Here is a 144,179-nt window from a genome sequence, read left to right on the forward strand (position 1 = left end):
ATTTCTAGGTGATGCTAAACTTTTGGCCCTAGCTGTAGTGTATCTGTTCTACAGATTGAAGGTAGCTCAGTGTTTGAAATTCAGATGTTCAGTAATATCGTTTGGCAATTAAACTGTGGTGATGATCTATTTAAAAACCATGCATATAATCTCCTCAAATAAATGGCTTAGTCACAGTCTAAAAAGTCAAGAAGGCTTCCTGGTACATAGAAAGAAATTTACCAAGCAGGAGCCTGAAAAGGGTTTAAAATAAGAATGGCATTTCACTCTGCTATTGCAGAGTATTTGAAGCTGTTGCTTTGTTCAGATAATGCACCTGTAGCTGCTTTTTTCTTTGTTTGCATTCACTCTGTCCCTTAAAATGCATTTAAATGAAAGACTTCTAGCTTGCAAGTATCCTTCTCGTTTATACTGCCACCCCCACATTTTTGTGATTTTTTAAATGTGTATATTTATTTTATTTATTTAACCCGGGGATTTAAAATATGTAAGAAAGTTTTCAAATGCGTTTATAGTTTCATTTGAATTTACAGAGGTGCCCGTCACAATCATTGGAGTAGCTTCTCAGCTGAGCACTTCCTGAAACAGTGTGTCTTTGTTTAATATAGGGGATCAATGTTCTCACTGCCAGTGCCCTCTGATTTATCTGTGGCCACTTTAGCCCATGGGTTTATTGTCATCGTGGAGACATGAGAATGTGAGGCATGTCTCCAGTTCTCAAAGTGAACACAGTAGGCATTCAAGGAAATGCATGCACGTGGATTAGGGAGTGGTTAACATGTAGAAAACAGAAAGCACTGATTAGAGGAGAAACCTCAAAATGGAGCGAGGTAACCAGTGGAGTACCACAGGGATCAGTATTAGGTCCTCTGCTCTTCCTAATCTACATTAACGATTTAGATTCTGGTATAGTAAGCAAACTTGTTAAATTTGCACACAACACAAAAATAGGAGGAGTGGCAAACACTGTTTCAACAGCAAAGGTCATTCAAAATGATCTAAAACAGCATTCAGAACTGGGCAGACACATGGCAAATGACATTTAATATAGAAAAGTGTAAGGTACTGCATGCAGGCAATATTAATATGAAATTGAAGAAGGAATCTATGAAAAAGACCTAGGAGTTTATGTTGACTCAGAAATGTCTTCATCTGGACAATGTGGGGAAACTATAAAAAAAGGCCAGCAAAATACTCAGCTACAGTATATATATATATATATATATATATATATATATATATATATATATATATATATATATATATATATATATATGCAATTTCCATTCTGATAAACATTCATTAGGCAGATGTAAAGCTCTGTCAAGAATTAGCATGTTCGTTTACAGGGCTGATGAGGTGACAGCAGATCTGAAAAGGGATTCCAGCTTCGATCCAGTAAACACATATTTTGGTGAACTGTTTTTGTAGTGTAAGTAGTCATGGTTACTAAGTGAAACCACAGAGACTTAAAGCTTCCTGAAGCTTCCCTGTGGCTCAAGAACACTGTAGATTCCATTTAATTTCAAACCAGGCATCTAAATGTCATTTGGAACAAAACGCAACATTGCTTTTAAAATAACATCTTAGTGGTAAAAAAAAGGACAGTGTGGCATTCTGTCAAGACAATGCCTTGGGGGTTTTAGTTAAATGACTTTTGTATATTCAGATTGTGCAAGTTAAAGGCCAGGTACATTTAGCCATATCAACGGGCATATAACTTCTAAAACTAAACCTCTATAATGAGTCTTTTCAAAAGAGTCACAGAGTGTATTGACACAGGATAAACCCCAGTTGTATAAATAAGTGATGGCAAAGCCGTGTTGCTGCTTGACCTTACTGCTTAAAGGTTGCTGTTTGCAATGTCACGTCTGCCTTATGGAGTTTCCACTTCATTACAATATAACAATGCTACTGCATGCTCTCCCATGTTGTCGGTGAGCTGGCAAACTGATGTTAAAAATGATTGACGTGAACTCAGCGCTGAGCAGATACGGGCAGCCAGTCAGGCATAGTTCTGGAAAACAGCATGGTCTGACTATAACAGCATGATCCCCTGCCCTACTCTGGTCAGCCCCAGTCCTAATGAAGACTAATGGCCACCGGGGGTTAAGTTTGGAACAATTTCTGAAGTGAGATGAGAGGCTGCAAAACTGTCCTGCTGGCCTCCCTGACCCCTTAGAGGTCAACCACATTGTTTCAGTCGATCAGGAGCCTTGGTTGGGATAAACACACCCCTGAAGTTCCCTACTGAGGAACTGAGACCCATTGATTGCATATTACTCCAAACACTCGTGACACTCGGCATCTCAAGCAGGCATTCACTTTATTCTGGGCTGAGGGCCCAATTCAATTAACAATAAGGAAATAAGAAAGTTCATGTAATAAATTGAAGGAATTAAAAGATTAATTGAACAGGATTCACATGAAATAAAACCATGAGGGGGGTAAAACCCTCAAATCCAAGACTAGGATGAAGAATACCAATTGTGAGGTTTATCGTTCCTTTTCCTAAAAGATGCCTTCAAGCTGTGATCTATTCAAAGTGACTGCTCTGAAGTAGAATGACCTCTGATGCAATGAATCAACAGATTGTGCAGTATGTTAAAACACGGTACACTGCGACGCCCTGAAGACACTCAGCCACATATATACATTGAAAGGCGGTATAACTGCAGTGCATAAAAAATGAAAAAAAATAAAACAAATTAAAAGGGTTTTAAAATATGCTTTACAATAACATCAGCTCTCACTGGCAATGTTTGCTCAACATTCATCTGAACAATTAACTAATGGATGAGAAATCCTTTCACATAAATCACTGTACTTATCATCTTCCAAACAACATTTCTGTAATAGACCAATAGGTAACCTAAGGACAGATCGCTAGCTCAGCTTTTATAATAATTAAAGGGACTTCATACACAATTGAAATAGAAACAAAGTGTCCTTTTCTTCGCTCAAAGGCCCTTTTCTGCTAGAACACAGTCTGATTCTTATCAACCCATTGAACATGAGCAAGGGGCATCATAACAGAGCTGGTAGATATCACTGAACCAATGGCATAATCCTCTGAACCCAGCCGTATGAAAACTAGGGCTGAATTCTCACAGCTATTGACGTAAAATTGTCAGAAAGGAGAAACACATCCAATGAAGTTATCAACCCAGAAATAAACAACGATGACCATATTCAGAAACAACACTTGAGTGTGCCAAGCTATTGTTGCTTGAATTGAGAAACCGCACTTGTGTGACGGGCCGTGTTGTGTGATGAGGTTAAAAGCTCTAAAAACCATGAACGCAGACGAGCCCGGCTCTTTTGCATTGTGGTTAAGAGGCTCGCTTGCGGGGTCACTGGTTCGCTTGTTCGTGCCCAGCGAATAATCATGAACACTCAAGTGTTTCTCAATATGGCTTTAAGACTTAAAACAAACAGAAACAAACATTCAAAAAATCCCTCAACTACTGGCCCAGGTAAGAAGCTCATAGCTGCTGTAAGAAGGTAATAGGAGAAGTGCTTTTTGTTTCCAGAGCCGTCCCATTATGGAATAGAAGGTTGACCTGCACCATTGGGATAAAAAAGATATACAACATGTTCTTATGGTACTGTGTTCCATTCTGTGCTGCTGAAATGACATGCTGGTGTCTCAAATAACCTGCTGGCCTGAAGCTCTTCTGACGGAAAAACAAAAGCAGCCTGAACCAGGTGATGTTATTTATTTGAAAAGAATCGCATGCAGTTCATACTGCTTTGGTCAATAGAGCATAATGTGAGAATCTACAGTATCTGGCATCTAGGTAATAAGTGACTATACTTCACACTTCTAGACTTCACGCAACCCAACCCTAAAACAGCATTAATCCTGCTTTTGTTTTGATGCTAGATACAATAACACAATGGTGGAAGCAAGTCAGCTGGTTTAGACCCCCCAGTGGATGAACAACCAATGCTGTTACATCTGGAGATCATGTGCTTAGTTTGAGTGGCTTGAGCATTGGTTTGGGAGCATTGTATCTCAAGCTTTAACCTCACATGCTTTGTTTTGGTCACTGGACCACAGACTATTACTTCCAGGGTCATATTAGGATTACTTTAAAATTACTTTTATCAGGCACTCGTGGAAGAATCTCTTGAGCTGAGAAATTCCTGGTATTTTTATTTCATCTCTCTCTCTCTCTCTCTCTCTCTCTCTCTCTCTCTCTCTCTCTCTCTCTCTCTCTCTCTCTCTCTCTCTCTCTCTATATATATATATATACAGTGCCTTGCGAAAGTATTCGGCCCCCTTGAACTTTGCGACCTTTTGCCACATTTCAGGCTTCAAACATAAAGATATGAAACTGTGATTTTTTGTGAAGAATCAACAACAAGTGGGACACAATCATGAAGTGGAACGAAATTTATTGGATATTTCAAACTTTTTTAACAAATAAAAAACTGAAAAATTGGGCGTGCAAAATTATTCAGCCCCTTTACTTTCAGTGCAGCAAACTCTCTCCAGAAGTTCAGTGAGGATCTCTGAATGATCCAATGTTGACCTAAATGACTAATGATGATAAATAGAATCCACCTGTGTGTAATCAAGTCTCCGTATAAATGCACCTGCACTGTGATAGTCTCAGAGGTCCGTTTAAAGCGCAGAGAGCATCATGAAGAACAAGGAACACACCAGGCAGGTCCGAGATACTGTTGTGGAGAAGTTTAAAGCCGGATTTGGATACAAAAAGATTTCCCAAGCTTTAAACATCCCAAGGAGCACTGTGCAAGCGATAATATTGAAATGGAAGGAGTATCAGACCACTGCAAATCTACCAAGACCTGGCCGTCCCTCTAAACTTTCAGCTCATACAAGGAGAAGACTGATCAGAGATGCAGCCAAGAGGCCCATGATCACTCTGGATGAACTGCAGAGATCTACAGCTGAGGTGGGAGACTCTGTCCATAGGACAACAATCAGTCGTATACTGCACAAATCTGGCCTTTATGGAAGAGTGGCAAGAAGAAAGCCATTTCTTAAAGATATCCATAAAAAGTGTCGTTTACAGTTTGCCACAAGCCACCTGGGAGACACACCAAACATGTGGAAGAAGGTGCTCTGGTCAGATGAAACCAAAATCGAACTTTTTGGCAACAATGCAAAACGTTATGTTTGGCGTAAAAGCAACACAGCTCATCACCCTGAACACACCATCCCCACTGTCAAACATGGTGGTGGCAGCATCATGGTTTGGGCCTGCTTTTCTTCAGCAGGGACAGGGAAGATGGTTAAAATTGATGGGAAGATGGATGGAGCCAAATACAGGACCATTCTGGAAGAAAACCTGATGGAGTCTGCAAAAGACCTGAGACTGGGACGGAGATTTGTCTTCCAACAAGACAATGATCCAAAACATAAAGCAAAATCTACAATGGAATGGTTCACAAATAAACATATCCAGGTGTTAGAATGGCCAAGTCAAAGTCCAGACCTGAATCCAATCGAGAATCTGTGGAAAGAACTGAAAACTGCTGTTCACAAATGCTCTCCATCCAACCTCACTGAGCTCGAGCTGTTTTGCAAGGAGGAATGGGCAAAAATGTCAGTCTCTCGATGTGCAAAACTGATAGAGACATACCCCAAGCGACTTACAGCTGTAATCGCAGCAAAAGGTGGCGCTACAAAGTATTAATTTAAGGGGGCTGAATAATTTTGCACGCCCAATTTTTCAGTTTTTTATTTGTTAAAAAAGTTTGAAATATCCAATAAATTTCGTTCCACTTCATGATTGTGTCCCACTTGTTGTTGATTCTTCACAAAAAATTACAGTTTCATATCTTTATGTTTGAAGCCTGAAATGTGGCAAAAGGTCGCAAAGTTCAAGGGGGCCGAATACTTTCGCAAGGCACTGTATATATATATATATATATATATAGTGAATTATCTCCAGTCATGGGACTAATCTCTCTTGCAGTTGAAATATACAGGATGCTACTGGATGGCAGTAGTTCTGAAATTATCTTTTTTTATTTTACATTGTATAGGGCTTTCAGGCTCTGTAGTTGAGCTTGCATTCCTTGGGTAACTATGGCAATGCAAATGGCATGAATTTATTTAACAATAGACAAAAAATAGCTGTAGTGGAGTGTCATTTTTTCATTCTACTAAACACTGCCTCCATACAATATTTTGTTTTAATTATAGTCTGGAGAGCAGAAATCAACCACCAAAAATACAAATTAGGTTTAAACATTATTATTATTATCTTTAACAAAAGCTATATTCAGTCATCCAACTTCATTATTTTTAGTTTTATGTTTCTATGCTTTCAATTCTGCAGCCTCCTCAACTGAAAACAGTAATTTGCAAAAGTAGAACTGTGTCTAATAGGACAAATGTATTCCTTTCAATTTATTGAAAACCACAGAACTGAGGATTCCAGCTGCGGGGCAAAACACATGTCTATTAATATAGGCGTTTTTTAAAAAAAGTAACACACAGGAAAAATAACTGTGAAATAAATTTGTAAGGCGAAAATGAGCTTGTCAAGTAATTTGCACAATGCTTTCAGAAATGCAAATTGCCATGTACTCCCTAGCATTACTGTATGAGAGAAGTATACATCCGTCAGTTTTATTAATTACTGTTAAAGATGACAAAAGGATCATGCTGCAAGATGATGAAAGGGGGCAGGGAGGAGGACAGTCGGGAGGATATTGCATGTATCTGACCCTTCCTGGGATCCAGAGTGCACAATTCTTTTTTCATTAGGCCATGTTGAAGGAAAACGGCAGAGGAAGATAATTACAAATGTTAGCTTCTAGAAGACTGATTGTAAATCACTAAGAACAATATTAAATACAAATAAAAGACGAGTTCAGGAAGTCCTGTGATAGAATAAAGCAAGATGCTTATTATCTGGATTATCAGGATTAGATAGTGCTTTAACTCTGTGATTAATTAACTCCAAAACAAACTGTAAATCACATTCCATGTTGAAGCTTTTGCTTTAGAGAACACAAATGCATAGTTACAGTATTCTAGCCCTAACACCCGTCTCCCCTTGTACAAGGTGCAAGCACCTTTTTTGAGTGAAAAGTGTATGTGGCAGAGATGTCTGGCTCTTTGATAGAAACAGCTTAATTTATTTCAGGTTTGCCCACTGGCGATGGGAATGAGGATACAGAGATGGGAGCCCAGCTAACAAGATTTAAGTTTTTGCAGGAATTCAAATTTTGCTGGGAACAAGCTGACTTCTTAGATATGGATTGGATGCTATAGAATGAAATACATTGCTAATAGTAATGTTGTCGGATTCTGTATTTTGTATCCTTTTGAATAAGTCTGTGTAAGGTCTGAAAAAGAGAGCTCCTGGTATCAAAAGGTCAGGCCAACCTGCTGAAAGTTCCAAACCTCCCTTATTGGGCAAAAGCATCTTTTTTAATTAGACTCAGAGCCTTAAAACATTCTAATCCAGCGAGAGCAGAATGGCAAACTCTATGGAACAGAGTTAATATGACAGAAGCAATTTAACTAGGTTCGATTATAGTAAGAAAAAAACAAAAGTATTTAAGTAAATAAGAAACTTAATATAATAACTTTAGCATGCAGTAAACTTGCTGAAGGAATATAACTAATTTTATAACCTCGTTCTTACCTGCTTGTAGTAAAAGCAGTGTTGGAGACTCATTGGTTTTGGCCGATGAAGCGAGGATTTGTTGATGGTCAGCGATTTAAAAGCCAAGATCCTCTCTATAATGAGTGATCTCGTTAATATTAACGAATGAAATACCTTTCGGATAACGGAAGATGGGAGTTTAAATTAAAATATTTTTTTTTCTATATATCACAGAAATGAATTAGAACCTGGCAGGAAGAAATGGGGATGAAAAGGTAATCTCCCCTGAGTTTAAGAGTGTGCTCAGAGCAGATATATAATAACAAGAGTACGTGCAATTTTGACACTAGCCTGTCATCGCGAAGCTCTTCCCATCCAATCAAGTTCAAAACAGGATATACTTTGAACTGTAGTGATTCTCAGATCAAACATTTGGCTTGACAAGATAGATAAGGTTTTGTGGACATGCTGGAAGGATATTGGCACAGTCTCACTCTGACCTTTTCGTGCTAGTCGTGAAAACAGAACAAAGATTGACCCCATCATACACTTTCTAGTCATCTAGTTACAGCAACAGCATGAGATTGCTTTCTCATTTGTGGCTTGTGACGTTTACAATGCCTCTCCTAACTTCTAGAGGATATAACCACATGACGAGAAGCCCACTGAGCAACCAGGCTTGTCAGTGTTGAAACCAGCTCAGAGACACCACTTTATATTCTTGTATTGTATGACAAACCAATTGCAAAACTGTGAGATTCTAAGAACACATAGCATTCTTAATTTATTCATTGTTTGAAGTGTATTGTGTGGCATTGCTTGCAGCTATTGTAGATATATCACTTTGGAAGTATTTGCTAAGGCAAGCACATCATTCACGTAGGAATACCTCATGGAAACTGCAGTGTCAAATACCCAAACTCTAAAGATATGTAATCAAGTACGAGCTGCCTGATTTCTGATGTATTTGTAGCACGCTGAGCCATAAGCATAGGGAAGGTGGTAAATTATTCATTGTAAATAAGGTAGAGTTACTGCTGTTAAACCAAGATATGGTTTTAATCTTTAAAGGAAAGAAATGTTACCAAGATATTGAATAAACTTTAATAAGCAACCCATGAGTGAGGTGAATCAGGAAAGACATGTCCAACACACCAACCAATACAGAGCAGCACACTGATTACTGACCGAAAATTGGTTTTCATGTCGGAAGGAATATAAATGACAAATCTTGCTGTAATACATTTTCACACTACTGTGTGTGTGTATATATATATATATATATATATATATATATATATATATATATATATATATATATATATATTCATTTTGATTATGTGTGTTTAAAATCCAGAAGGACGTGTAAAATCATAAACACTGTGAGCTACTGGAACTATGCTAATCAAACCAATAAGTATATTTTGAAACTTCGTGATGCATGTTTTGGGAAGATACCATATGATACAGCAGCAAATAGTTACCAAGCAGGCCCAGTATTGCTGGTGTTAAGAATTAAGCAATGTTCTTATTAATTTATTTTGTAAAATCTGTAGCTGACATTTTCCAAGAAAGTGACTCAATTTCCTATAGTAACTCAAGTCATCCACCTCCAGGAAACAGATTCTTCACACCATTAAAGTTTACTGCAGCATCTGCTAACATGCAAAGCCTGGCTAAAAGGGAAATGACAACCAATATCTTTGATTTCAAATGAGAACAGGAGAATGTCTGAATTATTTTGCTAAGTTAACTTTAACATGGCATTTGCTTGCCTTAACGTGGTTCAGGCAAGCAGATGCCATCGTATTTATCAACATCAAAGACTTTGCATTGAAAAGGATCAAAAATATACGCAACCGTCATCCACATCAAAAAAGAAACCTTTCTCGTGACAGAAGATGACTTGCGCAAACGGTGTACTATACTGTATGCATAAATAAAAACATGTTTTATTTATTGTACAATCTGTGAGCAGAATCTGGATAGCATCATACAAGTCTGTTTTTTTACTAAGCCACACAGATGATATTGTTATTGAATGTGTTTTGTTTGTCAGATAACCTGCAGCACTTGGACTGTCACGCAGAGGGAGTCAATGACTGCAATAAGGGACAATGCTGAAGAGAATGAACAAGAGCAGAATAGAATGTGAGTCCACACTGGAGCTGGGAGGAATTGATATTGAAGTAGTGGGATAAGAAGCAGAATGAAACCAAAAGAAATAAAAAAGCTCAAGAAATCTGAGGAAGGGGAAAGGTATAGATAATCATTACACACACCCAGGGTATTCGGAATCTGCAAAGAATGTGGATGTAAAGTATAGAGCTGCACAATATGATCTGCATGCAAGTTCATAACTAGCTTTCGCTGTTTTACATGTTTACAACCCATTAGAAATGTTTGCAGTGTAGCATTTTTTTTTTTAATTCTCTTAGCCTGTGCTGGTACAAACATAACATGAATAAACACCAGTCTACATTCAGAAAGCAACATGAAAAACCCCAGCTCCCTCTTCAACCTAGGCAGTAATTACCGGTATAGATGTGTCTAAGTACTTCTCTGCTGTCTGAAGAGTAACAGCCCCATGTGTAACAGAATAGCTTTGACTGCGTCCCAGGCCAAATACCTTTGTTTTTAGTCAAATGTATGCTGAAGTAACTGCAGTCAAATTAGACCACTAGAGTAAACCTGAGCTGTAAGGCAGGAAGTAGTTAGAAAAATGCCAAGCACTCACCAAACACTAGCAATCATGCTTTCAGATTTTATTTACAAAAACTATTTTTTATTAGAAAGTTAAAAATAAAGAGATGAACGTAAAAAAGGCATGCTCATTATTAACACTTTGATTATCTCTGGTTAAATAAGAAGATAAACAACGCTGTAATGTTTTTAGCGTTGTTTGAAGACCCCAGCTACATGTAGAGAGGGCTGCATCCCTGGTCAAGTATACAACTGAGGGAAGAAAACCGAAAAAAAAATTGAACAACTTCAAAAACTGGAGGACGCTGCAAAAACAATTACAGCATCGTTTGTCTTCTTAATATTTAACAGGGGATAATGAAAATGCTAGTAATGAGCAGACATCTTCTAATGACAAGTTTGAAGTGCCCTAAATAGAAAAAATTGTGATACACTGCACAATCCCACTGGCCTGTTTATTATCATTATTATTGGTGATAAATGTAGTGCTAGGGATTAATGTGCAGCGTTGAAGACAGAAGTGTTCAATTAAAAGATGGGAGTAAATCTGGCCCTGTAATCTGCAAATGGTTAGTCCGTGGAGAAATACAGTAAAGATCTCTGGTGCCCTCTAGTGGATAGAATATATATATATATGTATGTATATATATATATATATATATATATATATATATATATATATATATATATATATATATATACACACACACACATATACATATATATATATATATACATATATATATACTGTATATACTGTGTATATATATATATATATATATATATATATATATATATATATATATATATATATATTTATTCTCATCAAACCTGCCCTCCCAGCTGGATTCTCACCTCACATTTCTCAAGCAATAAGATTGGAGGAAGTATATTATGTTTGTAATATATTTAAGGTGTTTTTTGTTTGAATAGAATGACAAATATGCAGAATTACTAAAACTGTAACGAATATGACATCAGCAGTAACTCAGGCATCGCTCCTGCTTTGTGCCCAGTAAATAAAGCAGTCGTTTAGTAGCCTTTTTAAATATATTAAAAAATACTTTATTAAAAATCAAATATACAGTAGTACAGCATGTGCTGTAAAAAGCAGCTGTGCACTTTTATGTGAATTAAAATAGGCATCATTTAAGCTTTTTTTTCAAAACTCAATGTGATTACCTGAACTGAAATCTGATCATTTTGCAAAGGTGTAATGCTATTATAATGTTAGGCCACAGGGCGTCGCAATGAGGGCTATTGAAATGCATCTTTTCTGTAATAACACACAGCAGACACTGAACACAAAGATGCATGCAAACAGTGCAACACACTTTGTTAAAGATTTGTGAATATGGGATATAATCTATATCACAGCTGGGCAGCAGGCAGGCAAGCAGGCAGACAACATTCTTTAGCAACTCATACATTATATGTGTTAACACATGCTTAGATCTATCTATCTATCTATCTATCTATCTATCTATCTATCTATCTATCTATCTATCTATGAAGAAATTCTGAGATCTTGCTTTACTTCAGCATCATTAAGGGAAATAATCACTCCTTTCAACAGTGCATAATGGAGAGTATAGGTTAGTTATCCAATTATAAAGAATGTCTTTTTGCTTTAATTGTTCATGTCTTAATTATAAATGTGATTAAACTGCACCACAGGGACCTGTTGTGTGGTAATTGAGGTAATTACCCTGTGTAAACAAGGGAACTAAGTTACACTGGATATTGATTCTGTTTTGTTTTTCTATCCGATAGTGAGGGCTTTTTTTCCCATTAGATTTTGGTCAGACAAATCCAATTATTGACAGGGAACAGCATTTTGTGTGACTGCAGTCTTGCGGACGGAGATTTAAAGGAATTCTGTTTTGTTGTGTTTCTGACTCTCTGACACTTAAATTCCTGTCGTTTCCCACAGCTTAATATCTTAGCAGCATCTCAGCAAGATGAAATGCTGCTGAGCACACTGCAGACAAACACCTCAATGGATTCTTCTTTTTGATAATAGATTTGGATCTATGTGCCGGCATCAACTACTTGAAACATAAAAATATAATAAAAACAGTACAATTGTGAGCTTATATGGTACAAAAGGATTTACACATTAAGTAAATTGTAGCTACTGTATGCATAATAAAGTTGTAATTATATGTAAGTACACATGTATTTACTAAGTAACTACTATGTAAATACACTGTAATTAGAGTCACCACTTCTTAAACTTACAAGAAGAATAAACCTACCGTTTAAGCATTTAAGCGTATCCTTGGAGTACAAACATTAGTTAAGCAAAGAAGAAAACTCATTCACAGCATGGTGCTGCATGAAGTGATCCTTACTTACAATTTCATACCTCAGACAGCCAGAAGGAACATGGTGTCAAGTACACTCGCTCGGCCATCTGGAACTGAAAAATTAAATCCGTGTACCTGCCGTACCTACAGGTCCGAGTACCTTTTAACAGGTAGAGCTTTGTTAGAGGGCATGAGTTTTTGCAAGAAATACTTAAAAAGTAATCTGTGCTGATCCACATAAGATAGATGACCACGTTTTCTTTTTCTTTTGGTGATACTTTCTTTATTATCCTCTAACACATACACAACTATAAACATTTGAGCTACATGCTACAGTTATGTGCATACCCATATGTGAAAAGGTTTAAAATCTGTTATAGCTTTTTGTCCACAATGACCAGAATGTACTTCACCTAATACCTCATTATTGTAGAGGTGTGCCAGCCATACTTCATAACTCCATTCTCGTTTTTAATTTTCATGCCTTGCTTGTGGATTATATAATGAAAATGCGCATTATTGTAACAGCTGAGAAAGATGCATGCTGATTAGCTTTCGTTGTTTTGCGTTCATTGTCTAATGGCCGAGGGCGAAAGGTTGTGCCGTAATATTGAAATGATTAGCATAGCTTTCATTGTATTTGAGCCACTGTGTTTCAAAATAGTGTGCAATTTGACACTAAAACACGTTTCCTGTTTGGTGCCTGGTTATTACATTGTTTTATAGTTTAGCCTCCTGTGAATCACAAGAGGGCGCTGTGTTTCTCTAGTCAGATACAGTCATGCAGCACCATACAAACAGCTGTCTTGATGTTTCATTTTGTACAGCATTGTTTACGTAACAGGGCAACCATTACCAGTAAATACGACCAAGAAGAAAAAAAAAAGAACAACAAAAAAACATTCGTTTGCCATTGAATTTACAATGGTTTATTTTATTATTTGTAAAATATACACATTTTGATTGTTATACAGTTATGGATGCAATAATTACAATGCTATTGTTGTAAGATGTCACCAAGTCGTTTCATACTATTTCATTATCCTAATCCTAGCCTTAAATGACTAATGACAGCCACATAAGCACCCACTGCCGTGCTTATTCGGTGTAAATGGTTCAGAGTTACAGTTACACCTGTTTTCAGGCACTGCATAGTATTTCATTTTGTAGATATTGCTTTTAAACATGGACCAGATAGTACCATTTCAAACACACGGTGCCTAGGTAAGCCCTATTTAATTATAACATCTTACTTTAAAAGGTCATCATATATGGGAATGCAGCAGATGCAATCATACAGCAATTCATGTTTAGGGTTTTGAACGAAGAGCGGAGGCTGGGTGGTCAACAGCTGGGATTTCATTTTGCAGGTCCAGTCCGGGCTTGACTAATTGCGCCACTCAGTGCGTGGGGCAAGTCATCTGGCTGTGCATCACTTTGTGTCTTTCTTGCAGTTCTATGTATAACAGTGGCTACATACTTAAAAGGTGTAAGCACAGACCCCATTGCTAATTAAATGCTTTTTTAAAAAAAAGAAGAAAGAAACACAAAATAAATATGATACAAGTTATTTTCAGTTTCCAATTAAAAAAGCGATGTGATTGATCTCTGGTGGTCCATGCAGAACGAGCACGACTGAAGTGCAGCGAAATTCATGCCATCAGGAGCTGGTTAAATCCCAGCCCTGCCGAGTTTCCAGTCTTGTCTAGGGACCCGGCGAGAGCGCGGAATTGACCTTTGCGCGCCAGTAGGTTTGGGGAGGAAAATAGGCTGGGGTTAGTTTGTCCCACCGTGCAACAGCTGTGGTGATAGAATGATGTGTGGAGTAGTGGTTAGGGCTCTTGACCGGAGGGTTGTTGGTTTAATCCCAGGTGGGGGACACTGCTGCTGTAATTGTATGTTAATAAAATAATGTGATATCTTGTAATAATTGTAAGTCGCCATGGATAAGGGCGTCTGCTAAGAAATAAATAATAATATCTGGGAAGCGTCTGTGAGGAGACACACTGGGATTAGACACTAAACTGGAGAGAATGGGGAAATATATATTGTAGGGCATTTTAGAACACCAGCACCCAATTCTGAGAAACTGCAGTTGCCCTGTAGCCTACTTAATGAAACTTAATAAGTGGAGTGGGGACTTCTGTTTTCTACAGTTAGCCTGATTCTGACAGTGAAAAGTGAGATCAAATCGGTTTACAATGAACTAGGAGACAATTTTTTTTTTTTTTTTTACCAAAAAACTGCCATTTTATGTAATTGAGGTTACTTTCCCAGATCGAGCACAGCGTCTCTCTACTGCACCTCCCAGACGCATTTTTATAGGATTGAGAATACATTAGCGTTAGGTCCTGAAGTCATTATGTAATTTCAACTTCCATCCTTCTCCTTTTAGAAATGGGTCTTCCTCAGTGCCGAATATTGATAAATCAACACAAACAAACATATGCAAAACATTCTTGATTCATTTGCTACAAAAACTCTATAACTGTACAGTTAACCAGTCTGTGTTAAAAACTGTGGCTTTGGTTAGATATATAGTCCAATCCAAAGTGTCACAATGTAGCTTGGTTAATGAAGTCATATATATATATATATATATATATATATATATATATATATATATAGTAATTGTGCTCAGGCCACAATCTACTGAAATAGAGCAAATGATTAATCCTCTTCATTAGCAACACTGTATTTGTCAAGTTGAATGAACAATGTTTAATTGTGAAACAGGCTATATTTGTATTTGACAGATCGTATATTGGATTGTACTGAATTTCCATGCTTAAGAATTGCATTACTTGGTAGAATCAATTTCTAGCTACTGTACTTCATTGTCTAGGCTCTAATAGGCTATATTTCCATTTTCAACATTCATAATGTAAATACATCTCAATGTTGCATGTCTATTTCAGGGTTGCTCTGTGAAGTATAACAGCCAGAGAAGAACTTATATTTCTGGTGGGTTCCTTTAAAACGACAGTCAAAAACAGTCTGATATTTACAGATTTCCAAACAAGGATGACATATTAGTGCACCAATCACATGTCCAGAAGGTCATGTGCTGATTTCCAGATGTCGGAGTAACAGGATGTAGCCTCTTTGCTGATGAATTTCAGATCAGCCCATTAGAATGGCCCTTAGGGGTGTAACGGAGAAGATGCGCTCCTGAAGTGGGGACCTTCTACAAGTTGTGAAGGACTTCCAGAAAGTAATCATAAAAAAGGACGTACTACTATGCAAACTGAAGCAGACAATGCCATGCACATGCATAGAAAAAATTAAAAAGAAAAAGATGTAAGCTGCTTCCCTGGTCCCTCCAGCTGATGTTATTTATAAGCACCACGTTGTATCTAAGCCCCTGTCGGCTTGCTATCCTCCTGAACCCCATTTTCCAATGTGATGGATCCTCTTCTGCTGCATGGACCACGGGGTATTTCATTGCACTGCATGATTTCAAGTGCACTTTGTGGCAATTAACTGCAAGGTGCTACTGAAAACATTGACCTGGAAACAGTCTAGTTCATTATTTTTGAAATCTGGGTTTGCATGGGGGGTGGCACGGTGGCGTGGTGGTAAGCGCTGCTGCCTCACAGCTCCAGGGTCCTGGGTTCGATTCCGGCCTCAGGGGTCTGTTTGTGTGGAGTTTGCATGTTCTCCCCATGTTCGCATGGGTTTTCTATGGGTACTCCGGTTTCCTCCCACAGTCCAAAGACATGCTGGCTAGGTAGAATGGCCTCTCTAAATTGTCCCTTAGTTGCCCTGCGATGGACTGGCATCCTGTCCAGGGTGTAGTCCCGCCTTGTGCCCCTATGTCTGCTGGGTTAGGCTCTGGCTCACCGCAACCCTCTAGGATTAAGCAGCTACAGATAGTGGATATATGATGGCAGAAAAGCAGCTTGTTAATATTGTGGTTGGGAGAGCAGGGAGGGTCAGACAGCAGCTGAGATGGTTTGATATGTTAACTTTCAAAGGTGCTGTTTGCTCATTAGCTTCTGAGGTATAATCTGACTGTGCATCTGCGCTTGTTAGTCCTGCTCTCTGCTATGCATCCTATTGATGCATAGCTTTAAAAAACCCAACCACAGACTTACTGTAGTTTTAAAGTTAGACAAATGCCAAAAGATCTTCAACACAGCAAAAGGGCGGACCACTGGTCATTTTCCTAATTCTAATCAGAGAGAAGACAATGGAATTCAAATCCATATGAAATTGTGCTAATTCCTAGATTATTTCTTTAATAATAATTGAGGGGAAGTCACTGATTACTGACTTAAACACATAACATACTTTAATAAATGACATTGCTCATCATTAATCATGCAAAGTCGATGTATTTATATTTGTGAATAAATGATTATGAAATGCAAATTGCATAATTGAAAAAACAAACAAACACTATTGAAACAATGAACCCATCTACCAGCAGCCCTCGCTAACAAGATTTCTAACAGCAGTTTACCTAAGAGACGCTGCTATATGTATAGTGGCTAACACCTCCAGATAAGTGTCAGATTTAACTCCTAAACCCTCGCATTAATAATAATAATAATAATAATAATAATAATAATAATAATAATAATAATAATTAATATTATTATAATAGTAACAATAATGTCATGAGGCTCTGATGAAAACAATTTTAACATCTGTTTGAGAGCTGTCATCAAGGGAAATCCGTTACAACACTACCCATTGTTAGTTTCAAATGTTCATTCAATGTCTTTATTGTGTTGCCCTGACTGCAGATTGCTTGACCTACAGAACAGTGAATGAAACAGACTGAAAATGTGGCTCTGGTAACAATAAGATGAGATGGTCACAGTTTTGAGAAGGACGGAGAATGGAATTACATACGTCAGCTTCTTTCTGAAAGCTGTTGGGGGGGGGGGGGTTTGTTATCTCGCTACAAGACATGTCTTCATCTCTTTCTTCATATATATATATATATATATATGTATATATATATATATATATATATATATATATATATATATATATATATATGTTTGTAACATGGCAGACACAGACAGAAACAGGTGTTGAAACAGCTCTATAAACACAATAGGTAACATGCATTAATCTCATTGGTTATATTGTATGACATGCTGAATGATGGAGACTAGCTCAGATGTTTCACAAAGCTCTGTGTCTTTGACTAATTGAAACCTCCAATTTAATGGGTCTTATGATGACCTATGTAAAACTAGATGACAAATGCCTGTAGTTTAACAATTAATCAAGATGTCCTCTGCTGAAAGAGTATGGGGATTCTTTTTGCTGGCCTTTCTTCTTAATGTTAAACATACTGTACATTTTAATCTAATTTCTTATCACTGGTAATGCATTTCTTTTTTTGTAGATTAGGTTTGAAACTCATTTCCAGTTATTGTCTGCAGCTATATTAACTAATGCATTTCTGAAGACCAGCTGGTTTTCATTCCAGGATTAATTTGGAAGATAGCATATTTTGTACAGCATGGAGAATTCTACAGCAAACTGCCTGACTCAGTCACTGCTATGAGTGCACCACACAGAAACACATAGCCACACTATGAGCCTCATGGGTGAGACAGCGTGCAATCCCAACTATATTCATTAGTAATAACTGACCCTCAGGTGATCTCCGCTCATGGTGGCTGAATTTACAACCTGGTTAGGGGTTTAATGGTTCAATGTCATAATTAAGGCTGTGATCGGAGGAAAGGTGTGGATTTGCAGTGTGAACGTTGCCTACCCCAGTGTCTTAACAACAGAACAAACCGGATGATACCAAGAAGCTGAACCCACACCGTGAACTTTACACAGAACATCTAAGATACATTATTCACAACAGTGAACCTTTCATGTCTTGGCGCCAGTTGAAAATCACCCTGTATCCCCTCTAACTGATGCTGCTGTACAATATAGAGCAATGTAGGCTTTAGGCCTGTTCATTTTTGTCTATAGTTACTTCATATAGTGTATCATATACAGTAGAATGGCCTCATTAATCCAGGGAAGGGATGGGAGATTCCGTAACACAGCCTTATGAACCAGTTTCTTCACTTACATAACTGGACACTTGATCCTCTCCACCCTCTGTACCGGTTTTCTATTGCACTCATTAGGATATTGTATCCCCCTCATCTCCTGAAGAGAATAGGAGGCACTTTCTTTTTACACAGGGAGTTAGAAATGCATGGAATAGCCTGCCAGGTGAAGTAAGAGGCTCTAAAACACTGGGAACATTTAAAAAGACTAGATTCTGTTCTTTTAAATGAGTTTCCCCCCAGAATGGTGTGCTAACGAGGGACGAGCCTTGATGGGCTGAATGCTTTTCTCCCGTTCCCAAACTTATGTTCTTATGTTCCAATATGAAACTTGACAGCTGTGCATGTATTTGGTTTCAGTTCCCATTTAAAAGCACTGTGATCAAGATAATCTATTCAGCGTGAAACAGCTGACTCAGTGGCACAACTGGGTAAAATGAAGTTCATAACAGACTGAACTTCAGAGGGTTCAAATAAACTAGAATTTGCTTCTGATTTCAGTACGATTCCAGGCTGGTTCATATCAAGCTGTCTTTTTGAAATTTAAAGATTGTCTCATTAGTATTTTTTTTTTTTTACCCCATCATATATTACATTTAAATATGTGACTACTGATTTTTTTGATGTTTATAAGGTAGGTGCATTGGCTTGTACGCAAGACTATTTTAGAAAAGTGAAGTGAAAATTTATTAACCATTCACAAATATGGACATTATTATTTTTGCTATTACAACTTACCATGCCATTGTAAAACAATGCACATTTATAAAGAGATATTAGAAACAGGTTTGTCTGACCCTGAATATGCCTTCATGCTGTGCTGTACAAAGGGGTGTCAGGGTCTCAGTGCGGGGCTCAAAGGGGTGTCAGGGTCTCAGTACGGGGCTTCAGGCTGTGTTGTACAAAGGGGTGTCAGGGTCTCAGTACGGGGCTTCAGGCTGTGCTGTACAAAGGGGTGTCAGGCTTTACGGGGTTCCCTCTTATCAAGGAGGATTGTGCTGTTTGTGGCACCACTCTTTAGTGAAGTAATCCCAGAATCCCCACTAGTAACAGAGAGGAGTACAGTGGAGGCTGTGTGGTCCAGTGGTTAAAGAAAAGGGCTTGTAACCTGGAGGTCCCTGGTTCAAATCCCACCTCAGCCACTGACTCATTGTGTGACCCTGAGCAAGTCACTTAACCTCCTTGTGCTCCGTCTTGCGGGTGAGACGTAATTGTAAGTGACTCTGCAGCTGATGCATACTTCACACACCCTAGTCTCTGTAAGTCGCCTTGGATAAAGGCGTCTGCTAAATAAACAAATAATAAAGTGGAGGATATGCAGAGAATTCCCCAGACCACCTCTTCCTGAAAATACTCTACCCCACCCACATTAACAGCATCGCCTTCTCAGCTGTTCAGTCTGCCCACCAGACTCCCTGCTGAGTCACAAACACCTGATCCCTCATGTCTGGTATGGTCAACCACAGTTCATTATGACTGTTTCCTGTTTCTAGAATATATTATGATCTGATATTCCTGGATATGAATTATTACTGATTACATCTTAAAAGCCAAATAATTTTCAGGTTAAACTTTAATAAATATATCTATATCTATATATTTTTTTAAAAACCCGAGTCATATCTGGGCTCAGCATTATTCCACATATTTCCAGAAAGAAGTGTGATGTCAGTATGTGGCGAGATGATGCCCCATATGTTGTTATTATGAAAGGTTGCTCATAATAAACAAACAAAAAACGTCAGACTTAAACTAGCTTTTAAAAAAATGACCTGTACCCTTTAGAAACATATCGAGACGTCATCGCTGCCAAAATGACACAATAAATGCCTGTTTCTGTCAATGCAATAAGACTTACCTACTGCACGCAATACCTGTCCATGCGTGCTGAAACATGAAAGGGGTAAGGGTGATTTCGGGTGGGAAAATCCAGGCATGTTACCCCTGATTTATCAGTCTGACCTGGCAGAGAGCAGAAACAGAAACGATCTGCCTGAGGTTTTGTGTTTGCTCATTTCAATATTCATTTAGCTTCAGGGTATATTCCTGATTGAAGCCTCAGTTTCGTCATGACCTCCGGTGGCACTTTGCGCTGTGTGGATAATGCAAGAAAGAACTTGCGTGTTTTTCTTGGTAATGCGAAAACAAAGCAAACAAGCACGCGATAATTCTCCTTCTCCATACATGGACATCCCGCTGATGACGAGTTGTGATATATGCGAGGAATTGGTCGCGTAAGCTCCACCCCCCGTTTACCTGATACTGGGTGTGGCTTTTCATTGTCCTCGTTGAGTAACAGCCTGTTTGCTCGCTGTTCCAGGAAGGAGCCGAACCTCCCTCCGCACCCACACGCGAACAGCAGGACAAACCAACAGTAAAAGTATATTTCTCATAGAGAGGAACATAACAAGTCGTATTCTGACTTTAGTTCCTAGCTTGTTTAGCTTGATAAGTTTCCATCGTTGTTTTGGTGTTTTATTTTGGGCAGAGGTTGTTAGATTAAAAGGGAGGGAGTGTAACAGCCATCTGATCCTATTTCCTCTCTGAGTTGGAAGTTTGGAGCTGTGTAAGTGGGAGTGAGTGGACGGCCTCCGAAACAGATGGTAAAACTTTTAAGGAATTTCTCAACGTCGTTTTTTTCCCCCCCTCTGAGTTTTGAATTAAAAGCAAGTTGGTCTGGGCTGTGTTTTGAGGTAAGTGTATGTGATGTTAGTATAATTCCTGTGATAAAATAACATTTCCTGATGTCTTTTGTTTTCAAAGCATTCCGGGAAGTGATAAAGCTTGGGGAATGTTCATCCATGTTGAATGTTTGGGACGGTTCGGCGTGTTTTCATTTTTCACTCGTTTAGCGAAACGCTGCTAAATGTGTTTGCTATATCAGTTCTGTTTGTACTTGTTTTTGCGACTTTGTGAAAACCAAGTATCACTTTATTTGTATGTTGGCTGTAATGACCGTCATTATTGCTCAACTTACTTTTTAGGTTGATTTTAACGTTGCACATTTTAAAACTGGGTGGGGATAGGGTTTATACTGGGTTAGTTGCATATTACATTGTGGTAAATCTCAAGCGTTGCAGCTCTTTTTAAATACTAGTTTCCAATGTAACTTTAAATGCGTCAGTCATGATCCTTATATCTAGTTCAGCCGTGCCTCGTATTTCTTAACTGTGAAATATTACTAGCGTGAGAACCACCGCGAAAAAAAAAAACCCGAACAACAAAAAAACAACTAAATATGCTGAATAGATGAGAATAAGCATTAATAAGATGGCCTAGTAAGGCAATTTAAGCCTCACTACTTTATCGTTGTAATATGGTCAGCACACGCACGACACTTTGGCAACATATTTTTGGTGATCGTCCAGCAGTTCTGTACAATATACCGAGCCCATATGGTGGGGCTACTACTTTGGCTATCTTGGGTCAAGAATGCCACAGCTTTACTGTGGCAAGGACTTGGTGTGTCTTCCGTCCCACCTGGGCTGTACGGTATGCATACAAATGCTTGTGCCATGTGCAAATTAGTCTATTTCGATCTAATTGATTCAAGCCTAGGAAGCATTCGGTTTGACAAACAATTTCTGAATCCTAATGATAACAAAACATTTTTTAAAACAAGTCGCTAAAGAGATATTCTGCAGATGCACTTGTCTGAACCACAGATTAGATATGTGGGAAATCGCAGCATATCGCTGTTAACTTTGAATAGCACGAATCACATTTCTGCTCGTTTTGATTTATTTTATTGAAAGTTGCATTTTATTTGAGTCGCAGAAATGGGATCTTGTGACTTGGTTTTGCAGTAGATTTGTATTAAAGTTCTGCGTAGTAGATAATGTAAACCATTTTAATTGGTTGTAAAATCACTGGGTGGAACTATCCCTTATCCCCAAAATGATTTGGTAGTTGTGGACAGACCAGTTAAGCGGGCTGAGGCTTTTCTTTCATGTTGCTCTTCGGTATAAACAAGTATATGGATTTATTTTCTTTTGAGTCCTTCTGGTAACTAATCATTACTGTTTGATGAACATCGAGACACAGCTGGTTATGTCCTTCTGTCTGGTTCCCTAACACTCAGAGTACCCTCAGGGAGGGAGTGACCTTGATGGACCATGCTTGATGGCTAATCGATACAAATATGAGCATGAAGAATATTTTGCTGTACGGTATGCCTGAGAATTCATGTATTACAGATTGTCAGAGTATTATGTAGAATCAATCTGTTACTTGAACAGTACAGTATGTTTATAATTTCAGTTTTTATTTAACATGTTCTGTGTTTTTGGACTGTGCTGTAGAAACCAACAGCTTACACAAGTTAAAATGAGTGCTGTTGTAAAGTGATGTGATGTACAGTAGTGTAGGCTAAGTGTTTTACTTGGCATGTTAACTGTCTGGGTACTGATGGATAGACCAGTACAGCAGTTGCTTGGGACTTCCTGCTGTGGATTCAGTTTGAGTCTGCCGTTCACTATGTAGATCTGTGTGGTCTTGCTTTACATTTAAAGCTGGTGTTCTCCTCCGCTCCCCCAATACAGTGAATCACTTAAGGGAAAGCTAGGTTTATTATTACAGGGGCTAAAAGTAGTGTTCAGAACTGTTTGATTTAACTCGTTTTCTTTCTTCCCCTCATTGCCACCCTCTTACTTTAAGCCACTGAAGAAAATCTGAGTTTCCGCTGTTCGTACTGTCCTCCAACACAGACTTGTTAAAGGACAAATCTTGCTGTTGCTCTTACTTTCTGTAGACTCTCATAGCTGTGTCTGTGACCAGTTAATGCAATCTAACACAGCTGCTGCAGATTCACACTGCTGGCTTGTGCCAAAGAGATTCTTTTGGAATTTGAAAGCTGTTAACGTGCTCTTGGAGTTGGATAGATTACTAGCAGTTTACTTGCCAAAAAGCTGGATTGAAAAAAAAATTAAAAAGTTGAAAAATGCAGGACACAGTTGGTTTTAATTTGCTACCCTGTAAAAGGCTAGCCTATAAACAAGCTGTGTAACTATTCAGTTGTGTGTTATGGTAAAACTCAGACTAGTGTTTCAGCTACAGCCTTCTGTGCTTTGATGGAGGCACTAGCAAAAAGGTGTGTCTGCATGACTTGGGGTTGGTTTCACAGACCCAGATACGATCCAATGTTGAAATAACTTTCCTAATGTAACTTATTACATCATTAAGATTAATGATCATTGACTTCTGTGTATTATACCTTTTTTTTGTTAAATTTGATTATAAATGAATCATTAGGCTACCGCTACATCAATCGCAGTTAAATTCATCGGTGACATTTAAGATTTTGTAGGTGTAGTCTAATGCTGTCCAGTTACAGCTGGATTAGCCATCTGTCTTTGCATACACCTTTTAATTTAGTTTACAATTACCATTACCATTGATTTTGGTGCCCAGTGGCAGTCAGCCATTGCCTGCAGACAGTGGTTTAGTCACCAGATGCTTCTCTGTAATTTTACTGGATTATAGTATAACATTCATGTTTTCTTGCAGATTTGTAGACCATGACGACCATCAACACAGCAAACATCAACTTCAAATGGGATCCAAAGAGTCTGGAGATCAGGACTCTGGCTGTGGAGAGGCTGCTGGAGCCCCTTGTCACTCAGGTACAGTAGGGTTTCACATACACTGCTACCATCCTCTTTGAAATGATGATTTACAGTACTGTAGGTGTTCCACTGGAAAGCAAGCAGTGCACATTAGGATTGCTGTGCTACATACCTTTTGATCTTTGCTTTTTATTCCTGCTTGTGATTCTGCTTTGGAAAGCATTAGCTTGGGGCCTCGGTGCAATGTGCTTGAGTTGAGCTTGTAGAGGGGAAGTACCCGTGACACTCTTCTGTAGCCAGTGCAATCTCCTTGAGCAACTAATTCCAAGAAGTTGCAGGATGTTAATTCTGTCTCCTTTTAGGTCACCACCCTGGTGAACTCCAGCAATAAGGGTCCCTCCAACAAAAAAAAGGGCCGCTCTAAGAAGGCACATGTGCTGGCTGCCTCGGTGGAGCAAGCCACAAACCACTTCCTGGAGAAGGGGGATAAGATCGCCAAGGAGAGCCAGTTTCTCAAGGAGGAGCTCATTGCTGCCGTGGAGGATGTGCGCAAGCAGGGTGAGGAAGCCAGGGGTTGGCTGAGTTTGTGTGTGGTGGTGGTGATCTGTGTTTTGCTGGTCTGGTAACCTCTGGCATAAACTTACCGTTTTCTAAGTAAAGTAATGTGTGCCTCTCTGATCTGGATTTAATTCGATCTGCCAAACAAACGATGGACAGCCTTCTATCATAAGGTGTGTATTTGCATTCAGATTGCTGCTCTTTCAATCTCTGAAATGGCTTTTTCTTTGTGATTTTAATATTCATAAACCACTGCACGTCTTCTGTCATTTGCAAGCTGGCAGGTAAGTTGTGCACTGGTATGAAGAAAAGGATTTGCATGCGGCGCTCAATGCATTGTGTTGTCTGGATGCTAATCCAGGTATTTCTGTCAGCACTGCTGGGCTGTTGTGAGGCTTGGCAGGCTTGTTACTAAGCAGCCAATGCTGCTGACTGGCCTTGTGCTGCATAAGCAGGTCGGTTTGTATTAAAAACGATTGCCATGCCTATATAAAAAGGCGACTAAGTAGTCTGTCTGTCTCTTTCTCAGATACATTAATGGATACCAACATTCACAACAATGGTAGCAGGATCTAAACGGTAGTTTTGAACAAAAAAAAAAAAATCAACTTCATGCCTCTTGTTGTCAGTGGGTCATGCTTCCTCCTGGGATGCCTGGAGTTTTGGCCTGCTTTTATCAGGGTGGAATCTGAGGGCTGTTGGCTGGTGCCTGGGAATGCTTGCTATGCAGCAGTCAAGGCTCTATTGCATGGTTGGAAAGATAATGCAGCTGCTGAGTAACAGGATAGCTTCAAGATTCACCCTGTCTATCCGCCCCTGTCCAGCTCTTATGTAAAACCAAAGAACAGAACTGCTGTGAGGATCTTCATTTACATTGCTTCTCTTCCCTGTCAAAGGGTTACATGCACAGTCTTAAATGTTTTTGCTTAAGATTGAGTTTAAGCTTCTGCTTTCTAATTCAACTTGCTGCTATTGGAACCATTGACCTACAGCACTGGAATAGAGGGATCCAGGAGATGGCTTTAATGTTTAGCGTAAATATGAATTGGTGATCCCTCAAGTCATTAAAGTTACATTTAAATTTAAATCACTTCAGCTTATAAGTGAAGGATGCAGCTCTATGTGGTTCCCAGCTTGTACTGTGTGGATTAAATGGGAGTTTATCCTTTAGAGAAGTTCATTTACCTAAACTGTACTTTAGGTTTTTAGCAAGACTCTCCTCCATGGCCTTATCTCCTTATTGCTCTGTCCTTTAGAAAATACACTACAGATTTCCAAAGTTACTTCATACAGTAGTCACAGATGTATTTAATAAGCCGTTGGTTTAAGTATTGCATGTCGTTGTTTCTTTGGCTTGATCCCAGTGAAAAACGAAAGTGCTTTTTTCTCTGGAGGAGACTCGTTGGTGTGCATCATGGTCAATGATTCATTTTCATCCAGTATCTGTTTGTTTGCTGTATTTGTGCAGCAGGCAGGAAGTGGTGATTCATTCTAGCACAATGCTGCCAGTGACAGGTGGACGGGAGGGAAGCTTTGCTGGTCACTGCCTGTGCTGATCTCATTCTCGCAGAGTGAGAGAATGTATCGCCATAGTGATATTTATCCCCCCCCCTCCCTTTTGAGACAGAACGGTGGTCCATATAATTGTGTTCTATAAATAGCTGTAAGAATTGCTGTATCAATGTAGTGCCTGCCCATGCACAAACACAATGGAAATGTAGCACTTGGCACACTACAGTATCACCTTTGCATGCAAACTCAGCCAGTTTTGACTGTCGCATGTTATTCAGGAACTAAGGCTCTATAGGTAAATACGACCTTTCTAACCCTTTTTTCAATTTTTTTTTCTTTTATATATATATATATATATATATATATATATATAACTGCCTCTAGCCTTTTAATGCACATGTGGCGTGTTACATTACATTATATGGGTAGTGTTTTTAAAGGGTGGGGTGAAGTCTAATGGGGTCTGCTGAAGACCTTTGTAATTATATGTTGATGGCTGAATGTGTTCATCCCTGCAGGAGAAGCGATGAAAACTGCCTCTGGGGAGTTTGCAGATGACCCCTGCTCGTCAATGAAGAGGGGGAATATGGTGCGAGCCGCCCGCGCCCTGCTGTCTGCCGTCACTCACCTTCTTGTCCTGGCAGACATGGCTGACGTCTACAAGCTTCTGGTGCAGCTCAAGCTGGTGAGATGGTCTTCAGTTCTGCTAAGACCAGAATATTCACAATACTTCTAAATAATCTTCTGACCCACCCCTTGCATTTTGCTGCCATTCTGAGATTATAAATATCAACGTCTTGATGGCTGATCATTTTTGTCATCTGGTCAACCTTAACCAAAATAGTGCTAAACTGGGTTTGTGAAATCCATTTATTTAAGGTGTTGGTCTACATGGCTACTGACAGCTGTAATGTGTTGGTTATATCCTTGGCTGTGCATATTGTTATAGAGTACCTACTGAAAGAACTGGCCTTGACATTTGTATCTGCTGGAAACTGCAACGTACAAGAAAAGGGTAAAAGCCAAACTACTTTTAAATGTTATGTTTCCGTAGGTGGAGGAGAGTCTTGTAAAGTTCCGCAATGCCGGCACGGAGCAGGAGCTCGGGATACAGTACAAGGCGCTGAAACCTGAAGTAGATAAACTCAGCTTGATGGCTGCCAAGAGACAACAGGTACAGTACCGCTATATAGTTTACTATTGTTGCCCTCCTGCAGCGCGGCTCGCCTCTTCACTGGGCTGTGAGCAGTTTGCCCATTGGATGTCAAAGGCTTACTGTGTGTTTGAATAGAAATCCACATTATACACAATAGGGAATATCTTGAGTGACACTTCTAAAGGATTTTCCTTGCCTGTCTGTGGCATTGCCAAGTTTTAGCTTTAAGCACTTTTTCCTGTGTTGCTTTCAGCAGGAACTGCAGAGAAACTTTTTAAAGCAGACTTAGAATTATAGAATCTAGTGGTTTGAATCACATGGGCTTTACTCTAGGCTGGAGGTGTGTTTGGTAAAGACTTTGCACTGCATTCTTATAGATCTAGTATACTGAACGCATTACTCTAAGATGTTAAATGCAGATCAGGGGTTGTGAATCAATACCAGAACTGTAATTGGTTTAAGATTTCTGATTTCAAATGGCATGCAAAGTCAGTACATTGGCCATTCATTTGATAAGACTCCCAGAACTAAAGAATATCTGACCTGGGGCTTTAAGTGTAGTATTAATGACTTTAGATAACATTATTGCATGCAGTTTGATTAAGTGATTGTTCTGGAGTTCTAACCTTGTTTAAGTAGGTTGGATGACGTGAGATTGGTGCTTTCCAATCCAAGTGCCAGACAGCCTTTCTGAGCACAGCCTGCATGCTGGGATAGCTTTTGGTTATTATGTTTTTTGTTCGTTCTCATAACTATGCCCAGAGATTTTATACTGGTGTTGACAGCCAATTTAATTGCCTCATTCACAGTGGTGAATGCAGTTAACCTGTATATCTAAAACCAATCTAACTGACTTGAATACTTCAAGTTAACCTTTCATGATGTTGACATCTAGTCTTATCATAAATTATGCTGCCATATTTTAATAGGGCAATTATCATAATGGAAAGTACTCCAATGTATAGCTGACATTTAGACATTGCCTTCTGTCTGGGGGGGGGGGGGGTAACGTAAATAGGCTGATCCATTTAGAAGGTTTGATGGCAGGGTATCGGGCTATTTCATAAGAACTGCATATTTTGTACTTTACTAATTTCTCCTTGCAACTTTCCCTGTGTTTTTGTAAAGGAGCTGAAAGACGTGCACCACAAAGACCAGATGGCAGCTGCCCGTGGGGTTTTGCAGAGAAACATCCCCATGCTGTACATCGCCTCCCAAGCCTGCCTGCAGCACCCTGACGTGGCCGCTTACAAAGCTAACCGGGACCTGATCTACAAGCAACTCCAGCACGCTGTCTCTGGGATCTCCAACGCAGCTCAGGCCACTGCCTCTGAGGACTCCGCCCTGTCTCAGCCCGGGGGAGGTGGGGAGCTGGCCTACGCCCTCAACAACTTTGATGTGAGTAGCTTGGGGTTATTGGCAGGAGCTCTGCAAACAGATGAATCAGGGTACTATTAATGCTAGGAATCCCATGGCGACAACCGCCCCCCCCCCGAGCCATAGCCGCAATGTAAAATGAATCCAAGCAGGTGAAGTAACGTTTATGTGCAGTTGGTCTACTGTGAACTTTTAAAGCCTGAATACAGTTGGTGAATTCTAACCAATGAGTTATTTTACAATTGAGGCGCTTTGAGAAATTCTGCCACTAGAAGTTGTAGTTAAACTCCGAGTCAGTAGCAGTAATTCTTATCCTGCAAAAAACATGGCAAGGTAGGCTATTGATGGCATGCCTAGATGCTGCTTCACAGGCAGACAATAACGAAAAGGCAGCTCCACTTCACCAGCTTGTCGAGCACTGCCTGTAAAAGCTGGGAGCAGTTAAATGCTTATTGATCCCTTTTTAATGATCCTTTCTTTTCTGCACTCTGTATACATCGGCTCTAGTCTGTCCCACAGCATGTGATGTCTGACCCTTGTTTATTAGTTGTTCCCTTATCCATCACCTTGGTATCCATACAGAATTTGAATGATAAACTGTTTTAATTTTAATTCTAGGAACTTTTGTTTTGGCTCTTTAGCTTTTAAATGTAATATAAATGGCAGCATATGGGAGTACCAGGAAAATGTTACAAACAAGATAAGTTTATGTGAAAATATTAGCTTCATTTTATTTTTTAAACAGTTCCGTTTGATGCCTGTAGGTGTAGCTCTTGAAACAAAATTGATGTTTTGTCCATGGGTCCACACATACTAGAACAGTCTTGTAGTATAGAGCTGTCTAAAGGAACAGCAATAATTAAATGTAATTTTTATAGTACTAGATAATGTGCAGTACAAAAGAATGCAGGGTAATAAATGGATACATACTCAATAGCATGATGCTTAAAGGTTAAAGTGGAAATAGTCGCTCACTGAGTCTAACTATGTATATTGGGAATAACTGAGTGTAGTTACCATGGCATCAAAAGCCTAGAAGTACCTTCACTTTCTCTCTCTCTCTCTCTCTCTCTCTCTCTCTCTCTCTCTCTCTCTCTCTCTGTGCGTGCATAATGCTCATACCAGTTTTATATATTATTTTGTCACATTAGTGCTCAGAATGGCCTTATATGTTTATAGTAACAGTTGGTACATGCTCACTATTCTGGGGACTTGATTTCATGCAGCATTTTCATAATTAAAACATCGGCTGTTTTCATGGATACAACGTGTAAGCAAAGCAGTTATGGCAGTAAGATGTAATAAATAAAATGCCTAATATGATAACATGGAACTAACAGTAGCTATAGGTGGAGATCAGGGTACCTTCATGCACCTGTATGCTTGCAACTTACTACTGCAGTAATTCCAGCTATATTAAAACAGTTTCATCTTTGGGTGCAGCATTGATTTTAAAATGTTTACTGTGCTGCCCTCGCTCACCAAAACCTTCATCCATGGAAAGGACGGTTCACTTTGGATACTTTCAAGTAAGAGCAATACAAAGCATAGCTTATTATTCTGTGCTGTTTTCAGAAACACAAGGAAATATTAAATTTAATTATGGTCATTTACTCTCTACGTCCTTTCACACGCTTACAAGGACATTTCAAATTTCAAGCCATTGATTTCTACTGAAATGCTCAGAGCCAGTGAATAAAATGGCTGGTTTACTGCACTGTAGTATAAAAGGCAGAACATTGTATAGAACAATGAAATTCAGCATGTACTACTGAGCTTAATTACCTTTTAATGTTAACCAAGGCCCAGCAAAGATGCTGCACTATTTAATGGGTAGTTATTTAATTTGAGATAGTCCAACATAGATCGTAATGTTCGAATCCAACCCTGGTGCTGGGATCTCCGAGCTAACTGCCTGCATGACCTTGCAAGTCTTTCTGGGTTTGTTGTACTATTGCTCACATTGGAAAGAGCCACACTTTACTGATCTTTTTGGATTTTCCTTGCAAGGAGCTCTGAAATGTAATTGGTTTTGTTTTCTGCTGGATGTGAACAGTAAAACTGCCAAACCCCTTTTTGAATTTGGCAGTGCTTGACTGCCATAGCTAGACTGAAAGACCCATTTCTCAGTACAGCAAAAAAAAACTGATCTAGCTTTCCTTGCCTTCTAACATCTTCTGACTAACTTGTTTCTTTTGTTTACGTCGCCTTTATTACAGCCATGACTTAAATGCTTTTGCAGTCTGCTTTAGGCTGCTGCTTTTTTCATTGCTCACTGTGCCCCAGCGACTGAGCTGATAAAGCTGCTTGTTATAGGACTGTGGCTTTTTCTTTCTTTATTTTCTAGACTAGCATTTCTGCTATTGTAGCTAGCCAGTGCTTTAACAGCACCCAGGGCAGTGTCAGATCTGATGTGTGAAATGTAGAACTTTAAGAAATGAATTTGGCAAATCTGTTTTAATAGTAATGGATTAGCTTTATTTTGTTGGTATTCAATTAGACCGGAAGATGCAGTATTTTGGCCCCCCTTTTTAAATGTAATTCAAAAAACAATCCCTGTGCACCACACTTTTTTGCAATCTGCAGATGTGCTCCTCCCAGTCGGTCTGTGCCTAGTTGCCAGGGAACGGCTCTGAAATTTCTTCATTCTAATTCAGCTAGCAATGTTTGCACCCTACCCAGCTCTTAGTAAGACTTGCATGCAAGAAGACATTTAGTGGAAGATGACATGAATGAGTAAGCAGTTTAATTAAATTGATAGTGTCTCGTCTGCAAGAGGGAGAACTGCAAATTGTTGATCAAAAGTATTTTTTTTTATATGCATGCATACATATGCAAGTGGAGTTGTTTGCTCACACATATGTAGGTAGAAGACTCCAGAAGTACTGCCTTGTATTCTCTAAAGTTACTGGAGTAGTGTTTACTCGCCAAGAACGCAGTGTAGGCCAAAAGTCCCACAATAAAGGGTTTGCTGCTTTTATTTGAGCAAATGATCAAATTGCTGTTTTGGTTGTTGCAGACATGCCTGACCATGGGTGAGCCCTTAACACTTTTACATTGCATATTTTGCCTTTGCAGGGAAATTAATTGTAACATCAGAGTGTGCCTAGTGCTTACAGTACAAGAATACTTTATATACTGACCAACAGCAGCACACCAACTGTCTTTGCTGTATTGTAGGGTGCCACATTTATAGATCAATTATCAATTGATCTATTAAATTTAAAACGCTTGATCATACATCTAAATACATTGCAATGCAATGGTTAGAAACTTACTCAAGCAGAAATGATTTAACCTATTTCCTCCTTCACTGTTTTGTCTGAAAAGCCGCTTTGGTGAATGCCAATGTGTTTGGTACTGAATTTATTTTTGACTACCTTGCAATAGCTTGAACTCCCTGGAGTTGTTATATTCACTTTTAATTTGGCACTTCACCTTATCTACCAATTGAACGTGTTTCCAGGTGGGAAGGATTGTTTTCTTTTTCGTTCGTTGGTTGGTTGGTTCTCCGCTAGTTCAGATTCTCCAGTCATTTTAATTCGTCCAAGTCGTTGGTTTTAACAGAATTTCGTTGCTGTATTATCTATGTTGTACAAGCGCAGATTAATAAAGCTAACCCTTTTCCTCTTCTCCAGTTATCCCCCAGTTCCGAATGGCTGCCTAACTGATAAAAGCTTTGCTCGTCGGACTTGCTGGCCTCAATGTTTTTAAATTGCTTCTTTCTCTCGGCTCTTACCCACCCCACTTAAATCGATGTGTGGTGTGTTCCCACCGGCAGTGTTAAATTCTGAATAAACTGGGAATGCTGAAACAGTATTTAAATTTAAGCAAGTCCTTGCCTATTACAGAAAGTGTGACTTGGTGATTTTAACCCCTGTTTTTCAACTCTAGTGGTCTCTGTGTATAATGTTTTATATAATTTTTTTTTTTTAAGCTGGATTTTTCATAAATGTTAACACAATGTATCGATCCTTTTAGTCTCCTGCATTTAACAGATCGAGAATACAGCCCCAGAGGACAAAGGCATCTTTCCCAAGTTTGTGTGAATTATTAGTTTGCTTTTATGAATGCTGGAAAGGACATCTTTTATTCCTTTTTTTATTGTAAAAAGGACCATGCTATTAATGCAAGACGAGAACAATTCACTTCAAAAGTAGTTGCACTTCACTTGATTTGTACCGTGCTGGTGGTGGGATACTACTATAACTACATTAGTAAGGTTCTGAAAGTTGTATAAATATATTTGTTGTGTTTGTAAAGTGAGATTTATTCCACCCACTCTCTCCTCTCTCCAGAAACAAATCATTGTGGATCCCCTGAATTTCAGCGAGGAGCGTTTCAGGCCCTCCCTGGAAGAGCGTCTGGAGAGCATCATTAGTGGCGCAGCGCTGATGGCTGACTCGTCCTGCACACGTGATGACCGCCGGGAGCGCATTGTGGCAGAGTGCAACGCCGTGCGACAGGCCTTGCAGGATCTGCTGTCTGAGTACATGGGCAATGTAAGTCCTTTTCTTTCCCAATGTTCCCCAACATTCAAACTTCAGTTTATGAACCCTAGCTGTTACGGAAGTACTGCTCTTCTGAAGCCCTGTTGCGTTGCAACCTATCGCACACTTTCAACCCTTTTTTAAAGGGCTTTTGATTTAATTTCTGTCCTACTGCAATTCTTTCCCCCTTCCCTGAGGTTTAAAAGTGTGGGTTATTAGTTCATGTTTTCTGACGAACCTGAATTTGTTGAACAACTTCAGATTAAAGATGAATCTTTTCTTGTTGGCAAACAAAATCCAAAGCACATTTTTGTATGGCTCTGTTAATCTGGCAAAGTAAGACTTTTCTGAGAGTGACATTGACTTCAGGGCAGGTCTGCCGAATGCACTGAAGAGCTTCATTATACTCCCATGCAAGCCCTTGTCTAGTGTTTTTTTTTTTTTTTTTTTTTTTGGTAAATATGAGCTGACGTTAATTGACTAAAATCTAATTTTGAAATGTGAGAAGGCCAAGCATCTGTGGCATATTTATCCATCTAATTAAAATGCAATTAGAGGATCGTGCACTGCTGGCTTTGCTCTTTCACCATGTTGAAGAAAGGGTTCTGGAATGCATTGCACTAACATGTACTTCATAAGTGGCTTGCTCTGTAGTGGAAATGACTGAACTGTGCAGTGCTAGGAGTCTTAAGTTAACTAAAAACCCATGTTTTAGCAGGGATGGATATAAGACTCTCATTGCATAGCATTTCGATTCATTCCTTGTTTTACCATGAGTTTATAAGACACATCCTGAGCTTATTACCCATACTGTGGCTAATCTAGCTTGTAGTAAAATCTGGAATGGTTGAAACTGCTATGCAATAGGAGTCTTGTTTACATCCCTGTTTTTTAGGAATGCTAAACCCTCCCTGCTTGAGTACCTTCTCTTTGGAGGTGGATCCAGATACCTGCGTCCCAAATTTAGGGGGAATAATGCTAGCATGATGCTACAGTCTATCCAAGACTTTTTCCAGGATTTGCTGGCATGCAATGTTTGAGTTCATGCATACTGTCAGTCTTGTGGACCTTATTCCAACTCTAAACTTGTTTGCTTTTATTACAAGAATCCACAGGCCCTTCATGCCATATACCAGGGTTTATTAGATTTTGAATTAAAACGTCCTCCCTTGTACTATAACTTTGACATCTGTTTTGCCGTCTGCACCATAGAGGCATTCACATTGTCCAGCTTCTGAGTAACATTAGTGTCCGAACACCATGCTAAAGTGTTGGTTGTCTTGCAGCTAATATCAAGGCACTTTAACCTTGTCCTTTTTTTAATAGCAAGTATTACTTGTTTATTTCTACATGGATGAAAACTTTTGATTTTGAGAATAAAGTCTGCTTTACAGTAGGACTCTAGTTGTGTAGTTTTATTTAAAATGTCTTCTGTGATATAATGGAGAAAATGGGGAGCAGGATCACATGTGGGCTACAGGAAGACTATTGCTGGCAACCCGTTCTTCCCTCTGCAGCAAGCATACATCAAGGACGAGAAGTGTGCTTGGGGTTAGATTAGTGAATTTCAAAATAAATAAATAAATAATAGTTCAATAGCAATTTGATCCTGTTTCCCTGCTGTTGCCTGGCTGCTTAGCATGTTTCCGTGCCAAAGGCTGCCATTTGTATCACAGTGTCTGCAGCAATATATTTGTAATTTGTCTTCTGAAATAAAAACAGAAATGGTCATTGTACATTTGATTAAGCTTTATTATTGTAGAAATGGAAGTGAACGCGCAAGGCAATGCACTGATGGAGATGTCTGCAGTGCAGGTGCTCTGCTTTTTATATTTGCATTCTGGGAAAAGATGAGCTGTTGAACGCATTAATCTGTGACCTTTTCAGCCTGCTGTCAGAACTAAGCTTGCTCTGGGGAAAGCTGCTCTGAATGAAAATTGACCCCGCCCTCCTCATTTTCCCTTGATTTACTTTATTATATGGTAACTTCTGCACAAGGCAGATGAACTAACACAAATGGCAAAAATGTGCTGAGTTTAGACTTGTTCAGAGAGAGAGAGAGAGAGCTCTCTATCTATCACATGTCTTACACAAAATCTTAAAGAATATGGAGACTGTAAATGCACTAACTAACCTAATGTGCAATTAAATTCCTATTTATAGAAATGAATGGCATAATTCTTAGTCTTGATGTCCCGCATGTGTACAAGACTTAATTGGCACCTAGCCGCCTCTCTGATGGCTGAGAACAGCTGGGATGTTTTGACATCTGGCTGTTGAAGGGGTTCATTAAGAATGCAATGTGTGACTGCAGCCGTTGACTGAGCGGGGCTTAAATCCACAGCATGCACTGGCATCTTCCTCCTGCCTGCTATTTCAGTCATGGCGAGGGTAGACACACTTCATAACCCCGTATATACAGACAAACACTTATCCCAGTCCCATTGAACACTCGGTCGTAAAATTCAGTAAACCAAAGAACTTCAATTTCTGTGATAGGTCTTTGTCACGGCCCTTGTCTTGATGACAAAGTTTGATATATATGACAGTTTTACAATACACTGTACACAAGTTAGTAAACATTCTGCTTATCTTAATTCCAGGACGCAAGAAAAATGCACACGGACAAAATATATCAAAGCTTCACATTTGTCAGATTAATGAAGAGGCTTGGTTGTAATGATCCTTTGGCTGTTGGGTAAAATGATATCGCCCTGGCCTTCTGTCGCTCTGAAAAGTCTTAAATGGATATTGGGTAGGGAGTGCTTAGATGTAAGTGTGGCTCATTTTGTAAACATGTTGAGAAATTATTTTGCTGAGAGTGATCATGTTACCTGGGGAGGTGGGGGCAAAAATAAAGGCATTATTATGCATGCAGTTCCTGTATGCTGCTATGAACTGCCTCGTGGCCTATAGGAGCTACAATTTTAAATCGGTTTCTATAGCAGCTGTGTAATAAGCACTGTTTCCAAGTAATTGAACAGTGGAATTGCTACTTCAATCCATGTCAAACTGTGACTTGTATGGGGCCTGGAAGATTAATCCATTGGCATTAATGTTAAAACTATATTTTTTATAGTTCTGTTTTCAGTCCCTTTTTAGGGGGAGGGTGGGGGGCTCTTACTAAGAAGCGTTGAGGAATAAAAAGCACTAATTGTGGAGTGAATTAACAAGATTAGTGAAGAAGGGGTGAATGCTTTGAATCGTATGCAAATCTTTAAATAGGATCTTTTTTTTTTTCGTGGCAATTTGACTAATGCATCCCATCTTGGAGTCTTGTCTTGGAACAGTGGTAGGCGTGCAGCTTATAACTATATATAATTATGATGAGGGTTGAGTTGTTGTACAGTGTTTTTTACATACATGCTCAGATTAACAAAAAACCTTGTCTGTTTTCCTAGTCCCCTACAGTATAAGGTAGCTGAACAAGATGGCCACACAGTGAATATCAAGCAGGCTTCCACAAGGGGAAGCAATTGATGCAGTGCCTTCACCCAGCCAGACTTTGCTTTGGGGGGGAAAAAAATATTGCTAACAAAGCACAGGCAACATACACGGGGAGCAATTATCAACTCATAAAAAATATAGTACTTCTAAAAGCTTAAATGTGCATCTTTTGTGACCTCGGGCTCCCTTTCGTTGTTTGGACAGCACCTTTTTATGCAGTGTTTTAGTGACCATACTAACAAGCTTTGCCCAAAAAACTCTTATTGCTGCTTACATTAAGGAAGCTGCATATTAGCCTTTTATATATATTTTAATACAAATGTCCTAACCTCATATACCACAAACCAGCAGAGGTGGTCCAACACCTTTTTTCAGATTGCCATACATGTTGAGGGCCTATTTGACAACCTGGGGCCAATCTTCTACTGCAGTTCAGCCCAGGTTTTGCATTCTCAACTGATTTGACAGTGCTTGAGATGCCTCATGCACTCTGCCACGAATGATGTCCGTCTAAGTGACAACAGCTGCCCCTTTGATCAAGACATGGTTCATTATTGACGTGATGCATGTCAGTGCAGGGACTGGCTTTGATGCAAGTCGAGCTTTGGCAGTCAGCTGGCTCTGACCTGGTGTTAACCTGCTGAGTAATCCTCTCCTGAATGGAATATGGTTCAGTTGGGATATGCTTGTTTTTGTGATTTCCAAATAAGAAATTCCCTAATATGTGATTGGTGTTTTATTTTATTTTTTAAAATATAAATTGGCCTATAGTCTCCACAGATTTTGCTGCTGTGTTGTGTGCTTGTTAAAGTTGACAGAGTCTCATTAGTAATACAAGAGTAAGTAGCCCATGGTGTGTCTGCACTCTGAAGCAGATCATTTCTGGAACCCATTTACTGAAATAGCATGCTGCTATTAGAAGTTTTTAAACTTCTCAAAATGAAGGCTCGGGCTTGTGGGTTTATGCCCTCAACATAAAGTGCATATAGTTGGCCAGTAAGTCAGCAAAGCCTTTTATCCGAAAGGGCTTCCTTCTAGATCATGATGGACATAGCATATTTGCACCACTCATTTCTCCCAAGTACAATTGATGGGCGTTTAGTGGTGGTAGGGATTAAGTGGTTCTATTTACACCCCACCAAAAGATCTTGGTTGGTATTAGGTTTAAGTGCTTTGTCACTGGTTTTGGTGTGACAAATTGGGTTATTGTAACACTTGTATAAGCCGTTAGTTGCTGCTTTTGAGTGATACAGTAAGTAAAGGGCACGTTTATCAAGCAGGCACTTTTGAATCGCCTTCCGTCTAGGTTTCCAGCATCTTGCTTTGTCTGCAGATTCGCTGGCATTTATCTAGGGAATGCATGTGCTTTTGTTTTGTCAATGGCACTTGGCATTTAAAATAAAGCAACTCATCAAGAGATGTCTGAACATCTGAATTAGTCTTTACATTTCAGTTGTTTCCAATGTTAGTTTTAAATCGCTGGCTTCCTCCAGACCTCCATTGAATGTTGTTGGACACCAAGTAGGAGCATTTGCAGATAAACCTGAACAGAAGCATGGGGTGGGGGTAGTGGGGGGGATTTTGCTTTTCACATTGTACAGTAGTAAAAAAAAAAAAAAAAAAAAATCAGGTTGGGTCTTTACTTCGTTGGCTGAGGTTAGTTTCAAAAGGGATCTTGGCGAGTTTGAGAGCTTGCTGGGTGAAAGAACCAGTTGAAAGTCTGGCTACAAACTGGTACTGAATTTAGTTGAATTCTGGTAAGCTCACATGCCACACAATTGAGGTCACAATTTTTCAGAAGTTTGCCCAAATTAGAACAATGTGTTGAGCTCATTACAGCGGGATTCCTTTTGTTTTTCAAAATCAATCATTTTCTGGTTGGCATGGTTCAAAGACTATGTGCATTCATTCATCTTAATTGGGTTTTCCTGTACTTCTGCTAACTCATTTAAATGAATGTTGCAAGTGAGGTTAGTGCAGCTCTATTACATGGATTCAGGACTATATACCGAGCATCAAAAGAAACTTATTGGTTTCTTTTTAATCACTCGATCATTCATCCTTGACCATCCTTGACCATGACTTCAGTGACTGACTGAAGCATATGCACTTAATCACCTAATTAGTGAGACAGTTGATTGGAGACTGGATATGGAGTGATTTCAGCTGTTGAATTGCAAGTTGAATAAAAGCAATAAAGAAAATCACAGAAAAAAAACATGCCATGTCTGTCTAGAGAGCAGCGCCTTTGTGCAATCAGCATATTGGAGGCTGGACTAGGGCAGCATACTGTGGCTCGCGGTCTTGGATGCTCACAGCCAGCAATTTCAAACCTGGCGAGACGGTATAGCAAGACACACTCTTACAATGACAGGCCACAAACTGGGAGACAGAGTCACAACACCTGCCCAAGATCGACAGATCATTTTGCTGCATCTTCGTGATAATTTTTAATCGGCACAATAGTCGCCGCACCTGCTCTGAAACTGAGTTTGTCATATTTCGATCACTCTAGTGAATTTTATCCAAATAAGTGATACGTTTCTTTTGATGCTCGGTATACAAGAGTTGTCAAGATCCAGTATGCAATGATGCATAAAGCAATGTTATTCCTTGTGGTAAACTGTTTAATGTTAAGTTTATTTAGACCCTTTAGAACTAAACCAACGCTGCTTTGGATATCCTTGGTCTTGGCAAATCCATGAGCTCCTGGTAATCAGTGGAACTACAGAGATTCCATGCTCCTATTTACAATTTAAGACTAATTAAGAAAGCATGTAACCGACAAATAATCTGACCTGCTTATTTAAACCACTTCAGTACGTGTTCAGCTATCCGGGCAGTGATGGTTTCTACTGGCTCATGGTGTCTGCAGTTTGCCTCATGTGCTTTTAAAGCATTTATCTTTTGTTAGTTCATAAGTAATGAGTCAGTCAAGCCTGTCTCGTGCCAATTAGGTTTACGTTGGAGCTACTGTACTTGCTTTTACAGTTTAATTGCTGCCTGCTAGGTTTTACTTTAATCTTCTTGAAACTCTGTACTGAGCAGTACCCTCCCATAGGATGGCATGTATTTATATTCCAATCAAATGCATCTGAGTAGGCGACGAGCCTTGTACTTCACGAATATTGTAAGTCAGCATTTATTTAAATTTTTGTGGAGTGGGTGATTAGTGCTTGTTGAAACATGTCTACGTTAAACTTGGCAGTAACTTGTTGTGACCGCTTTATGGAACCTGGCTGTAACTTTTTTTAAAGTTGGTACACTAGACTGTAAATAAGACTGCAGCAAATCCACATTCTTTACTGGTTATCCCGCTGTGACAAATTAAAACCTTGTATTTTTACATGGTCCTCATTGGTATACACGTAGAATGATTGGCCTTTGACAGTTTCTCTTCCCAGTAAAAGGTTGAATTTCAGAAACGTGGTCATCTGCTGTACATCAGGCAATTCCAAGTTCGGTTGTCATTACCCCACATGTAGAACAAGAAAATAAAAGCCTTGTACTGGATTTGTAGGGTTTTTGCTACAAATCTGCTATGCAATTTTTTTTCTAGTTCATTGCTGCAGTAATGCTGTATCCCGAGATGCAGAACTATCTGTGCCGTTTATCTGGCAAGGGATTTTATAATTTGTATTCAGGTGTTTTGTCTTGCATTGGGAATGGTACATGATGCATTCATAGTATAGCTCAAATGGGTGATCCTTATGGAGAAGCATTCTAATTCCAAGTGTCCTTGGATTCAGATACTGGCATGGATCTGTTTCTTGTATCCCTCAGCTTTGGAAGCAGAAGGCATATCTAAAGGCCCTGTCCGCACTATGCCTTTTAAACCGTATTAGTTTCCTTTTAAACTGTCAAAAGGGCTAAATACAGTTGGCGTCCACAATACGCAGCGTTTGAATACCGGACTCGAGACCACCTCTGGGGTTAATTAATCTCGAGTCTGGTTCTAAATTCAGATCGCTTCAGGTAGTGCGGTTTATCAGAAGTGTGGATGGATGCTAATACCTAACTACATTTGTTGTGTATCCTCCAGTATCCCAAAATGCTTTCTGATGTGTTTTGGTGCATGGATATTTCAAATACAGTACTCAAACAGGCACCTGAAGGGGTTGAGAGAGACTATCAATACTGCTGTACCGTATACAATTTCTGAGGCTTGTTATAAAATGGTGGATCATGGAGCAACGTGATCAGATGCCGAAATCAAGGCACATTGATCTCTGGAGCGTTGAAATCGGTTAAGGAGAAGTTCAGAGTTCAAAATTAAATGCACGCATTATGATAATGTACCCTGTGTTTAAGAAACCAAGCTATTACATTCATGCTAAGGAGCACTGTCTTCCATGAGCATGGACTCCATTTGCCGGATTGTAAACATAAAATACAGTCCATTGTGCTGCTAGGAACTGTAACCCAACTATTTTAATAGTGTTTGTACGCATTAAGCCAGACCTACACAAACTGTACTTTAGTGTGGATGATTTTAGCTGGATCAATTAAAGTTTTGGAGTACGGTTTTTGAGATTGGTTATGTAGTGTGGACAGGGCCAAAGACGACTCCATTGACTGTCACAGTAGAAATCCCTTGTTTCTATTTAAAGTGCAGTAATCGATGGCTCCTTAAGGAAATATTTTTATTTAAGATGTTGGTATTTAATTGGTCCATGACATTTTATTTTTATTTAACAGTATTAGTGAATCCTTTTGTATTTCTGTGCACTGCGTGTGTGTGATACATTGATCCTTTTTAATTAGAATACTCTGACCTGGCATTCCCATCTTGGATGAAAGACTGTGTTAACACAGAGTTTCAGTATGGCTCTCAATTGGTGTTGCTGCTGTGGATCTTCTGTCAGAATAGTAGCTTGAGTGAAGGAGCCCAGTATTGTCTCCATAGTAGCTTGGGCAGGAGGAACTGTGCAATTTTCCAGACAACCAAACGATGATTTTGGGGGACATGGAGTTGCTATGGTACAGCAGATATTTGAAGTTCATTAAATTTGTTATCCAGGCCAAAATGTGGCATTTGTAAGCCAATTGCCTTTACCTTGAGTTTTTGTTTACGGAGTGCAGCACTGCTAGGCTAGATTGTGGATCAATGTAAAAAAAGACTCTTCCCATCCCGACTTACTTCACCCCTGCTGTTAAAGGGATAGAGTGAGACATAAAGCTGTGTGTGACACAGAGTGTATTAAGAAAGATTACCAAGTCTGGTATTGACTGGTGATATGAAAGCTACTTCATATTCGTTTACGGAGTAATTGACTTTTTCAGACCATGACAGATCAGTTATTGCTGGCAGTAGGAGCAAATGTTACATTGGGTACTGAGATATGAATTGATTTTCTTGCACCTTTCTCTCCTGGTTTGTTTGCTTTCTGAGTGATCCCTGATGTTCTGCAACAGTCAATATTGCTAAGTGTTTTGCTTGGCAACTTCCTGTTTGCAACCCCCCCCCCCCCGTTCTATTTTATCTACATTAAGGTAAATGAGTGGTGTAGCTCCATTCAAGCAAGTTCCTCGTGTGCAGAATCTAGACCGTGTCCCAGAATGGGAGAGCTCTCGAATTGAAGGTTTAAATGATCCCTTCAATGGCCAGAAGTCTAATTTGCAAGCTTGTACCTACAGTACTAGATGCTGGAGTTCCTTAACTGGGTTTATTTAAAATGCAGTATATTTTAAATTAAATAATTTGGACGCTTCCTTTTAAAAGCCATGGGCTCTGTTGCAACGGGTCCCACCTGACGAGCTATAGCTTTGCTTGACTGGCTTCAGCGATCCCTCTGGCACAGGGCTGACTGTGACCTTCTTGCCCTGAAGCCCCAGTGTTAACCACCAGGCCCGTTGGACATAGCCATGAGGAAAATGAAAAACTGCTGTCAACGAGGCTCAATGCACAGTGTGACTTCATGTGTGCTGTGTTTATTTACAATGTATGGGGTTTTCAATAATCTGTTAGACTTTAAGGCGATCTTGCTCATTCTAGGGTAGCACTAGCTGTATTCTGGAGGCGATGACTATTGCATTGCTGTAGTATTTCCCTTCTTGCAGAAAATGGGGAATCAAAAAGTCTGCTGACTTTTCATTGACTAAAATGGTCACATACGCATATGTTAAAATAGTGACCATGGATGGGATGGGGGCTGTTTTGAATACAGTGTGCCTTTTCTTCCATGAGCTTAGTTTGTTCCCAGTTAGAATGGGAGATGTCACATCTGTTCATGGTCAGTGCACAGGCAGCATCGACATGCCTTGATTTGCATGGCAGATGTAGCCTACCGTTTCTCTCTTTTTGGCCATGTTCCTGACCTTGCCAAGAGGAAATGTATTGTGCAATGTAGCAAATAGAAAAAATCTGGCCTCATTTATCATTTCAAAGCTGACATTTGTATTATGTATTGATATTGTATATTCTGCTCCAACGTGTTGACTGTTTCATTGCCCCTATCTTACAATATGTTTTTTTTTTTCCTTTAATAGTCTGGGTAGGCTGAACAACCTTGCCGGCGTACTGTAGGCACGTGCTGTAGAGTGCTCTCTTTATAAAGTCACATTATACCACTGTTATAAGGCGGTAAGTAGATCCCATTGCCCCGTAGTCATTCTGCTTTTATCTGGTGGAACACAAATATAACGGCATGCCTTGAGATCCTGACTACATTGTGGAGGGCTGCATGTACTTGGTGTACAGTAGTAAACATAGCTCTGGTTTATTAACCCTTTTGCAAATTGGTTAGTATTTCTACTTAAACAATGTTAATACTTGAGCATTTTTAAGGGTTGTATCTTGGGTTGATACCCTGCAAAAAGTCGTGTGCTCTTCTTGAAACGGCTTGTAATTTAAATATACTGAGTAAAGGAATAAATCGCCTGCAAACAGATGAACGAGGTCTGGAGAAGATTAAGTGCTGCAAATATTTCCGTTAGTTTAAATGGAACACACACACGGCGCTACCTACGTGCTGTCAAAAACGTCGGCTTCCAGAATTGAGCTGATTTATCACCCTGTTTTATCCCCCACTCGCAGCATGGCTTGGAGGTTGAGTTTGCAGCATTACAAATGCTGCATTAAAACTGTTTTGTGTACTTGGTCACACATGCCAATGGCTGTTTTGTTTTTTGCATATCAATCTTAGAATCTTTGTTTTTTGGCAGTGTATACAAACTGAATCAAATTAAGGGATTCTAAGTCAAATGGATTATTTTATGCTAATTGATGCATACATAAGGTATTTTTCTTTTTTTTTTGTGGTTTTACGTAGGCTGCCTACATGAGTACTTCAAAGATAACCAGAGTGTGCACCAGTTTTTAAACTGAGATGCCAGTGCTTACTTCACATAGCGATTTTGCTTTCATATCTGAATAAAGATGAAGGTGATCTTCTGTTCATTGCTATTGAAAAATAACTCACTAGCTGATTGCATCCGGGCTATACCATGGAGAAGGTTAAACTAATTAGGACCCAGATTTTCTGCTAATCACTGCCTAATGTGAGTTTCGCCTAATCCTACTCCCTTGTTGTAGAGCCCTATAGCAATGCTTGTAATTCTAAACGGCTCTCTCCAGGGTAGGGATTTCAATCATTCCACACATAGGCACAATGAGACGCAATGACGTGTGTTCATGCAAAGTACCTTATCACTGCTTGCTATGGCTTCACAAATTTAAATTTGTATGTACAGTAATTGCAGCACATAACTGAGGTGGGGAGATTGATGAATCTGTCACTTCTGCTTCCTTTGTCCTTTTTTGAGGTCACTCGCTGTATCCATCTGGCATCTTTCAGGCTTCTCATCCACCTTTTTAAAAATCTTACAATTTGGCAGGTTTTTTTTTTTTTTTTGGCCCAGTGTTTGTAACCATCTCAATTAACTTTATGCAGAATTCCTGTATTCACATGCCATCCTGAGATACTGACGGGCACATTTTGAGATTTCTGTTTCCACTGCATAGCACTTTATTGCTTGTCTAGGGTGCTTGAGGGACATTTTGTAAACTAATTTAAAAGTAACCTTTTGGCTTCCTTCAATATTTTATTTAATAAGGCCCTTTTACAACATTTGATGTATAATTTGAAGAGTATACATTTTTGCATGCACCAAGTCCATGCAAAATTGAGGACAAGATAGATGTGTGTGTTTTAATTATTTGTTAGTTTTAAAATCACTTTCATATGGACAAGGAGACGGCCTTCTGCTAAAGGTCAGGGTGATTCCTCAAGGACTTGGGTGGCTTGTTTCTGCATTGCTAATGGAGGTAGCTGTGACCTGCTAAACAGGCCAGTTCCCTGTGCAGGACTGCAGCTCGGCTGTGTATCTGGAGCCTTGCATTGATTTTTACATTTACTTCCGTATCTTTTTATAATGGCTCTGGTGGGGTACTAACAATTAAAAAGCCATTCACCTGCCTCTGTTGTAGCTTCGTGTTTTTAACAGGACTGGGGCCATAAGTGTCCATGTGTGCCTTTTTCGAGGGGCTAGGCATTCTATCTCTGCTCCTTGATCACGTGTGTAACCAAGTACAGATCGTTCTGTATCTTGTCCTTTTTTTTTTTTTATAGCGCAAATGTACACTACGATGCTCCTAGGATAAATTTTCTTCTGACAAATGTATGCAATGATTATAAGTAGTTGTATTTTCGTCTGAAAACTTAAACAATCAGGCTTACAGTATGATGAATATAGCTTTCCTATCTTCCCTAACAAACATGAGATATAGCAAAGAGGTTGGTATTCTGTAATAGTTTTAAATCTATAAACCGATGTGGTATAGATCTAAACCTGTGTTGTCCAATAAAACTGCTAGTAATAGACCTGTTATAAAAACTCTGTTGCTAGCAGTTCCTATCCAAAAGTGCTTGGCATGTGTTATTAGACACTTGGATCTGTTATAAAGTTTTATTGGTCAATTCCTTTTCTTATCTGTTTTCAAATTTAAAAGGCGAAGGCTGCCCCCCACCCCACATTTCGCTTTGCCGGGCTGGCTTCTGTTTTGCTGTTGGACTTGAGTCTGGCTGGCTGGGTGAGCAGAGTCACAGGTGGGGGGATGTGTTCGGAGCACTTCCTCGGGGCCTGACGAAACGTAATAAAGTTGGTTGAACTGATGCAATGTGCTGCTTTTTTTTTTTTTTTTTTTTAATTAAACAAACTCCTTACTTTTAGTGTCTGTTTACTGAGCCTAATCTTTATTTCCATTGATTTGATTTCAAACCTTTACATTTTAGCTTTTAATATCCACCCACCTCCTATTCCAGATGCTACAAGATCTGTCGCGTGTGTGTGTGCATTATTTTTATTTATTTTTTTTTGCAGTGTGAACCCAGGGTCTTGTCTTTTTTAGGGTGAGCAAAGCATTCCCATAGGGATGTCCCAGCTACTGCTATCCATTACAGCTCTATTGGTTCTGGATCATAGGGTTTGACGGTCCTTTCCGATTGAATAATCTTACACGGGGAAATAAAAGGAAAGGACATATTTTAGCATGACAACATCTATCATTGGCAAGTGGGGGATTTAGTACTGGTGCCTGAATGCTCTTAAAATTTAACAATCCTCAAGTCGCGAGCTCCGAGAAATAAAGCGCATGCACTTAATACATTGACAATGACATCTTTCTGCAGTGTGGCTTTTAGAAAGTGGTGATCCCTGTGGGAACTGTAACTTGTAAAGGAAAATCCTCTAAGCATTGTCAAGATGGCATACTGAGCATGTGGTGGCTGTTGGTCCCAGGCAATGTCTCTGTTCTTGAATGGCATCTATATTGGATATCCCAAACCATGTATTTCGCCCTTGTGGATGTCAAGTAAGCAGAGTTGACCTCTGCAGAGTGTGTGTTTGATTGAGGGGGTTGAAAAAGCAAACTGCATTGTGAATTAAAGATTTTGGGGATTGATATTGACTAGGGAATGTGATCTGAATTGTTAGAATAAAGGTATGGTGTTTTGATTATATATATATATATATATATATATATATATATATATATATATATATATATATTATAATATATAATAAAATCTCTCTCTCTCTCTCTCTCTCGGCCACTTTAATAAATGTGGTGTGGGGGGCTAGAGTATATATTGCACCTTTTTATATTGCAATCCATATCTTGTCAGATTCCTTGAACTACTTTTGCTCAATAGTGGCTTGCCATTTCTTGACCAGAATAAAGAGAAATGTTGCTGGGTAGTTATTCACTGCTCTGTAGGATCTAGAGGATTTAAGTTGACATAGAAGCAGATTGCTTTGTGAAGATAAATGACTGTTGGCTGGAAACTCGGGTATACAGTAGCTGCACTTTCACAGCTTGGGACAGCTCTTGGTAACTAGATGATAGACAACAGGCTTCCTTTGTTAGGGTGTTTCTTTTGGAAGCAAGGAGCTGCCAAGGGAAAGGGGTTGGGTTCTATACGGAACCACAGCCGTGTACAATGCTCACTGATGAGAGCAACAACAAATCCAGTTAGTGTTTCTGAGACCACCATACAAACATGAAAACAATGGCATTGCTTGATCCAATAGGAGAGACTCAAATATATAGTGTGTTTTTTAAATGGATCTTAATAAACACTCCCATGCTCATTATATTGGGATATAGGACTGCTTTTAAAAATGTCCTGATATTGGGGGAGGGGGGTTTAATTGATTTGTGGTGTGTGGTTGTGGGTTGTGTTTTTGGGAACCCCTCCTAATAAGGTTGTGAAGAATCTTTTAGCAGCCAATACGTTAGGCAGGTATTTTGCTGATGAGAAACTAGAGCATTTTGTAGATTTTATTGGAGCACCCGTAATGAATGCTTGAGGCGTGCACCAGACTGCAAGTCCTTGAACCCCACAGGCTGTTGGAGTCCTGCGCTCCGCTTGTTCGGTGCTCTGTCCTGGCTGTAATCAGTAATTTTATAGTAGAGGCTGGGGCTGCTGCTCTTGAGTGTGTATGGTGTTGAAGGCAGTCTGGAGGTCTTTTGGCTGTATATTGTACACCTTGGTCAGGATTTTATAATTACTACAGCAGTGTCAAATGTGTTCTGGCGAAAGACTGAAAGTATGTGCAGTGGGGTGGATTGGGACGATCCTCCACTTGTCCGTGACTTTTAGCTTTGCAATTGCTACATAATCGGGCAGACTGCTTTTCTGATGCAGAACCATGCCTCCTACATAATGGGATATAAGTGAGCATCCTTGCTTGGCTATGTTATCAGAGCTGTCAAATGCAGATTTTTAATACAGCATACCAATTGTGGATTTCCTGACCTATTGCTTTTCTTCTTAATGTGTACACAATAAAAGCAATATAAAGCAAAGAGAACATGTCTGCTTTGTCTGACTGGATCAGACAGAAACTGCATAAGAAAATGCTTTTTGTGAGTTGAGTCTCTGCCCACACTGTATGCTACTTTTCAGCTACAATCTCCACCATCTAGCTGTCCAGTTCCTTTTGTGAGTAGAGCAACTGTGTTGTAACCATGTGTAGTGTATGTCTCCTTGTTAACCTGAGCATTGTTTTAGGTTTGGAGAGCAAGGACTGCTAAAAGATCTAGCTGGGGGCAGAGCTCTGCAGATAGACAGCTCTGTTTGTTTTACATACTAAAAGGTTGCTATTTCGCTTGCTTTCACTGATGTTTTCAGGGCTTGTGTTGGCCAGCAAAGAAGATGGTTGATGAAACGTAGCCTTTGTAGCTGCTATAACAATCAGTCCTGGTTAGAAAGCCACAAGGGCCAGAGGCTGTCATGTCAGGAACATTACAAAAAAATGTAATGCTGCGATCGGGTTTTTGTACAGTAGTCAATAAAAATATAATGGCTTGACCGTCTTTCCACAACTAATTTTAGAGGAAACATTTACCACTTTTTTTTTTTTTTTTTCCCCCCCCTCTGGAACTGTATGCTTGAACTGTATCCAGGGCAACTTACAATTGTTACAAGTTATCACGGTATAGAACTGATTTTCATATGCCAGAAAAAGGGGAATTGTTCGTCCCCTGTAGAGAATAACATTATTGCTGCTGTTCTGAAGTATATGCTGACAAAGCCCTTCCAGCCGCAGCGCCCTTCGCCCTTTGAAACTCCTGGCTGCAGCACTTGTCATATAGAATGTCATATAGAGAAACGGCTATTAGCATAGTGATTTGATACTCTGATTAGACACATCCAGTTATCTACCAATTCATTTGCATAATGAAAGATGAAACGTTAGAACGCAGTCTAATCCAGCTCCTTTTTTTTTTTTTTTTTTTTTATAAATCCCTGTGTTCTTGCACAGTCCTGACTGATGAAAGGGGTCATTTTGTTCTGTGTGCCATTTTATATACCTGCTGTCACTAAATATTTACCAGAGAGGACAAGAGTAATTTTGCACATTTGCATTAAATTTAGCAGACAGTTTACAGTCCTGACAGACAAATGAAGAATTGGTTCCAGTATGCTGTATAGGCAGCATTCTGGGTGCAAGCTGAATCGCCCAGCACAGTGGAGACCAAAGTTGGGGCTTGAGGCTCTCCAATACTTTTCACAACCTGATTTTGAAACCGAACTCAGTGGATGTCGGGGGTTCTTATCCCAGGGCCTCACTGAAAGACTTTGTCTTTTTGAATAATATATCCCGGTTCCCATTGAACACACTGTCTGTTTGCTGCCGAGCAATTAAACCTGGCACCTGGAGGTACCATTTGGCAATGCCCAAAAGATTGCAGATACGGTTCCCTGGCCTCAGATGAAGTCTGCAGTCTTGGCCCCACTGTTCTGATCTTTTCTCTGAGATATATATATATATATATATATAAAAAAAAGTTGCTGCTTTGTGTAATGTTACGAAACATCTTGGAATTGAATTAGCATCCATGTAGCTAAAGCAGCTAAAAGCCATTTACCATTTTGTCAAGTACCCAAAATTAGGAATTGCAATTCAACAAATGTATTCGATGAGTGTGGTTGAGAATATAAATTGTACACAAGACATGTGCATAAGGGCAAAAACCTATTCCAATCAAAAATATGCAACTTTTTCATTAAAGAGATTGAGGATCAGAGTCTTGCAATCAGTCACAGCAGTACAGGAGAGAAACAGTTGTGTATTTTTCTCCTGCTTGATAATTCTGTTCAGGCACCCCTAAAGCTAAAAGCCATGACTCCGGTTTGATGCAATTCCATCAAGTTGTCCAACTAGACAACACTAGCTCATATTTCATCTTGCAGTACATGGTTCGCAGGGTCAGGGTGCTCTAGAGAGGCTTGCTTTGTATTCCTAATATAAGATCAAACCTTTAACCATGTCATTCCAGCTTTACATTGCTTTCAACATATTTCAGGAACCTGTGTATTCTTTGTGGTTAATTTAGCCTTATTTTGTGAGGGGAGGGTTCCATATTTAATTTGATTTATTCCCCCCCCCCCTCTGAGGTCCAGGACTGAATGGTAGGAGTGAGCTGCCATGACCGTTGCCCTGAAGGCAGCTTCAAGGGATCTGAAGTCATTCAGCATGTAGCCTGGCTTGTTCACCAGTACAGTGGGGTAGCTGATTATCATTTTAACTGCTCCTCGCTGAGTGGCGAGGATAAAAATAGAAGCCCAACTACCCTAAAGCTTTTCAATAATTTGAGCGTCTCTATTTCCTTTGTTTTGACAATGAAATATTAAAAATGATTCTCAATTGTTACACACCACAGTAAAGTTCTGTAGCTGTCTTGCTCTTCTATTCCTAACTTGATTGTCTCTGCTTTTAACATGTGAAATACTTAGTTGAAGACGCTGACGCAGGATTGTATCTGAAGAGTATGACTGTTTCATGCAGTTCCCAAGACCAGGCAAAAGACTTATTTTTAAATTGTAACCATTTTTATTTTAAAAATATATGTTTTTAAGGAAAAAAAATCTTCAGTTAAAGCCACATCTTTACTCACTATACAGATATGAAATTGTACATTTTACAATTAAAAATAAAGAGCGAGCATTAGTTATGTGCACAAGGGTGTGTTCAGTGAACAGGTGGGGTTGGAAAGTTCAGATGTCTGCAATAAAATTGGGTTATGGAGCTGGAATGTGTGGGGTTTTTTTTATGACAGTGAATTAAAGCCTGATAGTCAAGTATAAGCAGTCTGTCCAACACAGCAGTCACTGTAGCTGCTGTCAACTTAGTCACTTAACTTTTTTTGCATGCTTGATTCTAGGGCTTAAATCTGCAAGAGAAATAGTCTTATCTGTATTTTTATTTTTTTGTTTTTGTTTTCTTTAATGTTTGGCATGTTGCTGTTCAAGACACGTGATTTTATAGTTGACGCAAACCAGGCTCATAACTTGAGTTGGAATGGCTAAGTAGCCATCAAAGAAGGTGATGGCACAATGGATGAGGTTCCCCCAAAGACAATAGTTTACTACAAACCAACATCATTGAAATAGTGATTCTAAACTGAAGCCTCTAACAAAGTTCTGCCGCAGTGCCCGGCATGAAACAATCAAGGCAAATTTGTATCTCGCTTTTATATGGCTTACAAAGAGCTCGCCCTAAAGGCTGCTGTCTGTCTCATCCTGGTACCTTTCATGCGACACTTGTGGATTACTTTAAGCAAAGAATAGGGGACAAAAAATCATGAATTTGCATTTCAAACACAGCTACAGGAAGTATGTCAAGGGTGTGTTTTGTGGTACATTTGACCCCTTATGCAGGGATGGAAATAAGACTCCTATTGCGCAGCAGTTTCACGCATTCCAGTTTGAGACGAGCTTGATTAGCCCCATGTATATAGATAACAAGCTCAGGCATGTTCTTACACTCCTAGAAAAAACAGGGATGATTCAAACTGCTATGCAGTGGGGGACTTATTTCCATCCCTGCTGAAGGAGAGATCGCCACTCTGGCCTGTCCAAAAATACTGGTTTACTCCAACCTGCTTGAAAATATCCCTCTGCGAAGCAGACTTGAATTTTGCGGTTTTCTGTTCATGCAGTACAATGATTTGGTTGTGTTTGCTTGCATACATACACTAGATCAGTGAGCAGAGCTAGTTTCCATTAGTATTCTTTGCATCTCCAGCTAAGGTGCTGCCGCCAGCCACTGTTCGTCCTCTATGCTTAATTCCCTCACCATTTTAACTCTGTGCTTGTTGGATGTAGTGAGCTGAAGAGAAGTCTTTTATCTCCAACTACATTTCTTGTTCACATTTGTTGTATCGTAATACTGTATACAAATAATTCTGTCAAATGTGTGTGTTTTTCAGCTGGAGGATTGCATTCTATACAGCCTTTCCAAGGGAAGAAAAACAGTGGCTCCTTTACATCTGTTAGCAGATTTGTAAAATGAAGTATCAGAATATACCTAATACAAAGCAGAACTCTTGGTTCTTTGTACATCATGGTTCTAAACAATGGGCAATTTTTGCTATTGTCTTTCACGATTTATAAATTGCGTGTGCTAAATCGCTACTTCTGTTTTTGAGGATCATGTGTTTTAGATGCATTCAAAGGTACCCAATTACTGTACACCATTACAGGGTTTAGAAAGCCTGTTCTCACAAGTGAAATCATGTGGGTGACGGAATATTACGTTCTTTCTGTCTGTCCTTTTTCAATTGGCTCAGTCTTGAATCTGTCACACCTGATTAGGGCCAGGGCTTGTAAACCTCTTGACAGTGGGTTCTTGGGATAAATGAAACATGCGAGCAATTAAATGCGACTTGCCTGATGGATCACTGCTTCCTTCTCACCTACTTGTACAGTAACAGAGGCAGAAGCACTAGAATCCTCCTCTTCCTCCTCCTCTCAACCACCCCCCTGCCCCTGGAGTTTGTCAAATTTCACAAGTTTATTTGTATTGCATTTCTAGTAAATGGCTGATTTTTGGCACTTTTCCTGTTTTTGCTATATTTAACAAATGTCTCAATTTGTAAAATGGAATGACTAACACTGAACAGAAGTAGTAGGAATGTGTCCTTGTCTAGTGATGTCATCAAATCTTTTACATTTAGGAACTGGACCTTATGAAATGGGTGAGAAGCAGTTTTTCTTTTGCACTCTTTAACTGGTCATGGGTTTCTGAATGGCCCTAAAAATGTATTGCTTTATTTTTAGTACAGTGCTGGTATGGCTAAAAAAACAAAAACACCACCCAACCTCAATTACTATAACTGAGAAATACATTAATCTGACTTCTCCAATAAACACTTCAAATGGGAGAAAAAATGTAATTTAAATGAAGATACATTTCAATGTGGCCCAGCATTATGCTCAGATTTCAGAACAATTTCCTTGCGTCGTCAGAAGAGGGCAGAGCAGTCTCTTGAATTGTTGGTTTTATTTTACCAAGGGCACAGACTTGCTTAAAACTCAAGCCTCCTTTTCAAAGGGTTTATTTTATAAATTAGCTCACGTAAATATACCTCACGTAAATATACCTCACAGTTAATCCATTTTCCTCGTTTTATAATTTGTTTGTATGTTTGTTTTATTAATATTTATTTATTTATAATGGTGATCTTGGAGTATGCTTGTATCCTATATAAATATATTGGTGAAATGTCAAATTTTTCAGAATTAAGCCTATATGAAATACAATTCATATAGATTTTTTTGGGCAGGGAAGGGTAACATAGGACCAATTCCAAGTAGCACCAGCACATTGTACTGCCATTGTTTGAAATGAATGGAGCATGATATGCTTAAAGAAAAAGTGTGTGTAATATATATATATATATATATATATATATATATATATATATATATATATATATATATATATATATATATATATATATATATATAAAATAAAAAAAATAAATACTTTTTACTTAGTCACCCACTTAACTGAAAACCCTGTATTTCTGGGAGCGAGTGAATGGTAAAACATGATGGTGGCAGTTCATACTTCACACTCTTTGTAAGGCAGCTGCTGGCACTTGCACTGTCCGTACCCGTTGATGATGACCAGCGCACCTTCCTCGTGGCTGGGCTCGTATTCATTATATGGAACCTGTGTGGCGAGGTCCGCCATGGGCTGCCGCACCTGGGTCCTCATCTGTCGGCGGTTCTGCACGGTTGAGCAGTGCCTAATCCGGCGCAATGTGGGCGGGCAACACCTGCGCGAGACGTAGACCACGAAGATAATAAGAAAGAAGGAAAACAAAAGGGCCATTGTGCCTATGATGACCTGTTGGGTAAGGAGGGTATTGTCTGCCTCTGGAAAGTCTTCCTCTGTGTTGACCTCGGCTGCTGCCACGGTGGTGGGGTTTGTTGTGGGGGAAGTTGTGGCAGGTACAGTCATTGTAGTGAAGCTCCCTACATCCTGTGCATGGAAGTCCTGTGTGGGGGTTATCCATAGTCCATAAAAATCACTTGGGGTCTCTTGAGGCAAACTAACCTCTGGGGAACCCGTTGTTGGTGCAGCTACTGCTGCTGAGAAATTCTGACAGAGCTGGAACCCATAAACTGCGTCCAGTATATCCTCACCCTGTGCATACTCCGGACTGTGGCACACTATGGAATGTTCCCACCTGCCCTTAAACATGCTGAGCCAAGTAGCTAGAGAGCAGATACTTTTGGTACATTCCCACATGTTGCCTGAAAGCCCTACAGTAGTTACAGACTTCCATAAGCCCAAGGTCCGAGGGTCAAGGCTGGTTAGCTTGTTGGTGTCCAGCAAGAGCACCTTGAGGTTGGGCAAGGTTTCAAACACTTCCGGGGAGATTGAGCGGATGTCGTTCCCAGTGAGATCTAGCTTCTCCAAAGTTGTCCAAATCCACTCCATCCCGCAGGTAACATTGCTGATCTTGTTCCACTGCAGAAAAAGTGTTTGGAGATTGATCAGCCTGGGGAAATGGGCTAAATTGATCTTGGTCAACTGGTTGTGCTCCAAGTGGAGCTCCCTTAGTTTAATTAATCCTGCAAAGCCATTTCTGGCCACGCTCCTCAGGCGGTTGTTGCTGAGGTCCAGGAACTCTAGGCTTCGGCAGTCCCAGAAGACCCGGACTGGAGTGGTTCGGAGGGAGTTGGAACGCAGGTGCAGGGTTTGGAGCTTGCGCAACCCATGAAAAAGCTCTGGCTCCAGGGACGTCATCTGGTTGAAGGAGAAGTCCAGGTTTTGAAGGTTAATGAGATGGACGAAGGTGCTGTTGGGTAGCTGGGTAATGCTGTTCGAGCTCAGAACCAGCTCCTTCAGCTTGTAGAGCCCCTGGAATGCGTCCTCCCGCACCGTTGAAATTTGGTTGTGGTCCAAGTGGAGCCAGGTGAGCTGGCTAAAGCCAGAGAACTGATCTGGCTGCAGCTCGGTGATACTGTTGTGACGTAGCGAGAGACCCAGGGCCCCCCGGTCCACACCGTCTGGTGGTGCCTGTAAATCCTGCGAGTCACAGTAAAACAGCAAGTCCTCGCAGCGACATTTCTGAGGGCAGGCCGTGCCTGATGCAGGCAACAGGCGGAGCAGCATGCTGATCATATAGAGTGCCACTGGTGTTGGTCCCACCAATGGCCACCTTGAATGGAAACCTGTGGGTTAAATAAGGGGAAGGGGGAGAAGAGTACTGTGGTGGGTTTTATTTTATATCTCTCCTCGTATTAACCAGAAAATTGAGTGGTTTTACATATCCCTAATTTAACCCTCATCTTGAACAGCTTTACCTTAGTTAACATTACCTAATCAAATATCAGTGGTAGTAAGGGTTTTTGAAACTGGATTTGGTTGCAGAATAAAAATCCCCCTATTTTAGTTTTTATAAATTATATTGGTGTTGGTAAGAGTAGTTTTTCAGTAACCATAGGATTTGGTTATAGAATAAACCTCCCAATGTATTTTTTTATAATTTCTATATAAATGCAAAGCATTGCCCATTTTAGTTACAAGTGTTGCTAAACAGAATCCAAGCAGAGCTTTTGATTTCTAAAAGCCCACAATTGTCATTTTTAATCGAGCAAATAAAAATATATATGTATGTGTCTATATATATATATATATATATATATATATATATATATATATATATATATATATATATATATATATATATATATATATATATATATATATATATAATATATATATTAAATTATAATATTCTTTAGCTTTGGTCTACCTTACTATTTCTTTTTTTGTATCTTGGAAGTAATTCTTTGAAACCATCTTCCACTTAAAATATGATATGATATAACCTTTTTTGGAAAGGTTAGGTGAAGCCCAAATAGTTGTTGCATCAGGCATTCCATTGTGTAAAACCTTACTGCGTGAATCTTTTTTTTTTTTTAATAGCGGCATTGAATTTTTAAAGTACATTTACAATATATCCCTATTATGAATCTGAAGTAAGATTGTACATTTTTGGAGGGGTTTAAAAAAAAAATAATAATAATCTTGATACGTAGTCCTTGCTTTCATTCAGTCTTATTCAAACCCAGACCAGTGTATGAAAGAGCAAACTTACCCATTCTTTTGTGCTCATTGGAGGCTGCATTCAACTGTCCTCTTCTGCAGAGTCTTGGAGCAATGAGATGGAAAAGGAATCCAAAGAAGAAAAGCCCTTTTGAGGAAAAACAAAAGGAACTGCACTTTCCTCAAAGCAATGCTTGGTCCCCCCAGCTGTAACAAAAGCAGAAATTCCATGTCAAGATAGATATTTAATCCTCCTTTGCTTGCTTTTGGTGATTTTGTTGTTTTTAGATAATAATTTGTTTCAATTTTCTCCTTCTGACAAAAAAATGATTTGACTAATATCTAAATCCGAAGGAATCCCTGTAAACCATTTTATTTTTTGTTTGTTGCATTTTCTTCACTCGAGCTGTCAGCTCGATTTTGCTTAATTGAAGACCCAGGCATCGTTTTTCCACAGTTGGGGGTCCACCATCCTTAACTTGTTGAGCACTGGCAATGAAGAGACCCTGTGTGGGAGCCAGTTCCAGCAGCAGTGTAGTGCACTGAGCAATCTTCTCCTTTTTACTGAGATTTTCTACAGAGCTGGAGAGAGCAGCAGAGATGCTATACTGTGCTATTGGGATGCAGCCACTCGCTGCTACAGAGTGGTGGCGGGCTGGCGTCATGCAGTGACGAGCGCTCTCTCTCTCTCTCTCTCTCTCCTCTCTCTCTCTCTCTCTCTCTCTCTCTCGGCACAACTAGAGAGAACAAGGAAGTATTCCATAACCTACTGTAGTGAGAGTTTAGTATTAAAGCTTTTTCAGTGTAATGATTCGCTGCTTAACTGCTCTGTAGGTAAAGATCTATATACCATGCTTCCCATTTGTATTCTCACTGTGCTGAAGGTTGGTATTGGTTTTGGAATACTTTCATCCCCAGAACATTTATATAAATGTTCAAATCTTTTTTGTTTTTAGGGTTATAGTAATGACTTTTTACTGCCTAATCAAATGACTCCCGGTTGCATTCTAATCCTGGGGTTTGAGCCTGGGCTATGATGCATTGTTTCCAAGAAGTGTTATTCAGACCATGTGTTGCGTCATCTTGAGAGCTTTGTTTCCTTATGCAAAATCTCTCCTGCTGTTGGAGAGAGAACCAAAAAAAAATGCACAATTATTGAACATTTTCTAACCACTTAACAGAGTTAGCAGTTTGTTCTCAACTGCATTATCATATTTACACTGCTTAATTCCTAATATGAAATTTATTAAAAGCCAATAGCAGCAGCATTCTTCTAATCAAAGTGTCTTCTTGATTAGGTACCCTGCTGGCCATTTTATTTATTTTTTTGGGGCTTAGATTGTGTGTAATCATCAGGGACAATCCACAAACTGCATTCTGTCCGTGTCTGTCTCCTCTCTCGACCAATTTAGGAATCATTAGTAGAAAATTGCAGATGCAAGTCTAGTCCCATGCCTTTTTATTAATGCATGTTTTTGGATGACTAGATGCAAGTTCCTGTCCACCAGTTACTATAACTTTGTTCTATGCGAGACTGCCATTCAGATCCTAGGCTCTTCCTTTCCTGTGAGTGGTCCAAGTGATTTTGTGATGGTTATAAACTTGTGATTTGTTGGGGAAATTCGTTGTTTTACTGATCAGATCTATCATGTATGTATTGCAGACGGGCAGGAAAGAGAAGAGTGATGCTCTCAACACAGCCATCGACAAGATGACCAAGAAGACCAGGGATCTGCGTCGACAGGTTCCCATTTACTTGTTATGTTTGCGGCTGTAACCCTAGAACAGTGACATGGCCAGAGAAATGGAATAACCTCAAAAAACCCCCCAAATTTCTCACTTTTTACTGTAACATTGGCTATTGATTGGCCATTCACTTTAAACTCCTGTGGGAGTCAACAAAATGCTCCATGAATAACGGGGGGGGGGGGGGCCTGTTCTGTTAATCTACGGCAATGCACAGCAGGAGTGTGGTGTGGTGCGCTGCTTTTATCCATGTTGTTAATGCCCCATAAGTACAGTTCCGTTTGATTAGTTTCCCTGATTTTTATGGATCACTTCCTATTGCTGAAATCTATAGGTTTGCAACATGTATGACCACTGATGTCCAGCAGGAGCAATGAAAACTGGTCTTTTAATTAGACTGTGTCCTAACACCTGCTTGCCTCATTTAGTTTACACTATGTATAATGGCAGACGGATTAAAACATTGTCATTTTCATGTATGTTTTTATATCTCTCCCCTTCTCCCCCTCCCGCCCCATCCTTAGCTGCGCAAAGCGGTCATGGACCATGTTTCAGACTCTTTCCTGGAGACCAACGTTCCCCTGTTGGTCCTTATTGAAGCTGCCAAGAATGGCAATGAAAAGGAGGTGAAGGAATATGCCCAAGTGTTCCGTGAACATGCCAACAAGCTAATTGAGGTAAGTCCCTACCACAGCCTTTTCTGAAAACCTGTTTTACAGTCAGTGTTCTTTTTCCCCTTCATACTCTTTCCCTTAAGTACTACTTTGACTGTCATCCTAATCAACTTAGCTGTTTTATTATCCCGGAATATGTACTATATGATACTTTATATAATCTGCTTAGATCACTAATAAAGTTCTAATAGTCTCCCCATAGTATCTTCTATTGAGCTTTTGATGGCCACCTCAACACATTAAATCACTTTATGGCTATACAAGGATTTTTCATGGCTTCTGTGTTTTTTTTTTTTTTTTTAAATAAAATTATTAACCTCCAACCGAGTTGCAGTTTCTCCTGTTTTTACCAACCAAATCTGACTCTCCCTGCAGCAAAATAGACAAGAGGGGAGTTGCAGAAGGGACTGCGTTGAACATTCAAGTCATAACTGGTGACTTTATAGCAGCTGGCAGTGCTGAATAGATGGCTCCTAACCAAATTGCTTAAATAGTAAGAGATTCAGACTTACAAGGCATGCTGGGCAATCCCCTTAATGTAACTATTTGAGTTATTGTTTGTGAAAGGCGATGGATTGACAAGACTGGGGATTGACACTAAATGTCGATATCCATCTGCTTGTACAGCAACTCAAGTAAATGTACAATAAAATACATGTATAGCATGTTGAAACTACAAGTTACAGCCCCAGTGTTGTAGCCGTGAACAAATTATACATTCTTGGAGTGCAAGTTTTATATTTTAGAAGAAATAAATGAAGCGCTTTTTTGCAGAGCTGACAACCTTGGACCTTTTCAGTTTTCTATAGTTCACCTCCCTGCATCCCTTTTGAACTGCATTGATGGCCTTTACAACCCCCCCCCCCCCCCTTCTCTAGGAGACACTTGTAGCAGATGTTGAGAATCACATTGGAGAATGGCATGCCTCTCTGTGCTGTATCATTTATATCACCTGCCTTTGCAGTCTTAAAGAGTAGTTCTACGCAGATTTGTTCATCCTCAAATGATTTTATATTTTTCTAGTGTCTTAATATATCCAGATTGCGTGTGTGCATCTGTAAGGTACTTGCATAAACTCCACCCAAATTAAGCCCTTTAACGGGTGTGTGATGTTAATACTCTTATAAAACGTCAAGTATGTTGACTCTGGATATTTTAATACAGAATGTATTTGACTTGTACAGGGTGATTTCAAGGTTGATGAGTAGCCTGCTATCAAAGTATCAACGCTTTGCAGAGATCTTGGTTTAAGTATCCAGTGGTCATGAAAGGAATCATGCATATTGTACATTTGAAGTAATGCCTGCTCCAGTTTGCAAAGAAAGCAGATTGTGTACAGTTAACAGGGGGGGGCATGTAATGTATTTATGTTGCACTTGCATTGCTAGTTTTGTTTTAAGATGCAGTTCTGATGGGATTTGAAACGGTCTTTCCTTGTTTTTGGATGCATCAGTCCAGGTCATGGCAACCTCATGTGCTTCAGTTGTGCGCTCCCATTTAGTTGCAGCCTATGCATTTCAGAATGGTTAGCCCTGAGTTTTGATGATAAATTTTGTTGCAAGAAGTTGTTCTTCATACAGCTGCTGTTTAACATGTGGTGTTTTGACCAGAATGCATATTAAAATTATATTTAAACATAAATGAAGATAAATACAAGGAAAGGAGTCCTAATTGTGAAGTGTTCATTATTCTGGCAATGTCGAGCTGAGGCATTTTGTGTGTGTGCCCGAGGAAAGGTTGGCTCTCCCCCCCCAGTCTTCACTAGTAATTGATTTTAAATAGTAGTTTTTAAAGTAGCATTTTAAAGTGTATAACATGGCTGCAAGGTATTGTGGGACTTTAAGACACCAGACCACCATAATTGAGTTTGATTCTTGGAAATTTGACAAACTCTGCACAGTAACAATCTGCAGGGTGCAATGACAACTAAAAGGACAAAGCAAGGACAGTTTAGACACATGTGCCTTTACATTTATGTTCAGCCTAATAGGATTCTGCCACACCATACTATTACATACTCTTACTGACATGCCTTGTTTTAATGTATTGGGGTAGTATGTATCCTTTTTTTGGGGGGTGGGGGATGGTGAATAAAACTCTTTTTTTTTTAATAGTGCATCCTAACTACTGATTTAGGCTGCCAGATTTTTATTGGTCTAATATATTACAATATAACCAGGCAGACCTCGTAGACTCCCCACCAGCTGTAGTATTTGTTCAAATTAGTTCAAGCTTTCTAATCAATGTAAATCCTAATAAAATGTAAAAGGCTCTCCAGGCAGTAAATTGAAGACTGTACCATGATTAATCCAAGGCAAGGCTGCAGCATGGTGTAACCCTCCTCCCTCCCCTTATTCTCTTGGGCCACGTAGACATGGCTGAAGGCTAAGCTCTTCATGACTATTTTATCAATTTAGTAATAAACTGAAATTCTGCCTGGAGGACTCTCGGTCCAGAAATTTTAAATAATTCTCAAATCCTGGAAAGTGTTGCTTGAGATTTGTGTGTGTGTGTGTGTGTATGTGTGTGATATATATATATATATATATATATATATATATATATATATATATATATAATATAAAATTTGTTTTTTTTTTCCGTATAGAAACATTCACACACACTGTTACACATATGCAAGATCATTCCAGACTACACTTGTATACCAACAGTATCAGATGTAACTAAAGAAATCTGGCTCATTTTAAATAAAAATTATTATTTTGATCTTGTCCTAATCATTAAGCTTAATCTTATCCTGAATTTTTTTTTTTAATGCCCTGTAGTGGTTTTTTTTTTGTTTTGTTTTTTTACACTCATTGGTGCATCTACGTATACACAGTCAATTCTGAAGTATCAGTGGGTGGAGTAGCCATGCTTCCCAAAAAGAAATTCCGGTGCATTGTACAGTACCCATTCTTATGCATGCGCAGGATCCATTTATTAGGTCAGTGACTCGGTGCCATTGTGACTGCAAGTAAAGGTAGTACTGTGAAACAGCTTTCCGGTACTACTTCTCATCAACTGTATTAATACCCCTCCAGGTGGTTTTACCTGGTACCCAGGAGATTAGAGCACATTTGTTTTCTCTCCTGCCATTTTAACGAATTTAGCCTCGAACATGAGCATCTGCTACTAAAGTGAATGGAAATCCTAATGTGTTCTTGCAAGGAGGACATTTACTGGCTGCAATCTTTCATCTGAAGGGCAGTTAAAGCACTCAATCTCCAGACATGTGCTGGATGTTCAGTGGTACCATTGAGGAATGTCTCTCTCTCTAGTGTATTTCACACACTGTATCTGGGGTATAAACTCTCTACCTGGCATTTAGAAGCAGTAGTTTACTTTGTGTGGCAGGCTAAAAGGTTTGGTCTCAAAAGGACTGGAATTGTGTGATCAGGTGTACTGTGGGCAGAGTTCACTCCCCTGTGCATTCTTTTTGTACAGTTGTTTTTATGCCCTGCTCTTCCTTTACGGCACTGAGTTAGTTTTCAAAGCTGTGTTTGGTTTCTTAGCAATTAGTTATTGAATTTGAGGGTGGGTGGTGTGCATTCACCCATATGTACAGCTATTTCAACAACTAAAAGAATTGTTGAAATGTGTAACCCCCCCCCCCTCAAGTTGTGCACCTGGAGTCACATGGTGCCGTTTTTAACTAGCTCTTTGTAGCTGGAGGTGATTTTTTAAATTGTCAGTTTCTTTAATTTTGAGAATTGAGACCAATGGAGATTTGAAAGCTGCAGTTAGCGTATTGGTGCTGTCTCTGGGTTCTTGTATATAGAAGCATGAATAACTGGAATGCTACAGTTAAATATAAATAATAAATGACAACTGGTCACTCTCCCCGGTAGATTCTCCCTGGATGAGATTCTGTTAAGCTTGGATATTCGAAATTTCATACACTGTTACACTAGCATTGTGGCCTTGGGTGGCTTCTTAATACAGATGTGCCCTTTTTATTAAAGCTTGATCAGCTTTATTGCTAGCAATGATATGAAATGCAAATTGGCTGTTAACCATGCTGATGTTTTTTTAATTTATTATTATTTATTTCTTAGCAGACGCCCTTATCCAGGGCGACCTTACAATTGTTACACGATATCACATTATTTACATACAATTACATTATTTTTTTACACACAATTACCCATTTATACAGTTGGGTTTTTACTGGAGCAATCTAGGTAAAGTACCTTGCTCAAGGGTACAGCAGCAGTGTCCCCCCACCTGGGATTGAACCCACGACCCTCCGGTCAAGAGTCCAGAGCCCTAACCACTAATTTATTTTAATTTATCTTTTCTTGTATGCGATTTGTCTGAAAAGATTTTGTTTGGAAGACTGGTTCCCCAGTTTTGAGAGTTCCTACTTTTTTTAATGCATTTAATTCATTTTTTGTTTTTAGCTAATTTTATTGGCTATTAGTGATGGTCAGGGGGAACTGGGGATAGTCACTTTCTTAAATGCTGCAGTTTTTTTGGGAAGAAGTACTTCACTAAGATTTCCAGCTGCAGTTGGATTAAATGTGTCAATAAACCAGCTTCACGGTAAACTTGGTAATGTTTCATAGCAGAGCAGTAACTTTAAATAAGGGTTTGCTGGTGTGAAGAGAACCCAGTGGATGAATTAAGCAGAGGAGACACAGATGCATGTTGTGTTCATCAAAAATATGGACATTCTGTGCTTGGTATATTTGTAGACCCTTAAACTGACTGATCTAGCTCCCTGCATTAAATACATTTGCACACACTTTTTGTGCAATTTGGTATTTCTTTGAAGGACCAGCATGGTTTCATCACTGCCAGAGCCTCTTGTGTTTACAGTAGCTGTAGTTGTCATGATGGACTGGAGATTATATGATTTGCATTTCTAAACCCCTTTCTGCTACTGAAGATTTAACATGAACTCTCTCATGCCTGAGCAAATATGAACTGCTGTTTAAACACATGCTGGTGCTTCATTCTCCAATACAGCAGACACAGACAAGTAAACACAGAAGACATAGTGTGACTTCTGTCTCCCCTTTTGATTTTCTGCATTCTCAACCAGCAGCAGCTCCTACATTTTATGCCCATGCTATTACTAAAATATCCTATTTAAATGTGAGTCTCTACATTTCTTTTGTTTATCCATTCATTTTATTCAGTTTGTCCAATCCCCCTCCCCTTGGTCTGCAGCCCTAGTTCAACAGCCGCCCCCCCCCCCCCCATATGTGATATATAATTTAAAATCCTTTTAAAGCTCCTGTTCTGGTTTAAAGGACCTTGAACGACCCTATCCCAAGTAAGTTCTGAACAGTGATTCAATCCTGCTTCCTCAAAGCAACAGTGCCCCGTTCTCTTATCGATCTCTACGTTAGATTTCCTGTAGCTAGACTGAATTGAAATGTGGGGATGTGTCCACTTGATTGGGAAAGACAAAGAAGGTGCTGTTTGATTGATGTACTGGGAACCAAGTAGTAAAAACAACAAATTCAATTCCAGACCTTCAGTCCACCTTGCTTTTGCTAACCGCTGCAGAGCACAATCCCTTTGTCAGTAGCGCATTGTGCAACTGAAGATGAGCCCCATGGTGAATTGGTTTTGGAAATGTACCAATTATAATTCAGTCTAGCGCTCCAACTACTCTGGTATACTGTCAACAGTAAAATATCATTATTTGCCTTTTACTTCCGTGATGAAAGCGGTTCGTTCTCAACAACCGGCATTCCAGGGACATTTTTATACTTCAGCTACATAGAAACGTCAACTGAAGCAGCTCTGTTATTGAATTTATCGATGGCCTCTTGGAAGAGATTAAGTATATAATTGTGTATAGTATGGTAAATGTGTTTTGTCGGCTTAATGATTATTAATGGTTTGCTGTTTCTCAGGTCGCTAACCTCGCTTGTTCCATCTCCAACAATGAGGAAGGTGTGAAACTGGTCCGTATGGCAGCCTCTCAGCTGGAGGCTCTCTGTCCTCAGGTATTAAAATGTATTTTGCTGCATGCATCCGTCACAGGCGCAATTTAAATTATTCACCTATAAGCCTTTACATGTGTTAAATGCGTATTTTATTTTTATTACTTGCAAATTGATTAAGATGTTGAAGGGATTTTATTTGGATGCCAGCTTTTCACCAGTTAATCTATGTAGTGGCAAACTTGTAGCAGATACCCCTACCCTGTGTTATTACTTTCAAAAGACCAGTATAGTAGAGAATTCCCCAAATGATTAAGTGTTTGAAACTTGGTTTGTAGGTGATTAATGCCGCTCTGGCTCTTGCTGCCAAGCCCAACAGTAAGGTGGCACAGGACAACATGGATCTCTTCAAAGAACAGTGGGAGAAGCAAGTGCATGTGCTCACTGATGCCGTTGATGACATCACTTCCATTGACGACTTCCTCTGCGTGTCTGGTAAGGAAGCCCGGATTTATGGTTTTCAATTGGCTTAACAAATTTGAAAAGAAGAAATCGGTGTCTGAAATTATGGACATGCTCAGTATGTGGCTCTTTGTCTAAATGCTGCAACTAGTGGGCAACTGAAGTTCTTCCTCTTGCACACAGTACGGTAAATGACACCTGGTATATAACTTGGTACAACCTGCTGGCAGTCAAGCAGCATTTTTACATTTACCCCAGAGTGTCTCAAAAAAAACCTCTTGGTTTTGAACAGAGAACCACATCTTGGAGGATGTGAACAAGTGTGTGATCGCGCTGCAGGAGAAGGACGTGGATGGGCTGGATCGCACGGCTGGGGCCATCCGGGGCCGTGCTGCCAGGGTTGTCCACGTTGTCACCTCTGAGATGGACAACTACGAGCCTGGTGTCTACACAGAGAAGGTTATAGAAGCCACAAAACTGCTCACCAATACAGGTAAACTCGGTCTACTTGGCCCTCGTGCCAAGTCGATAGTGATTTTAAAAAATGTATCTTGCTTGTTTTACACACTTAGCATTATGAAAGTAGATGTTATCTTTTAAATCATGCTTTTCAAGTGATTACCATTTAATATTTACACTTCAATTTAATAGTCATTAAACAGTAATTGTGTCTAAATGCTATCAGTTTCCAGAGAATATTGTTTAATGTAATAGTTTAGACCTTTAATCCATTGATGTCTGTATTGTGTCTTTTGTAATTTCAATAAACAACCGTAAAGTATAGATTTTCAAGGCCTTTTTGGGGGGCCCTAAAAAGGGGGGAGCAATGTATGCACTGGTGTGTCTAATATTAAACAATGGTACTAGTGCCACAATGGGATTACTCTGGCCATGATTATACTAGGTAGAAACATATTGCTGGGTAGAAACACAAAACCACTGTTCTTATTTGTACTCTCAATACCCCTAGTCATTTTGAATGTGTAAGTGGAGAAAAAAGCTACTGTTAACACAATAGTTGTCCATCTCAATGGATTTCCTTATTTCCACCCTCCTGAACCATTATTTGTCAACATTAGACTGAACCCACCCCTGGGATCCGTCGCAAACAGCTATTGGTTAGAAAGCCAAATAAATATATAAAGTATTAAATTTGTTGTAACTGCAATGCAATAATATAATGCAGGTGTCTTTTGAGACTGGATACTGTAGGACAGTCATGAAACAAAGATACATTTTAAATTTGGCGAAAGAAAATAGGTTAGTACAGATGTGATGTAGGATGTATAACTTGATTTTACTTACTGGTGTTATTTATTTTTATTTTTTTATGGAAATAGGTTGTTTTTGAATTCTAGCGTTATAAACAAACCGACATCGTAGGATAATTTTAACTTAACCATTCCTGTTTTTATTCCAAACTTACAAAGCATCTGTTCTAGTTGTTTGCCCTCCCTACAAGTTTAAATGCTGCCCCATCCATGATTTAATCGGTTTAAAATCCAATCATCATTTATCGCTACAATTTCTGTAGATCATTTGAAATGTTATTTGTTCAAAGGCAAGTGCTTTTAATTTGTATTCATAAAGAGAGCTTGTTTTGTAACAATAAACTACAATTAGTTGCCTGGAAGGCTTGGTTGGAGCGTTATTTGATTCTGGCTGGCCAGTTCAAGACATAAAAGGGGGACCAAATTACATTTTGGCTTAATCAACCGGGAATTCGCGTACAGTGATGCTGTGGCTTGGCATGTCTCGGTGACTCCTTTTGAAACCTACTTCTCAAAGCCTCGGGGGCTGGCCTGAAACTGTTAAAGCCCAGAAGGCTTCTTTCAAACATACTTAAACTGGTGGAATAAAACAGTGTTGTAAAGGGCAACAATTTTGTTTTCAAACCATTTGATTGCCTTATAAAAACAACACTTTGACAATTATTTCAATTAGGATTAACTGGGATAATTGCTCCCTGAGGCTACAGGAATTGTTTCCAAGCAAGCTCCTGTAACTGTCAGAAAGGGTGCACTTACAGATGTTCTGCCAGCATCTTCTAAAGTGCTGTTCTAATCCAGCTGTTGATTGTTCTTGCCCTGTGCAGTGATGCCCCGTTTCAGTGAACAGGTGGAGGCTGCGGTGGAAGCCCTGAGTGGTAATCCCTCTCAGATACTGGATGAGAACGAGTTCATTGATGCCTCGCGCCTTGTGTACGATGGAGTGCGGGACATCCGGAAGGCAGTGCTCATGATCAGGGTAAGTCAGAATTTCGCGCTGAAGACATTTCCTAAATACATATAGGGTAGGGATAATTGTTGTGGTGTTAATGATTCAGCTGCTTGTTTCTGCGCCCCCCCCCCCCCCCCCAATTTTTTTATAAAAGTCAGGAGCCATAGTTACGAGACTTATATTTTGTATTACCTTGTAGAGAATCCAAGTGGTTGCAGAATGGCATTATAGGTCAGAAGGGACATAGTACTGCAATGCGTTATACTGAGGAAGCACTGTGTGATTTGTAATTTAGATGAAGACAGAATATTCAGGCTAAAATGAAGGATCAGATGACCCAGACTTAACTGTTTGTGATATAGTTTCATATCTAGCTAGGCAACCCACATTGCCTTTTGAAACCAGTTCTGTCAAATTCCCTCTACTCTGTACTTTTTTGTACTTTTTTTGTATTCTGTACAGTTCCTGATTTTGTGTTGACAGTAGGGCATACTTGGATAGCGAGATGTGGTAAGCAGTTCTGTAGGCTTGATGACAAAGGTGACCCCTGAAGTCTATTCCAGTTCTGTACTGTAGATGTCTTTTTGTGTATTAGTTAGAAAGCTGTGAAGTGACTCATTTCTAATAGGCAGTCTGTGGTCTGGTTTAGCTTGTAGCTCCAGTTGCAACATGAGACCCTGCAGCTCTCTTGTTTCATACCTGCATGCCAACACTCCTGTCGTTTTGCTGTGATTTAAATGATGCCTATTTGCAATGCAGCCTCCAGCTCTCTCGCAATGAGCTGCCTCATTTGTTTAAAATGAGGAATTTCCTGACCTTATTTTAAATATATATATATATATATATATATATATATATATATATATATATATATATATATATATTTTATAAATGTGTTACTTTTACACATTTGATGGCTGCAGATATATTGTTCCTTTCATGTTTAACTTTGGACTGTGAAAGCAGGCATTTTGATTTTAGTGCTGGTGGTGTGTATTTCATTTGGGTCTCCAGCAATCGCAACAGAATGCATGAGCAAAACTGCTGCAGATTGAAACTGCTGCCAGGTTTCTTTTTACTGCTGTATTTTAAATTGCAGTTATTAATCTCAACAATAAATGTCATTTTGCATAGTCCTTGTGTCTACTTCCTTCCATATGGTCGCCACTGACCTCACTGGAGTGGGTGGATATATGCAGAAGTAAAATAAAACCACAAGAGAATAGTGATTGGCAGGCGATTTGCAAAAGAATCCCTGATTTGAATTATATGGGGACCGATGGGGGGGGGGGGGGGGTTTAATGCAAGAGTAAAATATATTTTATCCTTGCATTAGTGCCAAATATAGAGGCAGCACATTTGCACGTATCGTTGATTTCAGATTAAATCAAATTGGTCGTCCAGGGTCCAGATTTGTGTCAAAGTGCTACATCGGAATCAAGCCACTATGAAGCTGGTCTGGAAATGCCCCTTGTTTGGAAAGCAGTCGGTGAATCACTGCTTGGAGGATTTCCAAACAAAGTTGTCGGCTTGTACCTTGCTCATGTGCGTCCTGCATAAGTGTGTGTGACCATCTGCGGTGATGCCATGCTCTTGTGCTTTCTCGAAGCAGAGTTCCTTTTTTTTTTTCTTCTCATTAATTCTAAATATATAACACAGATTTAAGTCTCAGAGCACACTAAACTTTTTTTTTATATAACACAAATCATTCATTTTGAAATCTGCATGCACATTTAGATACATTAAGCAAATCTTGCAGTGTGCAAAGCTTACACTATCACCTCATTCCCTTAGAACATTTATTTTTAAATAAGCAATGTCCTCCTATTCTAATGCTGTGTCCACTAGGGGCTTGAGCATATTAACATATGGGAGAAGAGTTATTGTATGCCTTGTGCTTGGCATTCATTGCAGAAATTGGAATGGGTGAAGTACTGGCATTGGGGGGGGGGGGGGGGGAGAAGGGCAGCTGCAGGGTTTTGCATGAAAAAAAAAAAAATATATATATATATATATATGCATACATGCATACATGCATTCAAACCCCTGACCAATTCTCTCATATTGCTGAATTACAAATGGTATATTGAAATTTCATTCTGTTTATTTTATTTTAAAACACAAACTCAAAATCAATTATTGTAAGGTGACATTGGTTTTATGTTGGGAAATATTTAAGAAATAAAAAACTGAAGTATCTTGCTTATCTTATTAAATATCTATATATCTCTCAACTTGGAGATATAGATAGTAGTGTATAGGTGTATTTTTTTTTTTTTTTTAGCAGTTCATTTTCAAGTCTGAATCTGGTTTTCTGCTTGTTTTATTTTTATTTTTTGCATTTGTTAGTCCTTGCTGTGTGTAGACATGGATCATCATTGAAGAAAAGTCTAATGTCTTGCTAATGACAGCCAGGTAACCTCTTCGTGTAACACCTTTCCCCTGCAGACCCCAGAAGAACTGGACGACTCTGACTTTGAAACTGAGGACTTTGATATCAGGAGCAGGACTAGCGTCCAGACTGAGGATGACCAACTCATTGCCGGCCAGAGTGCCAGGGTGAGGAATCTGCATTGTTTCACATTGCGTGCTGAATTCAGATAACCTTTTGAATAGTGTCACACAGCCTGATCTCCATGCATCCGCTGCTTCCTGAATTGACTAGCTGGATCAGAGCGATCTGAGTTCTAAATCTGTTAATTACAAGTATTGCCTGTGTGGTTGGTTGGTTTTTTGTTTTTTTATTTTTTTTCAAACATGCACATGGAGGAGGCAGTGATGGGTTTTCTGTGTATGTGGATTCTTAGAAATAAATGAAGGCAGTACATGAAGTTTCCCTGAGATTGACAAGGAAAACCAGCAATCTCGCATTTTTTAGACGTAACAGGGCTGTAAAGAAATAACCATAATTGCATCTTAAAGGGTACTGTCACAGTTGTGTTCAAGAAATCGAAGCAGAACTCAAGTTAAACACGCACGGCCTCTTTTCTGAGTGATCTGCTACAGGCTCATATGCTTTGTAATGAACTGCCTGGTACAGAGAAGGAACTGTAATGGCTACAGTAGAAATGATTGGGGGGGGGGGGGCAGCACAACACTAACTCCTACTGTGCTTTTCAGTGGGGCTTTGTGTAATAAAGTGCCTTGGGTTAAGGAACCATTTGCGTGTTGTTGTGTGTGGTTGTTTTTTTTTTTTGTTTTTGTTTTTTTTTTTAAAAGGGATCCATACCCCTCCATCTCACACAGGCCACTGCTGTTGCAGTATGACGGCATTCTAAATCCACTCTTTCTGAAGGCAGAATTTAAAGGGCATTAACAATACCTGTAGAAAATACACACTGTGTTTGCGTGGAATAGCTACGCATTTTCTGTGAGTTTACAAAAGGGGTATCTTGCAGCTAAACAAAATTATTTGAAGGCAAAACCCATGTGAGACCTGTAGATTTCAACTGAATCTTAATTAGCTTCAAAATAGAGCATTCCCCTGCAAGCATGGGAGGAATATTCAAAGACAAATGCGCTGTTTTTAAATAAATAAATAAATATATTTTTAAAGCAGCAATTGATCATTTTCTAAAAATAACCTGATTTCTTATTGGGTTAGATGAAAACAGGTTCACGGTGATGCAAGCATTGAAATTCAAGTGATTTGATGTGCTCAGATTGCCAACGATGGCACTGCATGTGAAAGTCAAAATTATCACGAAATGGGATTCCTTTGCAACTACTGCTGCCACTGCCCTATCACTCAAAAATGTAGGTGTGTGGACAAAATAAGGGTGTTGGGGTTGAAGTTGCAATTTTACTTTTACAAATATTTGAGAAATGTTTGCATATATATATCTAGATATCTATATCACACTCACCATGTCATTTAAAAGACGTACATGTCTTTTAAATGACGTGGCGAGTGTGTGGCCGATAATACACATTTGATACGATACTATTGTCTTGCTTTAGCCAGCACCTTACTAAGCATTGGAGTGCACATATGACTTTTTCCTTTCATAGTTTCACTCATGCTTCTGGACAAATAGATGCAAACTGGAACAAATGCATTCTCTCATGCCTTGTTTACTCCTAAAACTACATTTGGAGCATTGCTCTTTCTGCACAAGTTGTTTTGTGGCTAAAGCTGCCCTGAATAAGTACAGTATGCTACCCCTGATAAGCCCACAATTGATCAGATGTTTTCCACTTCCAAGTTAATACATGCCTGCTGAGAGTAGAAACCCGCATAGTTAGGAAAATGAAATGCCCTCTACCATGCAGACACATTCACGCACTGACTGGTATACTGTACAAGCAAGATTGATGACCCTAAAGTATTTAGAGCATGATTTGAATTGACACTAGTCTTTCTTGCACACCTGGCTGGTACTACCAGATTGAAGTAGACCAGTTCTTGTTCACGTGTCGGAGTTCCCAGAGCTTTGCTTTTCTAAATAGAGGTTGGTTTACAGTAGTTTCGATTACAAAGGGCATCCTTGTTGGCCAGTCTTTGCAGATTGCACTACTCGTATGTTAAAATACGTTTTTTTTTTTTTCTGGCGCAATGAAACTGGCCTAATAATAAATTAGACCCATGAAGTGAAGTCAAAAGCCATTCAAACAGTATTTTCCATGACATCTATCTAAGGACTGACCCAAAAAAAAGTGATAAAACGAGTTTCCACAGGAAATTAAACTTTGTAAAGTAAATGCATATGGTATGCAGTCACTATGTATACAAACCGTGGATTGGGCATGAGCGTGGCTGACTTGCAGCACAGAGATGCATCCTTTTTTGATGCAGTAGTCTATCTGCGTGTTGAATTCCAGTATTGCAGTGACTAACAAAGTTCTTGTATTCTTCCTAGGCTATCATGGCTCAGCTTCCCCAAGAGCAGAAAGCCAAGATCGCCGAACAGGTGGCCAGTTTCCAGGAGGAGAAGAGCAAATTGGATGCCGAGGTGTCCAAGTGGGATGACAGCGGCAATGACATCATCGTGCTGGCCAAGGAGATGTGCATGATCATGATGGAGATGACAGACTTCACCAGGTGGGTACAGCAGATTTGCAGTAGGTAATCTCATGGGCATGACTTTGAGGACCACTGGTCTAGGACTACCTAATGTTACCTTGGGTAATAGTCAGAGGGTTTCTCACTGGCGAAGCTTGATTTAACCCTCCTTTTTTCTATTGTTATAGGAAATAAACATTCAATATTGATCAGGATATTGGCTCAGTTGCCATCATAAAATGTCCAATCTACAGTAGACATGAATAAGCCACAAATCTAGAAACTACACATTTTAAGCTTTCGGCGTGCAATTTTTGTATGTACACATCCTGTGTAATTCTGTAGATCTCTAGGCTTTGCTTTGAGTGATTATGTTCGTGTGGACGTATAGGCTGGTTTTCATGACTTGCACTATGTTAATGCTTCCCACAAAGGGTTGAACTCTGATATGCTGAACACTTGTTTACTTACAATAAACTTTAACCCTTTTACTCCCTGTCTTCCCTTTCCTTGCATTAATGCTTTATTGAATAAAATAACCTTGACAGCCATATCAGTTGTGCAAACTGGAAATTGTGAAGCCACAGTATTGATTTTATCACAGTCTGCTACCTTTTTAAAGTCCATCTGACACAGGCTCATTTATGTTTGGCAATCTGCTTCTCCCTAAAGGATGAAGGAACTTGCTATAAAGCCGCTTTTAAATCCATTGTGTTGCATGCAAATTATATGCAGATGTATGCAAAGCTACTTGGCTCAAATAGTGGGGAAGGTGGGAATATCGACCATGTTTTAATTAAAATGCGTATGAGAGAAACATGTACAAGGTATGACACGTCTCGGTTTTATACACCCCCTGCAAGATAGAAAACCTTAGTTCAGGTGATGGCACATGCTTGTGTAGGGAGGCCACACTTCTGAATATGGCAGGTGTATTGGAGAGTGTGTGTAGGCTTAACTGGCACACTGTGTGGTTAGTGTTTAGTAAAATTTGAGCTGCGAGCTTGTATTTATTAGTACGGCTATAGATCATTTTAATTGGTTTAAACTCTTTATGTTGGCAATTCATTGTAATTCTAACTTTTATTGTAGGGGTAAAGGGCCACTGAAGAACACGTCTGATGTAATTAGTGCTGCCAAGAAGATTGCTGAAGCTGGTTCAAGGATGGACAAGTTGGGTCGTACCATTGCTGACCGTGTAAGTTACCCTTTTTTTTCCTTGAACGCCAGCATTTTATAACTGCTTCCTTCCAGCAGTTGGATTCCACAGAAGAAAGCAGTCTTTTTTTTTTTTTTTTTCAAAAAATGCAATCAAAAAACCCCCCCATCAGTCTCAACATTTCCTTTTTTAACCCCTGCTCTGCTGCTCTCTCCAGAAGACTGCGAAGGCTCTTGTATTTCAGGATCCTTTTGTTATTGGCCCATTTACCATAATTAACAGACTTATTGTTATTTTTTTAATTGTATTATGTCTTCATACTCCTGAAAACCTGATATGAATCTGCCAGACCCCTACAAGTTTTAAAGAAATAAACTCACCAAATAGGATAAGATGCTGTATGTATGCCGATGCCACACCTGTCTGCACTGCAGTTTATTAACAATGTATGGCAGGCCTTGCAGGACTTCTCATAAGAATTTCATGTGAGATGTAGTAAACAAATCATGGCCTGTTATTGCACACTAATGTCAAGTCAACAATACACATGGTGCTCATTTTAAGCATTATAATGCATACACAAGCGATTGCTGTTCAACTCCTGCGTAGTTTATCAAAACCATGTACACACAGGGTTCGGGCTTTTATAATGGTTCTGCCCTGTGCTGTGTTTTTTTTTTGTTTTTTTTTTAAATAAACCACATTAATTGGCAACAATGTGTTCCTGTTTGCCTGGCTGGAGGTAGAACTGTAAAAAGCAATCTGTCATGAGTTGCTTTTAGCATGGCAGTACATGTAGAGGCGCCCTGTGATGTGCAGTTGAACAGCAGCTGTGCAGGGCCAGTAATTGGTGCTGTGTAGTGGTGGTTGAGAACAGCACAGGATGTCATGATCACTGACGTGAGCAGAGTGTGTGGAGTCCTGCGGCTTTGTCTGCACTCTTCTGTTTGTTCCATGGTCCTTTTGTCATTTTTTTTATTTTTGTATCGCTTGTAATTTTGCTGTAGCCTTTTTTTTTCTTTCATTCTTTCTTTACATCCACAAACCACTGTTCTGTCTCTACTGACTGGGGATTTGGGGAAGACACTTGTCTCCTGTGTGTCTGGTCTGGGGTTACAACCCTCCCTTTGCATCAGAGCTTGTTTCAAGAGTTAGATTTGTCAGTCTGGTTCTGTTTTCCCCATCCATCCTGATAAGGGGGCTGTTGTCTCTTATGGGAGAAGCCCCTCTAATGGAGAAGGCAGACATTATTGCTGAGCTTTGTGAAGCGCACAGTCTGTCATGGGATGTTTTGTAGGTTTCACAAATATTAAATAGCCTAAATCCTTAGGGAATTGGATGAGTGCACTTGCTTTCACACCTACAGTATACGGAATGGCTGCCTGGTTGCCATCTTCTAGGTTTTGCTTGTTGCAACCATTTTCTCTCAATGTGTTTATTTCTAACTGCGGAAGGCAATGAACTTTCAGATTCTGTAACACCTATTTTTTTTTAGCTTAGAGGATTGGATATCTAGTGGCCTGTTTTTTTGTTCCCTTTTACATTTTATAGAAAATCATGCAAATGTGCTTCTCCTGTCAGAAGATGAATGGACTTTATTTCTGCTTCATCAGTCAAAATTTCCTCTGCAGGAGCACTGGCAGGGTGTGTGCCTTAAAGCCCTGAGGAACTGGCTGATTTTGATGGCATTTTCTGTCCCCTGTTTAACCCCGAAAGTGTCTTGAATTCAACAGTCGGTTCAATGAAATGCACTAAATCGTTGCAGTAGTGGTGTGTATTTAGTGTTTTATTCAGGACATTGCATGCTTTCCCTTTGTAACAGGGGGGTTCACATAACCATTAATACATGTACAGTTATAGCAAATTGTATAGCCCCTTTGAGTCGGAGATCTCTGAAACTGTTCAGTTTCGAATGCTGGCCTTGTTGTGGTAAAAGACACACATGTACTCAAACTAGTCCTAAAAAGGAAACCTCCTGGGGGTGGTATCTGAAGACATCCCAAGCCTCTTTTGCCCTTTTCACAAATGGCTCTTAACAGCATGTCTCCTTTTAAATCCTTTGAAAAAAAGGGACGTTCCATTGCTTTTAAACTTTGCATGGATACATATGTTTTCCTCAAATACAGTATCCACACCAGGGCTGTATACAAGACTCCCACGCATCCAAAAAAGGCAAGGGATATTTATGAGCTGCAGCTGCAGCCACCTGTGTCCTGGAGAATAAATGCCCAGTAGACTGCTGGATGATGAAGCTCTAGCTACTATATTTGGAAAGGACCTCCTTCCTGCACTTGTTTGACTTTGGCTGCAGTCAGATTTGTTTTTTATTGGACAGCCTGCCATGTTATTTGGCAGCCCATGCCGTGCTTATTCCAGGGACAGACCAATTAGACTGTTTTTAGGCCCCTGACAGGGAGTCTCTTGTCAAAGCTGCTTGCTTGGCTTTTAAGTAAACAGTTTGTTTAGTATCTTGAGCTCTGTTTTACGAGCATGTGGCTCTGAATAGGTTTTTGTGAAATTCATGGCATTTTTGTATTGCCCCTCCCACCACCACCTCCTCAAATATCTTGTGTACTTTTTAGTAAACCATTTGTCAGTCTACTGCAAATGTCTCCTTATTTGAGAAGTACAAAAAAAAACAACAACGTAGCATTACAGGGTTTTCAATTAGTCAAGGTATGTGGCACTTGCAAGGTTAGGGGGCTCCGATCTTGTTGTGACACAGCCGAGGGGGGTGTTTACATGTTGCAGTATATTTCAGTAAAAAAGTGTAAATTGCAGTGCTTTGTTATATTTTCGATTTTTATAAAATACTCCACAGCAAGCACATATATTGTAAATATTTTCATTGGCACAATCTGAGAGCCGTTTTGGTGATTTGCAGTTTTATTTCACTGCAGTCAAGTAACCTGCAGTACATTTAATTCCCTAAATACAGGTGTTTTTATTTTACCTTTTTTTCTCTGCAGTACACTTAATCACAAGTATTTTAATGTGTTAGGTTTTCACATTGTGAGCGATGAACTTTGTTTTCCCTGCAACAGCTGACACTGCTTTTAGTATAAAACTCGCGCTACATTACTGTTTTTCATTATGGTAACGTCTTCAATATTACCATTCCTGCTGCTTTGGCTGATGAGATATGATCAACTTATCTCACTAGGGAATCTGCTGTGTGATTAAATCATTCTTAAACTCCAGAACTTTAGGCACTCTACGATTTGACTGGCAAAAAGAGAAGGTTGGTTTATTGGAGTTCACAAAACTTTCCAGTATGTTACGGTAACCTTTTCACTTTTTTGTTTTAATAATTGAGCTTTTTGCTGCATTACAGCCCTTCATTTAAAAAAAAAAAAAAAAAAAAAATCTTTGTTTTCTGAGCATTTTGTTAATGGCATGATGTGTGCAACACACAAACCTTAAGTATTTTAATTTGTTCTAAATTTCTTGAATGCAACTGTTCATTTTAAGCAATTTCACAACAGTACTCGCACACGTTTGTCACCTTCACAACTGTTGCATGAAACTGGCGTTGCCATATTCTGCTGCTGTTTTAATACAGTACCTCTGCACTGAAGCATTTGTATATCAGTTGACAAGGGGCTCGGCTGATATCCCATCGTGCCTGTCTTGGACGTATATACATGAACCCCCCAGTGTGTATCTGACCAGCACTTGGGTAAATATTTTTACGATATCACAACAAAGGGAATATGCATTTTTTGGGCGCATATGTATAGCTATTACGTACTATATATCTCATTACAGTATGATAATGCAACAAAAAATTGACAATAATACCTGAAAATCGTAGTATTAGGTGGTGGATCATGCTGGTCGCTGGCTTGTTTTGAAAACCCTGGCATTGCACCTTCTGAGATTCATTCCAGGAATTGTATGTACTGTTTTTCAATTTCTGCTACTGAACATGAATTTTGTTGTCGTGAACATTAAGGAGTCTTCACAGCATTCTTTTCATCCTTTTTTTTTTTTTTTTTTTTTTTTTTTTTTTTTTTTATTTATATTTACCTGCCACTGCCTCGTGCATCTTTCCCTCTGTCTGTATGCTTTCATCTTCAAAAGCAAATAGATAATTTGATGCATCATAATGCATTAGAAAGCACTCTTGTTGCTTGCAGTTCATTAAACCTAGGCATACAGGCATGTTCCACAAAATCAAAGCCTTAGTCTGTACAGAAGGCTGTTGTCATCCAGACCCGCTCTTCTGGCAGGAATTAAATCATGACAAGCAAGGCTATTCTGCCAACCCACCAAAGTTTTAAAAAAAGAAAATAAATAAATTAAAAAATCATGAAATGGGTGTCAAGTCCCTTTTTTAATGTGCATGATTCAGACTTCAAATTCAGACACATTCTTTATACATACATACAAGCATGTCTGGATGAATGACCCCCCCCCCCCCCCCCCCCATGAGGTACTAAACTGATGCGATCAATCTGTCGCACCTGGTTCCAATTTCTCTTTAGGGGGGGACATCAGCCATTGAAATAGGTAATGGTTGTTACCAAATAGACCGATCCTCTTTACAAACCTTTTGGAACACAAAGCAAGGTTTGTTTATCCAGACTTTTCTAACTTTTTTTTTATCCTCGCCCTTTCGCATACCGTAGTTAAGGACATTCCTCCATTATGCACAACAACAAGGTTTCTCTTTTAGACTAAACTCTGCAAAGTGCTGTAAAAAGTGGGGGGGGGGGGGAGAGAATTCATTTTCTGATACTAACATGTTCTTTCTGTTTTGTTTTTGTATATTTTATTCTCAAAAGCAATCTCAGAAAACACTCCTGTTCTTTCATTTTAGAATTCCACTGTAGTATACAGTAAATACAGATTCTGTCCCTCTCCCACTTTTGCTACTTGCAGTCTGTTGCCTTGCACAGTGGAATGAGATGGACCTCTAGCAAGTGAAATGCTGCAATTATCATTTTGGGGGGAATCCCACCAGTGTACGGGAGAGCAGCTCTCGTGGGTTGGAGTTCTTTTGTTTTGTTTCGGTACAGTACAGGTGTGAGGGGAGCTTCTGTTCATGTTATGTGATTAATGAAGCATGGCCGGGTCTTCTGTACAAGATGTTACTTTCCCAGGCTACCTCATCTAAAGATGGCACAGCATGTCTACCATTGAGGCACTGCTTTGCATTCTCTGTCTAATTGCCCACTACAGCGCAGTGTATTCCAATATACAATTATCTGACCTTTTAATGGACATGGGGAGCAGGTTTTTTGAGTTTTTGCTCTTGTACTTTATTATTTCTCCCACCTAAAGGAAGACTAATCGTCCAATCTGTAGCATGGAAAAAAACCCATGAACGCAGCTATTAACTGCAAAACAAAAACCGTGATTAACTGGATCAAACTTTTAAGCACATTGCAACACAATTATTTAATTAATTTTTATGTTTTGAAAATGCTAAATTAGTTCAAAGCTCCCAGCAGTTTTTTTTTTTTTTTTAGATGTCTGATTTGATCCCTGTCCTTAACAGAAGTCATTTTACTTTTATAGTTTACTTTTGAGGTGTCGTGGCTTACATTGTCTTCACTGAAAAGCTACACAATTTCTCAGCAAGTGTATACAAAGATATTAGTTACACATCCATATCCAATACATATCCTGTGAACTGCAATGATGGCATCTTATGCCTCCCCACTTAACCAGCTGAACCACAGACTGCTTATCAGAATGGGGTGTTTCCAATTAAAGATTCTTGGAATGACCTAGGGGGTTGCTCTAGCCTTATTGAGATCTGATAAGAAATTGGGACACTGCTTTGTTTTGGGCACAACTGGGTCAACACGTGGACTGGTTACACCTATAAATGAGTGTGGAGATAGTATTTCTACAGTATTTGCCTGTTCCCCAGGATTACCTTTTAATGCCTTCTCTTTAATTTGTAGTGCCCGGACTCCGCCTGCAAACAGGATCTGCTGGCATACCTACAGCGTATCGCTCTCTACTGCCATCAGCTGAACATTTGCAGTAAAGTCAAGGCTGAGGTGCAGAACCTTGGAGGAGAGTTGGTTGTGTCTGGGGTAAGGAACATACATTTTATATTCACTCTGCATTAGATAATGGAAACATCTCTCCTTTGAGCTACACATGTAAGTAAACAGTGGCTCCAGCAATGATTCCAGGGCGAAGGGTGGGTCGTGGTGGCTCTTCAAATGAACACCTGGCACAAGATCACATTAACAGTAGGGGCCACCCAGGTCTAACACATTTTCAAGTGGGTAACCTGAACACATTTTAAAAATACTTAAAATGGAACTATGGTAGTCGCTGAAGCCAATTTTCTGTTGCGTCCTGTTGGAGAGCCCTTTGTCAGAGGAATGTAACCATGAGGGAGGTACGAGTCAATTGGCAATAATTTTATTGAGCTAAAGTTTGTAGCTGTCCAATATCTGACGACCCTTCTATGCGGGACTACTTTTAAATAAATAACTGGTAGGATTCTAGTGCCCACTTCTGGTTATTCTTTGGCTTCAAGAGAAAAGCGGCTTTTCATTTTACAATGTTTTTCAAAGTGAATTGTTTCTCAGATACTAGTTGTATTAACCCTTTGCAGTCCATTTAAGTGCGTGTCAGGCACGTCAGTTCCAATTTATTTTCACACGCGCAGTTAATTTTAGACGCGCTGTTTTAAAAGTATTTTTTTCCACAGTCAAATGGGTTTAAAAGGCACTGCATAACAAAGCACTCACTAGGCATCTCCAGCCCCGCCCCACCCTTTCGTTTGCTATAGCTTTCACCTATGTAAGAAATAAATAATAGTCGTACATACCGATCAATCATCTCCTGATCACTCGTTTTATCACCAAACTCCTCAATAATGCGATCCAAGTCATTATTTTATTATTAGAACATCTCAAAAAAGCTCTGCAAATGTCTGTGTTCTCTGTGCGCTGACTCACTATCAGCCAGCTTGATTACTTATGACCGCCCCGTTATCTGATACCAGGGCCATGTATGACTATTCATGAGATACGCTGCTTTTTTTTTTTTTTTTTTTTATAAATCGGCTTGTCTCGGCTCCTGTCGCTCCCACTCGGCCATTGAATGGTTTTCTCGGCTTTTTCCGGAGAAAAAACGACTAGAAACCCGTTTTTTGTGTTTCTATAATGGACCTGATAGGAATAATTGCAATGTCGGACCAGGTCTGACAATGGACCGCAAAGGGTTAAACAGTGCTATTCCCGTTGACTGTTTCAAGTAATGTTTTCATGTCCTTCTGGTAAATTGGCTTTTAAGCAGATGCATTTCTTTGACAGGAAGCCAGTTTCTATAGTTACTGGCTTTATTAAAGTAGTTGGTTTCAGCAAACGCCTACCACACTGAACAAGAATAGCATGAAGTGTTTTGGATTCTCAATTTCAAAGTAAACCACAATTTGTGAACTTGTTCTTCACTTGCCTATTAGGTAGATGTGCAGTATTTTTGTGGGTATCTAATTGTAGGTTTTAGTCCTGATTTTTTTTTTTTTTTTTTTAATATAACTGCAGTCATAAAGGAGGTAAAATAAAACAAATTTGCAGTTCGATTTAAGTGTGTTTTTAAAGCCGCTCCATGTTATTGTAGAAGACAGAATTGAGTCTGTATTACCATCAAAATACACCATTATCTCTGTTTGGTTTATTTAATACAATAAAGTAGCATGGGGAACCATTGCAAGTAAAGGTACTTCTAATGGTGGCTGAAAATGGAACAAATTAAATGCATTTTGTGCCAAGATTAAAACTTATTTGTAACATCCTGAAACTCTGTGTTGAAGTATGTATACAGAATTGGTTGAGGAGATTGACATTTCCACGGGTTCACTGAAGTCCAGTTGCCTAATGTCATGGAGCATTGAGCCAAGTTTAGGAACTAGAACTAAGGGTCTATTCTCTATTCAAAGTTGCACCTTTTGTTTCCGCTAGACTGTGACTAGGTCCTTACCAAGATTTGAACTCCTATGAGACGTAGCTTGAACTGCTGTAGTGCAGAGTTAAGTAATGCTAGTGTAGAAACTGCAAGAACAGGATGTATGCCAAAAACAGGCTATAATGGAGATCTAACAAATGGTGCTCAACTGCCAGTAAACTATGTGCATCATACAGCACATGGAGCTTAAGGGATGAAAATGACGTGCTGCTTTCTCTGAAAGGGCTTCCTGGCTCCAGAAACAATACAACTGTGTTGCAGAGAACGGTTATACATTAACAAAGGTTACTGTAAGAAACTGTTTTCTGAAGTACTAGTACATATTTTAGACGTAGTCCCTAAATCCTCCTGTTCCATTGTTTTTAAAGTCCCATTTCTCACAGCAAAGCAATGAAGCTTGGCAGATGAAGGCAACAGTTTTCCTATATTCTAGTACTGCCACCAATGTGGCCATGGGGGCACTATAGTGAGTGCGCAAGTGTTGAATTAATTATTCAGTTATCAAGGACCCACTTTTAAAATGACAATTGCGTGGCCAGGTGTATTAAAGGCACCCTGGACTGTTCCTTGCAGATTGAGTCAGCGTTGCCATCAAAAACACAATTGGCTATTTTGTAGCTGTTTTATTTAAGACCATTGAAAGCACCACGGGGGCACCATTATTGCAGAAATATAATGTTAAACACAATCTTATATTACGATTCCATGTAACCAAGGTCCAGCAGTTGTACAAATGCCAGGATCAGTTTTTTGTTTTTTTGGTTCAATAGGTAATAGTAAAAAGCTGTTCTTGCAAAGAATCCAAATTATTAAGTAATCCAAATAATTCAAAAAAATGCCCCACATTAGTTTTATTGCCTAAGCCTCATTTTTTGGTGTTTTGTTATATATATATATATAATTAATTTTGTGTACATTCAATTTTTTTTAAGCATTTCGATTTGTGTTGCAGGTGGACAGTGCCATGTCTCTGATTCAGGCGGCCAAAAACTTGATGAATGCTGTCGTTCAGACAGTGAAGGCCTCTTACGTGGCTTCCACCAAGTACCAGAAGTCTGTGGGCATGAAGTCCCTGAACCTGCCTGCTGTCTCCTGGAAGATGAAGGCACCTGAGAAGAAGCCTCTGGTCAAACGTGAGAAACCTGACGAGAAAACTACTATGGTCAAGAGGGCGTCTCAGAAGAAAAACGTCAATGTGGTGCAAGCCCTCAGCGAGTTCAAAGCTATGGATAGTATTTAATAGCTTGGGATGAAGAGAAATGCTTTATGTGTTGGCAGACAGGAGTGGGAAATATATAGAGAGATCAATTGAACTGTCCTTACAGAGTGTTTAAATGAGAGAGGTTTCTTATTTTGTTTGCAGCAATTGTACGCCACTAGCAAACCATTTAGTCTTGTGTGCATTTTTGCAATTCCTGTGCGTCGTTTTCTTAATACTTTTATTTAGTTTGATTACTCAACTGTTCACCAATATTTTGATTTGTCAGGGAAAACCATTGTTCAGGCAATTATGTATTTCTTAATCTCTGCAGTTGGACAGTTTTAAATTCCAGCGTAATTCCAGCAACATTAAGTCTGTTTTAGCACACTGTTTAGATGATGCAAGCACTATTTCTATTATAGCTTGCTCCAGTTTTATATAAATTGTTGTTTTTTTTTTTTAAACTGTAATCGTAAGGGTATATGGGATGTTAGACTTGATCACCATAGTGTTCTGTGTTAATTCCAGTGGTCGCAGCCTCTACACCCCATTACATGATTAATATTCCAACCATTTTCATTTAAGGTTTTCTCTGAAAGGTTCCAGTACATAAGAGTAAAGGTGTTGCTCAAGTATGTTTGTAGGAGAGGGCTATTTAGTTTAATTTCAAACTGGAACCAAAGACACTTTTCAAAAGTAGAGTGAACAGATTTATTGTGTAGCCAAGGTTCTCTTTTAGAGGCGTTCAAGATGTGAATACAATCACTTTCCGTACTAACAGCGCTGTGCTGTAGTAATTCATTCATTCCCACAAGAGGTGATACCATCAAACTGCAATAAGTTGTTTTGATATTTTGTGACTACGCATTTCAACACTACGTTTTAAATAAATAATAAAAGATATCCAATGCTGTACGTGTTTTGAACTCTCCTGAAGTCCTTGCAGTTTTTCACTGCAGTGCTTTTAATGCATCATCCTTTTCTGTTTGCATTTTGCAAAAATTATCAATCATGAAGTCTGTAGCTTCAATTTCTGTTAACACAAAAGGGCTTTGCGAAGTTGACCTTTTTGAAGCATTCTAGTTGAAAGTACAGTGCAAATTTGAGTGTTGCAAGATTTGGTTGCATTTTGGAGTCCCTGATAACATTTTAAAAAGATGGGTACAATTGCTTTAAACAAGTCTCCTTTTAATGAACAGTGATAATTAACATTCAACTTAGGCAACGTGCTGTGCAGTGATAGATGCTGGCGTTAAAATAAGTTTCAGTTTTGCTTCATATTTTAAAGTGACAGTAACTAGACTTCACAGAATTGTGTAATCACAGATCCATTTAAATACTTTTAATTTAACACATTATAAATCAGTTGCCTATTAAATGTTAAGCAATAGTAAAACCATATTTTAAAACGGTTTTTAGTTGGGATTTTGAGATGTGGAAAGGGGAGTGGTTTTTGAATGGTTACAACAGCTTCAATGTCTTTATCTGTTCTAAACCTCTTGAATTGTTTCTCACCTCTTGCACAGAGAATCCTGTAGAGCTAAGAATAAATATATATAAAATATTCTTGCAGTGTGAATTTTTGTTATTGCAAAGTTGATTAAATGTATTTCTGTTCCTGCTTCCAGTCAAAAGAATTTTTTTTTTCCTGAATGCGTGTGTTTTTTTTTATGAACAATGTGTTAACTAGCTAGTGTAATCCTCTGTTAAAAGGTCATATCAATGCAATGTTACATGAACATGTAATTGCTGCAACACAGATTTCCAATAGTAACGTGTGATTTTAACTTACTGTAATTGTATTCCTCCAGATGTCTTGCAGCTGGAATAGATCCTTAAACTAAACCAGCATGTTAATGCTGCACTTGGAAACTAAGAAGCTACAAAAGCCACTATAAAAGAATGCAAGTAGCATCTGTCAGCAATAAACTGGTTTAAAACAGTAACTTTTAGCTTCAAAACATTTGAACTCCATTAGCCTTTATTTGAGGAATGTCCTTGGGTATCTACTATATTTAGCACTGTTTGAGTAATTGTGTGTGGGGAGGGGTAAGGGGAAGGGGTTTGCAAGCTGCTCCGTTGAGCTGCTTTTGGTATTAATTTAATGCACGGTATGTGAATTTAATTGGGAACACACTAGTCAATGCCAAGGTAGGTAATCGGACCCACACAAACTAAGACGGGACTTGTCAGCCCTGTGGGATTTCCCATACAACCCATGAATAATAATGCTCGCTCAGCTTTTGCAACAATCCAAGCAGTTGACCGTGTAACCTCATTGATTTGCTACCCCACCCCCTCTCCCTCGAAGGACAGCCGCACTCTTCTATAACCCCCCACCTCACTACATGACCATGATTCTGAAACTGTCACTCTCCAAGTGTCAGAGCTAGAGTGACAACCGGTGCCCTTTCGGGGGACAGGGTCAGCACACTACTGTATAGTAATGACGTGAACAAACCAATAATTCTGCTATTGGCTGACCTTGCAGAGTTAGCACAATAACACTCTTATTTTCTTCTCACCCTCCCATCCTGATTTTTAATTGCTTTTTGTTTGTATAATGGATTATTGCCCAGGCAGGATTTCAGATTTCCATGCAAACCTAATAATTGGTTACTATATGTTTTTTGGGGGAGGTATCAAATAACCACTGTTGGTTACTCAATATATCAGGAATGAAGGGTTCTCGATAGCCATGATTAAATACCTTGGTGTGCTGCACTTAATCTTCCATTACCAGTATCCATTCCTTTTGCAACATTTAAAGGCTTTACTGTAAATTTCATACTGATTTTAAACTCTTTTACAGTACTAGTGTTACATGTGAGAACACGTATACTAAGAAAGATAGCACTAATACAACAATTGCCAACTTCCGTGTCATCTGTACCACACATTTGTAACCCCAAGAGGCTTTACAAGAACAATGCAGAGTAAGAGGGCATGCACTGTAGATCATTGAGTGGAATAGGCAGGGATTCAGTATGGCAATAAAGTTTAAAGCCGTCAAGGATGAAGCACTGAAAAGGAAATAATAAAGCAGTCCTAAATGAATACCCTTAGTTTTTAGAGATTGTAATAAAGTATATTGAAATGTTTTGGATTCTTCTATTTTAAGGAAGCAAAGATTTAAATTAAGCTTGCGTAAAGTGTGTAGACTAAGAACAGTTGCAGTGCTGCCTGAGTGGAGGGAATGTGTTTGCATTTAATGCATAGCAAAGCTTTTCTGCACGAAAGACATTTGAAAGCGACAGAATTTAGTTCCCATGTTTATTGCAGGCTTTTTTTTTTTTTTAATATACTCAATTTCCGACACAATGGGTGAGAACTGCGACAAAATATAATCTGTTCATTTATTTTGTTTTCATGTCGGAGATTGCCAAGTCCTGTAAAAAATAATCAGACAATTGTATGTTTGCACATGGAGTTAAAAGGACTGAAGTCAATTGCAAAGGCTTGATGCTGCCAAATCCTAGTCCCCTATTAAGAGCAAAATGCAAATTGAGGTTTATTCCTGAACAGCAATGCTGGGGCATTAGATTTGTATGTATTATGTGTAGAAGGAGCATTCAAAATCAAGGCCTCATCTTTCTATTTAACCAATTTCCCATCTGACCCCGGGGGAATCTTTATCTTCTATAGATTCTACCTGACTGGGATTAGAGGAGGTTTTTCTCCTTGATTTTGCAGCGAGATTACATAACGAGTAAGGGGATTAATAAACTGTTGGAACATTTTATTTCACTTGTAGTTGAAAATGTTCTCTTGCTTAGAATGATGTCGGGCGTCTCCAGAGACTGAATTCAAATGCATTTGCACTTTTTAAGTAAGTCGTGTTTTGATGTTAAACGATTGCAGCACAAACATTGAATATTTTGTTGGCAAAACAACAAAGAAAAAAAAATGTGTGCGCGCACACAAGCGTACTCTTAATTAGTTTAAAACCGCCATTGTCTGAGTATCAAAACACTATTTGTCTTCTGATCAATAGGAATATATTCTATTATATTGTATATTATATGAATTATGATTTTTATTTTTTTTTGGGGGGGGGGGGGGGTCAGTGAGTGAAAAGGAAGAATACTACTATAAAAAGTAGATAACAGACATAATTATTTTTATCAATGCCAAGGACCTGTTCATTCTGAATGACCCCTAGACAGTAACTCAAAGGAACACTCATTAGAACACTCCAAGCTCGCGGAATTGTGTAAGCATTCTTACATTCTCAATAAAAAAAAAAAAAATCTTCTGAACAGATGTGCGTCTGACACGTGCCCCTGATTTAAAATAGGTTTTGTTAAATAAAGAAAAAGGTATAGTGTGTTATTGTTTTGATATGGCACATCACAATATCTGCACATTGTGAAGATATTGTTTATGGCAATAGCTCCACTGAGGATTTATAAAAGTTAAAATCTTTATTTCAGATAAAATATAAATACAGCCAGTGCAATTCTCCCTTTACTGGAAAATGCTACAGTTGTTACTGCAGTATAGACCATGCTTATTATTTTTTTTTTTTAATGAATAGCAGGTGATGACATTGATAGTGAAAAGATTCATGTTAAGTAATAAGGTTTCTTCTAACAGTCTCTTCACATGTTCTTATAATCGGTCTATGTATAGCCTGTTGTATTGGACTAAGATTTTGATAACGTCCTTTATAACACATTATAGATGTAGTATTGATTTATAACAGATTAACATAAAACAGTATGTGGATGCTGAATTTTGCACAACTGCATCTTAATGACCTCATTCCTTCAATGGGGTGCATTCCATTTCTAAGATTTCCACTTTAAAGCAATTCTTTGTCTGTGGTAATAAGAGATGCAAACAACAGACTTGGTTCTAAGCTTCTCACTGGTTCAGGTCACGGTCTGCACAGTTTTGTTGGCAGAGTAACCTGGTTGAATCCGTCTGCCTCGTTTTCTTCACTACTTCTAGATAGCACTGGAATGAAAAGCACAAATGACTTCAGGTATACAGATATACTGAAGCGTGCAGTCTGTGTCAATAATTATGCAGTGTTGATCTCCTATGTTGCAGCTTGTCTTTCACTGTGTGCATACAAGCTATTCTATGCACATATTATTGATTTATAATATTTACGAGATCTGTTTTAACATCGATAGCAATGCAGTTTCCAAAAGGAACATCAACCTTTGAACTTGAATGCCTTGTATAGTGTTAACCCCTGAGCAGGGGTTTAATAAACCCTTTCTACAATGAGAATTCCTTGCAGATCCACCCAGTATCCTTCACTTTGACCCAAGATTAACCTCATGATTGAACCAAGCCCCCTTTTCTCCCCTGATCAATTTAAAGTGCTGATCAGGGAACAATGGAAACACACACACAAGAAGTAAGTAGAACACATGTCAAAAGATTCTAATTGAGACATTTTTACCACACTGCAATCTATTATTTTTTTTTCAACCAAGAGAGTGGGGCATCATTTATTCATTTACAATAATGGAAAAGGAAGAAAAATGTTCAGTGTCTCTCCCTATCCCTGCTTGGGTTAAGTCCAAAAAGCTGCGTTAACTACTTCGGTTTTGGTGCCAAGGAGGCTGGTATCACTTGCATTATGTCTCCTCAAGAAAGTTAACTGCCATACTTATTTATTATTTCTTTTTTTGTCGCAGGAAATTAAACTTACTTATGAACTGGCGCGGAGTCAACGCTTCCATTTTGCTTTTGAACAGCTAAATACCTTGGCAGAAGAGTGTCAGGGTGGCTTGCTTTGGTACCCTCTGGTGGAAAGAGGATAAAGTGCCGGGATGTGAAGTGCTCTGGATTAAGTCATAAGTGAGTGAATTATGCTATTTATGATTTAAACAAACAGCAAACAGAACAAAAAAATTGAAACCTGCCAGGGTCATTAACTGCAATGCAGTACAAGCTAATTGTTCTGATCTGCTTGAGAACCACACACTAAGTTACATATGTTACATATATGGAAATAACTTTTCCTAACATTTGTTCACCTCCCACACTCGCTTCTCACTTCCGATTTTTGTTAAAAGATTCTATTGCCCAATTTGATGTAATTTCCCAGTTTGTAGTGCTTAATCTGACTATAGAACGATAAAAGCAATTTTCTACACTCATTCGGTTTGGAAATACCCATTATGCAGCTTGTGAATGATAACAGATGACTTTTATGTTGTTGAAATTTCAGTTGAACCCTAGGCTTCATTATCAGAACCTTGTTTATAGATAGACCTTTGTAAAACGTATTATTCAGTCAATTCGGAAAAGGACTTAATGAATGACGTACATGGAAATAATGCTGCTGCAGATATAATGCTGCTGCAGATGCTCTACTTCTCTGTACAAAATTCTCCGGGGAAGGTTTCCTAGGGTGGCAAATTGGAAATGTGTTGTGGTAGGAAACTACACTATCAACTCTTAATTACTGCTAGTTACAAACTGGTAAGCTCATTTAACTGTGGTGTTCGTAATTCCTTTTATTCCATCTGTTTACAATGCATACAGAGACTAAGATTCCAGCTTTGAAATGTTCTCTCTGTGCTAGTCAAACCCAGGGCTCCTGAAAGACATGATAAGCTAGCATGAGCCTCCTGAACCTCCTCCTTCCACAGTAGGAGTAACAGCACTGGCTCAGTCCATTTCACAACGAAACAGAGGTAGAGATTACAAATAGAATGGCTGAATCATGTCACGCTGAGGGTCCTATATGGATATATGTGCATTGCTGTCCTTTTAAACTTCCTCACTCATTTGTCTGCTGCTGTGTTCACATCCTCACCTTCCTCCTCCTCTTGTCAAGGTCATTGGACATTGGAGAGCTTTGGACTGACTGGTAGAGATAAGAGCTGTGATTTAGTGAAGGGTTTTGTTGAATAGCATTTGAATGGCAGCAGTCAAGTCCTTCAAACTCTTTTGTTTAACTGTACTGCCTGGATGATTATGAAAAAACGTGGATAATTCAAGCCAAAATCCTTTCAAAAGGAAATAATACTTGATCCAATGTCTGTCTTAATATTTAAAAAAGTTTCCCAGCTAATTCTTTTACTGATTATGAAAACACAAAACATGAAGACAATCCCCAGCTGAATCTTGATATATTGGACGAGAGAGGAGAGTCCAGCTGGGCTGATCTCCCATATAAACTGTGTGTACACAGACTTTGTGTGGCCTGCAGGCATTGCAAACAGGAAGAACCCTCACAGTAGACTTCACTTACATGCTGCTTGCACCTGTTCTTGCCAAGCCATACCCGAGGGCTTGATAAGCGGAGTGACCTACACTATGGTTTTCACGTGTGTTGTGCATGAACAGTGTAGTAAACTGTACATTGAAAATAACTTGTATTGGTGTTGTAATCAATGCATTACCTGAGTTACGTAGAAAATATTTTTTGTTGTTTCCAGATTGTGACAAGCAGAGAACCAAAACGTCTTCAGTCGAAGAAATGGATGGCCAGTGGCAGATCTGTGGATTTTAAAACCTTGGTTAACAACATATCATGAAGCAACATGATAGCTTTGCAGCCCTGCTGTAGTTCCCTTTCATAGATTTGCACTAATATTGCATTAAGGTACCGTACTGAATGTTTTCATTTACATGGAAGGCTGTTGCTCCCCGCATCTGTCTGCATACTGTATGTGCAGCTTGTCCCATTTAAATTCAATGGAACACAGACTTTGTGCCAACTGTTTTAAATTACGTATTTATTTCTAATGTGTTATTATTTTAATGTTTTATTACCAGACATTCAAGCCCTTTTGTATGAAGGGGTCATTTTTGCTCCTCACAGCCCAATGGACAGTGGAGAGAGGTCCCAACAATTGTGGATTTCAATGCTTGTTACCTTGTTCTATGCATGTTTTATAGTTTTCACTGATGTTGATATAAGGTTTGGTCTTCCAGATTATAGGGAAATCAGCAGAATTAAAACCAAGCTATAGGGTGGCGCTGTATTAAGATCTTCTGCTGTTTAGATTGTTAGAGTCTCATTAAAGTTTAACACTAGTGCTCTTGTTCCACTGGTGCATGCGTGTGTGGGTGGGTGTGTGTTGCAGGTGCAATGGGTTACAAACCTCAATGGGGTCTCGCCTTGTTTAAACAAGTTGTTCAATTCAATATTGCTTTAGGAGTGAAACCTCAGTATCCCTCATCTCCCTCATTAGCACAATGACAAGAGCTTTAAGCCCTATGTTGATGGGAGCTGCAGTTATTCCATATCTTTCTCATGTTGGAGCATATCGGCACTTAACACATACGTTGTTTAGCATACCGCACCAGACGACCTGGTGGTACAATATGGCTGGCTAGAACACTGAGCTTTATTTTCTTAACACATTAACATACTGTTTAAATACCTGATATCCCCTAGCAGCCTCTTGAAAAGAAGACCCTTCTTATACATTTCAAGAGGTTCCCTACAGTAATTCAATAAGGCAATACTGTATGTAAGCGTATAGTTATTCTTTAAGCAAGACTTGGAAAAATATTAGCCGTTGAAGCTACTAGTGGGAAGCCACTAGTAGAAGGATACTGAATGCTAACAGGGTTATCAAGGTAAATCCTTTAAATGCTGTTGCCTTTATGTTTACGGGAAAGAAGATACTAAAGTGTTTTTATCCCATTTCATCACCAGCTCATCTGAGTTTGCAGTTATCTGACAGCCCTGAATGAACGAGAGGCTGTAAGAAAGGAATACATTAGCACAGGGGAGTAAATCGCTCACAATGGCCTTTTATACTGCAACGCGACAAATGCATTTTTTGTTTAAATTTTGGAGAATATGATTTAGAACAGCCTTCTGTTTTGCCTATAACAGTTCAACAGTAGCAAATGTATTTCAGCAATCAAGTGAACTGCTCAGTTGTGCAGCCTTCCCTCCTCAGGTCCCCTGCCCTCTCTGCCTGCTAATCCTCTTTTCAAGTTGTTTATACAGTTTGAATTCCCTGCGTAATTTAGGTCAGGCTTCCATTAGTTGCCAAGCACCTCTGTTACACAATACAACAATGCATACGGGTAGCCATATTCCATTACATTTTTTACATGCACACTTAATAAAATATTGATTCAGAACTCAATATACCTGAGTGTTGAATATCAGAATGCTCTCCCTGGAAATTTTGAAACCCTCTCACTGTCAATCATCAGAATGCTGTTTAGCTGATGTAGATGCCCTTGAGTTAAATTGGAACCGAATGTTTTCTGTAGATTTGTGCCAGTTTTGTGAAGAAAAGATGAAAAGTGAATGGCTTGGATTGTAAGATCAGTAGTAGATATAATGTGGCAGCATCAACTATTTAAAGTAATATATATGTTTGTTTATACTGTAGCTAAAAGCCAACGACTAGAAAGTCTACCTGAAAACTGCAGTGCATTATTGAAATGTAAAGTATGGCAGTACAATATGGCATGCAGAACAGCCTACAGGATGTTTACAGCTTTCTTACGTTTACTGAACACTGTTGTAACCAATGCAATACCTCAGGTATGCAGAACAAACAGACATTTCTATGTTTAAAAATGCTTTTTTCTGTTTGCCAGATAGACTTTTTTTTGCTTGCTCCCTCTGAAGTGATATTAAAAGAGTTTGACTTGTAGTTAGGAAACAGAACGACGCTTCACTGTGTGGGACTGCACCAAATTAAACTGTTTCACGGCTGGCAGCCAGAGAGGGCTAGGGCTTTTGCTTCCTCCTTTATCAAAGTAATCCCCTGCGCTGCAATTTGTCTGAGTTTCCAGACAGTATATGCAGTCTTGTCAGTTTAAAAGCTCCAGGAACATCTTTCTCCACTCTGACAGTTTGGGCTGGACATCCAAAGTGACACCATCATTTTAAAAAGTAAAAATGATGAACCACCAAATGATGCATTTCTGGTGTTTATAAATTGTGTCTGTTCTTAAGAGGAAGTGGAGACGCAAGCACCAGATGCCCTGTGTGGCCTGGAGCCTAGAGGAATTGTATGGCATTAATGCTGCTGTAAAGTATGGAATTAATCTTTCCTCCAAGTGCCTTATGAAGTCCTTATTTAACAAGAGAAACACACACTTGAATACTGTTTAACCACTGTGAATTTTGGAACAGTTTTTTTTTTTATTTTGTGAAAAATATAAATATCCTAGAGGAATAGCTTGCATTTACCTATTCATGCTGTAATGTACAAACTGTGAAAGTTTGCATGGGATAAAAAAGTCTTTTTTTCACTGTCCATGTGGTCTTGATGGTGCAGTCTGCCTACCAGCACTTGCAGGTCCAATGGACTACTTTGAACTTGGATCTTGGAAGTAGAGGGATATAATTCCAAAAACTTGTGCATACTACAATAATAGAGACAGACATATTTTACATAATGCAAAGAAACCTTCATCGCCAAATATGTATGCATGTACACACACAAACACAGCCCTACAGCTATGGCCAAAAGTTTTGCATCACCCTATAAATTCATACATTTTGCTTCATAAAGTCGAATTAAACCTGCTGAATAATGTTATGTTAATATATTGAATTACATAGCACTTTGAAGTTTTCCATATACTGATTGAAAAAATTGAAACGTGACATTTTTAATTCTGAAACATCATTTCACTGTTTCACTGTCACTGCTAATAAAGCTTGCCGATTGTGTTAGCAACTACAGGGGATAAGTAGCCATGTAATCGTGTATCACAATGTAATTGCATGACCTTTTTAAAGCGGAGACAGCAAGGTTTAGCAGTCAGATTTTCTTTTTTAATAATTTATCTCTGCTATACAACTGGTAATGAGACACACCCAGAAATGAGACTTTTCTATTCATAAACAGTTTAGTTAATTTAGTAGAAAGCCATTATGATTAATTGTAACCTAGCACCTGTCTAGAGTTCTCATAGATGAGTGGTAGTTGAGGAAGAAAGTTTCAAGGAGTCTGAAATGGAGAAAGTGCTAAGGCACCCCAGTCACACAAATCAGCAAAGGTATTATTACATATAGTATGTAGGAAGAGTAATTAGATCGGCAGTTATTACATTCACAAAGTTATTGCACTTTCAGCATTAATGAAATAAACACATTAAATAATGTAAAAAGCATTAAATAATACAGACATGTATTTAAAACAACAGGTATGCCAACCGCCAATGGATCAATGTTTGCAAACAATTGATATCTTGTTTTCTCTGTCTGTCAGATTCTTTATTTTCACAGAACATTTCAGTTCCACATTTCTGCTTCCGAAATTGATTTGTTTCTCAGTTCAGAATTATTATTGTTTTAATTTATTTATTTATTTTTGCACTGTTAGAATGAACTCATGCAAGCTTTCATGAAACCGTTTTTCATTGCATGCATGAACGGGACAGTTTGAAGTACAGCCTAATTCTTCAGGACTAGAAAGACAACTGTATAAACAATGCTTTAGTTCTTCTTTCTTAAGTTTTTAGTCACTGAATCACGTTTTGTATATTGATATTGCTGAGTCACTCCCTTACATGTACAATAGGCACTCTTAATAAGTCTCCACCATAGCAACAGTATCCTGGCAACCACAGACATATATTACGCTTCTAAAAATGAAAGGCGATATCAGTAGTCCACTTTGTACATTGTTGTGGGGAGGGGTTGTGGAGGCAGCGTATGAACTGATGCTTTTTTTTTGGGTTACATAACATTGACCCTTGGCTCTGCAGCTATGCATATCTATAAATAAACACTGAAAAACAGAAGCCATAAAAATTAAAATTTTTTTTTAAAGATTACGATTTTATAAAGACATAATTATTATTCATTCAAATTGTACTGTTACTGTAATCCCAATGCAAGACCATCTGAATGTGAATGGAGCAGCGTGTTCAGATCTACAAGACACAATTAATTAAGCCATCAAGAGGAAAACAACAATGCAGTCGGGTGGAATTCATTTAGGATTCTCTGGCTCAGGGTCAGGATTCACGAGACTAGATACAGAAACGCTGTAACACTCTCCAAGCGTACACATCGAGAGAGAGAGAGATAACAGAAAAGAAATGATGTATTCTGAGAAAGTAAAAGATAGTACAAAGTTTCCTTAACTTTCAATTACATGGTGGAGCAGAATCCTGCCCTATTTTGCGTGTGCTAGTCTCAATCTTCATCAATAAGACCCTGTGTGCTTCACCAACATGTGCCAACGGCATATACTTTTAACACAGCTGAAATATCTGAAAACATACTGGATTTCTAAAAGAGAAAAAAGCTCGAACTGTTTTTGCTTATTTTCCCTCAACCCCCAAATAATCAATACGTCTCTTACCTCCTGTGCATTATTAAAACCGCAAAGGACAGGAATATCATTGGTGGGTTAACTCTGTCTGGCCTCTTGGTCAACACTGCCCAATAATGAACTATCCAACAAACACGTTTGGTGGGAGGAATGCAATTATCTACTTTTTTCTTTTCAATGACTTGGAAGGACTTAGATGTAATCTTTGCAGCTTGGGACTGGTTGTAAAATTAGACGAGAGAAGAGTATAAAGTTTTTTTTGGACAACAGAGAAAAACAATCTCTCAGTGAAACCAGAGTTAGTTAATTGTCTCCTGGCTGTGCAGAACATTTATTCTGGTTTTCTAAAGGACATGTTGGAGATGTTCACCTTGACATGTCACCTTGAAATATGTATTCATGGATGACACTTTTGCGTAGCTGCTATGTCCCTCACGTCACTGATTAATTTGTTATGTACAGTAAATGGTATCTCTGATTTGTATTCTGCAATGCACACAAGCTGATTCTCTCTGTATATATTGATGATATGAACATAAAACACTCAATAGTGTTACATTTAGAAGTGCTAAAATGAAACTTAAATTCAATGACAAATGTTTAGACTAGAAGTCTTTTGCAATGTCTTCAGATGTTGGGATGGTTTAAGATTCACTTTCTTTATTATTTTGGAGTGTGGACTGATGGTCATGAGGATCAGGTTTGGCCATTCTGGAGAACCTACTCACATATTTCCACAGCAGCGAATGATTGTACCATTGTATGCAGATGAAAAAAAGCGATATTTAATTAGGCTGCTGATAAATAAGCCCAAAATAATTATTGATGTTGAATTCAAAGTTTAAATTATAACTGCAAAACAGCTGCAGTATTACATTTTATTACATCTTATTGTTTAACTTAACTGGTTCAAAAGTAAATGCATGCTGTAAATTAGCTAGAATTACTGCATTTATAACAGAAAACGATCCACCAACGTTGCTTTAATGAACAATAAGGCAAGTTATTCAGTAGGGCTAGCTTCCTAGTATCACATTTCAATCCTCAGCAAAAGCTTCAACCAGTTTTGATAGTAAGGGCTTGATAATGCACCACTAAAGAACTGCCCTATTTCAAATCAGAATCACACAGGTTCATTCACAGAGGGATCGTCCTCGCTAATCACGTATCACAAAACAGAGAACATCCTCTTCTGTCATACAACACACATGTACTCACACTACTAGTTCTCAATTAAATTTGAGTGATAGAGCACCATTACATCATGTAAGAATAAATCATGGATTTGAATATAAACAATAACAAGTAGTTGTCATGCCGTCAAACACCTATAAATACCTCCAATGTTTTGATTCAAACACAGGCTCCCTTGAGAAAGATATGTACAACATATCAGAATGTTGGGCAGCTGGCTCTTTGAGCTAATATAGAGAGAGAGAGAAAGAGAGAGATATCATTTAAAAAAATGTGCTGTACTTTGGATGGCATAAAACCCCGCAAAAACTTTCAACGGATTGGGTGTTTCTGAAAATAATTAACCCGTGGATAGAAATCTTCTTTTCCTGATGGAATGTAAATGTTACCAAAGGCAAAGAGAGATTACTGGGGGTGGAGTGCTGTTTAAAAATTATAATAAAAATGATGCTGCTACATTATTATTGTTTTCCACACTTCAGGCAGATTCTGTATGCCCACACTGCTTATCAGAAGCTCTTGAGTGGGTCACAGCTCACAGGTGAACACAGTGGATACCAATCTGTGAAGGAAGAATCAATTGTAATTTCCATTCTGTTCCTCACTCTGCTCCTCTCACCCCTAGGGAGATGCAGTCAGTTTAAGTGTGTCCCCTGGGGCTCCACGAACGCTGAAGGCTGTGCGAACAGATTAAGTCTTAAATAGGATTTTGTATTTATTTCTTTTTTTTTCTGTGAAAAGCAAACATTAAAAATAAATGATTTTCCTCACCTTTGGGCCACTAAGACAGAAACCAGAGAGAGTCATACAATTAACTTTACTTCTGGCAAGGATGCCACATTTGAAATAGAATATTAACGTTTTCCTGTGTCAAATCGGTATTCTCAACGCTCCCCTAATTAAAGAACTAGAAGGAATATAAGGCAGATCCTCTGTTTACAGCCCTGGGCTCTGCCACATAGGCAATCAGAGTTTTGTGCATACCAGAATGCCACCTACTCAGAGTCATTCCCTGGCATTGGAAATGTATTGCCTTTTCAGATACAGTTGTTAAAGATTATAAGTGCAATGTAATTAGGGAGGTTAAAAAAGAAATAATTCAGTACAGTAGACTTGGCATTTCTGTTAATGGTCCTGATTTCATAATAAAAAGCACGCAAAGTACATTAAGAAGACCTGCTTTTGTGTTCTTCACCATCTTGATCTAATGGGATGTAAAGGGAGATTAACCTTGGCTGCTGTTACTGTAGCTATTGAGAAGTCCTGCTTGCTGACTCTGCACTGAACCATTTGACCTGTGTGTGATCTTGCAGGGCTACCCCTTGAACACTGTAGGTCAGAAATGAAAATCTTCTTATAGACACACAACATGTAGGAACAACTGGGTTACAGAACTCCCATATTACATTTCCGAGCTCCTCTGGCAGCAAACTGATTGTGAACAGTTAGTGATATAAAACTGGGAGCCTGACTCAGAACTGGGAGCTTGTCAACTAGACCGGTTGCTTTTTATTTTCTGTATGTTTGTGTACAACTTTCACATGGGCAATGTAATTTCTATATACTGTATGAAGTCCATCCTGCCTTGCCATTCTATATTGTGTTTTCCAGAATGGTGATGTGAAAGGAGCTACAGTATGAGCAGTACGTGGGTATCGAATTGTTTAATATTGAGTTTTCAGAAGTAGTCTATCAAGTATTCCCCATATTAACTGTGACATGATAGGAGTGCAATAGAAAAAAAAGTTATTAAAATGTGTAAAGCAAACTTTCTGTTGCCATTTGTTTTCAGCAAACACCTCCAAATATATTTCCAAGGAAAACTAGTTTAAATTGTGAGATCATTTGTGTTTTCTCTAAACTCTAACAAGCTAAAAATGGCAGATCTTGTTGATATTACAGCAGCCAATACAAAAATAAGTGCTGCTAGCTATCATCTGCCACTTCCATGTGTTGATAGTCAGGATCACTTGACTCTGTTATCTGTGTCAACGGTACATGAATCTAACAGATCTGTAAAAATGTAGAGTCCCTACAGCAAATTCCTCCAAAGATCCTTTCCTTAGCAAAAAATAAATTAGGCAAGTCAAAGCAGATGTCAGTGATAACTTGAGCTCCAATTTTAGGTGACGCTACCATGGGCAGCAGGATTGCCTGAATCTGGTTGTGTGTGCACTCAGGGGTGGGTGCTATAGATTGATCTTGATTGATTTTGAAACGCTTTTCGTGGTGTGAATCTCATTTCGTAATTTTCAAACAAACTCTGGTGTTTTTTGGAGTTCGCCTTAGGCAGGTGAACTTGTCTGATTCCCTGGTGTCAAAAGGGTCTTCTAAAGCAGTGGTTTTCAACCCTGGTCCTGGAGACCCACTGTGTGTCTGCTGGTTTTCATTCCAACTGAGCTCTCAATTACTTAACTAGATCCTTAATTGAATTGATAATTTGCTTAATTAGACCTATTAATTCTTTTCAGCTCTTAAACTGTTTGCAGAGTTAAAGTTACTTATAAAATGTTATAGCTAACATTCAACACATCCGGTGTGGTTCGAAACAGATCAAAACTCTGTAGCATGTAACTTGTAAATGCTTCCAGTAGAGAAATAGTGCTTGGTTTACTACACACAGCAAAGCATCTCTTACTCCTGGTATGCAGCAATTCTACCATGTTGTGCTAATAACCCTCCCATATTACATCTCCAAGCTTCTCTGCCAGCAAACTAATTGTGAACAGATAGTGATATAAAACTGCAAACGCAAAACACAGAGAATCTTAAAAACCTTTCCTCACACACTTGTATATGTCGCATTACTAGATCCGTATTTCTGTATCCGTTTAGTTAAAAAAAAACATTTAAAACACATTTCTAAAAATATATACTTTCTGAAATCAAACTTATTTGAAACTTGCACCTTAAAAAAACATACCCACCTTAAAAAAAGTGGGTATGTATAGCTACTGTCCAAGGTTGCAGTTGTTATTGTGCAGGTTCTTTTCAAAGTGATCAAGGAGCTGAAGAGATACATTGAAGTTGATTTCTGCTTTTCACCTGCCATAAACCTTTGTTGCTCACATATATTTATATTATGTTAAAAAAAAAATGTGCTTCAGTAAGTTCCCTGACTATATCCGATATTATAAAACACACTCTGATCCAATAATCAGAAGGCAGGGTTTATTTCTTTCTAGTAAAGAAGCAATGGCAGTATGTATTCATGTATATGTGATAATGGTGCTTAGTGGGCATTTGCAGCTACATACACTGTAACATAAGTTTATCATTCTTTAGAGACCCAATGCACAGTTCTGTAACTCACTGTCTTTCAATTTGTTTCGACAGTATTGGATACTTATGTGGTTGTCTTGGTTTTGAGCAATAATATATGCTTTAGTATGTGTTCTGAGTGAATGTAAACAGCTAATGCAATGATTTCAATAAGCTTACATTCGTTTCCTTCATCCAGACTTCAGAATCAAAAGGTCATATTTGCAATGCAGAGTTTACCTATGAAAGAGAAAGTTTGATTATTATTATTATTATTATTATTATTTATTTCTTAGCAGATGCCCTTATCCAGGGCGACTTACAATTGTTACAAGATATCACATTATACATTATTTCACATTATACAGATATCACATTATTTTACATATAATTACCCATATATACAGTTGGGTTTTTACTGGAGCAATCTAGGTAAAGTACCTTGCTCAAGGGTACAGCAGCAGTGTCCCCCACTGGGGATTGAACCCACAACCCTCCGGTCCAGAGTCCAGAGCCCTAACCACTACTCCACACTGCTGCCCATATAAAATCCATATTTGTAGGTGTAGGCATGCAAAGTCTTTTCAGCATTCAATTTAGAATGACAGGTATTTCAGGCACGTCTCAAAATTAGCTCTGTGATGGGAAATATTTGTTTTTTTGGTTTTGCTCATTTTTATTCTTGTAGCAACACTATAAGCAACATCCTTGTGAGAATTTGCCATAGGATAAAAGGCTAATAAAGAGGGAAATAAAAAATACATCAATGGAAAAAAGAAACCGATACTGTATGAACACAGGTGGATGAGTGAAGTGAAATCAAAGGGCAGTAGAACTTACTGTAATGGATCAGTGATCAAATGATCTGGAAAGAAGTGCAGACTGGACTCTGCATATATGAGAAGGGATGGACAGTGACGACCGAGTAGGGTGACCATATGATTTTTTTTTTTAAATGTGTCTTCTCAAAGTAGGAATCATTGTAGAATAACGAGTCCTGGACTTCAGCGTTGCTTGCTGTGAAATGGTAAGAACTGCTCAAAGTATAATCAAGGTCACAGAGTCAGTGGCATTTGTTCTTCTTACTCATCTGTATTCAAATGCCTTCGGCTGCTACAAAGTTTCTGGCAGCTGCCCAGACTTTATTGCAAGACCCTGGCCATCTTTGTAGAAACAGTACTGTTCTTTAAAATGATAGAAAATCACATGAGTGTAAACTAACTCAGCATTGTAGTAAAACCAATGAAGAGGAAATGGTTTAATCGTTTACTGAAGCTGATATTTTCAGCAGCCTCCTGCAGACCCTGTGTCTGATCAGTGAATAAAGCAAGGGCTGTAAAACAATGCCTTTTAAAGAAAGTGTTTCTATAATGTGCAAAGGCCCCAACAGACTCATTAACAAAAACGGGCATCTGTTGTTCAGAGGGCCAATCAGTCAAATAGTTCAAGTTAATCAGGCGGCATAATTGCAATTGACAAGGGCTGTGCAAACCTAATTGGGACTGACATGCTAATGAGAGGAAGGGTGTAGCTGGAGCCTGCCTTATTTAAAGTGTGGACGTGACACACTTATACATTTGCTAATGTGTTTTATTTTTTTTATGTCAGCACATTTTGAGCCTGTGCAGTTAATCTTACAAACCCAGTTTTCTAAGCATTTGTTTGACTGCAGCATTGGCCCTGTTGTTTTTTACGAAAGTAAAATAATAATCATAATAATCATAATAATCATAATAATCATAATAATAATAATCATAATCTAAAGTAAGAAATCTGAGACTTCACTTTTAGCTTGCATTCCACCCAGGGAGGACATGGAGCTCTTAATTGACAGTAATCAGAGAGCTCTGGACTTTATCGTTACGTACACCACTCAACACCTAGGGAACAAGCTACAGCATGGTGTAAGAGGCAGGGTGAGCTGTGTCTTAACTTCTCTGTGTTTCTCAGACCATCTAAATGCTCACTAAATCAAACAGTATGTGCAAGGTTCAAAAATTTGGTTTACTTAACAAAATAGTTATATTCAAAACTGGGACATTTTCTAAAACAGGCTATAAACCAGTTAATAGCACTTTTTATAGAAATGCAAAAGATAACAATATAAAGGGTTACCTTATGACTCCATGTACACCAGGGCAGTGTGGGACAGTCCAGGATTTTCAACTCACATCGCAATGCCTTCTGGCACGTTTTACCTCTCGAGTACCTTTCACAGCAGGACTACAATTACCAGAATACATGGGGGTGTGAGTTGTGTACATGGAGTCATACGGTAACCCTAACAATATAGAAATAAACATGTCATCTAGAAAGTTATGCAGATAGATCCAGGTCCAACAGCAAAAAGTACAGTACTGTGTTTCGGCCCATTCATAACCACGCCCCCTCACACTGAGTCAGGGTTAAACACTAATTTGTGTATAATCATCTAATAACTAACAGTGAAACTGCAAGTTTAAGGGGGTATGGCGGCTATTAAAAGACCAATAGTAACCACCATTTCAAGGGTATCAATGAAACAAAGACAAACAAATACTGTTGGGGACAAGAATTTTTTACAATAACAAGCTTTGCATTTTTCAAGACTATTTAAGACCTCAGCCAAGAGCTGATTCTGACCCAAGGCAACACAAAGAGAGTAGCGTCCTTAATTAAACATTCACAAACCAAATATTTAATTGTCTTGTTTGTTGTGTTGCTTTTTAAGCAGCTTGAGATTCATCATCTGCAGAGACTAACAAACATTTCAAATCTAAACTGTTTAAATAAAGAAGTAAAGTTTTAACAAAAAAGTAATGAAACACAATCATCTTAGATCATCTTCAACGTAGATTTTAAATAATTCAAATGTTTCTGAACTAAAGGGCATTCTGGGGCTCTGCGGTGCCTTGACAGAACTTCAACTTGAATTTAGACCAACTCAGCAAGTTGTGCAAAAGAACGGTGCAGCATCCAGAGATCAAAGTGTAAACGTCCTTCTTTCCACCTTGTCTCTGTGCATGGAACAGCTTTTTCTAATTGTGCTCCCAGACTGTGGAATTCGCTCCCTCTGGGTATTCGCCTGGCTGGCTGGGTTTTTGATTTTTAAAAGTAGATTAAAAACGTACCTTTTTGATTTGGCTTATTCTTAATTGTTCAGCACTTTGTGATAACTTTGTTATGAAAGACGCTATTTAAAAAACAATTGTATTGTAATGTAAATTTAACCTCACATGACATTTTCCCATCAGATGAGATAACATTTCATAGTTTTAAATCATATATTTGAAATATGGTATTTTCTTTGGACAGCTCTCTTTATATAATACTTTATCTTCACCATTCTCCGTACTGGTTAAGAGTTAAGTGGCCGGCAGGACCCAGGTCTAAAACAACGTTACCCACAATGCAACACCCAGCACAAGTTGCATAACTTCAGTTTGCACGTCACCATTTTGCCACAATGTATTCCATGTATATGCGAAGCACAGGACCACCTGCTTTCTCTGTGGTTTATATGGGAATGACCCAGCACCAATATTAATCTAGAAATGTCAATACAATTTAAAATACATCTTCGTGTTATTGTTGTCATTCATGTAGAGGGTGTATTTGATTCTGACAATACAGCCATTTACTCGCCCTAGCCTCGCTTCTACTGGGCAAAGAACAAATTAACTGCAATCTTAACTGAATGAATATTTCTTTCAGCCCTTTCACTGATTTTGTTTCAGCTTACTGTGCTTCCTCTTTTATCAATTACGCAGTTGTCTTTCAGGTGTTTTCCATCTTCTTGTGCTGGCTGTGGTTTGTAATTAACACCTCATGCTTAATTGCTAGGGGTTTCACAATGGCTTTCGCACTCGCTGCTAATTAACAATGTACCAGATCAATGCACGCTCTCCAGCACCGGGTTCTTCATTTTAGCTCTCAAAGTTGAGAATGTTAGACTTAAAATACTCCTCACCTGCCCACTCCAGAAACACCATCTGTCATTGGGAGTATTTCAATTGGACACTATGTACTGCAGTATTCACAGCACTGTATAACAACATGCCTTCTCATTTCATAATCACTTTGACAACCAACACAACATGCCTGCAAGTATTTATCACACTGTTGTCAAATGTGTTTGCATAACTTGTAACTAAAATGCTGTTGCTTGACAGAATTTGATAATTACAGAGAAAGTGTTAAAAAGCAAGTGTTAAAAAGCAAGTCACCGAACTTGAAACTATGAATGTCCAATTACTTTTGCTCTGTAACATCATATTATGAATGAAAGACTATGCACGTGGTTATACTGTACAGCCTAATGTTCAAACAGAAACATGCTTCTTTCTTCCTTTAGCCTGGCAGTAGCTACAGCAGGGGTGGCCAACCCTCGTCCTGGAGAGACGCAGGGTCTTCTAGTTTTCATTCCACCCGCCTTCTCAATTACTGAATTGAACCCAATTATTTTCTTAATTGCTCAACACCGACATGTTTTTCCAGATCTTTAGCCATTGATGATTTAATGGTACCCAGAAAACCTGCAGGACTGTGGCTCTCCAGGACCAGGGTTGACCACCCCTGAGCTACATCATAATCCAGGTTGGAGAGTTGTTTATCCATTGGAAGCTGTCAGGCATCTTTGCAATGAAACAAAACAAATCAGTGGTTAATTAAGGGAATCAGACATGATATCACACAGACATTTGTTATGTAAGCCTTTAGGCAAGGTTCGGGGGGTGGAAGCAGGGGCTTCAGCTACACCCTATTAATCAATTAACACATTTTGATTTATACATTAACACCCTGTACGTTAAATCACTTAACCCACCTATTTAAAGCCAAAACCCAAGCACCTCCTTGTCTAAGTGTTTTTGTTCTTCTGTACTGCCCCCCTTGCATCCGGGCTCCACTGGGGGGGTAGCGAGTCTCACTTCCCTGACCTCCCACAAGCCTCCGTTGAGGGAGGTATTCACCACGTGAGTCAGAGGGGACCCCGGCCATACTGTGCATCGGTGCAACTAGGCACTCTACTTGAGGCTCTATTCTAATCGAATTTGAATTCACTCCCAGCGATCGAGTCCCAAACTAACCCAACACCTTGCTGTTTCCTTCCTCTTTCTGTTGACATGCTCAGCGAACCGGACATCTATTATGTGTTTTCAGGGTATCTCAGGGTTGCCGGGACAACCAGCTTTGGAGGCAGTGCCTCTTCCCAGCAAGGCTCCAGCGCCACGAGAGCCCTCTCCCTATTCTATCCTATATCAAGGGGCCGCTCAGCGAAAGCATTCCAAAGCCTCGTATATTCAGCCGCTAAGTGGAAATGGCCGAAACTCTCTATGTAGCCCCTGCTTTCGCCCCGTGAAGTTATTTAATATACAAGCATGGGCCAGTTCAGGGTCTGCCTAGTTTCATGCAATGGAGACCATGATGAGTATATACTATATATATATATATATATATATATATATATATATATATATATATATATATAGTACAGATTTATATTGTTCTAAAAGACATATCATTTAACATAAATGAAATAGAAAATACTTGACTGTCGCTCTGTTTCAAAACTGTAATGATTTATCAAGAGGCTGTGAGTAATCCAAGCACGATCCATTCCCTCTGAAAAGATGTAGGCCTCCTTTAAAGTATACAAGAAAATAAGTTTTTTTATCATAGGAGAAAAAGTTTTGCTTTGGTATCATTGACCATACATTTTTTTATAGATTTGCAAGGAAATAAGCCTTTGAGTCTTGAGGAACCCAGTCATTGCTGACGTATAAAGACCCATTATAGTTCAAACAGATAATAATCCTCAATTAAAATGCAGATAGCATCAACTGGAAGAAACCTAAGCCCTGAATTAAATACTATGTTTGCCATTTTTTAGGCTAATTCTTTTTTGTAGAAAGTGTTAATAGGTATTTAAAAGCATATCTTAGATAAGCTATCAACTCAGTGATTCGAAATACCTACAAAACTATTCTGATATATGTAGGCTGCCATTTCTGCACCTCAATAAGATACACATTTCTATTTTAGTTGTGCTAATGGTAGCAGTGGCTGCTAGAATATATACATGGTTCAGTATGTGGTAATAACTTTCTCCACACGCCTACACTGTAGCTTAGATTTCAATTGCGAATGGTACATTTTGTTGGTCTTGCATTTTGAAGTTATATAACCAATTATGCACCTTTTTCAGCATCATAAGGTCCTGTAGACAAAAAAAGTCTCATTTGAAATTACAGCTACAGATTAAATAACTAATTTAGTTTTCTCTTTTTTTTCTTGGATGACATTATTAATGTCTGAAGTTTATAACCAATGTTTATAAAAGATAACTCTTTTGTCCGCACAGTATTAGACAGATGTGTTTAATCAATCATAAGCCCAGTAACTAGGTATCACAGGTATGTGTTCCTTATAAGTGTTTTTTATACAATCTATTAACATTGATAAGATCACTGTATTACAATACAGTTTTTCCTTTGCTGTAACAATTTTATAAGAATGTTACAATTCAGTATATGTTATTACAAGATTTGTATACATTACCATGGTAACACTTTACATCAAGTGTCTCTAATTACAGTGTAGTTACACAGTACTTAGTAAATACATGTGTACTTACACAAAATTACAATAAAATAAATGGAGACAGTACTAAACCTTACCATCTGTCATTTTATTAAAAAAGAAAAACAGGAAACAGCATTCTAGCTGGATATCTTACGAGTGAACACACACAATAAAATATTAATCGCTTCTGTAAACAAGGTTGCCTTTCTGTCATTTTGAAAAAGTTTTAAGAATACACCCCTGATCCACAAATCCAGACTTTTTTTTTTGTTAAGAAATTAAAACCAAATCAATGCAATACCTCTAACCAATCCTGACATTTACTTCCACATTGCAGGGCACACTTCTTAAAAGCATGTTCAATGTGTTTGCAAAGTATTAATGCTTCAGAATATGCAGCAGTTAAGAGAGTTTGGTACTGACCGGAACATGTCTACTGTCATGTAAAGGGATCCTATGCATAAACTAGCTCCAGCTCAATCACATGTTTATAATGATCAAGGAGGAGAGCGAATAATCTTGAAACAGACAGCTTTATCATACCCTGTTGTGGCTGCTTAGTTCAATGCACTTCAAGTGTATTTTTTTTGCATGATATATACAAATACACAATTGTATCAGAAAAGGGTTAGGATTAGATTTAGAGTTAGGGTCAGGTTTAGTGTTAGGTTTAGCATTAGGGTTAGGGATAGGTTTAGTTACACATTAAGTACATTGTAACTATGCATAATAACATTGTAAGTACACATGTATTTACTAAGTTACTACTATGTAAATCCACAGTAATTAGAGGCACTTCATGTAAAGTGTTGTCAGCTATACTGGATTTAGACCTGACTTCCATAGATTTGGGGTCCAGTCCGGCTCACATTCCTAGGACTTACTGCTTCTATACACCCAACAAGCTGTAACCATACCTGACCGCTTCTCAACCTCTGTGGACCCTTCTGGAAAACTGGCTTCACCGCAGATGCCCCAAGGGATTAGGGCGAGCCTCTCACATAGTGTATTTCTACATCACTCCTGCTTTGAATTGCCATCATCTCCAGTTTAATAGAATCTGGTGGAAATAAAACAACAGTAGCAATAATAAAAAGGGTCTAATTTCCATTGCATTTTCCTCACAATAAAAAAGACCATATGATGCAGTAGACATTGTAGCATACACTTCATTACGAGCCACCTCCAGCAGCTTGCCTTTGAAAACAAATCTAATTGTATGGTAATCTTTTTACAGGCTGAGGATTGACAAGTCAAGTACTTTAAAAAGGGCTCAATCCTAAGCATCCTTCGGAGATTCTCTTCTTGATGTGGAGCTGGGTTATATAATGCTCCCACTTTCTAATGAGCAGGGATATAAATTAATTATGTCCTTTACTACATTTATGATATGTATGCATACATAAATGGAATATCTTCAGTGCCTGTGTCTCAAGCGTGGAGGATAATGATGCAGATTGCGAAACTGCTTAGGTTTGTTTTTTAATGTGCGGCCCGCTACGGATGACTTAGTAAATGGATGCCTGACAGTTGTGAAGACCAGGAATTGATACTGAAGATGAACATTTGTTCCTTATTACTGAAACTGGTTTTGCTGGCAAGTTTAAAATGTTTACAAAAAATAAGGCACAGTTTATTGGTTTCTTATTGCAATAAAACCCAGAATATCAGACAGAAGCTGACCTCGTCTGTTGGTACATCTTCCTGAGGTGGCCACAGCCAGTCAGTAATGCCTCTAATCAGGGCTCTGTTGCTGAACCTGATTCTGATTTCCATAGGGAGACGGGCAATGTGTGTCTTGGGCACAGTGCAGGCTGTGCTTACAACACAGTGAAATGTTCACACTTTTGTTAGAGTATCACAGGAAGCTTGGGAGACTATCTGCAGAACTGGAATGTCAGGCACTGGAATGGAACATATGTTTAAAATGTGCCTTCTGAAACTCATTTTACGTGTCATTAATAATAAATTGGTGCTATCAATCTTAATGATGACTTTTCATTTTTACTTATCAAACTGTATTAGGCTTTTTTTTTATTTTGTAATATATATATGTATACTGTATATAGTAGTGAATCCATCACATTTACACAGTGGTTCTCAACAGGGAGGGCGCAAAGCAATCCAAGGGGGCCAAAAAAAAATTAAAAAAAGGAAAACTTTTTTTTCTATTATTTAAAATGTATACGTGACATGACGTTCTGTAGATGCCGCGGATTGATTCTATGGTAGTATTAAAGCAGGTTGATTCTATGGTAGTATTAAAGCAGGTTGATTCTATGGTAATATTAAAGCAGGTTGATTCTATGGTAGAATAACCCCCCAACCCCCCCCCCCCCCAAATGTACAAAATGTCTTTTGTAAAAATGACTTTTACACAGCAGTGTATATCATGCAACTTAAACCTTCCTGAAGTAGACATGTAGCCAAATAACACATGAAGCTTACAGGGGATGCAGTAACAGCCTGCTTGTGTGTGTGTGTGGGGGGGGAAATTAAACCATTTCATTTCATTTTTTCTCCCAGGGCAACACTGACCTTTCCAATGTCACCTGCAGTGTGTCCACAGCTTGTCACTCCAGCAATTATTGTCTTCACTTTGCAGCCCAAGCAATAGCTGCTCACCTAAATTCCAGTCTCATAAGAACAACCCTGCAAACGCCAGTATCTTTTTCAAAACAGACTTTCCTTTGGAAAGTTATTTATTGGGTACAGCTAAGATGCAGCGCCTTGTTTCCATGAGATTTACTTCCAGTTATGTTGTAGGGGCACAACATTCATTTTTTGGAGGATAATCAACTAGTGGGGGCGCAGGAAATTTAAGTGATCCAGAATTACTTTCAGCTTTAAACAGGAGAATGGTATTAACACTGCAGCTCTCTATAGCTCTAGAACAGAGCCTGTAATGTTGCGGTGTTGTGTGATACACTGGCATCATGGATTCTGCCCCCTGTTGGTGAGATGATTCAAGTTTAAAATCTCTATGACTACTCCCGGCTGTTTTGCATAGCGGTTAAAAGGTTCACGCCCAGCCTCTGCCCTTTTGCATTGGCGCAGTGACTTGAATCTGCTACAGGTGATCATCGATGTTAAAGGGGAAGAGTGTAACAGGCATTTATTTTTTTATTTTTTTTTGAGAAGCATAAGAAGGCTGTCTGCATGTAATCCTGTCCCACCATTGTAGGATCATCATTCATCAGACATCAAAGTCAGCTTAGTCACCTTCATGGTCAATGAGGCTTCGCACAAAGGAGACCATGCATTGCCCCCCCCCCCCATGCATCTAGCTTGTCAGTTTGTTGATTGAGGTGTTATGTTCGTTGGAGTGAAAACTGACTTTATAATTACAAGATCTTTATTTAAGCAATGGGAGTGTTTGCTCTGTTTATTTCTGCTTTATTGTTATTTCAGTGTGATGCCTCAATAATTTCCAATTTAAATGCTGTTCACAAAAGCTTCATATATATATATATATATATATATATATATATATATATATATATATAGTATATATTTCCATTATAAGATCAACTTGAAGCTGTCTTCACGACTAACAATGCTTTCAGTACTTCAGTACAGTACAGAGTTCATAAAAAGGTCCACAGTACAACTGCAGTTATTGCTTTTCATTGCGATTCTGCATCTGAAACGCTGCTTGTAACAATCACTGCTCAAACTACTCATTGAGAAAAAAGCACCTAGTTAACTGCTGGAGATATTGTGCTCATATTTAGAACAACGGTCTAAATATGTAGAGCAGTTGCTGTTGCTTGGAAATCTCCAGGGAGTGCACGGTTCAATTGCCTTTATTGGCTGTGCAGGGAGAGTAGTTGTGAACTGATTCACAGCAATTATTTAGTGATGAGACACCTTTCGCAAAATGCACTGGCTCTCAAGACCAGCTGTGTTATCTGACATTCCCTTTTAGCTGATATTGTGAAACTCTAAGAAACTCAGGGGCTGATCTGATCAACCACTACGCTGCTGGGAGAAGCCATGGCTGCATTTTATTAGATACTTTTACACCTATCCTTGGTCCTTGGATTACCCCAGAGAAATATATATATATATATGATGTCTCAATCCTAAAAATTCTAGGCAAAACGTTTGACCATAGCTGTAGTGTGGCTTAGTTAGGAGTAGGTGGAAGTAAGGACTTTCTAATCAGATTTGTAGTGCCAACTGACACATGTAGAGTATACCAGTGTCCCGGACACAGCAGGGACAAGGTCAGAATGAAGAAGCCAAGGTGGGTGAATGCTTTGCCACTGGCAGCTGTTTGCAGGGACTAAAGTTAATCTGAAAAAATGATCCAGCAACAATACACAGAGATAAGGCCGCTGCTGAATATTTAAGTTGGAAGGGTTGATGCAATCAGCATAAGCTCTGAACAGAAACTGATATACTTGAGAATGTTGAGTAATATCCATCTTAGAACACTTTGTGCTTTAATAAGACATTTTTAAACACCTTCTAAAAAGCATACATTTTACCATTTGTGGCTGTGTGTTCTCTTATTATTTTTAATTAATTCCATTTGAGGCCTATTAAGGTAATCAATTAAATTAGACAAGCACTAATTTGCCTAATATATATATATATATGACCTTGCGTAAATATAGCATCCAGTATAGATAAGTACATGAAGTTAAGCTGCAAGACTTAACCATTGTGCATGATATGATTTATGCTGTAGAGGGGTGGCAAATCTGATAAGCGAAATGCATTTTCTGACTAGGTAATTGCATCCTAACAACACTAATATCCTTGGAGGAGTTTTAGACCATATTTTATGAAACAGAATATGAAGGATGAGCTGGCTATCAAGTGTGAAAAAAACATCTTTACAAGTAAAAACAAAGTGTTAAAGCAGGGTAGTAGTGCATTCATCTTCTCAAGCAGCAATGAAGCATACGCTTTAGTGGTGGAACATTTTTTAACGTTATGGGTCTAATGTGCAATAGGAAGTAAATGCCAATACATCTATCGGTGTTGTATATTATCCATCAAGGATATATCTAAACATGATTCTACCTGACCTAGATGGCCATATTTCATTCCTTATCCTGGATCTAGATGAAACATCATGCAGGTGATACATCTAATGCTGATGAAATTGTACCTGCTGCTGAGGATTTCTGGGATAGGGTGCAAAGGCTCATTCACACCCCATTTATTAATTTCAGGTTACCTTTCTATCAAGGGTTTAATGAGTCCTCCGACGCATTAAACTGCCTGCTTTTGTCACAATGTGTTAGATATATAAAGAAAAAGGTTTATGTTTATACGCTATGCTTAGGGGGTGCGTGATGATTGAGAGAGTAATGATTCGAAATGCAACCAGCAGAACAGATTTGTGAGCTGTTTTCCCCTAGTTTTAAGTCTGTATTTCAGATTTTATTTGTAGATTTTATTGTTGTTGTGGACTTTGTCTGTCACTGTAGCTGCTGTTCTGTCCCGATGGCAGCGTGCTGTGTTTATACATTTTTAGAATGGGAAACGGTGATGCAATTTGATTGTAGTTGTTTAATGTGACAGTGTGGTGCTGTGAAACTCAGGAAAGAGTAAAAATGCAGCACTCTGATTGGCTGAAACACTTTACAGCATGTTGATGCAGAGTCGTTATCGGCAGGAGATGGGATGTGGGTGTGGTTAAGTTTTGCGTACCATGTGAAAGATTTCTGTGGCGCTCCTGACTAAAAACAACATCACTACAAGAAACAACAGCATACATTTGCATGAAACAAATGCAACCCCATTTCACCGATATGATGAACTTGGAGCTCATAATGACTAACTAGGGGATTTGATATTTGCTGAGCATTTTAAACTGATCTCTTTTTTTAAATATATCTATATGGAGTGTACTACCATTAACAAAAACAAGCAACGTTTGTTAATGCTTTATTAAGTTTGTTGTTTAAAGTTAATGGAGCAAAAAGAAAAAAGCAACCCTTATAATAATGCATAACCTACATTATTTCTATTGTAAAATACGGATGGGATCTAATTACAGTATCTGGTGCATTCCTGGCACATGAGAACGTAGATGCAACACATGAAATATTAAATTTACTTTGTGTGTCTAAACTTCTATGAAGCATAAGAAAATGTGATTTTTTTTTGTGCTCTTTATCGATTAATGGGTGCTTTTAGTTTATTGTAAAAACGGCATGTCACTGACATGTTGTAAATTAGAGGCTGGTTTGATATGCATGGTTGCATTTCATTAAAAAAAAAATTCTAGCTCAATGGTAAGTCAGTGTTGTGTGTAAAATATTTAATTTACCTAGATAGATATTCAATATTTAAAAAAAAAAACATTTCAATGTTTTTGGTAAATGTTGTTTTACGCAGTCAAATGAGCCTGAGAGTTGGCGCCACTTCCTCTCATCTCACAGATGCATTGCTTTGTAATCTCATTTATCTGAAACTTTTATAAAATAAATGGATTGCAGGGTCAATTTTCTCTGCTCACACCTGATGCTGTCAAAATGATAACTGACCTTGCGTGCCTTTGTATTATTTTTTAGAACGTTTGCATTTGTGCCGCAGACCTAGATGTTATTAAGAAGCCAAAAGCCTACAACCTTTATGCTGCAGGAGAGAAATGCCGAGGGAACCTTGGGTAATGAATATTTCAGGAGGCAAGGCATTCTGGAGCAGCCGGAGCTGCCTGCCAAGGAGCAAAATCACTGCAAACCATTCGGAAGAAGATCCAGTCCTTGCCTGTTCTCAAATCTAATAATGTGTCTTAAACCATGTTTTTTTTTCTTCATTTTGAGTAATCTATCATCTTGTATTGCTGTACTTGGATCTATTTACCAGGACATCTTGAAAAGCCATGTAGAGATATTAGATAAAGTAAGATGGATACTGTATTTTCTCTCAAACACACTGATCTGGAGATTCTATACAAAATGAAAGACTCTATCTGGTTACTTTATCTCAGAGTGCTGCAGTTTATCTAGCATGTGCTAAAAGCTTCTTGATTACGCGATGCCAGGAACCGTTGCACAAGTGCAAGAGATCTGTTAGGACAACTGCTAACTGCATCACTTTGATCTGATGACAGGTTCTCTTTAAACGTAACTTACTTACAGTACACTAGCACTTTAATATTATTATTATTATTATTATTATTATTATTATTATTATTATTATTATTATTATTATTATTAAGCCAAAGCTGAATGGCTTTTGTCAGTTTGACATCGCCTTTAGATTTCCTGCTATCAAGAATATTATCGCTCAGTAAACAATGCAAGACAAGGAAAAAAGAAGAGAGAAAAGAAGATCTCAATGAGAAAAAGCAGTCAGGACAGAAGAATGTGAAAGCATTAGTGATCTTATATCTTTACAGAGCACAGAGGAAGCTCTACCATTTTCAGTAGAGCACGACTCTGGATGTGTGTGTTATACAGTCCCTAGCAACAGTGATTGATCTTATAATGCAGAATGTCTGCTGTAGTAAGATTTCAAGGAGCTCACAGCATTAGAGACATTCAATGTCCCAATTTACCCAGTTTAAACGGCTAATATCTACCCCCATTCTCCCTCTGCCGCAACCAGCAACCAGTGGATTGAGCTCCGGGACTATAGGTCAAACTTGAGGTCAGAACTACTATTGAATATTGAGCCCATAGTGCACTTGACTACACAAGCCAACCAAAAGCATTTCTTTACCTCTGTATTAGGTACCCTCTGTCCCCCTTTTTTCCATTTCATAAGCCAGGGTGCAGCTGCGTATATGAGAAACTGGTATGGAGGCTTGTGTTGTCATGGTTGTGGAGTTCTCTGACCTTATTCAGGACGTATTTCTATTTACTTCTGCTTGCTTTATCACTTAAGGTTTTGCCTGATTATACTATGTTTCTTTCAAAGCAATAAAAATAATAAATAATCCGAGATAAGGTCAGAGGTCTCTCTGGTAGCCATGGAAACACACAACCCAGAGCAACGGCAGCATTTTAGATACAATCTGAGGCCAGCTAAAGCAGCTGATTGATTGCAATAAGAAACTGAAAGTAATACATTGGAAACGATTCTAAACCTAATAAACATACAGTGCCTTGCGAAAGTATTCGGCCCCCTTGAACTTTGCAACCTTTTGCCACATTTCAGGCTTCAAACATAAAGATATGAAACTGTAATTTTTTGTGAAGAATCAACAACAAGTGGGACACAATCATGAAGTGGAACGAAATTTATTGGATATTTCAAACTTTTTTAACAAATAAAAAACTGAAAAATTGGGCGTGCAAAATTATTCAGCCCCTTTACTTTCAGTGCAGCAAACTCTCTCCAGAAGTTCAGTGAGGATCTCTGAATGATCCAATGTTGACCTAAATGACTAATGATGATAAATAGAATCCACCTGTGTGTAATCAAGTCTCCGTATAAATGCACCTGCACTGTGATAGTCTCAGAGGTCCGTTTAAAGCGCAGAGAGCATCATGAAGAACAAGGAACACACCAGGCAGGTCCGAGATACTGTTGTGGAGAAGTTTAAAGCCGGATTTGGATACAAAAAGATTTCCCAAGCTTTAAACATCCCAAGGAGCACTGTGCAAGCGATAATATTGAAATGGAAGGAGTATCAGACCACTGCAAATCTACCAAGACCTGGCCGTCCCTCTAAACTTTCAGCTCATACAAGGAGAAGACTGATCAGAGATGCAGCCAAGAGGCCCATGATCACTCTGGATGAACTGCAGAGATCTACAGCTGAGGTGGGAGACTCTGTCCATAGGACAACAATCAGTCGTATACTGCACAAATCTGGCCTTTATGGAAGAGTGGCAAGAAGAAAGCCATTTCTTAAAGATATCCATAAAAAGTGTCGTTTACAATTTGCCACAAGCCACCTGGGAGACACACCAAACATGTGGAAGAAGGTGCTCTGGTCAGATGAAACCAAAATCGAACTTTTTGGCAACAATGCAAAACGTTATGTTTGGCGTAAAAGCAACACAGCTCATCACCCTGAACACACCATCCCCACTGTCAAACATGGTGGTGGCAGCATCATGGTTTGGGCCTGCTTTTCTTCAGCAGGGACAGGGAAGATGGTTAAAATTGATGGGAAGATGGATGGAGCCAAATACAGGACCATTCTGGAAGAAAACCTGATGGAGTCTGCAAAAGACCTGAGACTGGGACGGAGATTTGTCTTCCAACAAGACAATGATCCAAAACATAAAGCAAAATCTACAATGGAATGGTTCACAAATAAACATATCCAGGTGTTAGAATGGCCAAGTCAAAGTCCAGACCTGAATCCAATCGAGAATCTGTGGAAAGAACTGAAAACTGCTGTTCACAAATGCTCTCCATCCAACCTCACTGAGCTCGAGCTGTTTTGCAAGGAGGAATGGGCAAAAATTTCAGTCTCTCGATGTGCAAAACTGATAGAGACATACCCCAAGCGACTTACAGCTGTAATCGCAGCAAAAGGTGGCGCTACAAAGTATTAACTTAAGGGGGCTGAATAATTTTGCACGCCCAATTTTTCAGTTTTTTATTTGTTAAAAAAGTTTGAAATATCCAATAAATTTCGTTCCACTTCATGATTGTGTCCCACTTGTTGTTGATTCTTCACAAAAAATTACAGTTTCATATCTTTATGTTTGAAGCCTGAAATGTGGCAAAAGGTCGCAAAGTTCAAGGGGGCCGAATACTTTCGCAAGGCACTGTATGTGCTGTGACTTCAGCGCCATCAAAATGTTGATGCAGCACCATTCACTCGGTTGTTTTTTTATTTGTATTTTTTGTTGCATTGACACTGGAGTGGCTTTTTTAAATTTGTTTTGTTTTTGTTTTTAGGAAGGTGGACAACAAACAGTAACCCTTAAACATATCCCGGAAATCTATCTGTCAAATAACCAAAATACTGTCCGTAGGAAAACTATCAAAATAAATGTCTTTGCCCTCCTAATTGACCTTTATATTAAACATGAGCGGGGTATCGATTTTTATTATTTTTTGTGTAGTTTACGTCATTTTGATTATAGTTTAACCTTGCCATCGTAGATGAAATACTAAAGATGTTTTAACAACCTGGTCTTTAAAGTAGTGGGGTTCTGAAAAGTATAGCATCACACGCCCCCACGTGGTGCTACAACTGTTTAAATAACGTACCTGTAATTTTTCTTTTCATTGTTAACTTCCTGACAACTTTTTACCCTTAGAACTTTCAAAGTCTGTTTCAAAGTTTTTTCAAAATGTCCGCTCTAGTGCACTGATATTGTAAGGATTATTGCCCACATTGTCAAACAGGTAACAGCCATAATGGTCCATGATGTGGTATGGAACAGAAAAGCCAAGTGATTTAGAGGACAGATCTTAAACCCCAGTCCACTAGAGTGGACATTTTGAAAAGAGCTTTCCAACAGACTTTTAAGTTATATGTGTAAACCATTGTCAGAATGTTAACAATGAAAATACATATTACAGGTAGCAACATGTGGGGACGTGTAACGCTATATTTTTCAGAACCAAGCTACTTACTCTTCATGGGTAAATCAAATTCACCTTTAAGTAAAGCTGTCTGGCTTTTTTTTATTGTTCTGCATGGATATTGACATGCGGAGATTATAGTACAATTTGATTGCTTTGTCTTTTAAGGTGGTGAGACTTTATGGAAACCATGAGTTTCCGGAGCTAATGAGTTTATTTAAATGCAAATTCAATTGAATTGATTTTATTTTTCCAAACCTTGGAAGACCAGGCACAATGGATTTTTAAATGAAGACATGAATATTAAATTACGATTTTATCAGTTAAAAGACTACAGCCAACTGATGTTTATTTATTTTGTTTGGGTAAATTATTATTATTTTCTTATTTCTATTTATTTTGACGTATACGTGTCAGCTTTGTTAGAAGATGGAATGAAATTTGAGAATGCATTTGAAATAATTAAGTCACTAACACATGAAAGACTGCTCACTGGTAGTTTGCTTGTTTTTTAATTCTGAAATATAAATCAGTACAGATAAAACTAAATAGAAAGGATTTTAAATGGGAGTCAGTCTGCTTTTTATTTAAACAATATGGCACCTTGTATTTCCTTTTTTTTCATGTGCTGATATGAAATTACACTTCCCAAGGGTATGTTTAATATTAAAGTCTCTTAGAAAGTTAACACAATTTTTAGACCCTATTTTTAATTCAGAACAAAAAAAAACCAAATGTGATGTTTTTCTTTTTTCCAGAATCCCTCTACACCTGAAATGAATGCAACTTGCTTACCTTCCAGGTGTTCTGGAGATCAAGGGGCGGCCTGTGCTGCCACAGTCAAGCCAATTGCATATTTTCTTAGCAACGGAGGTTACCTGAGTGGTTGGGTTCCATGACGAAACACCAGCGGGAGAGCAGTGGCAAGATAGTGGGTAAAACGTAAGTGTTTCAAAATACACTGTGTGGTTCCACAACAATTACCTCCTAATACACAACCTTGTGTGCAAATGCACTGCAACTACACCACCGTCTGAGCAATTCCTGTGTCACTACACAGCAACTACTGTGCAGTCATGGTACATAATGCAAAGTGGAACCAACGCGTCACAATCAAATTTGACAAGTAACCTTCCTGGAAGAGCCCTTGTACTTCTAGCTTCTACTCCAGGGGGGGCCTGTCAGCACCATTCCTCTCCAGGTTTAACAGGTACAATGAGATCACTAACTACCTCAGGGTCTGAATGGAGGTTTAATTGGTTCCATTAAATCATTTAGATCAGGAGTGGAAGGGCCACCACTGATTCTACAGTATCAAATATTTTTTTTGTCTTTATCATACAATAGAGAATAATGCAGGCAACTGATCAGCCTTAAATGGCACCATAACCTGTCTTAACGTCTTAAACATTTTGCTGCAGGCATTTCCATTTGGGCTGAATAATAGCTAATAGAGAGATTTAAAAAAAAAAACTGGGTCAGCGAACAACATTGATGGCTGCTGTGACCATTTGATGCTGCTTCACTGGGTATTAAATACATTCATTAAGTTTGATTTTAAATGTGTTTAATGGGATTTTCTTTTACAGATTTAACATATGCACCTGATGCCCTAGTCCTGTGGTCTCTGCCAGAGATCCATTGGAACTTCCAATGTTTTTGCCAGCAGAATACTGTGACTGTGGTAATGTAGGTGTTTTCATTACATATCTTTCAATTGCTTGATGAGTCACCTCATTGCATGGTTTGTCAATAACCTTGTGTATCACACCTCGGGTTCTAAAGTGTTCAGTTTTAAATGGGACCACAAAATGGCAACCAATGAATAGAGAACTGTGCTTGTCAAAGTGACTTGCTGTAGCTCATTCTGGAAGTTTTAGAAGAGTTCCAGAATTTTAATGATTCGGAAGTTGGAACACTGAGAGCTCACTTGAATCTACTAACAATCTGTATTAATACCATGGATCAAACCTGTCCCCCCTGGGTACGTTAGGTTATTCAGTAGATGATGATAATGGAGTGAGAGATTTTGTAAAGCCACTCAGTGGTAATGCATTCTGAATCGTGTTTTATTAAACTTCCACAAGAAACTCCATATCTTGTGCGTGAGGGAGTTTGCATAAGGTGGACGATACAAATATTTAAACAATCTGACGAGGGAAATTATATACCATCTTCATTTCACTCTCCACTGAGTCTCAATATTTAAATCTTGTGTTTCTACTGGGAGCTAATAAATATGATTTTTGGGGGATTGTTATCTCATGACCTAGATATTTATTTGAAGTCTTGTTATGTAAAAAGTGTTTTGGATGATATTAAAACTGAATGAAATGTATTTCACCCTCCCAAGTGATTCACGAAGGTACTGAACAACAACAGTGAACGCCTGGCCCAATCAAAACTCAGATCCAAACCATAGATGGAGGGTTTCTTGGATTTGCTGTTCTGAGCTTTTTAATTTCAACTTTTCTTCTCTCAACTTCAGACAGAGTGCAGGTGACTTATTAACCTTTACATCATCATAAGTTGACAAAACATGAAGCACTGGGATGTGAGGACAATGTGTTTCCATAGTAACCTGGTTTTAAAATTTTAAACTTGGATGTCTTTTAAAGAATGCCAGCTACTGACATTTTATATGGAGCTTTTTCATCTATTTTTCAAAACATAAAAACAACATCTTCACAATATCCATTTACATCATTGACTAGGGTTGTTTTTTTATGATTGTTTTAAGTGTTTTTGTCCTGTTTGAATGATTTATCTACTTTTGCCATTGATTGTATAATGTAATTTCTTGCTGCCTTCTGCCAGGAGCCCCTGATTAAATAAATAAATGTGGTTAGACACTCTGTGAAAAACGTCTTTCATTTTCTATGAAAGGGTGAGATTGTAATTGGTTACTTGGTAAAATGAATGCTGTTCTGATGGATTCCCCAGGATATTTTCTTATTTAGCATGCTATAAAACAAAAGCTTGTCATACTAATGTATATTTCATGCAAGGTGCCCAGGGCGAGTCCATAACAATACAGCATAGTTTTTTAAAGGGTGTCCTGCATGCAACAGGCATCGTTCCCAGAATAAAAATGCAATTTGTATACATGCACTCCCTTGAAGTCTCTTAGATTGAATGGCAAGCTAATGACCGAGACAGTCTTAAAACACAGATTCCTTTTGACAGCCATCAGCGTTTTTTTTCTTTCTTTCCTTTTTCTACCGAATTATGTAGTAAAGCAATTTAGATAAGCTGCTACCGCTTGACACACATCAAAATGGACCCTTTCTAAACTGAAATAAAGTGCTTGCTGTATTCAGCATAATCCTTCACCTCAGGCAGATATGGGTTTAGGTGGCAAAGCTTGTTAGTGAGTATTATTTATTTATTTATTTATTTATTTATTTATTTATTTTTACTTTCTTATGCATCTTAAATATAAGGCGGGAACTAATTGGACTAGCCAGCGGTCAGCTGACAAGAGAACGATTCGGTGAGAGATTATGAGATCAAAATACACATGACGATGTCCCCTCTCCCAGCTGGCACTCCCTGCGTGCTCCAGGAGTATTGATGTCCAGTAATAGCAGACCTACACAGAAAGCTGTCTATCTGTGATTTTCCAGAATCTATACTCAGAGCCTTCTGATGTATCGGTGATTTTAAAATGGTCTACATTCAAAGGCTTGTAAGCTCCTCAAATCTCCTCAAAAGTATTTCTTTTTTATATTATTATTATTTACCCTGCAGAACTCTCCTGGGATAGCTAGCTAGGGGCTGATTGTTTGCTCCGATGTGCATGGTTGAAGATCTTCTTGCTTGTGTGGAGATGGAAGTGGACATTTTATCATGAAACCATTGTATTCTTTCCAGCATCTTAAGCATTTGATGGTTTCCTCTGTATCTGTTTACTGTACGTTTGAAACTAAAGAAGAAGAAGAAGAAGAAGAAGAAGAAGAAGAAGAAGAAGAAGACTTTTTATTAATATCAGCAAACTGTTTGTTTTTTCCCCTCCAGCATCACAGATAATCTGAGCTCTATTACTGTCCTTTTGGGAGAGAAAGAAACAGCTGCATCCAATCTCTTCAAAAAAAAAAAAAATGCTTTCATTCACAGTTTATTCCTCACAAAGCAGGCCCGAAGTATAAAGAAAAAGGAGATGGCAATGTAACCCAATACCATAATATTTACTTTACCTTTAAATAGTGTTTTAAAAAACTGAACCTTGCTACAAAAGGGAATCTAAATGCAAAGAGGTATTAGTTGTTATCCTGCTTTTCTTTATGGTTGCAGACAGTGAAAGAGAGAATATCAAAGGATGTGTACAGTTCTGAGATTCCTCCCTCTTGTATCTTAACCAGATTATCCATGATTTTCTTAAACAGCAAAGCTCTGCTAAGGCTGCGTTGGTTTAGATTCGCAGAATCCAGATAATCCCTGACATAATAATTTATTAAACCTTGTGTTCAGATAGCAGGGAATCAGAAATGAGAGAGGAAGCCAGAAAGCAGTGGATGTGATTTCATGTCGGTCACTGTCGGTCACTGGGGGCGTGCAAAAATAAATAAACACGATTCTGCAACAGCAAACTGTTCGAGTGAACTCTGCCTTCCTGAATCAGGATGAATTTCAGAGCAAGAGGAATAAATAAATAAATAAATAAATAAAAACTGCAACTCAAGCAGTGTAATCAACCAGAGCAATTTGGGAAACAGGATTCTGGAGTCTGATTAAGGATGCCAGCCAGATGTGTGAGCAAATACCTAATCCTGTTGTTTCCGGCTCAAAAACTGCAGGCAGAGCTTGGTGATTTATTATCAAAAGGTTGAACCTATTATTATAGTCCAACCTCTGAGTCCTGATGATGTATTGATAAATTAGACGCCTGCTTTTACACCACAGGGATTGAATCTCAACATCTTAAACCTTAAAGGCCAGTGTAGTCTGGATGACATGATCCTTTTTATTTTTCACTTCAACCCTTTCCTCCATTCAATATTTGATTAACACTGCTCTGCTAGGTTGCAATACAAAGCAGCTTGCTTGAGATGTCATTTATTTGCTTATTTAGTTCATCATCATCTAGTAGGAATCACCTTACTGACACTGGTGTTAGCTTTTAAGACTTTCCATAACAGGATATGGGAGGAGGAGAAAAAAAAAACAACATAATGCAATTTTTTAGATGCGTGGTGAGATTATCAAGGGCACGAATGAATGGAGCAGCAGGGTTCACCCCAGTGCTGGGTGCTGGAGGAGTTCTGAGGATAGTAAGGACTGCCCAGAGGCTGGGAGTGAACCAACGACCCTCCGCACCACAAGCAAGCGTCTTAATCACAATACAAAAGAGCCGGGCTCGTCTGAATTGTTAGAGCTTTTCACCTCATCTCATTTTAGCGGCAGGGGGCATACATCAAAAACTGGCCTTTTATCTAAAAAGTGAATGCAAATAAATCATGTAAGGTGTGTCCTAAAATTAGCATTTCTAATGGGAGCAATACCTTCATGAACAGTCACTAAAGTGTCGTGCAAAGCTCCCCATACACCATGTATTTATTTACAGGACTGATGAGTAAAGAAGCTACAAACCCATTCCTCAATCTCATCCCCCCTCACAGGATGAGCGCTTCATACGCTACCATGCGTACTTTGTCTTGGAACAGGAGATGGAAGGTTTCTGTGAGGTCGGCCATGACTGCTCCTGCTGACTTTACAGACTCAGCAGCTTTTTAATGTCAATGCCAACTTCAAATGATTCTGTCTACTCTGTCATCCAAGATGGATTGGTTTGAAGGGCCAGGATACAGTTATGCTAGTTTTGTTGTTCCAGTTCAGTAATTATGACGAAGCCTGCTCTCTCAGACTAGTCCTGTAAAATGAACTGTATCTACCCTGGGAGTCTACAATCAGTAACAATTCAATCTTTAATAATTTGAGCAAAGTTATTACAAATAAGGTGTTCAATTAACTGATGGGAACACATGGCACACAGAACAGGTGTGCATTACAAATGTGCTAAAGACACCTGGGTGAAGCAGACGTCCAGAACAGAATCTGATTCAAAACATTCTGCATTTTACAGTAGGTTAGCATTGGGTTGCACCAACGTGGATTAAATAAAACTCAGTTTAGTGCTAAACTAGGGTTAGTTTATCTGGGGGTTATGTTTTAATCACACATTGCACCACAACAAATTTTAACCAGGCTCAGTAAATCTTGGATTAAGCAGGTAATCCTAGATTGCTGATTAACAGTCATTATTTGTATACACTGTATTCAGCAAATGTAAATTTAAAAGCAAATGTAAACAAAAAAAGAAGACTTTAAGCATAAGGAAACTTCCATTCTATTAGTTTTACTCGTTACTATTTCTCTGCTCAGGTGACACTTTCAATTAATTATCAAAAAACGACAACATAGGCCCCACATGCAGCCTGCGGCTTTCCTACAACTCTTAACCTGCTCTCCAGTTATGCCGACCAGGTCGTCCTGCATCAATCCCGAATATCAATTAACTGCAAGAATAGCTTTGTTTTACTTTGCGTAAACTTTAAAATATTTATTTTAGTGTGAAAGTGTTTACAGGTTACCTAAAGTGGCAAATTCTAATATATTTATTTTATTGTCCTTGATTATGATGTTTCAGGCAAAAAAGCACTTTTGTCATTCAATTTGTGGAGTAGGAAACCTTTTTTTTTCATACGGTCCATTGCAAACTGTATAATTCTCACCTGTCAGATAAAAAGGTACAGGATCTAGGACTCGCTGCAATCGGCACACATGGACCCTGTGTACATGTATATACTTTTAACATGCCGCATACCATTTTTTTTGTAAACAGTATGCTTTCTGAACACACTCACACTTGTTGTTTGTGGCAGTGACATCAATTGTTTGTGGATTGCTCCTTTGTCCAAGAAATACAGTTAGTGACTTGATTATATCATGCTTTCTATTGTATAACCTCCCGTTCATAGCCCGCAGCCATCGATTCAGGCAAATGTAATTATCAGCTCAATATCTGGACATTTGAACAACAGTTTAGGTCAATAACATACTAACAATTTTGTTTTATTTCGCTGTCATGTAATAATTTATTTTCTTGTCAGTTTTATCAATATCTCATTTTTTTTTTTTTTTGTTGTTGTTTAACCATAATATACCACATCTAAAATAATAAAGAAAGGGGCTGAATCTAATGTTCGTGCTCCAAGATGATTTATTGCACAAAGCTGCTTTTCAAGGGAGGTGACCCCCCAGATCTTAACGGTCTGAATAACATTGCATTTTCCTCTTTATACCTATTTATACCTAACATGACAGATTGTGAATTTCTGCAAATTGTCACGCTCAGGATCCTTATTGCTTTTTTGTCCCGGCTAAGGAAAGTGATGATAATCTCTGCTGTGTTAGAATAAGTGATGGGTGAGCTAGCTTTGATTTAATCTTGGTGTTTTTCACTCAAAATAAAATGGTGTATATAGAAAGTAATACAAAAAGATTCACTTCAAGCCAACGTGGCACCCTTTTATTAGCATAATCATGACAGCGTCTTTGTTTTTTTTTCTCTTTTCTATGCTATATTTTGTACAGCATTTACCTAAAGATAAATCTTCCATGTTGCCAGTTTTCCCATCAGCACAGGTTTACCCATCAAATGGAAATCTTGTGCAAAATGTGGATTCAAACCTAATCATAATGCATAACTGTTAAAAAACATATAACACGTTTATAGATTTTAAATAACCACTTGTTATGAATCTAAAGTGCCATAATGTAACCGACTGTACAGCTATGGCATCACCTAGAATTTTAGGATTATGACATCATTAAAAAAAAAAAAACTGTATGAACATAATTTAGATCTTTTATTTAACATCATGTAATCAAAGAAACTACAAAATGATATCGCAAAAGTCTGCCATAATAGTAGTATGGAATTTCACTTTAGATTTTGAAATGTCACATCTTTCCCTTTTTGTCAGTTTTTTGTTAAGTATATGGAACACTACATAGCGGAATGTAATTCAATATGTTAACGTAACATTGTTCTGCAGGGTTCATTCGACTTTATGAAGCAAAATGAGTTCATTTATATAGGGTGATGCAAATCCTTTGGTCATAGCTGTAGGTAGGTAGCTGCTTTTGTAAGGGGTGGGGGGGGGGGTTGCCAGTCCCCTCCTCTTTGACCCCGGTCTAACCTTTCTTGGCTTGTTTTCAAATTTTTGATCTGGAAAACTGTTTCACTCCACCACAGGTTTACAGCTGCCTGTTTCTGGAAATTGATAATCCAATCTTGTTTACGAGGAATGCATCTCCTGCACCAGGACTATTATGAGTGCAGATTGAATGTCTATAAAAATGCAAGGCAACCTCAACAGAGTTTATGCATCATGTCTGTTTTTTCAGTTTCCGTGCTAAAAATGTAATTCAAAATGTGCACCTGCCAGCTGCTGTCTTTACAAGGTTCCAATCAATACAAGTTTCTCTATCCAGTTGAGTCTGCAGCAGTTATGAAAACTGCTTTTTAATCTTTTTCTTTTCCTGCTCTGCGGTCAAATGGCCTCAATGTCTAGGTCAATGAATACTCTGGGTTTAATTAAATGAAACGGTGAGAACCCATTTAAACAATTACTGAGTCCTGGAAGACAGAAGCCATAAACAATCACACAAATTATGAGCATGAAAAGTGAATTACTATTATTATGTTTTATTTATTTTTTTACAAATATAACTTTTTGTTTGTTTGTTTTGTTTTTACAGCTAAAATTGCTTTCTCTCATTTTTGTTGAGGAAAGTGATGGGCTACTTTAATAAAAGCCCTGATTCCAAAGCTCTAGCACCAGCTTCCAGTGTTGTTAACCATATCCTAAACATACATTTTTCTTTTTGTTATTAACAATGTGTATTGTCGTCTTACAAACTCACAGTGAATGAGCACCACACAATCTTAATGATTACCAAATGACTTCTAAATGTCAATGCACTGTTTTCTTGCGAGGGATTATAGCTGATAAGGCTGTTTGTCTGATTCCCCTTCTGTCTGAGGAGTTATTGCTGTATCCCAGGTGTGACGATTCAGATCGAGGGTTTCTCAGGCCCTCCTCTTTGATTAGCCAATCCCTGTTGATATGACATGTCAGCTGGGTTTAACCTGAATACCATAGCAACTACCTGGCCACCTCTGCTTTTAGCTCTATAGCAAACAAATGACTGATGGCAGGGTATTTCCTGAGTCAGGAAGATGGAGACAAAATCCCTTTACCTCTAAAGGTAACTGATAGTATAAGTGAACATGGAACCTGTTGTTGTTTTGCACCTGGCAAACACACAAACCCTGTTTGTTTGTTTCTTGTTTAAACACCTCAGAGGTTCAAAACCATGTCAGTCAGCACACAAGGAGCTGTAAATCACTTGAAATAAGCACGGTAGACAGAGTGGAATCATTTTTTCATCTTGCTGTACATCACTGCATATTACAGCTATGGGCAAAAGTTTTGCATCACCCTGTAGAATTAACTCATTTGGCTTCATGAAGCTGAATGAAACCTGCTGAATAATGTTACGTTGACATATTGTTTTAATTATGTCTCAGTCTTAACATTCTAGGTGATGCTAAACTTTTGGCCAGAGCTGTACATGGTTCTTATACATGGACGCTGTATACTCCAGTGCTGATGCACCAGCCATTGCTTGTTTTAATGCAGATTTAAATGTAATCATTGCAGTACCCTGGCAGGGGAAATGAGACCCTTCTCAGTTCATATACTTAAAAAACACAGCTGATTTGAAAGTCCTGACATTCAAAAGGATATGTGCCGATGGAATAATGAGAGCCTTTATGTGGAAGTGACTATGGCTGTGTTCTGCCAAGTCTGAGGCGCTGCATGACAAGTCGTTTAGAAGCGACGGTGCTATCAAAGATTTATACAGATGCTTTAATATCAGAATTACATTACTTGAGTGCATGTGAGGATAGGTTACTGTTTTATTTTATTTGTGGAACATTGTATTGACAATATCACAATTAATGCACATACATTTATTATTATTATTATTATTATTATTATTATTATTATTATTATTATTATTATTATTAATATTATTATTGCGCTGTGGTTACACTGTAATTGCATGCATGGTTATATACAGTAGTTATTACATTATAAAGACATAACCACATGTGTAATTGTTGTTATAAATACTTTGTGTAAGGTATTATCTAGTTTTAATATGTCTATTTTGTTCTTTTTTGGGGGAAGAGACTGGATTACACTTTTGTACCATGGTGTGGGGAAAACAAAGTTGAATGAACTTTCACAAAACTACAGTTGTTGTTAATAACTACAGGTTAGGGAATGAATACTTTCTAATACATTCTATAACAGCTGTTCCCATAATTCTAACTTGGCTGTTTGTGTACACATGGAGTGTTCTGATCAGAATGCTAATGCAAAATGTACTGGAAAGCTTTTAAAAAAACGAGTGATGTCACCACTTCATATGAGAGAGGATTAATGTTCTCTGCAGTTAGACTGCATCCTCTGAGAAAGGTCCGAGCACTCATTGATCTAAATATGCAAGATTTATTTAATTATGTTTTTATTTCTTCTCCCCTTATTTGGTAACAAATAGGCTGCAGATGTCCTTTTTTCTTTACTTTTGGTTGATATTAATAAAAAGGGTTACAAGTAAAACAATGCAGAAAACAAGATACTGTGTTTAAAATCAAGAAAAAACAATAAAGAATATATGATTGGTATATGATTGAACACATATACCACTGCCATTTAGGTTGATGGAAAAATAAATGTGCAAGCATGTACACCAAACACACTTTTGCTGTAGGGTAACAATGCCCAACGATCTTGCATTGATGTTTCAGCATGAAGAGATCATTACACAACCTGTTTCTGGTGCTGTACTTTCCAACTAAATGTGCAGGAATTTTGATAAGCCTTGTTTGAAAATGGAAAGCAAAAACAACATTTAAACATGCTAAATATTCATAGAGATGTTTGGATGGAGGCTATTTCTCTGGAAACGATAGAGAGACTAATGACTGTGAATTACCTACAGGTGCCCTAAAGCAAGTTTGGAGTATTTTTGTACTGTCCTAGACTGGTGTGTGTTTACTTGCATAGAGACTGCTCTGCATGCTGTAGCAATTAAGCCCACAAGTTTGGTGTGGAATACCCTCCAGCCCCCGCCTTCACTCCTTCATCAGCTGCTCCTGGCTTTCTTTATTCTTTATAAAAAACGATTCGTCAACATTCCATGAAATATTCAATGTTTCTTTCTTTTCACTGAAGACTAGTCTTAAAGAAAATAAGTATATCCTGCTGTAAATTTGGCAGGTTTTTGATCCTAAAAGCATGCCAATTAAACGGCCTATCGATCCCTGGACTGGGGATAACAAGGCTCGGAGCACTGCAAGGCTTTTGTACAGCACTTCTGTTTTTCAGTGGTCTCTTTTAGCCTGGTAATTGCAGTATGTATCGATACCTCTTGTTAAAGCCTCTTTTGTTAAATGATAGCTGCATGGCTCCATGTTATTTGCTGTTTTTGCTGTTGTTTTCCTGCTGCCACTGGTTTTCAAATCCATTTTTATTCCCATTATTAGCATTGCAAGCATTACCACTAGTCCCATTTCATCATTACACTGTACTAAAGATCTTTTTTGTTACTGGCATATAACCCTGTAGTTAAAGGTCATGATTGTTGTTTTGAACCCCTGGTGTACAGGATTAGGGTTTAGTCAGAGATAAGATAAAGGTAAGTGTAACAGTAAGGGCAAGGATGAGGGTTAGGGTATGATTAAAGTAAGGTTAGTAAGGGTTAAGGTTAAGGATAGGCTTAGGGTTGGGGTTAGGAAAGGGTTAGGGTTAGGTAACCATGTGGGTTTAGGGATAGGACTAGGGTTTGGGTAAATATTAGAGTAGTAGTAAGGGTTAGGCTACCTTCTGAGTGTAGCTATACGATTAGGGTGGAAGTGATCTGCAGCACAGTAAATGAGGAAACGATTTGGTATCAATAAGCGGCAGCAATTGTTTTCAATCTATCGTGCACGTATGCAACGAACGGTGGTCCCGCTCTGTTAGTTCTTATTTAAGGACATGAGTACGATCTACACAGAGCCTCACAAGGAGATCATAGTCTTTTAAACCCAGTCCAGTAACTCATATGCTGCTACTGTATCTGTCCTGGAGTCCTTCCCCTCCTGCTGCTAACACTCTTCATACATCATTAAGGGATGTGTTGCTCTAAGTGAAGTCTGATAGTCTCTGATCTACATTAAAATACCCATTAGTAAAAAAAAACAAAAAAAAACCTTAAAAGGCTACCGTTGCCTTTTTTGCATTATACACATCAGTATTTAGAAGTTTCAAACATATTTGGACACAATCATTGAAAAAAAAAAAAACACCACAAATTAAACCCTTGGCATGCAAGGCAGCCATTGACATGCCATGAGTAGCACAGAACTACCAGGCAATGCTGTGGAATTCCTAGGAAATAGCACAGAACTACCAGGCAATGCTGTGGAATTCCTAGTAAATAGCACAGAACTATCAGAAAAGAGTTAGGGTTAGGGTTATATCATGCACAGATATTTACACAATAAGTACATTGTAACTATGCATAATCACATTATAATAATGTGTAAGTGCACATGTATTTACTAAGTAACATCTATGTAGACACACAGTAATTAGAGACACTGAATGTAAAGTGTTACCCAAACAAGCCTGTGGGCAGCAATCAGGTTCATCTGTAGAAAGCCAACTGTGAATCTTGTTCTTTCTTTAGAGTGCTGGGTGCATTTATATACCATTCAGCATTTCAATTGATATTTTACTCCTTTGTTGTGGTGCACAGAAGTTTCTAATATGAAGCAGTACCTTCTGGAAGGAGTTTGAACTGTCTGGAAACCCTGCAATGCCAAACATGTCACGACTATGCAAATATGTGTTCCAATCATTTCCAGTTTAACAGACAATCATTTTATTATTATTATTATTATTATTATTATTATTATTATTATTATTATTATTATTATTATTAAAAATGAGTGAAAACAAATCTTGTTATTTCAGGAATGTTGGTAGCCTTTGAAGGAGGGAGTACTTTTATTTATGTAACACAAGAGATCTAAGAATCGCTTAGGGCTGCCTGCAGGAAATGTAAAGGAATTGCTCCCTACAACTGTTACATGAAGGCATTTTTCTTTTCATTAGTATGCAGCAGCCTATAGATTTGCTCTGTTATGGCTGTTGTATTAGCTACCCACAAGGCACAGACTAAGCCAGAGCATCTGTCAGGTCTGAATTTGACATTTTCTTCTGCCATCCTCATAAAGCATTATCAGGAGTAACCTCGGGTATTCCTCTGCTACAGTCTGATGGCTTGGTATGAATGCAAATTTACCAGGATCAAAACTATTTTTAGAATTAAACGAGACATTTCTTGTCTTTTCTTCTTCTTCTTCTTCTTTTTCTTTTTTTTTACTTTAGCTTTGGTTCTCTAGTGCTTCGATGTGTTTATGAAGTGCATGACAGCTTGTGAAAGCTCTTGCCAATTTATTATTTTCTTGATCATTTTTCAAAGTTTTTTTTGGCTTCACATGCCACCTTTGATTTACTACTTAAGTGCTGTGACTAACCATGGGTAATATCCGCTTGGTAAGTAAGATTTTTAACATTGCACACGTTAATCCCATGGCTTTCCCTTGCTTCTTTAATAACGTCTTCGGATGTTAGGAATAGCAAAGACATGCACAGGGTGATCCTGTCTTCAAGTTTCTCTTTTGGTTTTCCAGATCACTTTCTTTGAGATGAAGCATCCCGACTCTTTAGATATTGCAATCTGTCTCTGTGTCTTCATGTCGACTTGAGTTTCTGTTGACAGTTTCCCCTTAGTCAGGATCAGAACCCATTTGGGAGCTACATTGTGAACTGACTAATGTCCTTGCTGTTAGAGAATTCTTGCGTCAGATTCTTTCATGTGAGCCATTTTCACAAGCATACTGCTGTTCTGGACCATCTTATTGCTTGATGGTGCAGTGAACATTGAGCTATAGTGTCACCCAACTGAAGTTTTATTTCACTGGTAAAATTGTGAGCATTAGTTATGTGTTTAATCGAGTTCATGCAAACATGGAATCTATAAGAGGCCATGGTTTACCAGCCTATGTATACATGGCGATTCCCAATCCTGGTATACTGTGACTGCAGTCTCATTAAACAAACATTATAACGGTTACCATTGACAGAAGCGTTTGGTAAATGACTGATCAAAGTCAGACAGAGCAGAGGCAGCGTTTACCTGACTAGTACTTGGTATCTAATAGCTCAAACTAGAGGGCTCACTGAGTATACTTGGGGAAAACTATGTCAAGTATAAAAACCTTGACTCAGTCTCACAGGTTATCTGCTAGAAAGACTCCTTACACACTAGATGTGCCCGGCAGTTACTATAAACCAGAACTTCAAAACTCTTAATCAGATTTGTAAGGTACAAATTACAGGAAACATAACCAAGAAGACAAACGTTTCAGCTAGTGCCTTATTCAGCATACCCTATCAACCCTTTACAACAACCAGTACAGGGAGATTAGGTATGTCAGAACTGAGAGGTGCTCCTTTTATTCGGATAGCTTGACTGTATTGGTGGCTCTAATATAACTCCTACCTTCTATTAATGTAGTTTTTTTATATACTGATTTAAAATCAAATCCTTACCACCACAATTTTCCAAACTGCACAAGGGGCAGCGCTGTGTCTGTAAACCACTCTGTGCACAGATTTATACACTAACTGACCTTCAGGCTTTTACACTGATTGCTTGTGTCCTTCATCTGAATGCCCCAAAGCAGTTATGATTAGAGTAGGAATCCTTTTTTGTTTGCTTTTTATTCAGTATCCTAAAAGTGGAAAAATGTATAAGAGCCTTATTAATACTGACAGATAGAATGAAATAATCCAAGCAGATCATTATCTCTAACCCCACATTATAAAACCTGTGACCCCAGGACTTAACAAGTCCTTTAACGCATCCATCGAGATTTCTTCAAACTCTCAGTGGCAAGTGCACGTTTAACCTCAATAGGTGTCCCCCAAGCTGAGTTTACTGACCAGAGAGGAAAGCAGAGGAAAACAATTACAAGGGAAAACAGCTGTACCTGTGCTGGCCCTGTGGGCACAAAGAGAATAAACTAAACTAAATTAATAACATAAGGACATAATACTATTTACGAAGAAGAGGGGAGTATTGGACCCAGCTGCAACTGTCCAATTTTTAATATGTTTGATCTTAAAAGTCAATTTAAATCACACTTTTAACTTCAGGCTCAAACAATCCTCAAATTGAATTCTGCATTGTGACAGTGGGTTAAGTTATCTGGTACAGAGAATGCTGTCTTTAGGCTCTTTTGTGACATACTTGCCCTTATAGTAAAGCGGGCACCTTCAATCCCCATTGCTTCCATGTGGATATAGATAGACAAATGAATGCTTAGCCCAAACACAATCCAGTGATGATTGTTTTCCTTCCTCTACAGGGGACATTACACAAGCAGAGACACGGCTATCCATAAAAAAGACAGGTAAGCTTGGGGATGAGTGTGCAGACTTCTAATGAGCCACTACCTTTAGGACATTTACAAATGAACACAACATTAAATATGGCGCTGCTGCATGGTGCTGATGCACATTTTTGCACTCAACCAGTTTTAATGAATCCTGTCTTCAGGCTTAAATGTGCGTCATTTAAATGAATCAATTAATTTTGAGTTATTTCAGTGAGACGGTGACTAGGATATTCATAGGGTGCTTTTAAAAAACAACAACAAAACAATGCAGGATTAATTCTTGTCTGTTCGAGTAGATCATGCCTGGTAGACTCTTTATTGTGTCACATGTTAGGCCTAATGCTTTACATTCACTTTGATTAATTACAAAATCAGAAAAACTGCCACACTCATCTGTATCATTTATTTACTCCATATATATTACATATATAATCAATATTGTTTTTAATCTGTATATTATGACATCGGTTATCAATGAATCTTTATGATCTTTGGAAATCATACAAATGTATCTTGTGGCAGGGTGAGGTTCCCCTGTCACATTACTAGTAGAGTGTGTGTAATCTGGCAGGGATAGGGTTAAAGCTCAAACTGTTGCTCTAATGATGTAACCCAAGGAGACCCAACACAACGTGGGGGCTTAGATTTTAACAGCTGTGACTTTCCTGAGGGGAGGAGGAAGGAAAGTCTAGAAAATCAACTTGCAGCACTCAAATATTGCCCTTTTATGGAGATGCCCATTGTATAATTCAAACACTTCACTATGGTTCCACCTTTAAAAGTAATCTTACAGTTATGCAGTTGGAAAAAGAAAATCTCCTGTTATTTTTTTATGGGCTGAAATTCTTTCCAGGAAGCCTGTTTTATTCCACACTTAATATCATTCGACTCATTTCCTGAAATGAATAATAATGAATGGCTGAACAGTTTCTGCCAATACTCAAACGGAATTAGAAACTATATGGTAATGTAGAGTGGTGTTTCTTTCTAGGGGGATATATATATATATATATATATATATATATATATATATATATATATATATATATTAGTATTTGACTCCATCATGGCCTGTGTTCGTTCCTGGAACATATTCAATTTTCAAATACCACATAATATGACAGCTTGACAAGGATTTTGCTGCTGATTGAAATCACTTCCACAATGGCAAAATATAATTTCAGACATCAGTGGAAATCCCCTTTTAGCTTCGCTCCCAAGCAGGACTCATATTCATCATTGTGCAGTTTGACAAGGCATATTAATGCATATTTGCCTGTGTGTGTTGTGGGTGGTACAAAACTGTACATGCCAGTTTTGCATGCATGAACGTCCTTGACCGTTCAAATTAGTAATTATATTCGGCTGTAGACATCCAAGGCTGAAAAAAATCACAAAAACTAATTTTGATACCCATTCTTCAGAGATTTGCACAGTGGACATCAAATGTGTCCGCACTCTCTGATCACACTGGGTGCTTTGATAGGGCATGCAACGTTAAAGGAAGTTCACAGTTTGTATGCCATACTTTCTGTAGTCTGTTATACTTGCACTTCATTTCATACGACCCTACAAAGCCATTAACCCCAGTTTAGATAGAGATAGATAGATAGATAACACATTAAAATACTGCACTGCACTGTTTTCGAGTGTGCTTGTTTCAGAAATGCTCCTATGTGACCAACATAGAAAATGGAAGTGCTGAACATTCTGAATTATTTCATTACCAAGAACCCCTTAAAAGCATGCTTGAACAACTCTTTATGAACTGTAGGAGAAAACACAATGCAGTGCAGTCTTTTAAAGAGTGAATGGCTTAAGAATGTTATATGTTTTACCTTGGACAAAAAAGGGCACTTTTACCTTCCCTTTCACACTAACTAACATATATGGCAGATCAAGCTAGTTATATTCTGCCTTTAATAACACAAGAAAGAAAAACTGCCACTTTAAACTACAGATTATATTAATTCAATAAACTGCATGCAGACCTGGGATTAAAACCTTCAAATCAATACAAAAACACACCCTCAATGTGAGCTGTCTGACAGAACTTTAATTTATAAACGACTCAGAGCTCCAATTCCAATTACATTGAGAAACTGAATTACCAAATCTTATCATTTAATATTTCTCAAATTGGTATTTCTGTAATCAATATTTTGAAATACACACAGCATGTCTGAGAGACTTCAAATAACTCAGAGGAGAGCCAGCATACATCTTAAAATGGAATGTTACATTTTAATTTCAAAATGATTATTAGTTTTGGAGACCATGTGGAACAATTGAAGGTTACAGTAAAGTGAAATTGAAATTGTATTGAATGATGATGCAACCCCTCTGCTGTGAAAATTTCATTTTAGCAAAAGAGCTATGATGGTAATATAATATTATATATATATATATATATATATATATATATATATATATATATATATATATATATATATACTGTGTATATACTGTGTGTATGTGTATATATATATATATATATATATATATATATATAGAGAGAGAGAGAGAGAGAGAGAGAGAGAGGCTCATTAGTTACAATTTTCCTTGGTATCTTACAAAATAAAAACAAAAAAAACAATGTGGCATTCCTATTGAGTTAATTAGCTAAAACTAAAGACAAACTAAATGATCCTTAATGTTTTTCACAAACAATTAGGTTTGTGTTAAAGACATCCTTTTTTTAGCTGTGCCAGTGATACTCAAGATAAATATCCATTTGTCATTTGCTTTATTGCAGGCATCTGAATAAAGCAAGCATATCCATATATTTATTTATCCATTTATATTTCTTTATTTTTCTTGCTACATCAGAATTAAGTTTTAAAACAATATTTCATGTTAAGGTTTCCTGTGTCTATTGTAGTGAATTTAACAGTAACTACAATGTATCACTTGCAGTACAATGCATTGTTAACCAGTTTAACACAATATATTAGGTATCAGCATAAACTTTGAAACTTTAACCTTGTGTGTTAATTGTGTGGGGAATCCTGGAACGTAATAATTTCTTACACAGTTTGCGTGAATATGTTCTTTCCCAGCGCATCACTAAAAGGCCGTCTGGCTTCCATTTATATTTCACATGGTGCTTAAGATATATAATTCACATTCCTATGGCATTATCACCTTGACAGCTCGGAAGAGCTTATTTCCAAGTCAAGCAAGAAAATGTCAAAGTTAAACATGTATAATATATGACATTTAAATAGTTTTATGCTTAAAAGCCTCTAAATTAAAAAAAAACCAAAAAAAAAACTTTGCAGTAATGAGAATGCCATTATGAGAACGATCAATGGTTCAAAGAGAGGTCAGGGTAACAATACTTTTCAACTGAGCCAGTTCATTTCCTGTGTTCCAGAATTGGAAATATAGTTTCTGATAGCTCTGCGTTTAGGTCGATAACCATTTGCACATACTTGAGTTTTTAATAATTAAAAAAAAAAAAAAAAAGAATATAATCATTTTAATAGTGTAGGTGACTGCATTAAAGATTGAGGTTTGTAGCAGATTTTCTTGCAGTTTCTTGTGTGATTTAAATGTGCTGAAACACTAAATGTTACCTTGTTTGCATGTCTTTGCATAACGCCATGGAGGTGGAATGCATGTTTTATAAAGAAAGACGCATCTTTTTAAAGTGTACAAAACATATTTAGAGTGTTCAAAAAAGGTATAAAAACATGGTCAACACCTACTTTGTAAATGCATAGCAAAAGTGTCAGAAAACCATTGTAAATGGCAAAAGCAACGTTTATAAGGTATAGTGAATAAAAAAAGAAATAGAAAATAGAATAATGCATGACCAGACCCATCTCCAGAGATGTTATATAAATGCTGTAATAATCCATTGGGGAACATGGGGCATGTTAGCAAGAGCTGCACAAACAAATAAGAACATTTCTTTCATCACTTCCCTGTTAAGATATACTCAACGGGTTTGGAGACAATTTGATCAAAATGGGAGCTGAAGTCACAAGCCATCACTGGATTGTGAGGCTGCAGAAATAGCCACCCATTCAATTCTGTTTTATCAAAAGTGCTTGAAAGGGAACCAGTGCCAAACAGCTAGCTGAACATGTTGTTATATCTGTCCATTTACTAACACTCCTTTATGTGTGCATTCATGAAGTTCCTTCAAACCTTTTTGAGGTTGCTTTTTTTAATAAATCAAAACATATATATATATATAGTATTGCAAATGTGTTAGAACACCTCAAGAGTTGTTATTAATATCCTTTATATGCCTACCTGCATGAAAACCTCAGGTTGTGAGAATTTCAATATCCATTCAGTAGTCAGTGATACAGAAACAACAGGCACTAGTGTGTGAAAATGTTAGGCCACTTTGTGCTTTAATTAGGCATCTTAAGCAACTCTCATGGACTATTTTAAAGTAATTGCATGTGTGGCCTATTAAAATCGTGAATTAAATGAGACAATCACTAATTTGCCTATCTTGACAATTTTCCTCGGTTTTCAGTAGCAGTGGTTTGATTTCCTATGCACAGCAAATCAAAACAACAGATGCAAGGGGTGTTCTAATAAATGTGCACACTGCTGTGTTTATCTATCATTTTATTTTTTTGAGTACAGCTTTTGAGCCCAATTATACTGTAAGATAATAAGTCAGTCAGCTTTATTTTCATGATATGCCATTTCTGAAGAAAACATGGGTACTGAAATTAGAGTTGTGTCAAATTCTTTTACAGTAACGAGAAGATAAGTACTCTAATAGAATAAGAGGGGGGTCGCGCAATTGACCCTTGAAAGGGAGGAGGCTATTTCAGTATTTTGCACAACCCTAGTATGCTTCATACCGGTGTCTCTTACAGTTAAAATCATACTAATCATTATTTATTTAGGCTCTCTTACACGTTGCTTTGCCGCAAAATAAATCTGTATATATCTACAACCAGAAGAGGAACGAATCAGTAATCTCTGGATAGCATAGGCTTTTGGTTCCATAATAACCCACACTAAAGCAGACAGATATAAAAGGAACTAAGTGAGGTTCTAGTGGATTCATCATACAGTCATTTCAGACGGCACTGCTGTGTGCATCCACAATACACCATGCTGAGTTCATGATGAACTTCATTTAATGTCTTGATTTTTTATTCTTCTGAGGCAGGATTTCAATCTTTGAACTTGCTACCATAATAAACTAAATGAGCCACCTTTCTTCCCTCCCTCCCCAGTCTCAGTACTTTATTCATATAATGAGAATTCGGTTTGCTAGGGAACAGCATTCACATGTATTTTCCATTGGTACTGCTATTATATGTACACACAAAGTGATTATAATGAGCAATACTATATATGTTTGCTTATAATTACGGTTTAAAAAATATTGCAAGTGTGATTTATTTAAACACATTGTCTGGGGATAAATCTATTTCCCACTTGCTTGGTGCTGCTGAAATTGGCAATCTAGTCTAGACAGACAACATTTTGACTGTATGGGAAAGATCGAGGCAACAGTCTGACTAATGAGTGGAATGCTAGGTAGTTCTAGACAACGCAGGGGGATTGCATCCATACCTGCCAATCATTTCATAAAGGATTGCCATTGGCTTGTGAAGTAGGAAATGAATGCTAATTAATTGCATTGTTACATATGCTGTGCAAAACAATGTACACGTTAAGTATATTGTAACTATGCATAATAACATTGTAATTATGAATAAGTACACATGTATTTACTGTGTAACTACTATGTAAATACTCAGTAATTAGAGCCACGTAATGTAAAGTGTTACCAGATATCTTTCAGCCTCTGTGTTACAATCACTGCCAAAAGTATACTGATAAGACATGTTATGAACCTCAATGTCTTTATGTGATGCGTTTTTGGCAAGTTCCTGCTTAATAATGTAAATAGCACCGAAGCTGTATATTTACAATTCTGTTTTATGGTAACATGTATAATTATGTGGAATATAGGAATGTAATAGTACTGCTTCTGTGGAAACACACGTCAAGGTAGATCAGGGTAGAATACCACTTCAACTTGAAGAATGATGAGCTTTAATAAAAAAAAAACTTGCGCTGTGTTAAACACGAAATGACCGCTTTGACGTGTAAACATAAATCAGTCTTTTTTTTTTTTTGTTCGTGTCACCAGGGAATAGTTTGCCTTCTTAATTGGACCACTGCAACATGTATCAATTCTCAGGAGGGGCGGGAAATGCAAACAGCAATTTAACAAAACGCTCAGTGACCTTTACGAACACAAAACACAAAACCTCCTCCAAGCTGCTTTGAAGCAAGCTAAGCAAAATGTTAATTACACCCAGGTTTTAAAAAAAAAATCTAACTGATAGCCTTTTTATATGTGACAGGATGGAGGGCCCAGTCCCTTTGTATGACAGCTGTGAGCGCTCCACTTACACAAACAATAACAATGCACACATCTAGCTTACAGTTACTGTCTGCCAGCAGCAGTGCTTTGAAACATTGCATGAGAGGCTTTAGCTGTTTTTGTTTCCTATTGTGTATTTGTACCAGTGCTGCGGCATGCAGCTAGCATTACCTCTGGGCCGAATAAGAAGCTCCACCTTGCCCCCCACATTATATTATACAGAATCTGTTATGTTTACAAGAGACATTTGTAGTAATGGTACAGTGTCTTTTTAAGTAGAAACGTCCCTCTTCCAAGAATAAAGCAGCGTAAACCTCAAGAGATGATATACATCCTACGGTTCTAGCCCTTTGATTCACCAGCAGTGAGAAAGCTGAGATTAAAGTGGTCTGGTGGTGGTTCTATGTAGACTTGAGATGAGAACGGAAATGCAGACGCCTTTTTATTTTATGAAATTTGTTCTATTTCTTGTTGAGGAGCAAGGCTGGATCGTTCAGACTCTAAACATATTGAAGGGCGTATGGTGTTTTACCACATTAGTAATGTATACAGCAGTATGGATACAACAGCATGTAGTATGTGTCACACAAAGTGATACTTTCCTGGTAATGAAGTGAATTGACTTTGAAAAAACATTGAACGGGGGAGACAGGAAACCAATCAAACCTCGTTTTGCAAAAGCGCAGTTCCTGAAAAAGACATCCTGCTGCTATTAATGCACATTAGATCCCACTCGTATCATAATTAATAGATAGTATAGTCTTTACCCGACTGAAGGGCAGTCTTGATATTTGATTAGGATACATTCTCCTAGTAATTATTTACACTGTACTCAGAATCTGTCTTTGAAACAAGCTTTTTTTCACCCATAGTCTGTTATGGGATGAGGCAGCTAACAGCACACAGGCTTAGACAAGTAATTTCTCTTTAGCACAATTGCAGTTTGGTCAACAAAAAACAACTGATAATTTCGTTTCTTGTTCGAGGGTAGAGAAAGATAATTTGATCCTGTAGTATCAAGTCATTTAAGAGTCAGAATTACAAATAACTAGAAGGCAGATCATTATTGATGCCCTTTTTTGTGACTGCTTTGTATAATCACTTGTGGAAGGAAAGACTTTCTTTTTGTTTATTTTTTTGTAATTTGTAATTTGTCCTTAGGGGTTGATTTCCCCCTTAATCGTGAAAAAGAGATTTCAGTTCATCTGACATATATTGAAACGTGAAACATTCAGCAAGCAACAGTCTTTGCTTATGCCACCATTTGAATATGGTACTTGTAGGTAACAGTAGGTAATGAGGGAATTAGTTATAGACAAGTAGATCATTTAAACATACAACTTAACCAGATAGGGCAGCATCTCCTTTGTGAAACAATAACCCCAGTGCACTGAGATAATGGCATGGGCAGATTGCTTTGTGCTGCCTTCAAACCTGGCCAATCACAGGCTGCTCCCTCAATCTGTTCCACTGAGATAAAGATGCAAAGAAAACAGCAGGTAGGACACAAAGGATGAGGCCTCAGCCAAAAAAAAAACAACCCAGGTCTAGAAAAAGGCAGGTTTTCATTGGAAATTGAAATGCTTTTTTTTCTGAGTTGAGTAAAGCTTGTACAACAATATACAACACAGTGTACGCCCAGCAAGACCTCAGATTCCTGTGGAAGTGCAGATCTTTGAATGGAAGGCGAGTATAATGCAGTATATATTTTTTTGGAAAGCCAAGGTTGTTCTCCTTTGGTATCAATGAAATCCAATACATCCATTATCTGTGTTTTGGAGAGTGAAAAGATCATCTGAGTGATTCAGTATTGGGCAGACAATTGGCATTACATAGTGTTCTGATCGGAAACATTTTTAGAATGGCTTTAGAAACTACAGGTGCAAATAATACAATTAGGGGGGGGGAAACGACATTTTGTTTGCTTACTGCCGTGTGTACTTGGCGTCCCTGGTTTTCCTGGTCGGAGGACAACACTGTGATGTATTTGTGTAAAGCAAGCTGGGGAAGCATCGCGACCCTGATAAGAGGCTTTTCACACTGTAGTTTTATAAATGTTTACTCTGTGGATGCTGAGAATTTCTATATTGAATTGATCACAATGTGTAACAAAATAATGTGCAATTCATAGATTCTTTCCGTTTTGTTATAAATCCCAGTAAGAATACAAAGAATGAAGGTTATCATTTTTCTTTTTTTTCCAGTGCAAACTATATATTCAAGACCAGTGGACTCCAGTGGAGGCCCAAACAACTACAGCAATGTGACGGAAATGTGGGTGGCAGCTTTACTGAATGCAAAACGTTTTGTCAAATACAACATAGCTACCGTTGAACCGCAGTGCTGTGAACACAGCGACACGGGCATGGGGAGAATCAGGCTGTCTGTAATGCTAGCTAACATACTTCATCCTGAAGCCCAACACAGCATTCCCTTCAAACATCCACTTCATGTAGTGAGGTGTAAGAATCCTGCAAACAGGGATGAGCTGCCCTGCATGTGGGAAGATAAAGGGCAGTCATGTAAGGCTGTAAATGGACAAAGACCAACAAAAATTCCGAGTAATCTCCCGGAGGTCCGCAGCCTGGCAGAGGGCAGGCTTGGAGGAGGAGGAGTGGAGCAGCATGGACACCCTTGAACTGAGCAAATAAAAGAAAAAAGATAAGCTGACAGCTACTTGGTTCACTGTCAGATCTGAATTCTCAAAACTTTTAAAGATTCTAAACTTTTTTGCTTTGATTGGTTTCATTTTGACCCCACAGCGAAAAATAAAAGATCTGCATTGGTAATAATCACAGCATTTGTGGATTGGAAAGTGAAAAAAAATCACAGATATTAAATAGTAAAAATCACAGATATTAAATAGTAACTGTATCATTCAGGAACATAATTAACATAACTTAATATATAAAGAATAGAAAGTTGGCAATTAAATATTGCAACCAACTTGCTTGTCATGTGCTGCATATTTTCTTTCACTTGGCAGAAATCTTTGATATCTGCTGTTCAATTTTTAAATGAAATATGTGGGAGTGTGTTTTGCAGCTCCCATTTAAATAATTATTACTGCTCATTTGGATGAGACGTAAAACCGAGGTCCTATTGTAAGTGACTCTGCAGGAGCAGTTGTGATGCATCGTTCACCCCCTAGCCTCTGTAAGTCGCTTTGGATAAAAACGTCTGCTAAATGACTCATTAATAATAATGTATTTTGCTGGAAGAGGCAACACTGCATCATGTTTTACTCTATGTTTGCAAATTAAATTAAAATCTTTTGTTTTTTAAGACATGCTTTGTCATGGAAACTATCTAAAAATGAATTAGGTAATCAACATTTTGAATAATTTGAACATTTGTTTTCTCAATAAAAAAAGCAAGGTTAACACATTACCATTAACTACACTGTAATTACAATGTAATAACACAGTGATGGTGCATATGGTTGTGTTTTAGTCTTTTGTATTTAAACTGTAGTTAAACATGTGATTGTGTAATTACAATGCAATTACTATGCAGCCATGCACACACACACAATATAAAGTGGTACCAATAATGTTACATAACTCCTCTGTCTTCTCAAGATCTATCTTCCCCTTTCTAATGAATTTTATCTAAAATAAAGTGCAAAGCAGTTGCACTATAAAAGCTTTTAAACTACAATTTACTACACTGTAGGGACATCAACATGGAGACTGAGATAATTACCTACATCAGAGTGTTCACTGTTCACCCATGATATTTTAAAGTATTATATTAAGCGAAGAAAGAAAACACGTCCTCCCACCACCAAGGTCTAAATGCAAATGCTATTCAAGGACAAGATTATCCTAGCAATATGTTTCCTTTCTCTAATGGTAGGTGACAGGAAACAGGGACCTTTACAATTTAAATCGCTATGCCCTCAGTGCTACTGCCAGTCACGTTTGCTCAGGAAATGAACCTGTATTGTAATGTTTGCAATGAGTGTGTTGCTCATAACCTAACTTCGTGTCACATAAAACCACTTCTACTCTGATTAACCACAAGGTTTTAACTACTGTTTGAAGCCATAAAACAGCACATGTTCATCCAAATGATTGTTTCTATCCATCTCTCTCTCTCTCTCTCGCTCTCGCTCTCGCTCTCGCTCTCTCTCTCTCTCTCTATATATATATAATGATACACAGTATGTTCTTATTGATGTATATATTCATAGCATAAACAGGATATGTCATGCAAACCCACGTCTTGGTCAGAGTGCAGCGATAACAAACGAGCCCTTAGGCACACACAACATATCTTGTTTATGCCACAAATGTTCACATTTTCTATGAATAAAATATCAGTAAGAATGCTGTAGCTACCCAAACTCATTTGAAGATGTTGTAAGGGGTAATGCGTTGTAGGCAGTATGGAGCGTGTCCCTTCTAACAGGTGAGCTGGGTGTAAAGAAGTGCCTTCTTCCTGTAAAGTCTCCTTGAAATTCATCGATTCAAATATTTAAATCACAGTTTATTTCTATCGTAAATGATTTGTCCTCTCTACCAAAACCCTGCATGCACCATTATAACCCTCACAAGGTAAAGATCAATCAATGAAGGTGGAAGCTAGGCATACAGAAACCAGAAAAAAAGTAAAAGGAGTTTGTGGACAGAATAACTCATTAATAGAAGAGACTTTGTGAAACGCTCCTAATATTCTGTGGGTGTCTCTTCAGGGTACATTTTGTCTTTAACAGTATTTATATGTGCCACCAATAAGACCAATGTTTGAAGCTTTGCCGGCTGGCAGTTTAGGATTTATCAAGCCATTTTGATGTAATGCCTCTATTTGTAGCAGCATTGCTTTTTCAGCTGAAATCTATTGGGATTTCTGAAGAGGGGGGTTGTACTGTACAGGCTGTACATATGTTACGTGGGCTCAATGAGCAGAAACGCAACATTTCAGTTTTAGTATTAATCACATGAAAGAAACATCATATTAATGGCCTCATTCATTTTTAAGATGTGTGTTTTTAGATGTGTCATAACCCATTTAGTGCCATTGTCAGGACAGGCTTATTTGTCATTGTTTGGAGCATATTTAACTGTTATTTTAATTTTCTATATTGTTATGATAAATTAATTTGCGTTAACCACAAAAGTTACGCCTAAATGTTACTGTTAATTCTGCAAAGATGTCCCTTCAGATGCTTTAATGACGCCTCAATATAAAATAAGAAACTGAAGCCTAAAAATGATCCATGTGATGGTGTTTTCCAACCCACAGTGCTGATGAAGCTCAATTGTCTATGTTTTGAGCTTCATAGCTGGAATGAAATCTCACTGGTCTGATTATGGGCATGTCTGACTTGACTGTCTTCAAAATAGGATGAAGCAGTTTGTAGCCAGAATTAAAGATTTCATTTTTTTTTTCTATGAAGAAATATTGATTTAGACTTATCAGATTACATACATACAGATTATGTTCTGTGTCTTTTCAAAGAAAAATTTATTTGGTACATAATTTGGTTCAAATAAAATGCTCTGTTTGTATCTGAAGTGATACTTAGTTGGGTAATTTATAGATTGCAGCTGCCGGAATAAGAAACCGAGAAGCGTTTAAATGTCTTATTATGGGAACATGTGTTTGTCCTGAGAAGTGGAAGAGGGAAGAGTGAGGAGTCAGAGACGAGCTGGATACGTCTGACACACAAGGCAGTGTGTGTGGTACTGTAGGATCATCAGTCTCTGTTTGACCATGCTATTGAACACTCAATAGTGTCAACTAAGAAAGAATACACGTCCTTCTACCAACAAGATCGAAATGCAAATGCTATTCAAGGGCAAGATGATCCTAGCAATCTGTTTTCTTTTCTCTACTAGTAGATGACAGGAAAACGTGACCTTTACCATTTAAACTGCTACGCACTCAATAACACAGCCAGCTACCTTTGATCAGGAAACGGCCCTATAGTGTAAAACCATACATATTATTAGAGGGTAATACTTTAGTGTCTCTAGTTACTGTGTAGTTACATAGTAGTTACATAGTAAATGCATGTGTACTTAGACATCATTACAATGACATTGTGAATAGTTACTTTTTCCATTATACATATGTAATCAGTAAATGGTTAGGGTTC

The 144,179-nt window shown here is 38.4% G+C and overlaps 2 protein-coding genes and 1 long non-coding RNA gene across 3 annotated transcripts; 1 reads left to right on the forward strand and 2 right to left on the reverse strand.

The window, feature by feature from the left end:
- The first annotated feature begins 20,907 nt into the window (after positions 1 to 20,907).
- LOC131699666 (catenin alpha-1) lies at positions 20,908 to 83,967 on the forward strand. The gene is made up of 18 exons (XM_058997102.1): positions 20,908 to 21,335; positions 24,148 to 24,263; positions 24,569 to 24,764; positions 26,795 to 26,961; positions 27,331 to 27,450; positions 28,561 to 28,830; positions 33,108 to 33,311; positions 57,763 to 57,843; positions 58,370 to 58,522; positions 64,390 to 64,482; positions 64,758 to 64,914; positions 65,174 to 65,374; positions 66,977 to 67,128; positions 69,550 to 69,660; positions 71,961 to 72,142; positions 73,196 to 73,301; positions 79,178 to 79,312; positions 82,153 to 83,967. Exons 2-18 carry the CDS (start codon positions 24,159 to 24,161, stop codon positions 82,438 to 82,440), a joined length of 2,721 nt encoding a protein of 906 aa, XP_058853085.1. The 5' UTR covers positions 20,908 to 21,335; positions 24,148 to 24,158; the 3' UTR covers positions 82,441 to 83,967.
- Positions 53,541 to 56,754, reverse strand: LOC131699667 (leucine-rich repeat transmembrane neuronal protein 2-like). Its single transcript, XM_058997103.1, has 2 exons — positions 56,152 to 56,754; positions 53,541 to 55,222 (listed from the first exon to the last, which is right to left on the reverse strand). Exons 1-2 carry the CDS (start codon positions 56,153 to 56,155, stop codon positions 53,601 to 53,603), a joined length of 1,626 nt encoding a protein of 541 aa, XP_058853086.1. The 5' UTR covers positions 56,156 to 56,754; the 3' UTR covers positions 53,541 to 53,600.
- Positions 83,968 to 87,336: 3,369 nt separating the features above from the next.
- LOC131699684 (uncharacterized) lies at positions 87,337 to 99,346 on the reverse strand. Its single transcript, XR_009308260.1, has 3 exons — positions 99,273 to 99,346; positions 89,772 to 89,868; positions 87,337 to 87,360 (listed from the first exon to the last, which is right to left on the reverse strand). It is a non-coding gene; the product is annotated as an uncharacterized LOC131699684 (long non-coding RNA).
- Between the last annotated feature and the right edge of the window lie 44,833 nt (positions 99,347 to 144,179).

The sequence above is a fragment of the Acipenser ruthenus genome, chromosome 23, assembly GCF_902713425.1.
Source record: "Acipenser ruthenus chromosome 23, fAciRut3.2 maternal haplotype, whole genome shotgun sequence".
Lineage (NCBI taxonomy): Eukaryota > Metazoa > Chordata > Actinopteri > Acipenseriformes > Acipenseridae > Acipenser > Acipenser ruthenus.

What these genes read in the sequence shown, in the direction of transcription:
- LOC131699666 (XM_058997102.1), top strand. Translation starts at nt 24,159, where the DNA reads ATGACGACCATCAACACAGCAAACATCAACTTCAAATGGGATCCAAAG. An exon ending in TGGAGCCCCTTGTCACTCAG is followed by an intron (nt 24,264 to 24,568) that starts GTACAGTAGGGT and finishes GTCTCCTTTTAG; the next exon opens with GTCACCACCCTGGTGAACTC. An exon ending in TGTCTGAGTACATGGGCAAT is followed by an intron (nt 33,312 to 57,762) that starts GTAAGTCCTTTT and finishes TATGTATTGCAG; the next exon opens with ACGGGCAGGAAAGAGAAGAG.